This window comes from Haemaphysalis longicornis, unplaced genomic scaffold, assembly GCF_048455015.1.
Source record: "Haemaphysalis longicornis isolate Haplotype H1 unplaced genomic scaffold, Haemaphysalis longicornis Haplotype H1 scaffold_5, whole genome shotgun sequence".
NCBI classification, from domain to species: domain Eukaryota; kingdom Metazoa; phylum Arthropoda; class Arachnida; order Ixodida; family Ixodidae; genus Haemaphysalis; species Haemaphysalis longicornis.
In genome coordinates this window covers 141,829,633-141,973,811 of record NW_027526385.1, presented here as the reverse complement: position 1 = coordinate 141,973,811, position 144,179 = coordinate 141,829,633, and the positions used below count along the sequence as shown (strand labels likewise).

The 144,179-nt window shown below is 45.5% G+C and overlaps 1 long non-coding RNA gene across 1 annotated transcript; it reads right to left on the bottom strand.

Moving 5' to 3' along the window:
- Window positions 1-79,464: 79,464 nt before the first annotated feature.
- Window positions 79,465-127,121, bottom strand: LOC144139417 (uncharacterized). The gene is made up of 4 exons (XR_013316200.1): window positions 127,071-127,121; window positions 121,438-121,502; window positions 80,513-80,581; window positions 79,465-79,565 (listed from the first exon to the last, which is right to left on the bottom strand). It is a non-coding gene; the product is annotated as an uncharacterized LOC144139417 (long non-coding RNA).
- Between the last annotated feature and the right edge of the window lie 17,058 nt (window positions 127,122-144,179).

Sequence of the window (144,179 nt, the reverse complement as noted above, 5' to 3'; positions counted from 1 at the left end):
CAGCCGGTCGGCTCCTTCCCGTGAGCTGTGAGGTAAGGCGCGCACACATGAAATGTAATTGGATAACCTAGGTTTTTAATGCATTTTATCTACGGAAATTTAACCAGTACTCAACTAGACCGTCATAAAACTTGGGTTTCAGATAAAAGTGGGGTTCCACTGCGTACGTGAAACTTCGAACATATCCTGCACAATGTCAATTTTTGTGTGGAACATACATTTTACTGCAGCTCACACTGCCTTTTTATTTTTTAGAATGGCGTCACTGGCAGACCAGGAAGGTGTAACAATGGGTATTGCGATCCTGCCCTAAACTAACTCACGGGTTTCCACTTGCGAATATGGAAGAGGCACTTTTTCTGGACTCGAGGCCCTTTGTTGATTTTCAGGCGGGTTATCAGCCATAATAAAGCACTATTTCTTTATTATTGAATCCTGTACTACTAAAAATAATTGCAATAAAGCGTATCATATTCAAGAACGACTCAAGTATTTTATTTCTAGATAAGGGCAACGCACTGGATTTTCGTAGTTTCTTTCGTGATTCTCCTTGGTGTTTTTTTTAGCTTTTGAAAATTAGTGTGATTGATGTTTATGCAGGAGTGCGCATAGAAGCCTTTAAATTCCAAATTGTCTTCTTTCTGTGTTTCGAAATGCGCTAAATTGGCGACGTGAAAGATAACAAGAATATTTTGGAAATTTCTAGCTGTCTTGACAGGGTATATCCGGTAAAGACGAAAATTTATGTTCTCAAATAAAATGCTTCGTCCTTAAGCTACCTCGACATGGTAAAAATACCCACAAAATAAGAGCATTGGTGGTAATCTCTTATATTTGCACGTTAACGCCGCGCAGCCTTGTTTACTAACTACAAAAAATTGGTTGTGGTTAGCCCAGTTTGCAAACGCATGTCTGGATACACGTTGATTATATTTCGAAATGGTCTTGATGGAGACGCCAAGGAAAGGAATAAAATAGCCTCACTAGCGATGTTACACATCAGTCTCTTATTTTTGCGGTGTAAGTGCTACTTTCCTGCCTTAGTTTTACTGATTTATGTTTCACAACCTTTGTTCTCTAAGCCATGGTACAAGTATCGACAATTGTTTTGTGAGGGGTTGGTGATTTAAATTCCTTCTGTTCATGATTAAACTTCGTTAAGCTTCATGCGGTGCGTACGGTATTTTAAAGTGAAATTTAACTGTAGTCTCCTAGATTTTTTAGCAACCCGGCCGGAAATTGCAGCACAATTCTCAAAACTTATTTTGTCATTTCATGCGCACTATCGCCGTTACATAGATGGGCACATTATCACCTCTGCTCAAAGCATCAAGATAGTTGGCGTCACCTTTAAGGTTGACAAAAAAATGTCACAACAATCATCAAGATCAAGTTCATGACGGAGCAAGTAACACGCTTGCACAAGAGCATAACATCTAATACGAGGAGCATGGGTGAATCTGATACACTCCGACTCCTACAGACCTTCGCCATCTCGAGAATCCCTGACGCAATATCCTGTGCTCAGCTCTCAACATTGAAACTGAAGATACTGGATACCATTATAAGAAAAGCCTACACGCAGGCTCTGAACCTACCAGTCACCACTTCGACCGACAATTTGCTTTCTTTCGGACTCAACAACACAGCTGATGAACTCATAGAGCACATCTATCCCACCAGAAGGAATGATTAGGTACTCTAGAAACCGGCACATGCATCCCGTCGAGACTGGGACTATCGATTCCGCTTCAACACCCAACTCTTGAAGTAACAGACCTCCCGCATATAAGTAGTCAGATTAAGGTACCTGCACTCCCGCGGAACCCAGTGTATCATGCCTAACGGAAAGAAGCAAGAGCCACGTACTATCTTAAAGCGGTATGAAAGCCGTCCTGCCGCAGCATGCATGGCCGCGGCCCTCTACGGGGGAAGTGGGGCCTCACTAGCGACATTTATACACCAAGAGCAACGAATCAGCGTATCACTGGACTGAGCGAACCCCCTATTCGCCAAGGAAGCGCCCATTGCTTTGGTGCTTACGCAAACTCAAGTTGAGACCGTAATTACCGACTCTCAAACGGCTTGTCCCAACAATTTCTGCGGCCGAATACGCACATCTGCCCCTTAAATACTGCAAAAGAAGCCACTAGAAAGATCTCTCAAGATAACCTGGGCGCTTGCACGCAATGAAGTCTCAGAGAACGAGATTGCCCAATTTACAGCTCGAGAATTGACGAACCGAGCACCCGAAGATGAACACCTGCGTCCTCTTCCTCTCGTCTCCTATCATCAGATAACCGGGCACTATCGGCAACAGATACCAATGTACGCAACACAGCACAAATAACTACCCAACGGACAGATTAGAATACTTCGTGCCCTGCAAGCGAATACTTGCCCCCACCCAAGCAGAAAACACTAAATGGCCCCGGCCCTGTATCCCCGCTTGTGCCGCTTCTGTGGGTAATCCGGAACACATTTCTATGGTCGGCGGCTGTATAAAAAGCCCATTGCACCCTTCCAATCAATTCCACACTGATGAGCTTTGGTAGAGCGCCTTGGCCAGCTCTCTTTCGGCGTCCAGCAAAAGTTGTTAGAGAGGGCACACGACGCCGCCCATGCCCATGCACTCCAGGAATGAGGCCACCCTAAATACTCTTAAGGAAAACAATAAATATTTTTACTCTCTCTCTCTCTCTCTCTCTCTCCCTCTGTGTCTCTCGCTCCTCGGGCAGCTTCATTAATTCAGGTACATTGCTATACTCGGTTACAACTTAAGAACGGCACCGAAGTTGCTGCTGTGCCTCATCACTGCAGCCGGATGTCACTCCGCGCAGCACAAGTAGCGCGTTACTGGGAATATTTTGAACATGGCACGAGCCGTTTTTGTATCTTGTTGGACCTAATATGATTATAAACTACTGCAGTGACGGCAAACAAACTACGTGAGAAAAGGCAGACGATATCACGCATTCGTGGCAGTCTCCTTTCAAAACGCGCGCGCCCGTTAACATCCGGGTCCGTCGCTTAGGCGGAATGATACCGTACATGAGCTGGTGCCGTTCTTAACTTGTTCCCGAGTATAGCTGCTGGTGGCACAGCCCAAGAAGCTTGTAACCCTCTATCATGCCACTGCGGGTTTCATAAGTGCGCTTCATTTGCCCATCTTCTGCCAACGTCTAAAGCACAAGAGGAAGCGCAGGGTGAACTTTCGGCCGTTTCGATGTTTCCCGGTTTGGATCCCTGAAACAGGTTGTGGGAGCCTTCTTGGGTGTACCAGAACAGCAGGAAGAGCGTCTGCAGAAACTTCCTAGAATCGTATGCACATTCAGCTGGCAGCCGCTATGCGGCAGTCAACGCCTCGGTCATTAGGCTCAAGCTTATTAACCGAGACTACTTGTTGTCCGGCCAGAACACGATGGTCACGAAGTGCTCGGTCGCTGGATGTAGGTGTCCTACTCGTGGCGGCATCGCCAAATAACCGAAAGAGCTCTTGTGCTTCTGAGTACGGAGCGGACGTCCGAGAAGGTTCGTGAGCTCCACCACACCTGGAGGCTTGAATGGCTGCCACTCCAGCGTGGACATGGAGCTCATCTCCGGACGGGCTCAATTTGAACTGGACCAGCGATGTCGTTCGCCTAGCGAAGGACGCGACGACGGATCACAACGTAGACGAGGGCTGCCCGGTATGGACAACCGCCTGGCGCACATGCTGGAAGCCCGCCGGTCGATGCAGAAGAGGTGGCGGGGAAGGCGCAACAACCACGACCTCCGCAAGAGCATAGCGACGCTCGGCCGCGAAATCGAGAAGTACAGCAGGGAGCTCTGCACCCAACGCTGGCACGTTGTGTGCAACGAAGCGGACGGCCAACTCCTCAAGGGGAGAACGTGGAAGTTGCTCCGCCTCCTCCTGGACGAGACCGGCACCAAGGGCTACCAGCAACACCGCCTCGCGCAGGTCATACACGCGGCAACCAAAGCGCTTGGAGAAGAAAAGACGAGAAATCGCATAGATACCAAGAACCTCCCCAGCACATCCGTTGAACGACACGGCGAATACGCGGGCGTGGACAACCCGGCTCTCGACCGCGACATCAAGGCGTGGGAGGTCCGGGCTGTGCTCCAGAGCATCAATTGCAAGTCGGCGGCCGGACCGGACGGGATAACGAACAAGGCCCTACGAAACCTCGGAGTGGGAGCCGTCGCATCCTTGACTACGTACTTCAACCGCTGTTGGCGGTCCCGAACACTACCGAAGCAGTGGAAGACGGCGAAGACGGTACTCATTCCAAAGCCGGGCTAACCGCCAAGCATAGAGAACCTGCGCCCAATCTTCCTAACGTCATGCGTGGGGAAGATCCTAGAACACATACTGAACGACAGGTGGCAACGATACCTAGAATCGCAGAGACTCTACACCGACACCATGCTCGGCTTCCAGGAGAGACTGAGCACACAAGAAGCAATGATTCAGTTACAACATGACATTCTGGACGCGTCCGTATGCACCCACGACAATAGGGCCGTGCAGGGGCTGGACCTGAAGAGTAGGTTTGACAAAGACAAGCACTCCGCCATCCTCGCGCAGGTCCGCAGCCTCGGCATGGGCAGAAAGTCCAATGAATATATTCGGGACTTTATTTCAGAACGAACCATCACAATACACGCGGGGGACCTACAGCTGCCGCTCAAGAAGCTATAGAGCACGGGAACACCCCAGGGCTCGGTGATATCACCGCTGCTCTTCAACCAAGCTCTCGGAGATCCCGCAGGTCCGCCACACCATCTACGCAAATTACATCACGCTGTAGGTCCCCGGGGATAGCAACGGCCACATCAAGGACGCGTTGCAGACGATGGTGAACGCCATCAGACCAGCTCATCGACACGGAACTGCGGTGCTCGCCGCAGAAGTCGGAGGTGGTGATCGCCCCACCGCCGGGCAGGTACCGCAAGAAAGAGGCAGAAGAATCGGCAAACATCCACATACGAACGAGGGACGGCACAGTCATTCCCAGTGTCGCCACCCTCCGGATCCTCGGCATGCAAATCCAGGCCAGCAGAAGCAACAAGATTAAAGTACCTGGACCGCCTCGTCAGCAAGATCGGCGTGGCGGCCCGACTCATCCGGAGGGTGTCGACGCGGCTCAACGGAATGAAGGAGGTCAGCCTCCTCCGCCTGCTCCAGTCCTTCGCGATGAGCCACGTCGCCTAAGTCGGGGCGTTCCATTTCTGTCTGTGCCAGGAGAGGGACCGCTTCAACGCGTCCATCCGCAAGGCGTACAGGACGGCCCTGAGCTTGCTAAATAGCACCAGCACGGCACGGCGGCTCGAGCTCGGGGTGCACAACACCCTCGAGGAGATCAGCGAGGCCCAACGAACGGCGCAACTCGAGCGCCTCGCCAACCCGAGCTCGGGCAGGCGTATCCAGTAACGCCTCGGGCTGGCGTGCACGTCGTCGCAGCAGAACGAGACAGCGCAGCAACTGCAGCGGCAGCAGCTCCAGCCGGAGGTCATGGGGCGACTCCGGATCCTCCCGCTGCCCCGCAACGTCCACCCCGACCGCAACCGCGGTCGCAGATGGCGAGGGCCCGCGCTTGCCCGTGACATAGACGACACGGGCGCTTTGTACGTGGACGCCATCCGGTACACCGACCAACCCGACGCCTACGTAGCGGTGGCGGTCCGCGCCACCACGGGATAAATATACAGCGCCTGCAGCGTCCGCGTGCTGTCCGCCAGCCAGGCGGAGGAGACGGCGATCACGCTGGCGCTGACGGATCCGCAGTGTACCACAGTGCTCAGTGACTCGCAGTCGGCCATCGCGAACTACCTCAAGAACAACGTATGTGAAGGTGCAGAGCTCGCGGTGAAGTGCAGTGGAGTGAAGATCAGTGGAGCGGTGCCGGCCACCCACCTTCGGTGGTTCCCGGTGCACACCAATATCAGAGGCAACGTGGATGACGGTCTCCCCAACCGCAACGAGACGGCGGACGCAGCCGCGCGAGGGCAGACAACCGCGCGGCGGCGGTCTCTTCACCCGTGCCGAGCTCCGCGACAGAGGGAGGCCAACGCGATGACAACGACGACAAAGACGACAAGGACGACGTTGAGTGGGACCCGGAGCCCCTCCTCACGTACGGGTAGGTGCTGGAGGGGTACCGGCTCGGCCGGAGCCCCGCTCCGGCTCTCCAACCGGAATTAAACACGACAGCTGGCAGTGCTACTACGCCAACTACAAACACAGTCAGTGATCACGCCGGCGGTCGCGCGTCACGTGTGCCCGGACGTGTACGCCAGTGACGTGTGTAGTGTGTGCGGGCGACATCGCGCAACTCTGGCCCACGTCCTGTGGGACCGTGAAGTGCACTTCGTCGAATCTGCTGACCTCTACGGTCGGCTGCCGGACACCATAACGAGTGCCGTATATTCGACGGACCTGGACGCACAAACTGTAGCCGTCTAGCAGCTCGAGGCTGCTCTCACCAGGCAGAAGCGGAGTGAGTCGCAGACGTGGGGGAAAGGGACGAACTCCGGAGTACCTTTCGCGCACCGCTCATGCCGACGCCGGCGGGGCCTAGTCCCGAAGACGTCGTGAACGTGGGTGGGATGTGGAGGCTCTGCGCATCCCGACCTCCCACTCCCTGCTCGCCATAAATAAAGTATTTCTCTCTCTTTTTGATTTTAGTCACACCATTGCCCGGTCATTGTAATCTTGATCTGCCGCCGTCGCACGCAAGCCGACCTGCGTACTTGCTGAACGTTCGGCTTCCAGTTTGGCTGCCCGTTTGACCGCATTTTTCTAGATCAATTGGCGTAGTTCAGGGCCGCGGAGTCCAAGTTTCCCGTCAACAGCTATTAGCCTTCTCAAATCTATTCCACCTTGTAACACACATGTCGCACACGTGGAATATAGGAATCGCTAAGGCCAATGAGATACATTCGTGCGCGGGTGAAGAGCAAGAGACGGATAGAAGATCCCGAAGTTGGGTGAACACCCATTTCCGAAACCAAGACGATGGATGGTTGGGACGCGGCACTTGACACGCTGCAAACCGGCGCAGAAGGTACACGTCGGCCGAAAAATGCGCCGATACACGCCATGGGGTCCCTCTCCAGGACACACGGGATGCAGTGTATACGCCAGGCTCCGTGGAACAGCACTTCCGGTGTTGTTTCGGCGTGGCGTCACTTCGTTGACGGTCTCTTATAGCGGAAGTGCCGCACTGTGGGCTCTTTGATGGTCTGTGGTCAGTGGTGCGCTCCGCCCGGCCTCGATGTTTGGCCGGGCGGCGAGCACACTCCGAGAGTCCACAACGTCAACAGCACATGCACACTCCCCTCTTCTTTCTCGCTTCTGACCCACAGCCTTGCCGAATGGCCAATGATGACGATGACGGAGCCCCACATGAACACTCACCTATGCTGTTTCTCGTGATGATGATGGCGGGTGCACCTTACTCTTTACAATTTGCCTTTTAATTTCGACGAAAGTGAGATTAATATTCCGAATTTCAACAACAGTCTCCAGGGAAGCCCAACACACTATAACGATATGAAGTAATGGAGCACAGGCATGGCATATTTATTCGAACGAGGCCATTTGGTTTCTAAATAGTTTTCGGTTTCTAGCGCCTGGTCACGTCCGGGCACGTGTTCCCGAACTTTTTTATTGCGCCAGTACGCGAACTGGCATAAATAATATGTCACAAGTATAGATTAACTGCCGTTTCGCAAAATAACGCAAGGAGGGAGGGATGGTGGGGTCCCCATATATACCGATGAAGGTCAGGGGGTCAGCCATGGTGGAAGCCTGTGCCTCAAAGGTGTCGTGTTGTCGCCTCTTCCAATAAAGGACACGTCCACAGCAAATATTCAATGTCCGCATCTTCGGCAGGAGCCGTGAAAAAGTGGCTGTTCTGTGTGAACGCAGCATGGTAGCGTGGTGGCCACTCTCGGGTAACAGCCATACACTTCACTGCAAAGCGCCCCATGTTGTGTGTGATATGACTGCATGCGTTAGTTCATTTAACTCCTGTTGAATGTACCCGGTCGTTAGGACTTTGAGCTGGTTCTGTATACCGGCGAAGAAGGCGTAGGGTTTGCCTCAGCGAGTTACCTTTCAGTTCTATTTCAAATTTTGTTCTTATAAACTTGATTCTACGTGTTCTTTTAATAATAACGGTGATCTGGTACGTCTTAGGTCACTTTGGTTTCGGGGCCCCGCCTTTTACCATGCTGGGGGTTGTACAGCGAACCGTTCGGAAATACGTCACCCGGGTATCTTATATGTATCTAAGTAAAGCGCATGTTTCTTTCACTTGAAGATGTATGACAATCAATTCATCTTATTGGAACGAAGAACGAAGTTGTGATGCATTTATTCCCAGAGTGTGTATTTGTTTTTGTAAAAGTTTTCAAATATAAAAATTTACACCATCTTCGCGCGAGGGGAACCATGGGTAGATGCGACGCATCGTGGGGTTTCCGTTGCCTTTCCGTTATGTTGTTTCCATTTAGCGTGTCAATTTGTTGTTGTTTCCATTATATTACGTAGGGTTTCACCGACCATCGTGATAGCAGACCTGTTAGTCTCTATTCAAATCATCGGTGGTCATCGGATGTCATCGGAGCGGCGGAACGACTGAGCGGACCGGCGCAGTTACCGCGTTTATATGTACAGCGCGTTAACGGTGAGGGGAATAAGAGAGACCAGCGCATGCACATGTGTTAGATGTTTAACCGCGCAGCTGGCACGGCGATGGGAGTGAGCACTAACATGCAGATGGCGCTGCGGTGAGAGCGGCGTTAGCGCGCAGCTGGAGCGGCGAGGAGAATGGGGGAGGGCGCTGCTGTGAGAGCGGCGTTAGCGCGCAGCTGGCGCGGAAAAGAGAATGGGGGAGGGCGCTGCGGTGAGAGCGGCGTTAGCGCGCAGCTGGTGCGGCGAGGAGAATGGGGGAGGGATGCGGACTACGGACGCCGGAAGATGCCGGAGAGACTAGGCGAGTTAAAGAGATGCGTTGCATCTAATCGATATTTCTTGTAAACAGAACACAACAGATAAATTTTCCGAAAGCAAGCGCTTCGGCCTTCCAATCACTGACGTTCATTTGTGAACCTGATTTTGTTGACTGCGTTTTTACGGATGTGTATTCTTTGATTTATACGGAGAGTGAAACGTGGCGTCGAAATACTTGTTTTCTTCAATATAGTTTTTCTTCTCTGGGGCGCATTTTGTAAGGTGTGTGGTTCCCGGGGCTCTTTATGGCTACAGGCTATCTACCCGCTCAACTGGGCACGATGAGAGGACCTGCTGCTCTTCTGATATGCGGACCATCCAAGCTGGTCGTAACTAGCTACAAGTTCGTCCCAATTACTTCACTTATTCCAAAATAGTCGGCTTCACTGTCTAGTGATATCACGATTTTCAAGAAGTAGGAGGATATCTGTACTTCGGATGTCGTTTTCTCAGAATTTTAGGTGCGTGAAGCCGTTGTATTGCGGATTTTTTGTGTTGATGTTTGCTTAATAGGCTTCGTGGGTGTCGGCCTGTTAATGAATGGCTTAGTCATGTTGTACATGCTTCGCGACGTGTTGCAGTAGTCGTGCTCGAGAGTCACGTCCGGGGTAGACCAGCACGCCGGGCAGCTGGTGAGTCGTAAATCCTGGTCGTCGCTATATGGTTGATATCTTGCATTGTCTTCGAATTTTAGCCGACACACAACACCTACAGAAGCTGGCGATTGAAGATTTGTTTTCCTGGTCCGAGGGATCTTTTAGGTGTACATCAGGCGCTGCTGCATCTGCTGTATGAGGGTTATGTATACGCCGATGGCGAAAGGTTGAAATGCGCTAGATTTAGCGGCAGTCAGAAGGGTGTTCGTCTACCTTAGGGTCTTTAATCTTAGCCATACGGTTAGGGTAGGGCCTGTGCAATCAACTTTGTACTTTCATTATGAAACATTTGTCCGGTAGATGTAATTACGTGCCCATTAACGGTGTGCTGTCCAAGCCTTTTCTTCCTACTTCTGGCGTTCCACAAGGATATATTTTGGGCCCTCTCTTGATTAATGTATTTATTAACAATGTTACATGCTGTGTCGAAACTTCCTGCGGCGTTTTGTATGCAGATGATATCAAATTGTTTGGAGAATATAGCATGCATGATGACTGCGTCCTACTTCAGTCTCACATCTTAAATATAGTTAATTTGTGTGCAGAAAATAAGCTGTTGAATAACGTCACCAAAACTTATGTATTGACTTTCACTAGAAAAAGTCTTGCTGTGCTGCATGATTACACACAAATGAAACAGGACTCAAACGGGTAAGGAAAGTCGTGATCTCGGCATTGTTGTTTATTCACAACTGCATTTTTGTTTGCATGTTGATTCGGTTGTAAACAAGGCCTACAGCCTCCTAGAAATTGTGTCGCGACTTACGATACCATTTTGTAATCTTTTGTGTTTTGTTAGAGTGTTTTACTATGGTGATCCCAAAACTTCATTTTGTGTCTTTTGTTCGAACAGGTTGGGCATAACAAGTAGCACTAAGCTGGGAAATGAACAAAGAGATTTTATTAGAATTATATACGCAGGCATTTCGACAGGCGAGTTTACTATCAGTATAAAAAGATGTTGGAGAAATGGAAATTGGATAAATTGTCTAAAAAGAGGCTTGACGCGGATTTGTTTTTTTTTGTTTAAGTCTTTACACCGCATCATTGATTGTCAAGTGCTTAAGTCATCAATTGAGATTACAGTTCCCTGTAAGTCTTTTCGTGAAATTCTTTATGTCGAATAAGTTCTACTTGTTCTTCAATACAAAGATTGCTTAGACTGTACAATTAAAGGCAAGTCACCTTGATATTTTTAACAAAAATTTGCATTTGCTTAAGTTAGCTTTTACTGAAATGCACTGATCGCATTTTTCTTTCTCGTTCTGTTTTTTTCCTCGTTTCAGGCTACATATTTAGGTTTGTGTTTGCATTAAATTTTGTGTTTCGTCCTGTGCACCACCAGTTAAAGCCATTGGCTGTTGGTGGGCTCGTAGAAATAAAGATGATGATGATGATGATGATGACGACGACGACGATGATGATGATGATGACGATGATTGTGTTTTATGGGCAACGGGAGAGGTGAGTGGGCAGAGAAACCTCGCAGGCCTAGTCGTCAGTTAGGGCAGCCAGAAGAGGTTCGGCCAGTTTCTACGCAGCGGTAGCAAAGCAGATGTTGATCGAGTGTTTGGCACCGGTCGGTGTTCACTCGGGTTGAGTGTGGCTCACAATGTGGAAGAGCGGGCAACAGAAGATTACGTTATGCTGGTTCCTCGTGGCTACAATTAACCGGAGAGCCCATACGATGACCGGCTGCCACGTAGACCATAGATTGCAGCTCCCGGTGTGCTTCCGGTGGCGTATATACCCGGAGTGCCTTACCACCTCCTTCCAGGCTGACATCAGTGAGTGAAGCGACAGACGCTGACGGCACGGTCGGAGAAAGTTTCGGCAGATCGCGAACCACTTCGCAAATAGTTGAACGCAATGTGTTGTGACACTGACTGTGTACACGTATTTCGCCTCAAGCCCTACCACCGTTAGTGAAGGGCGTTTTATATTATGGGATACGGTTGAATTTTAATATTTATTTTATTTATCATAGTACCCACAGCACCTTTTCAAGGCATTACAGTGGGGGCTGGGAGCGGGCGGAGAAAGTAAAAATTTGTACAAAATACAGGCAAAACAGAAATTATATAAAATCAATGACAAGCAAAACTCGGCATGTTCAACGAAGATACACTGCAAAAAACGCGAAAATACATCATTAGACGTAATTGCCACAGCATTTTTGACTAACGCATTCTATTCGCTATAGTTTTTGGGAAAAATGCATGCCTAAACAATGCGATTTTACAATGCATTTATTTTATTTTACAGGAGTGATCTATCCTTAGTAAAACAGTCTGGACTCATTAAATAACAACTTCTGTCTAAAGCTGTTTTCTTATGAAATATATTGTGAAAAAAGCTTAGTGTGAGTACTCTCCTACGATTCAGAAGTGAATTCCCATCTAGGCTGCGCTTAGCAGTGGACACACGGAAGTTCCTTGAGCAATCTTTAAGAACAGAGCAAGTAGCCACGTTTTGCACTCTTTCCATTTTCTCGATGTCACATTTGATACGTGGATCACATACCGTAAACCCAAACTCGAGTATGGGACGAAGATTGGTTTTGTACAGCAACTCTTCGGTCTTCACTGGAAAACGTGTTGCGTTGCGACATAGAAAGCCCAAAACACGACAAGCTTTCGACCACACATAATTTACATAATTTACAGCACACAATTTAATTTACACACATAATTCACTCGGACCAAGACAGGTCCGAGGTAAGATACATTTCAAGATATTTATGTTCGAACGCTTGGTTAAGATATGTACCAATATTGGCATAGGTATAAACATGAGGCGTTTTCTTTCTCGTGGAGCTCTTGTACACAGATTTTGGCAGGTTGATCTGCATTCCCCAAGTTTGACACTAACCAAATATCCTTTTCAGAATATACTTTTCAGGTTACTAATCTTATATAATACACAGTCGTCAACAAAAAATCGTATTGTAGAAGAAATACCAGTACAATCATTATTCAGGAAAACTAAAAATATTAGTGGGACCAAAAGAGAACCATTCGGTTCTCCCGAACTTACATAGACATCTTCACACTGTTGACCGTTTACGACAAAACACTGTCTCCGGCAGTTCAATAACTCTTGTATCCAAGGAACAATTTCAGGGTTTATGGTAAACCACGTCAATTTTTTCAGGAGTGAATGAAGAACAACGTCAAGCGCCTTTGCTACATGAAGAAATATACAGTTCAAAGAGAAACCTTTATTCAATGCACCAGCAATATCTTAAGCAATTGTGTTATTTGTCACACAATATAATTCAGCTTGAAAAGCATGCTGTTGCAGGCTAAGCAGATAGAATGAATTTAAAAGGTTAATAACGAGAGTAAATAGCACGTGCTCGAACACTTTACATGCTAAACTCGTCAAAGAAACAGGCCTATAGTTGGGAACGAGGCTACGTCGTTCCGAGTTGTGCAATGGCGCAACGTTTGCAAGTTTCCAGTAATGTGGTAGAAATCTTTGTTTTACTGACCTGGAAAAAAGAATTTGGAAATATTTTGATAACCCGGCTTCACAGGACGATAGCAACGCTGTAGGTAATTCATCGGGCCCCATGGCACTGGACGGTTTCAAACGAAAAGCAGCTGCTCAATTCCGCGTATATCATTCTCAGTACCACCCATGGGTTCAGCACAAATTTAAAATTATCAGTACCAGGCCGCCATTCAGTAAAAACGGAACTAAAAATCTATTGAAGCATTTAGCTTTCTTGCGACGATCAAATACTAATGCACCATTACATTTGAAAACCGGAATTGACACTTGGGCCTTTCTATTATATTTATAAATCACCAAAGTTCCTTCGGATGGTTCACAACACGCGCGTTAACTCATTAAAAGAATAAAAGTACGAGTTGTAGGCTTTGCTAACGGCTTCTTTAAACTCATTCGTCAGAGCTTTCAATTTTTCCTTATTGCACAGGTTATGATTTCTTTCAAAAGCCGCATAAATATTCTGTTTTTGTTACGGAAATGACTTACTGCTTAAGGAACCATGGTTTATTCTTATTTCGACGGGCTGTCAATACCCAGGATGATACGTACCTATCACCGAGTGCAAAAAGTTTACTTTTGATAACTTTCCTTAACTCTCCAACCCCACAACTTTCGGAAAGTGTTTAGAAAACGTCAAAATATTGTCAAGGGAAAGTGAAACTTCAGGAGTGTTAGTTTTATGATAGTTATAAATGCGTCGATTACCGGTGTGTGGCATCCGCGCGTACTCAAGTGAATTCTCACAGAAAACTGCTTTGACAGTGCTTAAGCCGGGCAGAACCGGCCGCAAGCTACCACCGGCCGAAACATTTGCCAAACATAATTCCAGAATATCGTCGCCTCGCATCGGTTGCTAGCCCAGTTGAGAAAGCGAAACTCAGCTGCACATTTTAAACACTTCGATGCCCAGTGTGGTTCACTCTTCTTGCAAAGCAGCTATGTTGGACCAATTTAAACAAGGTAAGTTGAAGTGGCTTCCTATAACCAAGATATCTACCTGAATAAGTTCCATTCTCTTTACGAAGTATCTAAGCATTTTATCTAACCTACCCGGCGGACGGTATAAACAAGACACCGATAAACGCACACAGTTTCTGAGGTTATTTTGGGCCCACACAGCATACATAATCTCGCGTAAACTTCCAGCGGGTGGCAGTTGATTTCGTTTTACAAGAATGAACACGCCCCCACCGCTTCCGTTCCGGTATTTCCGATAACCAACATAATTTGAAGGAAATATTTCATTATCGTTAATATCAGTATCTAACCATGACTCCGTACCAAGTACTAGTGGCTGGTTTGTCATGTTAATAAAGCTGGAAAGCTCATTCACTTTCTTTTTAACGCTTCGGCAATTCACGACCAAAAATGACAGGTTTTATTTTTTTTGGTGTCTTTTGTCAGGCAACCCGCTGTACTTCGCCCTTTCGTCTATCATAAATATACTTATTTGTATTGATATAAAGCGTGTCGTAACTAATATTTACTTTGTCGGTTTCCTTCTGTAGTTTCTTGGCATATTCGATGCGGTCTCAGAGGGGCTAAAGCTGCAGAAACCGTGCCTTATATTTTGCTGGCTCATGTGTTTTCCATTAACGCCTTCCCATGCCTCGCTTTCTTGTCTCTATTACCCATGAAGTGCATGTTTCCATCTATTTCTTTAGTAGCCATCTAACTTTATAGGGATAGAGTTTTGAGGACCTCGAGCTGCTAAGCTGTTGTCGAGAGAGGAGAGCGCACGTCATGTTAGTATGAAGGCGTCAACTTGACATGTACGGGTGTAGCCGGAGCGTAGTACCAATGCTCAGTCAATGGTGATGAAACTGATACTAAGCCATGTGAGCTACGTGTGAAAAGAAAGATGTTCGAGCATGCTCACCCCCCCCCCTCGATATATTACGCTGGTTGGCCTCTAAAGGGTAGGTACAGTAGGTCAGCAAGCTGATGGGCTGCTTTGCGGCAAGGCAACCTTAGAAAATATCGTTACTGGGCAATCATTAGGTTCCCTGCAAAGAGGGTGCTACATGTACTGTGCTACGCCAGGATCGACTTAAGGACGGGAGATGATGACGACAGTGACGGTGTAGCGCATCGCGTTTATTCCCTGGCTGTGAGTGGGTATGCGCCATTTTATGGGCCACCTCTACCACCGCCACCGTGGCTGACAAGCTGCTGTCTTCCACAGTGTTTTTCTAATAACTCGCTTCTAAATAAGTATTGGAAATACATCCTTGTAAATACCTCCGGGAGGTTCAGACAAACGTTTTGCGCTCCGCTCTTACAGGGTAAACATAGTCGTGCACAGGCACGCTCCGGTAAACATTTGACCTCATAGCATCAATTCAATCAATAGGTTGATTGTTGGGTTTAACTCGCCGACTCTTCACAGGCCTTAAAGCACGCCGTAGTGGCGGGCACCAGATTATTTTCACCACCGAGGGCTCGTTAAGGGAGCCGAAATCACGAACAACCGGGACTTTTCTTCATTTCGCCGTCATCAAAAAAGCGGCTGGCGCGTCGGGGAATCAATCAACCATAGCATGAAGTGCGATGTTGGGTATCCTTCATAATAACTGTTATTAGTCTCCAATCTACGTAATTGAAATTATTTTCGGATATGCTTCACATTGTACTCTACCGGATCAGAAAAGTAGCTTTCGAAATTTCTCCAAAGGCGTAAGTCGGTCTGCGTCGCAGCAGCGTCTTTCCTTCTCTCGCTGCAAGGCACCTTTATTGCAGACAGCTAAACAGAATTAAATGAGAGAGGCTGGACCACACGGCTTTGGGATAAAATTTAACAAATAAAGGTTTCGAATCTTCGCTTGGCCGAATAAATATTATTCGCAAAATCTGTCAGGGTGCGTTATTTTTTCCTTTGCCCCAAAGGCGCTGTCGGGTCTTGCGTACATTCCTGATCCTGTTAATCGTGGACCCGTTACTTTAGCGACAATAGCAGGCGCGTAAGAAGTGCCATAAAACAAAAGCATTGAACGGGGTGCCTGAACTGCATGTCTTCCTACCGACGGCGCCGTGGAGCCGTCCAGGCTGCGTTACCTGTGTTTCTTTGTTAGACATGTTCTAAACAAAGGCCAGATAGATGGTAATCAATAAAGTAAACATGTATGATGCACCGCATCAACCGCTGCAAACGGCAAGGAGTTGGCGAAAAGAGCGAGAAAATTGCCGATGATAATGACACTGCCTTATACCGATGCTAACACCAGAACAATTACGGTTTGTGAAAGTGTAAACCTTTCTAGCTTAAATTGCTTTTCAAGCATTTTGTTTTTGTAAATCGTATTTTGAAGGTGTATTGTGAAGCCTAGAGCAGTGTTACCCAGACAGGTGCACAAGCCCGTAGAGGTTCATTGATGGTGTATGTAGCCTGAAAAACGAAACTGGAGAAAAATCAACTCTCCAGGACTATGGATCGCGGGTGAATTGTACATAAATAAACACTTCCCGTTGTCAAAATAGATCCTAGGTTCCTGACATTATAAAGAAGATTTCTTTTCGAATAAGTCGGTACGACACTGTTGAAGCAGTTGGTATTTCGAGCGGGATGCAATGACGTACCGAAACACCCAACAATATCATGAACCTTTGCGTCTGACGACGATGATGGCGGAACGCCAATTTCTCTTAGTGCGAAATTTAAAGGCAATGAGTCAGAACCAATACTGCTGCGTTCCAAAGTCAAAACTGCTGGCGAGTAACAGTCAAATCTATAGGATTTGAAATCTCACCCGACTGTGAATAAATCTTCATACTTGGAAGGCATCCCAGGAAGTCCTGGCGAGTAATATTCTCGTTCCCCCTTGCCGCCTTTATTTGGTGGAGTGCGTAATCCATTAGAACTCGCGAGGTGGGAATTTTTGAACTTTTCATATTACTCATAAAGTTGCAGAGGCAAACCTTATGTTACAATTTCACAAAAAGACAACCCAGAACACTCAGGTAGGTCAAGCCCGTGTGATTTGTTAGGAAATGAAAAGGAAAAGCCCACCAGCATGTTTTTTTGATATTGTCAACAAAATCCTAATCAACAGGTGACCAAAAAGGTAACCTAAATAAAATTACACCATCTTCGCGTAGGGGAACCCTGACTAGTAAGCGAAGCAGCCATGGGGTCGACTGAAGTTCCCATTAGTTTCTGGCTTGTCGTTTCCGTTGACGTTCAGCTGGCTTGCCTTCGTTGTATCAGTAACGTCTTGACGTAGTTTGAATGAGTAAAGGACATAACGCGCATTCGTATCACATGCTCCGGTGAGGTTTAGAGCGCACTGAGAAGACCGCCACGTTCCTCTCGCTGTGGCCAGAGCGTTGTTGAATGGAAACCGGGTGCCGCCTAACTATTTATTTTTATAGTGGACTGCGCTGACATCAGCCCAAACGCTGACGGAGCTGCAGAGACGCAAATGCGCCGTAGAGTGCGGATGGCAGACAACTACCACGACAACAAGGGAGGGAGGGAGACAGCCCCGAGCATGAGTTGCTTCACATCTAAAAACTAGTGCCGCTGATAAGCATTTTGTATAAGATAGACCACACTCAGAGTGGCGTCTTTGTGCTGTTTCATTGCTTTTTAGGTAGGAGTACCTGAGGAGAGCACAATGTCCGTCTGCGTCCCTGCGCATACCATTTACAATCGCAAAAAATAACACAGGCACCGGTAGTATTCGAGCCAGTGTGTGGAAAACCAGACAGAGTTTGTGTCAGCCGTCTTACCCATTGGGCTACGACCGTTTTTTTTTTAACTTGTTGCCATACTTTTGCACAGTACTTGAGCAAAAAAGAAAACACAATAATAATAAAAACGCTAGCCAAAACCCAGCTGGCAGAAAACGTGTAAAAAAACTTGAGGTCCGTTCGAGTCTCCTTTACGGACAGTTACTCCGGAGGGTCAGGTTGAGCCCTTCAGACTTCGAATATAATTCGCATAGAATCAGCAAAATACTCTTTCGAGCGTTTAGCATCAAAGACAAGATCACGAATTACCATACGCGACATCCAAATGCAGTGCAGGGCCAGGACCATGAAGAGATCGTATAGTAGCCCGTTGTAACTCTTAATGGGTAGGAATCTGATCTCATGTGTGTCTAGAGGGAAGTCCTGTTTCAAGGTCCGCTGAAGCACGTTCCAGAAAAAAACTTCGTCCGAAAACTCGAGAAACTCATGTTCTACTGTCTCGGTAGTTTTACGCGGGTAGCAGTCAACCCCCCATGGAATGTACAAACCATTCTCTTTCTGCGACGTTTTTACTGAAAGAACGCCCACGTGGAGTTTAAAAAAGAAAGACTTCACCCACGGTGGCACTACCATACGTTTTACACGTTCTAGCACGTCCTGCCCAGGCCCTGCACAATAATGTTTTCTGTACAACGGCAGAGGTGGCACAAAGTCAACCAAATCACTGTACAACTTTTTCCGCGTAACGCTTGATAAGTACTCTAAACTGAAACGCTCACGCCAAAACTGGCTCACTTGAACCACTTCACAGACGTAGTCCTTGATTGCTACCACATAAGTGTGTGCAGATGTAACAACAAATTCAGGCAATGCCCTGGACAACTACAGCTGATAAACAGGGTGCAAGAAAGGATCGTTCACATCACGAAAGAACAAAAAACGATTGGCGACTTGCAGGTAAAACAAATGAGACAACGAAATGCCGCCTTTACGCACGCGCCGAAAGAGGTTAGTGGGGCTTGCTCTTTCCCAGGGCGATTCCCAGATAAGTAAAGCGAACACCTGGTTCAAAGCTTGCACATTCGCCGGCGAACAATGCAGCACCTGATGCAGATACCATATTTTGCTTATTAGAAAGACGTTGCACACTGATGCCCGCGCGAATAGGGACAGGCCACTGAATTTTCAGTTCTCTGCTTTTTCGCGTAGTTCAGAAGCCTGTCTGCGCCAATAGGGGTCTGTATCTTCATAATATTCTACTTATGGCACTCCCAAGTACTTAGCTGCCGTCGTGTGCAAGCTGATACATTCGAACACAGTTCGCGCATGAACCTAGTCCCTGTACCAGAACCCCAAGTATTATTGCCAGGCGACCCCACTGGCACTATATTTACAAAACCTTTTCGAGATGTTTAGAGCAACACTCACGCTGCTCCTGTCGACGCAAAAAATGGCTATGTCGCACGCATAGGCGAGCACTTGCACTTCAGAGGACTGTAACCGAAAACCGTTGATTCTCTAACTTCTTATGATGATTAAATCAAACGCTTCAATGTACAAACAAGAAAGCAACGGTGACGATACCTACATTTTGACTTCAATCCAGGCTGGTACGACTTCTAACCATTCTGTGATCCTCTGTTTTATTCCGATGTATCACCTGCACAACGGGAACCATGCGGGGAGTGCCAGTTAAAATGAAGTCAATTTCATTTCTAGTTTCATCTTTGGGACCTCTCAAAGTCCACTTTCTGTTATTTCTTTCCGTAAGAACGTTTACATGATTCGCTGAATACTCTTCATGGCGAAAGAAACCAGCATGTGTGCGGTTGTTTCTAGAAACTTGACGAAATGTCCGTACGGCACGTTCTTGTATCTCTTGTGCCCGTATTTCAGCATTCAATTTGACCATAATGACTCTGTACGTAGCTTTTACTTGCCTAATGGCCAATTCAATGTCTTCAAAAAGTTCGTCCCTAACCGCATCATCGTAGGTGTATGTGGGCGCATAGACCTGCACGACATGCCACGTGTGGTTCTTATTTAGCCTCATTACGAAAGATGTTGCAGCCTCATTATTACTGCAAAATTCGACAACATTCTCTCCTATACCCCTGTGAACCAGAAATCCTCCAGCTGCCTGATGTGTTTCAGAATACCCGCGATAGGAGCAAATATAACCAGTTGGAAATGTCCGCCAGTAGGACGTAGATTCAAAGAGTACTCTAAAACCGGTTAGGTCTACGTGATCTTTTTTGTGGTTCCACACTCTTCGTATCCCTTTCGTAATCATCCTGCCATTTTGCTTTTTTTTGTTGGCCTGTCTTTAACTTAAAGAGACGTATACAATGAAGAGACGTATTTTTCGCTCCGGTTAGCATCAGTAACCTTTGAGTTTTATTCCTCGACGCAGGATAGATGAAGAGGGGTACCTTTTGTGCTTTTTTTGCCCAATCATTGATTGGCGTTAGCCGCATGTCAAAGCCGCCAAGGAGAGTTCATCAGGTCAGAATATTAAACTACCATAATATCTTTTGATATCCTCGCTTACTGAAACACCTACGAAGAAGGTGTAATACACTTTATTATCCGTGGATTATAACCGAAGCGACAAAAGAACACACGTAATAAAAATACGGGGAGTGAGAACACGGGCTCTCCAGGTCCATAAAAGACTGCACCTTATAGTTCATAGAGACTGCCCAACCTTTGGGTAATAGGTGCGCTTCGAAGAAAAACAAGTTTCAGGGAACTCTGTACATGGTGGTTGGCACAATAATTTAGAAACGATCATCTTCTTTGGGATAGTTGAGCGCCGCAACCTTGGTCTGTCTCTATCTCTGACGGTCTGTCGCTTGCTTTAGCCGTCGGGCCAAGGCAGAGAAGATACTTTAACAACACGTCTGAAAATCTGGCGGGAGTAGCCATGCTTGCCAGAACTGCAGAACAAAAACAAAACATTCAGCATATCTGAGAGAAAACATCAATACTTAAATGGCGTTGGCAATGTTTTTTTTACAAAAAATTATGGATGTTTTGTCGTCGGAATAGACCAACAGTACATCTCCAGTAGCAATTTGGTTAGCATTTGGGATGTCGTACCCGCAATTTTTTGAGGGGCTATCATGGTTGCCAGACCAGGAATGCCTGACCCGCTAAAAAGCGGTGGCAGGGAGTCTCCAGTTTATGTTACCCCTTCGCCTAATTTAGGAGCTTTTTATCATTATTTTTCTTTTTGTTCGCTTCCTCCTTCAACCCGACATCCCTCCGTCTCCCTTTCTGTCGTCCCGTAGCTGCCGATTCCTCTCCAACCCACTAACCGCGGAATACGCGAGGTTTCAGGATTGCGTGCGGGTGGCATTGGCTGTGTTTATTGTTTTTTTGATATGTTGTTTTATTTGTTTGTTGGTATCACACTCGTAGGTAGAAAAGAGGCATGCTCGCCGGTTCCTGCAGTGGCTTTGTGGATTAGTTCGCATCATGCATTCGCACGTGCTACAAACGCGGCCCGTAAAGGCCGCATATGTGTCAGTCCGCTCTAGTTGCAAACCCCTGCGCGGTCGCACCGCGGCTCGGCCTCGGGCTGAGGCTCATTATTGTTGTTTTCGCTTCAACCCCAGGGGTGAGGGGTACTACAAACCTACTGGGGCTAGTACGGGCCGCGGATCTGTCAGTTCGCTCTGGTCAGAAATCCTGCGCGCTCGCGCCGTGGCTCGGGCTTGAGCCCGGGTTCCTCTTTTTTTTGCCTCATCCCCAGGGGAGGTTGGTCGCTCTAAATGGCCATAACTGCCCATTTTCATTGGCAATTTCTACAGCGATTCCTATGTTAAGACTATTTTGTCCCAAGTTTCTTTTTAGGGTGCGGTTTGAGATTGTTAGTTATATTACCGAGCCACATTGGCGGTGCAAAACTGTATTAACAAATGTATTAACGTTTAACTTACTGTAAAACTAATCAGGACACTATTAGGTCTAGTAGCTATTAACTAAATTTTTTTTACTCGTAGCATTCGTTATATTGCAATTGGAACTACATTGGAGGTTGCTCGAGAAAAAAATGTAGTTTGCTGACAGAATTGTAGGGCCATCATTTGTAACCGCCGCACAAACGTGCGCCGTGCTGTGACTTAAATTGCCGCGACAAACCTCGACGAACTCAAAAGATAGGGGGATTTATTGCGCTAGTTTTCGCTTGCGTACTGTAAGGCGTGGACAGAGGCAAGTTCAGCCAGGACCGGGAAATTGTGATAAGAACACTCAATTATTCTCACACATGCTAAATACCAATCCACATAAATTTTGACTAGACATGCACTCTAACTCTGCAAAACAAAACGAAGACTCGAATGAATTCACATCAGCGAAAAAGTCGTTCTTAACAAACTGCAAATGAATTTCACGAGGGCAGTTTTTCATTGTTACTCTGATTCCTGTCCTGTCATTTCCAGGGTCCACTCAAGTGCACTCGGGGAAAAACTTCCTTATTCATTTTAATCACGAAGCAACTCGTATTGAGCAGATGTCTCTACTCGCCCACTTGCAGACGACTGATCGCTTTTTAAAATGATGCACAGTTCAAACGATGACGCTTAGCCTAAAATTGTTGGCTCATAGCGCTCTGGCCAGGTCTAGCCTTCATTACGCTTCCGTGGCTTCCAATACCCATATAAAAAAGCAATACATATATAACAAATTCGAGCTAATTGGAAGGCAAGCTGCTCGGCTTCTCATAATATTTATATTTCCCCCCTCGACATACTCATACAAAACATAAGATATCCAACGTTGAAATCAAAGCTATAGGTTTCGATTCTTTGCCGATAGGAAAATTGCAGAAGAGCGACTTGGCAGCGTTCTGACCGCCCAGAGAAATAAAATCTGTTCATCACTGAATATGGTAAAAATATTTGTCACGCGCACCTATCAGATTAGGTTTTTAATAGAGTGCGTGCGTTAGGTGTTATTGTTAACGTATAACACATAATTGGGTGTTATGCTCCTGTACGTGTTAGCATTGTCAAAGCCATGACAGCGTGGCAGCGACAGTGGAAGAAAACTCGGTGAGGCAATAATATGCAAGTGCTGGTGGCTCGGCGAGAGCCAGATGATTGGGAACCCTATCACCGTTTCAGTTGAAAATTGCAGCCGAGGCTATACAGGCAGAATTCGTGCCCTACAGCCTCATTTCCTCTTCGAAAAAAAAAACGCGAGGAAAGCATGGTGTGATGGAGGGGGGAGCAGCATGACGGAGGAGGACACCGTGGGAGCGGTCTGAAGTAGTGCTTTGGCTTGGGGGAGTGTCGGAGCATCAGCGCCATCTTCCTGAGCTATTAGAACGGCCTAGAGGAAAGCGCCTCTAAACTTCAGGGTCCTGAAAGAGCAAACGCATCCGGCCTCGGTTCCACAAAAGCGGACCTGTCACGAGACACTTCGAGTAATAGACTGGCGACTTCCCACACATTCAGACGCCTGGTCTACCCCCTCTCTCCTGTTGTGAACTTTGCTTTTTTGAGCTTGCCTGCTGCCTTTAGCACGTATTCACGCTCCCACAACACTACGGCCAAATGAACGAAGCTTGTTAACCACCAGTCTTCAAACCTTGCAGCAAAAGAAGAGGTCTGATAATAGGTATTGTCTTTGGTAATAGATCTTGAGCTAGATATTGTCTATTTTTGGTGCAGAAAATTCTTTAAGCTGCAAGGTGCGAACATTTCAGGTCCAAAATCGTGGTTAGTTGTAATCAACATCAAACGATCTCAAACCACACCAAATAAAGAAGCTTGAGACACAAGAGTGTTACAACAGTTTGCCGATATTGAAATAGGCAATAAATAGCATTATAGGACATTTAGGTACGCAACCTCCCCGGGGGACGAAGCAGAAAAACAAGAACAAACCCTGGCATGAGCCGCCGCGCGTGCACGCTGGGGTTTGTCACCAGAGTGGACGGACAGACCCGCGGCCTTTATGGCTCCAATACCTTCTTCGCTTCCCTGGCGACGAAGCGAAGAAAACAAAAGCTCGACTCCACGACTGCGCCACAGAAGCCGCCAAGGGAACCTTTTAGCTCTCGCTCAAAACAAATCATTAGGCTAAGTTGCTACACGAGACTAAAGTGAACATTATTCTGTGTCCTCGTCTACACAATGGGTGGTGCGTTATGTATGAGTATACCGGTGATTGTGGCATTATCGAGGGGTTATTTTATTCTGAATTGTCTATACTTTAGAAAAACATGGTTGCTTGAGGTTTTGAAGCGCCGGTAAGACACTTTTATTATCCACGTCAAGATTGTTTTTGTTTGCAGTGTTATGTAGAACCTAAAAAGTATTCAGTTTCCTTGGTGAGGTTTAAAAACACCTCATCATTTTTCTCAGCCAGGTTCGACTTCATATTCTTATGCCTAGAAACACAACCTCCTCAAAGTATGAGACATGAGTCGTATGGGAAGCATGACCAAACTTTCATAAGCTCAATATTTCAAGCAGTCCCTAAGGCAACTTAAGGATAAAAAATTGTTTCATTCAAAAAGGCTTCATAAAACATCGTACTATTAACACTCCTTGTAAACTCTACCAGGCTTTTATAAAAATGAATTTTCCTGGTACATGCACTTTCCTGGAAAAAATACTGAAAACGCAGCTGTGCACCACCGAATGGTGACAATAAAAAAACAGAAATATACAAAAGAATGCATGATTTGCGGCATTAGCCCCTCTAAGCGTAAATGAAGCCAATGCTAAATAAAACTATAGTATAAAAAGTCCGTACCTTCTGTAGTAAGACCACGTGGACGCCTTCGGGTCCCGTGCGTAGTAGTAAGTACCGGAATCACTGTGAGATACAACCCCGTAGATAAAACAGAACCGCAAAGAAAAGAACCAGACTAGACGAGCGCTTTATATGCACTTAGGTTTATTCAAGACGAAAAAAACATTTATACATAAAATCCGGAATCTGCGCATGAGCTATGGTAGAATCACATCTAAACACTGAAAAAGATAACAGGAAGCTCATCTGCACGACGAAGTGTTTCAGCTGCCACTTCTGCTTGCTTTCTGTCTAGGTTATCTGCATGACGCTGTGCTTCCGCCTCCGCCTCTGCTTTCTTTTTATAATCTTGCTGCCATTCTTTCGTAAGCTTAAGGCACTCTGAAAGCTCATCGTCGTCTGCCCCCACTGCTTAGATAGCCTCGATGATTTCTGGCTCTATTTATTATTCGCAGAAGCTTAGCGGGCCCAACATTTTAGCCAACTCAGGCAGTGGCGCCTTTCGTAGCGACTTAAGGTTCACGTCCATCTCGAGTGCTATGAACTGTTACTAGAAAAAATTCTCTACCCCGACGCAGCACAGCAACCACGCCTCAAAAAGGTAAAACACTTTACCTCCCTCGCTGCACTTTGTAAGCAGAGCCGTGAAATCGATGAAAAAGAATGGCCTCGCACTAAACAGACTTTGCAATCATTCCTGCGTGAAGTCGGTTCCGATGCTCTGGAGTTGACCGATGCCTCTCGGAGACTATCTCGTCCGCACTGGAGATGATCGCGCCATGGTGGAGACGATCCCATTTGCTGCCAACCAGTGTTGCATATCTTGTAGCGTGACCCATGATGGCGTCTGTTGGTCCGGAGTTGGGGCACACATTGGAGACGAGTGAGCTCGACAAAAGAAACGTTATGTACAGAAATTTACATAGCGTTTGACTGACTGAACAAGGGTTCTAAGCTTCTGCGCACGAGAATAAATATTCAGTTTGGGCCCGCCCCCTTTCACCCATTTCCCGCAGATTTCAGGAACGCCGCAATCACGCAAAATACGTGGCACTGACATCGACGTCCACACACAAACAAAGACAAGACACTTTCCCTCTCACACAGGTCAGAGTCCGGTTGACTTCGGTGGTGCAATATCTCTAATTGTCGAAGCCCTTAGGACCATCCGAGGCTGAAACGACAGGAGGACGCCTGATTGCGGTCAGTAATCTGGCCGCGGGCCCTCGGTAAATAGTGGCGTCTTGGACCTAAAACAAAGGGGCACCACGATACGCAGCTCGCAGCTGAAAATTGCCGCTTGAAGAGAAATGCTCCACAACGCCCTTGTCATTCTCTCCGCGCAACCTTCTCGCTCATTGTGACTTGCCTCACCGGAGGACGCTTAGGTTTCCGTGAAGCAGCGGAAAGCGGCTTGTGTTCAGCAGCAGAGTCAGTCGCCCCCTCGTCTTGGCACACAAAGACCACTCGATCCCCATTGATGAGGGGGGGGCGTGAGGGATCCGGCGGAAACCAGACGACGCAAGGATTGGGTGATTTAACCCGAAAATATTGGAGATGGTCGTCGCAATACCAATACGCGGATCGGAACATTACTAAGAAGGAAAACGTTGTGGGCCTATTATAACGTGTAAAGAACACATTATTCATACATATTCTTTGAAAATACACTTGATACGCTACTGAACACCACAAACCTGCCATGCCTTGGGGCACAATTTTTAACTTTCCCACGACCACATGTGATCACATGGCCACCCAAACCTCGCACACGTGTCGGTCATGAGCGCACTACGAAAAAATACAAGGACGGCAATCCTTGACAGGAAATAAAAGAGGAAGGGTAAAGCACCACGAATTTATAGGTTGGGGGGACCACTTGAATACGAACACGGCCGCACGGGGTCCCGTATCGAGAACCGCGGGGCAGCTCATGCCAGGAAGAGCGTACTTCAATGTCCCGACCCGACGTTCCCCTTTTCGGCACCTGCGTTTTTAATATTTTTTTTTAATTTTTAGTGCTCTCCAATAGCACTGGGCCTTCTCAGTGGGGCACTATGTAGCTAAAAATAATAAGTCCTAACAGCGTACAACATACAAGGAAGAGATTGAACCATACACGCGTAAACATGAATGTGTAGCTATGCAAAAAGTAGAATATGACGAAAAAAGTGAATAAAAAGATTTTTCAACAAGCTCTCGGAAGTCGTGAGCGTATTGTATGCAGTTACTTCCACAAACACGGGGAAGGTGATCACTTAGGTGCAAGACGCGCAGGAATAGGAAAAAGGTTTACATTCTACCGCTCCACGACATACGCATTCAAAATATTTATTTTCTCAATAGAAGCCTAATAGAAGTTGTGTCATCCCAAAAATGTCAATAGTATGCGAAAATATCCTGTTGAATGTATTTTGGCATCAGTGGGCTGCAGGTGCCAGGTTCATTGGGCTGTCGAATATGAAAGCCACACCGCCGTAACAGTGACCTTCTTGTCATTCGCCTGAGAACCGCGCGCAAGAGGCGAAGACAGTCAAATTTGAAAAGGAAACATGAAATGGTATCTTCAGCAAGTCATAGATATCGCGACCTGATTTAGAAGCTTCAGAAGGTCGCCGAGGCAAAATGATGCCATTTTGAGGTATGAAGTATCATTCTTGTAAAGCGGTTCTGAATATATTCTAGTGTGAGGAAGGACGAAGGGCTCAAAAAAATTGAAAGTTCTCTGGCATATTATACCTCCGGTAATATTACGATGCTGTAGAGTGAGATAAAATGTTACCGCTTAGTGAGTTTCTGCTGCACGGAAATTTAAATTACGTCTTGAACTATGCAGAAGAGTTCCTCAGATAGTTTACAAACGATTTAAAAATTGATTTTCCATCCAGAAATACGTACAAATCACGAACTACAATACCGCGTCTTACGGGTTCACCTTGCTGGTTTTCGTATTTGATGGCGGCAGGAATGGCAATGGATGATGATGAATGTGGGGTGGCTTATCAGCGCCTCTTCCACAGTTTGCTTTAGATCTGTAGGCGGTCTTATATGCAAATGGGAGAAGCACTTATCGAAGTTCAGAGGCACATGTAATGTTTGTGCGTAGCCAGATAGAGTCCGTGGGCAGTCTGTTGTCTAGTGGCAGGAGTTGACTAAAGGGCTTGGTCCTGGTCGTCGGCGAGGTATCGTCCGGGTAAAGGGCAACTTCTGGTGGTCGAGGCTGGGAGTGCGGCCGCGCATGCACTGTGCGGTGGGAAGCGGCTGCTGCAATTGATGGTGGAGCGAACGGCCGGGGTAACTCGAAGGACAGCGACAAGGTGAAGCGTGGTGTAGCAGAATGACGACCGGAGTGCGGGCTTGACTCTGCCCAGGTGTGGGCTCTGTGGCTTCGTCGCTGTCTGGGCCGATTTCGCAACTGCGGTGGCAGGCGGCATAGTTGAGCCTTGAAATGATCAGCTGCGCGGGAACTCCAATGACGTCGGAACCCCATCCTGCACGTTGGTTTCGTCTGTTTGATTTGTAGACAGACGGCTGAGCTCCGGTCACTGCGTCTACCTAACACTGTCCTGGAGCAGGGAATCGGTCGACGTCAGTGGACTAGCTCTTGACGCGTCTCTTGATTGCATAGTGGCATGGGATACTTCTTTCGGCTACGGTTGTTGGGAGGGGTGTCCCGCAATCTTTGCTCCATTATCACCATCGCAGCCAGGTTGTGAAGATTGTCAATAGCAAGCTCATGTACTTGGAAGGTAGCTTCGACTCCTGGAGTCCTCGATCTGTCATCCTGTCATTCCTCGAGCTGTCCTCGATCTGTACACCGGGAGTACAGCGCTCATGAAGATGGCTCTCAGTCGTGCCGTGCAGAGAAGTTTCGCAGCCACGAGCGGCAAAGCAGTCGACGCTTGCTGAGGTCGGTTAAGCCGACACAATAACCTCTGGCGCTGCGGCATGTTGTTCTGCAGATTCTAATAAGCAAAAGTTCGACTCTGTAAGGCTGCAAGCCGTAGCCGGCGCTGGCGTTTCGTAGTAAGCCGAGACTGAGCACTGGGGCGAAGTTGTATGTGCAGTTGGCGTTGGAAGGTGTGGTGGTGTAAAGGATGGCGTCGGCATACGCATGACGGTGGCGGGCGTGTCATCACACCCATCGCTGTAGTATTGAAATATACTGTCTGAGACGCCATAGTGCTTAAGAACAGCCTTCTTCAAGTCGTCGTAGGTACGTGGGCCAGCTGGTGAGAGCTGGAGCTGCGCGAGGCCGCGTAAGGTAGCTGTGTCGCTGCGAGGGGGTAGCGCAGCTGTGGCCTCCTTACGTTGTTGATGAGAAATTGGCTCTCGAGCTGAACAAACCATATGTCGCAGCGAGGGGTGTAGAAATCCAGAAGACCGATGAGGTCTGGGAGCTCGAGGTACGCGCCCAGGATCGCAGACCCGTCACCTAGTGAGGGTTCGGGTAGATGGGCCGAGGGTGGTATCAGAGGAGGACTGGTGGTGGTAACGGCTGCAAGTTCCGTTCTGATTGTCGTTTGCCGGATATTCATGCCGTAGTGGTTGAGTGCAGTGTCTTTTAAGTCGTCATACGCACTGAGGCCTGGGGTACGCAGCTGAATCTGCTCAATGAGGTCAGCAGGTAGCTTCTGTAATGTCACGAGGTACCTGATTTCCGGGGAGCAGATGTTATTTACATCAAAATTGCTCCCCAGGATGACGAACCAGGCAGCGTTGTTTGTGATGGAGGCAAATGGAATCAGCAAGGAAACTCCTGAGAGGGCAGGGAACGTTCTTCCCGTGCCGCCGTCAGAGTTTTGGCTGGGGAAGCAGTGTTTCGAAGCCATGGCAAAGCCGCTTGTCCGGGTCACCAAATTGTAGGCGGCCAATGAGGCGTAGTGGCCGAACCCACGTTTATTGAGGTTGCGCTGGCCATCTCATGGCCAGGATGAGGCTAGTAGAACGGGTGGTCCGTTCAAGAACGGGTGCTGAGTGCTGAGTGCCTTCCGTGCCAGGAGGACAACCTGCTGATGATGATTGTGGTGCCGGAGATGATGGTGATGGTGGCGCTACAGATCTATAACTTATTTTAGGTCCCTGGGCATGAACCGCATAGTGTTGCTTCACCAACTTGTTCCGACGTTACGTTGCTCGCTTCCAAGAAGCACAGCAAGTTCTAAACTGAAGACGTAAACCCTTCCATGATTTTAAAGTTTAGTTGACAATACGGCGACGTGCGACCGAAACAAACGTCCACTGCATTCACTTGCACCACAATCTACTTCACTGTCCGCCGTTCGGCCCGGCCGTGCGCTTTCGCCACAAATGCGCGTATTCCTATACAGGGTTTACTCGCCGTACGGCGACGTTTGCGATCCTCTGCGCGACTCGGTGTAACATCGATTACAAATGCGAAAAAATTAGGGGGGAGGTGTTGATACAAAACAATAAAAGCTTTATTCCTGGATGCACTTCGCAAACTTATCCACTGTATCAACATTGATGGCGGACGTTCTATGGATATCTGTACTGCAAACGTTCTTCGCAGTTCACTGTTTACTTAAACAGTTGTTCCTTATTAGGCGTACCACGGAATAACTCGATCTAAAAGAAAACTCATAAAAACAGCCGCTTCATTATTATTGCTCTGTTACGAAGTCACTGAGCAGGAACGACCATAAATATTAGGACAGAAAAAGCTGCTAAATTATATTTATGTATTTTACATGTTCTCGCTATTTGCGACATCTGAGCACTTGATCACAAGCAAAGATAAGCATAAGGGGCGTTTAGACTATTTCTCTTGGAAGGATAAGACGTGTCGAATAATTGTAATGCGAAAACTCATGAGCAAACCGTCGGACATGCATGCCTATTTTTGCTTAATTACAGTACCTTTGCAACCGACACTGCTTCGTGACGTGCGACGACCCCATTGTGGAGTTCGGTCACATGTGGCACCAGCAGACTGCCAAGTGAAAGCAGCGAAAGCGGGCATTCAGTAAACTGGTGTACGCAGCTCCAACGCATCTCGCACTGTACGTCTCGGGTATACTCTCGGGTATTGAGGAAGGGGTATTGAGGGGCGCCCAGCCACTCACACACGGAAGCAAAAACCATGTGCTGAAGAATCTCAAAACCGAGCGGAAAGCAACCAAAGCGAACTGTAATCACAGTAAGTACAATAGGCATAAGAAGCCTTAACATGGCGACCGATAATTTTCCTCTTCCTTCCACTTTCACGGAAGGCCGCACCATGAGACGTCCTCTTCTTCATTAGGGTAATTGCCCTACGTCCCGGGCAAAAAATAAAACTCCATGTTTTCTTGGATTTTGAGCACTTTATTTGTTAGCAAAAGGCCATTTAAACCCTACAAAGCGATCGTGTCGTAACAAGTGTTGCAATTTGTAGGTTTTTTCCAAAATCGTTGTTGAATTACATGTGTTTGCTTCGCTGAATGGGCTGAAACACCGTCGCCACTTGGTTATAGCACAGACGTTCTCTGTATTGTTTCAAGCGCTATTCGTATGCTTGGCTGAAACAGCGCAATACACAAAAGTCTCTCCTTTAGTTTCTAATACAATCTTTAATTGTTTAGAAGGACTTGTTGTTGGGCGAGTTGGTGCATTTTCTCAGAAGGGGTAAACTGCCCTAAGGAAGACGGTACACAGAGAGAGGTACACAAAGACGCGCGCAGACTTGCAACTAAAGTTTATTCGACGCAGAAACGCAAACAAATACACATACGGGCCTATCATTGCGCACGCGCGAAACACAAAAACAAACGCAAAACATAACATATCAACAACATATGGTGCGCATTTTCACACATGCTCTTCGATAAACAACATCTCACTATTGTACAGCCCAATCGACGTTTCGCTGACACAGTCATGTCCCTTTTTTCTTATATGGTAAGCCTCGCGAATCTCTCTTCGTCGGATATTCTTGCACCTATATAATACCTTAACTTGCTTGAAGAGTGGCTCACAGAGTGGCTTACACGTGCACGCCTATCAATGATTAGGGAAATGTCCACTTGCGTGATTCTTAATTGAAAGCTCGTGTTCGCGCAACCTCACGTTCACGCACCTGCCAGTCTGTCCGACGTACACTTTGCCGCAGGAAAGGGGAATCTGGCAGACTACTCAAACGCAGCAATCAGCGTAGGAATTTTTGTGCTTCTTTCCGCACCCTTGCTGCCTATTGTTACCCCTTTCAATGCGCGAACACATCCCGGCAAGCTTGACAGATGCAGAAAACGCCACTTCCACGCCATATCTCTTCATGACCTTCTTAAGGTTATGGGACGTCTTGTGAACATAAGGCACAACTCCACGGTTTTTGTTGCGTTCACTTCCGTTGTCAATACTAGCGTTTTCCGTTCTTAACTTGTTTAATACTGCCTTCGCTTCGGAAGACACGACTGATTGAGGAAAACCAGCTTGATTTAACCTTGTAATCTGCGCTTCGAAGCTTTCTTGAGCTTTGTGGGGGCAAGATTTGTTTAAAGCCGACATTATGCACTGGAAAGCTATGGCACGATTGATGGTTTTTGAATGTGCTGATCTGTAGGGCAACAATTCTTTTTGCGACCTTGGTTTATACTTCCAGCACACACGGTTGTCACAGAATGTTATAACTATGTCTAAAAACTGAATTCAGTTATCTTTCGTTAGTTGTATTGAATCTCATGAGGAGGTATTGAATCTCATAGGGAAAGTGGCTTTTCAGAACTCAGCTGGCATAACTGTTCGTAGGATTTTAGCATTGCTTGAGTTTTACCTCACCTCTACTGTTGTACAATTTGACGAGGCCCTTTATGTGCAGAAACATTGTATGTGCATATGAACATGTGTTGCTCCTTGATTGTGCCATGTGTTTTTATCAGAAATTGACAGAGCGTTGAATGAGGGGCTCGGCTGCGACCAGGTTGTCTCTGTTCTTTGTTACGTTGACGACTTCCTTGTTCTTTTAAAAAAACGACCCACCAATACCCATGACGACGCCATTGCAGAGGTTTTAAGTGTTTTTAGGTGCCATGGCAAAGGGCTAACCTTCACCCATGAACTAACGAAAGATAACCGAATTCGGTTTTGAGACATAGTTATAACATTCTGTGACAACCCTGTGGGCTGCAAGTATAAACCAAGGTGCCAAAAAGAATTGTTGCCATACGATTAAGCACATTCTCAAAACCATCAAGCGTGCTATAGCTTCACAGTGCATCATGTCGTCTCTAAACAAATCTTGCCCCCACAAAGCTCAAGAACGCTTCGAAGTGCAGATTGCAAGGTTAAATCGAGCTGAATTCCCGCAATCAGTCATGTATTCCGCAGCCCAGGCAGTATTAAACAAGTTAAGAATGGAAAACGCTAGTATTGGCAACGGACGTGAACGCAACAAACAACATTGAGTTGTGCCTGATGTTCACAAGACGTCCCATAACCTTAAGACGGTCATGAAGAGATATGGCGTGGAAGTGGCATTTTCGGCACCTGTCAAGCTTGCCGGGATGTTTTAACGCATTGAAAGAGGTAACAATAGGCAGCAAGGGTGCGGAAAGAAGCACAAAAATTCCTACGCTGATTGCTGCGTGGGATTAGTCTATCAGATTCCCCTTTCCTGCGGCAAAGTGTACGTCGGACAGACTGGCAGGTGCGTGAACGTGAGGTTGCGCGACACGAACTTTCAATTAAGAATCATGTAAGAGGACATCTCCCTAATCATTGCTAGGCGTGCACGTGTAAGCCACTCTGTGAGCCACTCTTAAAGCAAGTTAAGATTTTATGTAGGTGCAGGAATAGCCGAGGAAGAGAGATTCGCGAGGCTTACCATATAAGAAAAAAGGGACATGACTGTGTCAGCGAAACGTCGATTGTGCTTTAGAAGAGTGAGATGTTTATCGAAAAGCGTGGGCGAAACTGCTCACCACAGGTTGCTGATATGTTATGTTTTGCGTTTGTTTTTGGGTTTCGTGCGTGCACAATTAAAGGCCCGTATTTGTATTTATGTGTGTTTCTGCGTCGAAAAAACTTTAGTTGCCAGTCTGCGCCTATCTTTGTGTACCTCTCTCTGTGTAGCGTTATCCTTGGCGCAGTTTATCCCATCTGAGTATCTGTTATAGCAGTGGAAATATATATCGCAATTTTTATTTCATTAAAAATTTTTGAGTATTTGATTTTTATTTCTTCGGAAAACCAAGGGGAGGCTGAGACTGAAGGCAAACGTGCCATGACAGAGGCCTCAGCCACCCAATTTATAGCGTACATAATAACACGTCTGTTCACAAATTTAAGCATAATAGCACAACCGTAATAGAGAAATAGCACAAAGCAAAGTCATTACATTTTCTGTGTATTTTACAAAGCATAGGTGTAAAATTCCCAGATGATCACAGTGTACACATGAAAGCAGTAATTTGTACTCATGTACTTTCATCAGTTACACTACTTTGTCACAATTACGTATTAATGTATTTTTGTTTTTAATTTTTTGATATTTCTACCGTTAATGGAGCATGCACACATATACTTCAAACTCCAAATGATACCTCAGTATTGCAAGCGTTTTCCTTGAGTAATACTTATTTGACCTGTTTTTTCAACGCAAGTTCACTGGCGTCGAAGATAAATTTTTATCCCAATTTATTTATCATTTCAGTTGACTGGTACAGGAAAAATTGCTCACCATAGTTCATTCTCACTTTTGGGGTGTGCCGTATTGTATCCCTAAGATAGCAGCCAGAAAATTTATTGTGAACGTCATTGTTGATCTTTTGATTATAAATGGTATGCAGAACCCTCATGTAATAGATTTGGTCAGCTCGAAGCATTGAATATCAAGCAAATAAAATTGTTGTCTTCAAATCTGCGTAGCAGCAATGATAATCTAAATATATGCGCAATTTTTTTTTCAATGCAATGAGCTTGTTATAATTAGTTGTAGTTGTGGTCAGCCAGAACAAAACCCCATAGCATAGTTCAGAATAAATGAGAGCACTGGATAAGATTTGTTTCAACCATAGTGCTATCAAATGACCGATGTTATAAATGAGACCTATACTTTTATAGAGTTCAGTGGACAGGTGAGCAATATGCGTATTCCACGAAAGTTGTTCTTCAAACCAAACACCTAAGAACTTCCGTTCTGTCACTCGGTTTAACTTGGTTCCGTTGAAAATAATCGGCATTTCATTCTCGACCTTTTTATTGTACCGCTTAATTATCATTTAGGATGTCTTTGTAACGTTCAGTTGCAATTTATTATCTAATAGCCAATTTGATAACTGTTTCAAGTAAACATTTACCATTGATTGAAGTTTAAATATGTTATCAGATGTAAAGAAGACGTTAGTGTCATCCGCATACATTACAAGTTCTTGCGGGCCTTCTATATTTAGGATGTGATTTACATAAACTATAAACAGTAACGGGCCTTACTTAGAGCCTTGCGGGACACCTTGTTTAAGCTCTAATATGCCTAATGCAATAGAGTTTAGTTGAACAAACTGCTTTCTTTGAGTGAAATAGCTTTTTAAAAGGTTACCTGCCACGCCATCTATTCCACATCTCAACAATTTATTTAGCAAAATATTATGATCTGTCGAATCGAATGTTCTTTTAAGGTCTAAAAACAGTCCAATTGTGAACTGCCTGTTTTTCATTTTTGCCATTATTTTATCTTTATATACAACAATACTTGCTCTGTTGATTTAAATTTTTAGAAACCATATTGATCCTTCGAAATTACATTGTGTTTAAGAAACAAAGTCCATAGTCTATTATAGATTACTCCCTCAAATACCTTGTAAAAAACTTTCAGGACAGATATTGGCCTGTAATTTGATACATTGTCATGTGCTCCCCCTTTATGAATCACCATCACTCTAGCAACCTTAGGTTCCTCAGGAAAAACACCGGTGGACAGTCATAGAATTATAATTTACGCTACACTTCACACTCGATGAAAACCTGTCAGGTCCTGCAGTTTCATAAATATTTATTCTTGCTATAACGTCCCGTACTTCGGTATCGTTCGTAGATTCGAAAAAAAAAGCTGGACAATCATGGAATGCCAGTCGTGCAGCGGCCGCCGTTATCAGTCTTTGTTGGGTGCGCACCAGCATCAATAAAATGGGTATTTATACAGTTGGCTAGCTGAAGGCTCCCTACCGGTTCTCCATCTAAATGCGTGAATTACGGCTGCACTACTGTTTTTCTACTTGCTATTTTGTTAACAGTGTTCATTATTTTTATAGGCTGGCCTCGTAGCCTCGTATGTGAAAATATAGCCGTTTGTAGTATCTTTTTTACGCTCTGATTTATACGCTTTGTAGCTTGTTTCTAAACTTTTTGTGCGCCTTGCGTATTTTGGGTTCATTCGTTTTTATAAAATTGTGTAACATAGATTTTTTCTTTTTTATGTGTTTATACATATCTGGATCCACAAAAGGTTTCGGCACCTTTTCGGTTCTTTTACTTGCAGGTTGTACAGGAAAGGCTGCATCGTAGCATTCTCCTCATGATGGCAGGAAAACATTACAAGCGCTATTCACATCGCTCACCCGATAGACAATTTCTCAATCTAACGATTTCACTAGTTCTCGTAAATGTTCGATTGTGCGGTTGTTGACCATACAGAAGAAGCGCGGTTGAGGGGATAGACCATCTATAACAGAATGAGTCTCGATAAAAAAGAAAACTGGAAAATGGTCACTGATATCCACAGTCAGAACTCCTCTCGATATATAACAATTACAGAAATTCAATATACAGACATGCAAAAGTGTAGCACTGTTAGTGTAAATGCTAGTTGGTAGCATCATGTGATTAACACAACCATGACAAGATAACAAGGTTTTCAGTTCAAGAGACGCTCCTTCTTCCAAGGTAATATTGATGTTCAAATAACCCAATATATTGCATATACTGCACTATATATGCACTATATGCACTATATAGTGCGTATTTATTTATCTATTTATTTATAATACCTCAAGGGCCCCAGTCAAGGGGTGTTACATGAGGGGGTAGACAGTTCACAAACAGATGATTTGTTCGATGGCTTCTTTGAAATGGGCGATGCTGGAGTGGTGCACGATGTCAGCAGGAAGATCGTTCCATTCTGTTGATGTTTGCACAAAAAATGAAGAGTGATGAGCAGTGGTATGCGCACGGGGTGGATAAACGGCTTTAGAATGGCTAATGCGGCATGAAAGACGATGAGCTGGAATGATAACATGGTTTAGGTGCACTGCATGATAAAATTTATGGAACAAACACAGTCTTGAAATTTTTCGGCGTGAAGCTAAGTTAACCATGTTAGCTTGAGATTTTAGTTCGGTGACGCTACTGTGATAGGAGTAGTCTGAATAAAGGAATCTGGCTGCGCAATTTTGAATGGATTCAAGTGTTTGAATAAGAGAGATATGATGGGGATATTTATTTATGGAGAATATTGGGCTTATAATTATACTTTAACGCGCATTTTAAATAGACTGTACGCAAATATTTAACGTAACTCATAAATCACCTCGTTCAGTACACTCCAATTGCGTTTAAACAAAGTTTTGTACACTAAAAGCCCAATGTAAAACTTGTTCTGCTGTATTGATGTTATTTTTTAACATGTTAAATTCATGAACTTAAATGCTTTTGAAATATATTTCAATGCGTGAGAAAATTTTTAAGGTATTCTCACAGTATAGGTCTAAATGTACATAGGTGCGCCTGTGTCCAAGTTTAAAGTGCATTTCTTGCATGTTCATTTTGCAGAAAAAACATACATTTTAATATATTATGAATAGCTTCGGGCGCATTTGTGCGGCTATGTGGATTTTATATTTATATGAAGGGTGTTTACAAGTACACTCTTTTTTTTCGCATCCTAAAATATAATATTATTACTTAGTAAAATCGGGGGTGTATTATTTCTGCATTTGTGATATATCAATAAAATACGAAGTATATTTGAAGATCACTTCAAGTCTACTTTATCTTATTTCAAACGCATACGTTTTCGCTAAGTGAAGATATATTACTAATGTATTCTTTGCGTCTGTTACTATCTCAAACATATAAAAGATTGACAAAAAAAACGACATTCGTTTGGTGCCGTTGGGAAAAATTTTCTCGGAAAGAATCGGTGTATTGAAACATTCATAGCAACTAGAAAACTGGCCCACTGATTTTTGTGCAAATGTTTTATTGCTTTATTGCTGGTGCTTTCTTTTTTCTAGACGTCAAGTGGAAGCAGAAGTTTTTGTTGCTACGGGAAATGCGATGGACAATGCAAAGGCTATTTTCCTTCAATTTTCTGAAAACTGAGTAGTTTGATGACATATATGAGCAGCATGATGTTATAGATTAAATAGATGAAAATGTATGCTCTGTATTATTATCAAAAGAATCTGGGCAAAATTTGAGTGTTTCTTTGCTTTGCAACCTTTGTAAATAATGGCGCTCTTTAAATAAAAACAACTATTCCTTATAGTCACTGATTACAAAATTGCTACACAGAATTTTAAACAGCAGAATTCACAAATACCTTAAAAAACTGGAATTAAAAACACCTAGTCAGATTCACGGCATTATCTGGACTCCAGGGTACGAGGAGGTAGAGAGAAACGACAGGGCCGACCATGCTACGCGAAGTCTTTGAAAAAGCGAGGCTAAAAGTTTAAACGTTCAACAGCGGCTCCCAAGCGCCTTCTGAAACGTCCCAGGTACCAAAAAGGTTCACGAAGCCTTTTTTCACAGCCCGCAAAAGCTTCTAGGATAAACATGCAAAACATACCGAGAAATGCTTAACCAAAGAAGTTCAGGCAAATAGAATATTCCCTGAAATACCAATAAACGACTGCAATCACTCTGCAAACTTTTACTGATATTTCAACGGACCTGAGCCTGCCTTATCCTCTGGCATTAAGTGAACAACCGACAGTATATGTTCGTCATTGGAAAGTAGCTCTGGCGAGCTACGGTTTTGGGATTAGGAAGGACTAGATTTTTCTAGCCAGAGAGGAGGAGGAGAGGAGTCTGGGGCACCGGAAGGAGGCAACTACCTCTGAAACAATCACCACTACCCTTTTTTTATATCAGTCTATGTGTGTGTGTGTGTGTGTGTGCGTGTGTGTGTGTGTGTGTGTGTTTGTGTGTGTGTGTGTGTGTGTGTGTGTGTGTGTGTGTGTGTGTGTGTGTGTGTGTGTGTGTGTGTGTGTGTGTGTGTGTGTGTGTGTCTGCGTGTACAGCCTACACAATGGCGTTATCACACAGTAGACAGGTTAGAGCATTTACAGAGTACAGAAATCGAACACACTCAAAAAAGCGTCATGCTTCATGCTGCTACTTACTCTTTCACATGCTTTCTTGGAATCGCACCGTTTTTAGAATGTTGGGTGCAAGGTGTTAATTTCGCAGCAACAACACCGCTTCTGTTTGCATATACTAGGGTTGCTTTGGCTTGAGCATATCGTACGAAAATAGACCCAAGTTCGCCCATATAATATAAGTATTGGGTAAGCAACCTTCGATTTTTTAAACGAAGAGTGCAATCTACACTTACAATGCTTGGAATATTTTTACAAGCTACATAGCCCCTCATATATCTAATAACTTTTCCTCTCGAGATTGCTGTACCTATAATTGACGGTAAAGAACGGCTCTCTATAGCCCTACAAGAGGCACAACAGACGTAACACAGTTTACATCATCTTCATCAACAACAACATATCTACGCCCACTGCAAAGCAAAAGTCTCTCCCATAAATCTTCAATTATCCCGGTCCTGTGTTAACTGCATTGAATTTATCCCTACAAACTTCTTGATCGCATATTTCATCAAAGCTTCTGCGGCCCCCTGCCATGCTTGCTTTTTTTAGGGATCCACTCTGTAACCAATAATGACCAACAGTTATCTTGCTTCTGCATTACTTACCCTGCCCGCGTCCATTTTTCCCTCTTTATTTGTACTAATATATCATTACACACGTTTGTTCCCTGACACACCCCCCTCTCTTCTTTTCCCCTAATATTAGACCTTCCATCTTTCTTTGAATGTCTCGGTGAGTGTACTCAAGTTACGTTGAACCCTTTTAGTGAGACTCCACATTCTCCCCAATTTTTTGTCTTAGTTTGTCGCCCCGGTTATGTGTTACCCCTTTCAGAACCCTTAAGGGTACTTTCAGTTATAAAAAAAAACAATGATATGACACCCGCTTGATCAGCTCAGGCCATAATTTTTCTTAGAACTTGCGGGGCATTTTTCTATTCTGCCATTTTGCTACAGGGCACAAGTGACAAAAAACAATGAATAATACAGGGCAGAAGAAGGGAACAGACAGAAATAAAAACGCCAGCATGCGGATACACTACATTAAACTATAGAGTCCAGATTCAGAAATGAAGTCGGAGAGTTTCTTGTAAAGGAGCCCTTGGGTACCCCGATAAATATCGGGAGGGAAGCCTGGGTGATGTCGTGTGGCAGCAAGTTCCGAGCTCGGGCTGTTTGAAGTCATGGACACGTTCATGAAAGGTTTTGAAGTTTCACCTCTACAACAGGTGCAGGGCTTTAGGGGCAGGTCCTGAAAGGGTCTGCAAGACTTAAAGTCCATGTTTCAGAGACTGCAGGCGTCAGTGGTGCGCCCTGGTGGATTTTCCGAAGCGCAAACTCCTCACGTTGCGTTAGGCTGCCTGGGAAGTAAGAACAATGGGGCGGGAGAAGCGCACATATAAAGCACGGAAGAAGATCTTTTGTGGTGAAAAAGGTGTCCTCCAGTGTTAGCTGACGAAACGGAAGCTGATCCGCGGCTTCCTGTGGATAAGAAATCGCGCGGCGACAGCGTGCGTGGTCGGGCTCAGGCGGGTCAAGGGTACGCAAACCGAGCTCAGCAATGATCACACTATCTGGATGGTGCCACGGGCACATTCTACTGAGTGTACTGTTTTCACGCCGGAGCTCCCTAACACCTAAGAGAAAATCCGGTATATCACAAAGCGTCGCCACGAGGAAGTGCAAAGTTATGAAACTCAAGCATACAGGGAACGGCGACCAGGTACCACCAACACAGAAGGAAGTAGCGTCTTTATGATGTGCATGCATGACTTCCTAATGAATTGAATAGTGGGGCAGAAAAGCCTTGTGTGAAGAATGCCGACACCTACCCTTGCATCAAAATGCGTCTGAAGGCCATCTGACCAGTACATGGCGACGACGGTGGGTTGGGCTTGTTCTCTTGCTAGTGAATGCTTTTTATGCACACTAGAGGCCCGTTGTGTGAGACCAGAGGTCCCTTCCATGGAGGTGGCTCCATTTTAAGTAGACTTCACTTTCTTCGAGGGATAGTGGGATACCAAGATATCGCATCTATCTTTGCAAAACGACTGCTCACCAGAGAGGGTAACGGTTGATATCAGCTTGCAGACATGACTTGTGCAGAACAACCGCCCTTCTCATGCACATGGGGCAGCGTTCCCGCTACTTGTAAAATTTGCCCCTTAAGCACCCTTTCGTGGCAGGCTCTTTTGCGGTGCGAGCAGGAGCACCTATTAGCCAAGCTGTCTCCATGTTTCGTTTGGTTGAACAGCCCGTTGCGTGCTATCTTGCTATCGTCATTGCGCACGATCGCACAAGATCGAGAAGCTACGCCGACAACAACGTTCAGCTTTTTTTCAGCCTGTTGAAACAAATCGAGCAACAGATGCACATTGAGAATTGGTATAAAAGATATGAAAGAACTGGAGCTCCACCAAACACTAATGTGAAATAAATATTTTGTCCATTTTAAGGACATGTCTTGAAAAATCACCGTTTGTTTTTACCGCAACGTTTGTGCATGTGCGGGTGCCACTGTGAGATGTGAGAGACTTTGACTTTGAAGTTGCAATTGGTAATAGAGACATAAAAGAGGCTCGGGTAACCATAGCACCGGGAAAGACTGTTTGTCCTTCACAGTGTGAATGACCGTTTAAAGAGGGATTGATAGCTTCTGAAGCAGCTGGTAGGCGATAGTTGTGGCCATGCCGGCTAGAAACCACTTGTTAGAACCACTTGCCAACGCTTCTACTGTGAGAACTTTTCCTACGTTCTTTTTTCTTAATCCCCAAGAACCAGTTGTGAACAGCTTCCTAGGTTTGCAAAAAGCAAAGCGTCTACCTGCACGCGCTCGCGCTGCCGTCACCGTCTTCTTGTCTAGATCCGGTGCGTGGAAAGCTGACAAAGATAGCAGGTCCACGTTGTCAGCTTTTGCTTTCCAGCACGGCCACAACTAATCAAAATCAAAATATCAAAAACTAAAACGCCTTTGAGTCCACAGAAAAGAGACACAAATTACTCGGCCCTCCTTCTTTTCCCTTCCATTGGATGTCTTCCCGTTCACCATATGAGCACTTCTGTTCATCTGAGAAGTTAATTGCTCATGCGGTACAGTAACAATAAACTGATCAAAGCATATTTCGGGATAGCGTAAGTGAAATACATACACGGCACTGCTGTAAACGCTGTGAAGTAGCGTGAACGCACTGCCATTTGGCAGAGTAAAAATGTCATAGTCGCTCCAATCACCCTGAAATGTGGTATTTTATTTGCGTGCATTACGTGAGGCTGACCGCTGGAAACAAGGGCTCATCTATGCTACCGAATACATGATGTTATGGGCAACAGGGCCGGGTATATTCGCTTCATTTAATAATGGCCGGACATGCTGCTGTGTACTTAGGAAAATAAACGGTCGAGGCGTGCACAGTAGCTGTTTCTATAAACCGGTTTGGCGCCCCGTGCGGGCGCAATAAAGCTTATTCGTATATAGCTCCTCTTTAAGAGCATCCGCTTGAGGTCATTCATCGCGCACTATCGCGAAGAAAATAAAGGCAGTGATTGACTGTTTTTTTACGGTGGTCGTGCGACCAGAGCTAGCTTGGCTGTAGGTCTTCCCAGCTCTTATGTGGCTGTTATAAATATCAAGACGATTTCATTCCCGCCATAGGCGCCGAATTTCATTCCCATTCCATTCTTTGAAGCCTTGCCCAATTCGATACCTATTCAATTCCGGGATATCAAAAACGTAAAATGATGCCGGAGTTATGCCCATTCTTCATTGGTAACTCCGCTACAATAAGCATTACTTCCGATCAGAAAGCGTTGGGACGAAGGAAGCCTAACATAGATAAAACCCAGCGGCACATACATATATTGTCAATGGCGTTCGAGCCACGAACAAGTGGGTGACACATATTATTGACAGGTTTGTGTACTACGAAACAGAGGCAAGGTAGCATGTATTGGCTACAAGAAAACGGCTTTCTACGGCCACATTTTCATTCCGCGAGGTACACCATCTTATCATATAGAAACATTCGTGCTCAGAACTAAAGTGCTTGTGAAAAGGGTCACTCACGCGTGAGAGGAAAGGTCGCGAATATTTTCCTGGGTGAACAAAGGGCGATTTCCTTTAACAACCCGCGAATTCAAACAATCTTCAGCTCCCACTATAGACGCCGAAAGTCACGCAGTGCATCTGGCCCCAGTGATTTGCAAACCACAGCGGCGCCACCGTTGGCACCACCACCACAGGTGTTTACACAGAAAGAACAGTGACCTCCTGCGGTTGCCCCTCGTCTGGCAATAATTGCATCTTGAACTGTATCCGCCGATGACTGGCCTCCCTTGCCGCAACCGGCTTCTGCTGCAAACAAGTCAGCCATTGTAGTGAAAGGCCCACATAAGAAGCACAGCGATGAAAAGAGGCCCGCCGATGAGAACGTCTTACACATGCTTAAACAGCTTCTAAATACTATGGGAAAACTGATCGCTGGTTTAAAACCCCAATCTGCGAAAATTGTCGTGCAGGCTCTAGAAGCGTTAGAGCTGCTCATTGAAGCACTCGAGTGAATTATTATGACGCAACAAACCGGGTTACTGGAAGAGAGACTCCACACTTCTTTCGTGATGCAACGCACCGCAAGAAGACTATAAGGGGGGAGGTAAGATTTTCGGCAGCGCATATTGAAGTAAAAGTTTCCAGTCATGGTTATATCTGAGCCAAAGATATTTGGCTCGTTTCATCTTTCCGGTCACGTTCTCCGCTTGTCACAGATGGAAGAAATACCAAGCAAGGTATCATTATGCGTACGTGAGGACATACGTTACGTCAGACTTGCACTTTCTGCTCCTGCTTCTAATAAACATATTTGTGTGACGTTAACGCACAAGTGTCAAGTCTTTTTGATCAACGGAGCTTACGTACCTCCATGCGCGGACGTGGACTGCTCTTACCTGAGCTCTGGCATGCACACTTGTCCCTGCCCACCAATTATCGTCGGTGATTTTAAGGCCCACCACCCCCGGTGAAGCAGTGCGGCTACTAACAGAAAGGAAATGACCTGGCCAACTTTATCCACGACGCTGGATTCGCGGTTTTAACGACGGTTCCCCTCCTTTTCTTCGTGGGCTCTCATACAGTAGTTGCTTGGACCCTGCAATCGTATCAAGGTCTCTGTCGGTATCTGGAACTTGGGGCTGTGATGTTGAGTCACAGGGGAGTGACCACATTCCAAACTCCGTACTACTGCCTTCGTTCAACACGACTGGTGTCCCTAGGAACCGTTGTACTGAATGCCGGAAGTTTACGCTGATGGTTCAGGAGTCATCCACAACTATTACGGCAGAGTCCGATGTATAAAGCGTCATATTGTCTTCTATGCAGTGCACCACGACTTACGTCAGCAGCCCCAGACATCGAACACCCATAGATGCAGTGTACGAAGAACCTCGTGCCATAAAACCCCGTGCAGAGAGGAGGGATTGAAAGGCCTATGTTGCAACAGATAAAACAGAATGTCGCGGCGTGAAGCGGGAAATACGGCGCCATTTAGAAAAGCTGGGAAGAGAGCGCTGGAGGCGATATGGCTCTTCATTAAATCCGCGCAAGCCCCATTCAAGAATTGGGGAAGTGGTGCAAAGTTTCCGGTACCACCCGAAGCGACTGTACCCTTTCATGCTTTGACTCTAAGCGAAGTAACAAGCGAAATAGAGGTAGCCGAAACATAATGCAAAATGCTTGTTGATGGACATCACTCCCTGATTCCCAGCACACAAAGGCTTACAGCGCACACCACCGACGACAGCATCAACGTTCCGTTTTCGATACAACAGGTATATGCCGCTCTTTCAGCCTCCTGCGGTTCATCTGCCCCAGCACCTGATGATGTAAGGTATTGCGAGCTGCAAAAACGTGACAGCGAAGTTCGGAAAGCTCTCTTATTGCGGTTCAGTGCAACATGAAACTCTGACTCTGTCCCCAAACACTGGAAATGCAGTCGAGTAGTTGGTCTACTGAAGCCAGGAAATTCCCCCTTGGAGCTTTCCTCATACAGACCCATCGCCTTCGCATGCTGCATCGGAAAGCTTATAGAGAGAATGGTGCTGGCCCTAGTCGAATGGTTTCTTCAAAAAAACAACATTTACCCGGATGTCAAGCTAGGATTTCGAAGAGGACGATCCTGTATAGACAGTCTCATCGATCTGGTGTCTTCAGTGGAGCAAGAAAGAAACTGTCGCAGTATCGCGGCTGCATTGTTTTTAACATCAAAGGCGCCAATGACAACGTGGTCCACATTGTTCTTATGGATGCTTTAGAGACTGTGGGTGTAGGTGGCTCACTCTATGCGTGGGTTACCAGTCACCTTACTGGTCGCAAAATCTTCATGACCACGTCTGCCGGTGACACAGGACGCCACCAGATTAATCGCGTTGTTCCAAAAGGAGAAGTACGGAGCCCCACTTCCTTTATATTGCCTTAATCGGTCGCCTGAACGACATGCTTGAAGTCGTCAGAGTCACTATGTACGGTGGGGATATCTGCATCTGGACATCTGGTGTAACTCGACCGCCACTGGGAGGCCGTTTATAGCGAGCCGCAACAACGACGTCTCGGTACTTGTGCCGTCAAGGTCTGAGTTAAGCGCCTGTAAAATGCGTCGTTCCTGCATTCACCAGACAGTCGATGCTCCGATATCCTATCATTATTGAGGCGACACTGATACCTTAAGTCAAGCATCACAGATTTGTAGTGGTGACGGTATACCGTGGTCTGTCGTGGAGGAAACACATCGCCTCGTTAAATACAAAACTTGCAAGCCTTGTGCATGTTCTTCGCTTCGTGGCGGGAACGAGATGGAATACATTTGAGAGCGCTTATCTCCAGTTGTACCGGAGCCTGTTTTTCGGGTGTCTTCATTACAGCCGACCAGCCATTTCAAACTTGGGAGCTTGTTCCGGGATTAGATTGGAGGGTTTCCTTGCACAGTCTCTCAGAATATGCTTAGGACTACCAAGATGTACGTCTATTGTGGGCACAATTGCCGAGGCACGTGTGTTTCCAATGGACGCACTTCTGTTGTGCGAACCCCCTCGAGTCTTACCTTAGTTGTTTCACAAGGCATGAATACCATCCTTTATCCGCTCTTCCTAATTCGTGTTCCAGAAGTAGTTTTGAGGCAGCCATTTTGCGACACCAACATTGAATACCATCAGGTTTCGCCCCAAAGGTGGTTTCCCAGAATTTTCTGGGGGTACTATCAAACTATTATTCCACCTTTCCATCCCGGGAATGTCAAAGAAGTCCTCTTTGTCATCAATATCTCTCCAACAGATGACTGTAGAGTTCTTGACAGGCAAGTACGCCGGAACGTCACCTGTGCATACTGATTGTTCTGCGACTGCATCCAGGTCTTCCGCTGCTGTGGTAATTTCAAGCCTATGCGCTACCCGAGGATTGATGCTAGACCACAAGACAACTTCTACTGCTAATGAGTTGGCTGCCTTACGTGAGGCGATTCGCTTAGTCTTTTGTGAATCAACTCAAGCTTGGACCCTGTTTTGTGACTCAAAGCCAGCACTACAAGTCCTGAACAAAGTCATGAGGCAAGAACCCTATTATGCCCTTGCTGCGGAAGTGCGCGAATTATGCTCCTTGGCACTGCAACAAGGACATGTCCTCACCATTCAGCGCGTACCAGGCCAGTGCGGGCTAGCAAAATACAAAACCCGTAACATATACAGAACCCGTAACACAGACCCTTGCGTAATACCTTTTTCGGGAACTTCCTATGGGCAACAAATGCTCGCTGTTCTCTTCTACGCTCATAAATTACCTGCACAAACAGACGATAACAATAGAAAATACTTGTAGAGCAAAACTACGCACATTTTTTGTACATGCTGTATAATATCTTGAGAAAAAATTTGAATTTATTTATTGTTGATGAAATGTTTTCTGCTCATTCGTATCGCGGTGTTTTTGCGAATAAGTTATTATTCTGCTCGGTGAAATGGATTACGCTGTTGAGCCTGCGGTCTTGCTCTGTGCACTTGGTTCTGCTGTATGTTTTCTTGTTGATTTTTTATCTACGTAATATGATGTAACATGTATAACATGTTAAACATGCCTCCTTGTAAGGTGGGGCCCGAACCCTTGTCAAGTGGACTAGTCTCCACTTACGGTTCGGGCCTCCTTCAAAATGTTATTTGGAAAAATAAAGATGATTGGATTTGATTTGATTTGATTGGGCCGACGAGGAGGCAAAGAAGGTTTCCGCAAATGCACGTGTGGTACATCTGCCTTTCGCAAGGATGAACACGAGCGCCCTTAGGTCTACCATTCTCCTCCACACCTCGGGCGAGTAACTGGTCACACCCTTACAATCGCCATTGAAGACTACAGCGTCTGGACCCTGACGGCAAGTCTCAGTTTCTTCCTGGTATTCAGCAAAACCACGAAATGCTGTTTCACTGACTACGGGTGGGCGTAGCATTAACCCGTCACTACAAGCTCCTCATTGGCGTTACGAGTGACCATACTTGTGAACCCTGCCGTGTACCAGCGAATATTTCGCAGGTTCCGTGTCACTTTCTACGCTACGCGCATTCTCGAGACCAATAACCGAGATCGTTGGGCCGTTAGGACTGTCGTGTGATGTCGGAGGAAGTACTGCGGGCGCCTTGGGCAGACGTGCAGGGTTTCCACTTGGCATTTAAAGCTGGGCTGACATTTCTGCGCAGCAGCGGCGTCTCAGCGATATTGCACTTGAGGCCCGTCCGGCTTAACTTTACACATGCACAGTATAAGTATAGCCATCTTCTGTACATTGCAAAGTATTGATTTCTCCGCAATCTTCATCTCTCTCGTCCTTATCCTAGCTCTTTCCTCCCACTTCCTTTCCCACACACAAAATAGCTGGCCAGATATACTACCTGCAGGCCGACCTTTCTGTGTTTTTTTTGCATTTCAATAAAAGTTTCTTCTCTCTCTTTTTCTACTTGGTGAGTTTTTGATCCCAATGCTGAAAAGAACGCATACAATGAGTTTATTTATTATTGTTTTAAATTCATTTTTAAAGTAATTTCCGCAACAAAACTCACTTAGTCTAGTTCATCTAACATTTTCGGAGTTGTTCAGCAGATTCACTGGGCAAAGGTAAGTTGTCGGCCACCATAAAATGGCTCAAGTATTTCCCATTTGTCGTAACCTTAGTGTTCCTACGCAAACAGCCAGAATACATTCTGCAGACAATCTTGGAAAAAATTGGCGAAATGGTATTTACTTTTCACCCCCCTTTCCGGATCTGGAATTTCTCGCGTTGCTTATGAAGAATTGTCTTGCAAGTCGATTTCTTCTACATGTCATCAAGTAGTCACAGGTGGATCTTCTCCATTCCTTAGCCTTTTATCCATTCCTTAGCCATTTAGCCATGCCTTAGCCTTAGCCATTCCTTAGCCTCCTTTCCTTAGCCTCCATTCCTTAGCCTTAGCGCTCGGTGTTATGGGATCCTTAGTGACCGAATGTCATTCGGTGTTTCGGGTAACATGTTGAACGCTCTTGTCAGTTACTTGTCAGACAGAACGTTCCAAGTAAGAGTCGGTGGTGCACTCTTAAAGGTTCACGTGCAAAAAATGGCGTGCCACAAGGTGGCGTGTTGAGCTGCACTCTCTTCATAGTAAAAATAAACTCTCTTATTAAGGCACTGCCACCTACAATCTCTTATTCCATGTATGTAAATGACGTCCAGATATAATAAAAATGATGTAATATGTAAATCTGCGAATGTCAAGTCCAGCTTGGTGTAAAGAAACTTGCTGGCTGGGCAGACAAGAATGGTTTTAAATTGAATCCCGCGAAAAGCTCGTGCGTTGTGTTTTCCAGGAAGCGCGGGGTCCATCCGGACCCAGACATTCATCACAATGGCGTGTCGCTTCCTGTGAACAAGGGGCAGAAGTTCTTATGTGTTGTGTTTGACCACAAACTCACATTCATTCCCCAAATCAAGGAACTTAAAAATAAATGTCTCAAAACAATGAAGATACTTAAGATTCTCTCCCACAAATCCTATGGTTCTGACCAAAAACTCCTGTTTCGCTTGTATACTGCTTTGGTTGGGTTTTGTTTGGACTATGGCAGTGTGGTGTATGAGTCGGCGACTAAGACAGCCTTGCGAATTCTGGACCCAGTGCTACACTTGGGCCATCGTCTTGCTTCGGGTGCTTTTCGCACTAGCCCCGCCGAGAGTCTTTATGTCGAGTGTGATAAGTGGAGCCTTGAGAACCAAAGAACGTACATGAACTTGCTTTATGCTTTAAAAATTTCGTCGCTGAATAATCATCCTTTTTATCCTGTCTTTAACGATACATCAACATCTGTGCTCTTTGTAAATTTCCCATCCGTTCCTTGGCCCTTTTCACTTAGAGTGAGAGAAGGAGCCTCGGATCTCAGTGCTTCTTTTTTAGATGTTAAAAATGTCGTCGCTGAATAATCATCCTTTTTATCCTGTCTTTAACGATACATCAACATCTGTGCTCTTTGTAAATTTCCCATCCGTTGCTCGGCCCTTTTCACTTAGAGTGAGAGAAGGAGCCTCGGATCTCAATGCTTCGTTTTTATATGTGTACAGGTCATCCTTTTCTAACAGTTTACTGCCTTGGCAAGTTCGCCCTGTGTCATGCGACCTTTCTTTTATGAGACTTGACAAAAATCATGTACCACGAGCTGCAATACTGCAGCCTTTTCTGTCTGTGCAGTTTAAATACACATGTGCAGAATTTTATAATGACGCTTCTAAACCCTCCACTTTGGTGTCGTGCGCTCCTCACGGTCCAAATTTTAATGAAGCCAGAACCATGAACGTGCACACAACAATTTTTTCAGCAGAAGCATATGGAATTTTACTGATTGTACGACACATTCTTGAAAATCAAATTCCAAATTCCATCATCTATACAGATTCTTTGAGGGTTGTTCGCGCACTGCCAGCCCACAAGCCCCCCAAAAACCACATTGTTAATCTTGTATTTAACACCATCATGTCCGTGTTTGCACAAAAGCATGAGCTGGTCCTCTGCTGGGTCCCAGGACACGCAGGGATTGCTGGGTACGGGTTGGCAGACGAGAGGGCCGCTGATGCTGCACTCAGGAACACTGTAGGCATTACAACGATACCCTACACAGACCTCAAGCCACACATAACACAACACCTGCGCAGATCATGGCAAACACACTGGTACAAACAGACAGACAACAAACTACATGTAATAAAGCCACACTTGGGACGGTACACACCTGACTCTCACAACAGACACACGGAAGTCGCCTTGGGTAGGCAGCGGATAGGGCACACCCATGTGACGCACTCGTATCTGCTGACGGGATCTTCTTGACCCCAGTGCAGCAGGTGCGGAGAGGCCCTATCTGTAGTGCACATACTAATCACATGCAAGGCACTTCACACAACACGACACAAACACTTCAGATAACTCTACAGATAACATATTCCCCTACATCCATTGCTGTTTCTGGGTGACGATGCCATGTTTTCTGTGAAACATGGGTTTGAGTACTTGTCAGACGTGAAGTTTTTAAACCTCATTTCTTTTCACGCATAATGAAATCTGGCCCTATAAACCAGCCTTCACCATTGCCGTTAATTGATTTTATTTTTATTTTGGCTTTAGTAGCCACTTTTTTGTTTTACATACTTTTGTTTGGCGCTCTTTGCCCCAGTTGGCCTTGCGCCACAAAACTTCAACCATCATTATAATCATTAGCTTTTTAAAGCAGCCATCACTCCGGGGGTGTTTCCTGAATCAAACGCTTTTTTTACTCTATACAGGTGACGTAAAGGGGCCTGTTATACTGTGCGCATTTTTCTATTACTCATTGATGACATGTGTGCAAGCCTGTTGTCTTGATTTTTGGAATTTTAGGCTGACGCATAACCGGGAACTGTATCTTTGTAAGCAGCTTGTATAACAGGAAAGAAGGATGACGAGTGTGCATTTCTTCAGATGTTTATAATCACCTTTCTTGTATAATAAATCCATGTTGGCGTTTCTCGTCTCTGGGTACGTTCAAACTCGTTCAACATACTGAGAATAGTTTGATGAACATTCCAGTATTATATCTACACACTCGATCTTTCACACGTTCTATGGTTACGCTGTCGTCGCCCGCATATTTTCCTCTTTTCAAGCCCGTAAGTGCGTTCTCTCCTTCCCCCTTTAGCTGCGGGCGCGACATCTCACCCTAAGCTCGCAGGCTCAGTAGTAAGCCATGGTCCAACGTCGCTGGTGTAAGGCCTTGTTTAGAACCATTCCGTTATTTGTATTACATTTCCCATATATTGCGCAACGCTACACAGTTCAGCTCTTAGTGCGTACACTCTCTCTGTGCCAATAGACAGCTTCCTCCTTGTTTCCTTCAAAATTTCTCATTGTCCCAACGTCTCCTCGGTACCTGCCATGTTGTAGGCCCTAAGCCATTTGTTTTACTTCTGTTAATCAACTCTGACAGCTTCGTTAACTGTTAGATCAACAATGCTCCAATTTTTTTTCTTCTCACGCTTCAAAATATGTTCCTTTTTTGGCTGGGTTAGTTTTTTAGTTTGCTTGTCTCTGAGCACATCTAAAACACTCGCGCCTGATTTGTGATTGCAGTGGTTAGGCTGTCAATCAGGGCCTCAACCCTGTTCTTGTTCTCATCGCCTAACACGTGGGTTTGTTCCAAAGCGTTGTTTCAAACACCGGTGTCCTGCCTCTTCCCGACTTGATGTTGGATGTATTATGTTTTATGGGTTTGTCTGTTTCTCTTTCTAGATTGATCCTCACTGCTCACCGCACCAACCTTCGGTCACTCATTTAGGTCTTGCCTAGAACCTCCACGCCATGCACCATCTCTGGGGTATCACTTCAAATTTCGGATTTCGTCATTCATTTATGACTTTTTATGTCAATTTCTTAGTCTTTCGTTTGCGAAAGACCGTGTTCCCTAGCTATAGGTTGCAGCTAAATGCAGCCAGTGTATCTCCTGGACTGTGGCTACTGCCTTTTCGAAAACTCCTTATGATTTTGCTCTCACGTTTGCGGTAATATCTCCACTTACAGTTGTGGACTGTGTTGATCATTTATTCCTTGATAACTCGATTTCTTTGCAAAACCTGCCTACAGCCTCATAGTCGTAGCTAGCTGTTAGTGCATAGGCTTACTATACCTGACCTGTATCGCTTTTTAGCCTTATCACAATCACTCAGGCTTTTTTTTACCACTGAATAATTCTTCCAAGTTCCCTGCTATCTCACTGGAATAAAAATCCCTCCCCGTTTTTTTTTTGTGTGTGTGGTCTCTGGTAGCACAAAACATGGCCACTACTTACTTCTATGTAGCCTTATCATGTTTTCCTGACCTCACCTAGCCAAATAATATGCCAATTAACGTCTGAGAGATCGTCTAATTATACAGCTAGATTTTGTCATCAGACAGTCTGTAAGTCGAACGTTTCCAAGTTTATGTTTCGTGGCGGCCTTACCAACCTCTTCTGTATCACCTACCTGACTACCGCCGGAGTGAGGTGCACTACAGGTACGGGGGACTGAAGGCAGAGATTTGGGTTGGTCAGTCGTGGTAGGTGGTGGCCAGTGACTTCGCCAGGGTGGTCACATACTCTGGTGAGGGAGTGCTTTTTGTGTCCCCGAGCCTTCCTATCGCGCTTGCAGCTATCTAGTTTATCCTGTCAGGTATCCGAGACGGTACTAACTTCATGACCACGCAGCTTTGCGTACGTGTAATATTCTGACAGCACAAAAAAAAAACAAAAAAGATAAAAAAAAGATAAAGGGAAAAAGAAAAACGAAAAACCGTCGCGAACGTGCTTTCATAGTAAAGTTGTTCGGCCTGTTGAAATCTGAGACGTCTCTTCAAGCTCCTTACAACAATAAAAATTTTGTTCTTCTAAAAAATGCCAATTATTTACCACTAGTGTGACTACAGGTGTGTGCGGCAACATCTTTCGCGGGAAACTTGCTGTCTATCTGTTTCGTTCGTCTTGCTCTCTGTGCACAATCCATGCAACGATGGAGTGGTGCCTGTACTGGGAAAAAATCATCATCCCGGATATCTGAGAGGCTAGCCAAGATTCAGTTGTGCTAAAAGACTTCTAGGGGCATAGACAGCACTCCCTAACCAGAAAAGAATCTGCCCACCGCAATGTAGTAGTTGTCCGCCATCTTCCATGAATCACGAACTCAACTGGCGGCCCTCCTTCCCCAGCAGCTTTACAGCACCTGTCTACGGCGGCCGTCTGAACAGCGATACAGCAAAGGTTGACATGTCTCTTGGTGCGGACAGGCCGCCTTTTTGAATATCACCCTTGTAACGTTCAGTGCTCGCACATTGTATATCTAGGGAACCTTAGCGGTACTTCTGGAGGAGCTTGCTGATATTAGGTATGATATTATAGGGTAAAGCAAAGTTTGAAGGGCAGGAGAAAGACTCATGCAGCTTACTAGTGGGCATATTATTTGCTACAGTGGACCGCTAGAAAAGAAAAAAATACAAGATTGAGATTTTTAATATTCTAAGAAGTAGTAGGAAACGTAGAGGAGTTTTTTATCATTTCCCAGAAGGTCCCAGCTGTTGTGATTAGGCTAAACAAGCGAAAACCTTTCTCCTCTTCAATTTATTTTAATATTTATGATGGTTGCACGATATTTGGTAACTTTCAAAAGGATTACCGTTTTGTACCCCTGAAAGTATCACAACTAAACCAGACTTGATATTCTAGCGCTATAGGATCAACACTTCCTATCCGCACTGTTGGGCTTTGTTTCGAACAAATGTTTAATGATTCTTGTACGTTCAATTGATACTTAACTGCATTTGTCTTTCTGCGTCCTCCCTAGTTGTGGGATTCTACATAGAGCCGTCCTCACAACAATAAAAACAAGTGAACACGCAGACGGCATATGAAGCACAACTACTTTAAATCCCGAACACGGCAAAAATTGTTTTGGCAGTTTAGTGGTGGCGAAGTTTTCAAACGAGAAAAGTAGCAAATTTTACTGCCTGAACCATCCAAGACAAACACTATAATCCGTCTGCAATAAGCCTTGCGATCAGGAATTCAAGCTATTTTTAAATTATTAGAAACAATATCGCATAAATGCATGTTAACAAAAGCGTATTGGGGCTGCTCTCGCGTAAAAAACTAATAAAAACCGTTCTACCACGTGTGACTGCAGGAAAATAAATCACGTGCCTCCTAAAAAACGAGAAAAAAATGTACTGAAAGATCCGGTGGCGTAATACTTGACATATTCTATAGTTAGGTTTTGTATCTACAGAAACGTAAATTGTTCACAATATGCAGTCACGAAGTCGTAATATAGGAGGCACTCCAGTGAAATACCCTAAAAATAATTTTCAGATTTTTTTTCACTGTCCTGCCAAAGAAAAAGGGGACCTATTTATCATGAGATCACGGCAATAAATAAGAAGCCTCACCTTTATTTTTTTAACTTATAAGTAAGACAATCAGCTCAATATACCAGTGAGTGATACGACATAATGTTTCTTGAAAAAACACCTTGTTGTGGTGGCTCTGATATCGTTAAACATTTTAAGTTTGTGAAGGAAGTAAGAACGGAAAAAGGTCTTCCTTGAAGCAGTAGCGGAAAAAACATGTATGTACAATTGGTCGTATAATTACGTGCATAGTCTACTACAATCTGAGAGTTTACAGAACGAGGAATATTAATTCTCTTCAACTGTATGAGCACTCGGATACTTACAATATGTTCACAAGCATGTTGCGTTGATGAATATAGTTATACTAGAAAGATAGGCAAACGTTTTAGAGTAAGTATTCAGTCCAAGAATTTATGGTTCTTGAAGGAATTACGTCAATTCCGTCAATTCTTCTTGCGAAAAGTAGCGTTTTGAAAACATTCGCCGTATTGAAAAATGTAACCGAAATATTCTCTATTAAGCTTTTAAAATGGATCAGAAGGTGCTGTACTATATTATCACCCTTTGTAATTGTGGCACTAAGTGGAGAATTTATACGCCATGTGTCTTTTCGCTATGGAGACATTAAAAACATTTTCAGCTCATATCTTGATATTTGAGTTACTTTCTTCAACCCACTGCAACTTCTCAAATTCAGTATGAGCTTGAAATTTTTTCAGGTGGCACTCATGCGAAAGCGTTTGCTTAGCTAAGTTTATCTAGTTAGGTACTACATAGTAATGTCCAACAGGTTGTATTATAGAATAAGAAGTTCTTTCGAAGATTACTAACATCGGTTCAATCGGAAAGCACATATACAACACGTCAACCTTTTTCCACTTAGACGGCAAAAAAATAGGTATTATTTATATTTATTTTGTTTCACCTGCACACATGAAGATGCTTGTCAATCACCAAATGGTATAACGGCACAAAAGTAACCCTAGTTTGCTCACGTTACCTTGCGAGAAAAAAAATGTTTAAGATGGAGCTTGCATCTCATTAGAAAGAACAGTGATGTGGAGGTTTTCAACACCTGTGTTTTGAAGCGTACTCGCTGTTGCAACGTTAGCAGCCGTTATTCGGTACCTGCTGGGCATTTCTTGCACTAATCGCCCGTTGTAGGTATTTGAAGAGGCTGTAGAAGGTTCCTATTGTGCCGGAACCACAGCAAGAAGCTGTAGAGTTCAAGACAAGTTTTTTTTTCAAACATTTTTGAACGTAATTACACAAACCAATGCTTTTTCACGTTCAAATATATAGTGCTTGGTAAATTCTCAATCTGATAGAGTTTCAGCTTTCGCTTAAAATTTATTTCTAGGCAAAAATGATCCGCCTAATTTGTACAACATATCCTTGCATTTGCAATTTTGTTAGCGCTTTTCCTAAATTATTATTAAAGGCAAATGTTCTTCAAACGTATCATTCCTTAATTATTTCAAATATTTACAGGCTTGTGTTTGAAGTATAATGTCAAGCGCAATTTATTCCATTCGTCATTTTTTTCTTTCGACCAAATCTACTGCACTGGCAGGGCTATAAAAGCAACACAGATGCTATCGCGAGGATTGTCATCTTTCTTTATTGGTCTAAAAGAAATTGACATTTTGCTGCGACTTATTTTTTGTTTTATAGCTATCTTTATTATTTACTTCTGCTTTTATAGCCCTAGAAAGAAATTGAATCGTTTTTATTTTTTATTAGATTCTGAGCACGGAGATATATCTTTCTGGTTTGCAGTAGCCATGAGGTATTGAATAGAAACTGCTGAAGGAATCGCACCAAAGTATATAAAAGAACACTGAAAAAATGTTGTCTGCGCTAGCTTTCGCAATATAATTTATTTCTCAGTGTACGAGATGAAAGAAAAAATTTCTTCGCTGGTAGACCATTACAAGGTTTTTGGGATACCTAGCAATGCGGCTTCAAACAAAAACGCCATTTATGGGGAAAAAAGCAGAGAAAAGGTCCTTTGCGCAGCTTTTATTTTTAAATTTCTTTACACACAGTGGAAGAATGAGGGCCGCCAAATTTAAAACAATGGGCCCATAACGTGCGATACTGAGAGATATATTGTGGGTTGCCAATCATTGCAGCCCCAGTAGCATCATTGCGTCATAGTAGGGCGGTTCTTCGGAAGAAAACTGAGGCGGAAACGTCAGGTTTTATTTTCAAAAGTCACACCTACTCCGAAATGTTCAGGTACCCTTACTAATAGAGGGCTTCGTAAAGTCACTACAAGTTTCATGCGCACCAGAGTAGCGTAAAGATTCGTATTAAAAGAGTGATTTATCAAATCATTTATTTATGCCGCATTGACGGTTTCCTCGAAGGCGCTAATGTTTCTGAATATATTAAATACTTAATGATAAATACATCTTGCTACATTTCAGTACTTTTCGATGGTAACGACAGCTGCCTGAAAGATATATAGTAAGGGTAATGGCGGCTAAAATAACGCTCCTAAATTTAATGACGCATAGAATTCCACCAAACAGTAACTGTAGTTTCTGCATGATGGTAGCGACATGTTTTCAGTTTCATCAAACTAAATACTTTATTCCCAACCAAATTTGTCTGGACGTGAAGCGTTATTCGAAGCCTCTTCACCAATATTAATTTGTACACAAAGATAAAGTCTCGAAAATTTGGCTGTTTCGAATGAGGATTTTTTGATCCACAACTGCACTGCAACCAACTTTAACTCTTATACTCTAAAACTCTTGAACTAGAATCAAAGGTATATCAGGTATATTTTGTGCTCAAGTTCGGCCTCTTTTTTCGATTTTATACATGTGAAAGAAAATTTATTGTTTCAAGCATTTACAGAAGGATACAGAGCAGCGTGAGAGCCTCACCGTCCTTGCGTATGCTTAGGCTTGTGTGCTGAAATAAGCACAATTAGTGCATACGTTTGGTGACCAGATGACCCGTTTTGGACGAGACTGTCCCACTTTTCAGATCCTGGTATGCCATGCCATCTATTTGTACTAATAAACAATCATGTCCCATTTTTGCCGGCCTGCAAGGTTTAAGAACTCCCGCGAAGAAAGTAATGGAGCCAGAATTGTGCTAAGTCGCTAGAAACATGATTTAGAATAATAACATTAAATATTTCAAGATATTTACCAAGAGGCTCACATTTAGATGTATTCGTATCGACCAACACTTTAAAGTTAAGTCCGAATGACTGCTGTGAAGGGGCATTACTTCATCAGTGGACTTTTCAAGTATTTCGGTCGCTGTGAGGTGCGTACGAGCCTTTAAAGAGCTGGCAAGAGGGGATGTACGCTAAGCTGAGATTTCTCGCGGTAGTTCTCGCATGTTCAGGTTGTTGACGGCGGGACGCCGGTTGTTGCTGGTATGTGCACCTCTCTTGTCCGTATCTTCGGCCCCAACACACTGTTTTCTTCTTTGTCTAGAACAGATGACCTCACGACATTATTCTTGGCCGTGATTTCTTGTCGGAAGATGCCATGCTCATCGATTGTTCAGAGCAATTTCTCCATCCCGAGTTACCGACTTCTCACAGCTACGAAGACGAAAGTGTACGACAGCTGCATCTTACCGGTGCCCACCTACGGTGCAAAAACTTGGAGGCTTACTAAAAGGGTTCTACTTCAACTGAGAACGACTCACCGCGCAATGAAACGGAAGACGATTGTTGTGAAATTAAGGTACAATAAGAGAGCCGAATGGGTCCGAAAACACATACGTGTTAAAAACGTATTAGTAAAAATTAAGAAGAAATGGACTTGGGCAGGGCATATAATGTGAAGGCAAGAAAATTGTCTGTCATTAAGGGTAACAGAATGCATCCCTAAAGAAGGCAACCATGGCCGGGGGCGGCAGAAAGTTAGATGGGCAGATGAGATCAAGATATTAGCGGGGATAAGAAGGTCGCAGTTAGCACAGGACCGGGATAATTGCGTAATAATGGGAGAGGCCTTAGCCCTGCAGTGGACGTAGATAGGCTGGTGATGATAATGATGGTTATGATGATAGCGACGCTTTCCTGCTGCGCATCATCATCATAATAGGCCTGTTTTAGTTCACTGCAGCACGAAATCCTCCCCGAAATTTCTCCCCTCACGTCTGTCGAGTGCTAAGTCTTTGTTTTTGCCCAAAGTTTTCGAACTGATCTTTCTATCGACTTCTGGGCCGACCCCTTTGCATTTGCGGTATATTGGTTGCCACTGTGTCAAACGGATGGTCTACCTGTCTTCCCTCATTAGCATCACGCAAGCAGTTCATTCCCATTTCCTTCGAGTCATTAGGACGAGAATGTCCTCCACCTTAGACTGTTACCTAACAGATGCCGCTGGTTTCCTGTCCCTCAGCGTGACCCGTAGCATTCGGCATTCAATCGCCCGTGGTCCCGATCTAAGGTTCCTTTCACGTCTTTTTCTGACACACCACGTTTGTGCCCCGCCAGCCGTTATATAAGTACGTATTGACCTAATATACGGTTTTTGAGTGGCAGAGAATGCTTAGAAGTGAGGATATTTGAATTCTTACCAAACGCAGCCCGCCTACTTCTTATTCTGCGGGTAATTTCCCATTCATGGTTTTGATCAGCAGCTGTGACTTGCCCAAGGTGTACATATTCGGTGACTATTTCCAAGACTGCTTTGCCTACTGGAAATGATGTACTTTTGCTTGCTGATTCGATATTACCTTGAATTTTTCGTGTTTATTTTTTAACCTGCACTCGTAGTTGCAGGGCACAACTGGCAAAGTATGCGCTGCAATTCGTGGCTGCTTTGACTGAACAAGAAAAAATCGCCTCCAAACCTTAGGTACCCGCGCTTATGATCCCCCAAATTCGTTCGCCTGCATGTGAAGCATCGACCTTTTTTCCTCTCGCTACTACCACTGCCATTCCTGATGGCGACTACCTTGCCGCTTCCATTGTTCCACGTTCTCCAATGTGCAGTGTTGCCCTCGCACATACTGTTGTTACCATGAAGCACGACAGCGCTAGCATGCCTCTCATCAACTTTGGCTTTTACAGTCAAGTCCTTCCCGAAGGAATTAAAGTGGACCCCGTACTACTTCATCCGCAACCGACATATCTACGTTTGCTTTGAATCATCCGACAATTCAACACCCAGTTTCTCATCCCGTCCCTACCATCCCGTATAAAGGCGGAGCAATGATAAACCACAAGCTACCACCAGCACAAACAAGCCAGTGCGCTGTCTGCTGACATCATTTGCCGACATTTTTTACTTTGGTGGCAAAGCTTTGAGTGTAGAGCTGGTCGCGCCAGGGTTGGGGCTTGTCGACGCTACCACGCTACCCTCGAATATTGCGTTGCAGCGGCGACGGTGCGAAGCTGGGGCCAGAACAGGGATCACTACCACGCACCCTCCCGCAAACCTATGCCGCAGTAGGGCGCGTACAATGAATGTATATAAACGATCTTTAGACTATGTAGAAAACGGTCATGGTAGAATCCACTCAGTCTGCATGCCCGCCTTTTCCTCGTCGTGTTTTACGCCACGCTACGGCGCCATGGGGTGTTGTCCACCTGTCTCGTGAAAAATTAAGAATCTTCGTCATGCCTTCTGCAAAGTAGTATCTCAATCCTTCAAGGAGTCATGGTTTGGTTTGGGCGTTGCCTTTCACCGATAAGAACAAATGTTTTCATTGACTCAGGAGCATTGACCTAGTAGAAAGAACACGTCTGAAGCTCACTGAAAAAGAATTTGGCTGGGTCATAAACAATTTTATAACATAATCTCTACCTGGGGTTTGAATGTCATCAGCTGATTTGTCGGGATCATCCTGGGCTTACGATGGTAGTTCCAGAAACCTTCCCGTGATAAAAACTTGGCAGGAAACACTAGACGGGGTTCACTTACGGCCGTAAGGTCAAATAACAGGCCGAGGATTTAAAACTGCTATCGGTTAGAAGTGTAATTATCTTCACGTAAGTTACTGGATGCCTGCCCAGGCTTTCTCTGGCCCTATTATCCGCGACCAGGTCAGTCACTCGCAGAAGCCACCCAACCAATAGCCTAAGCAGAGACGCTTCCACTTTATTTTTGCAATGTAACAAAGGCGAAGACGTTCGTCTCCCTGTTGATATTCGCAGCCGCTGAGCATCTTTTGAAGAGCGCACAAGAGTTTGTTCGTCATTCCTGTAAACATTTTTAGAAAACCCACAGCGCCCTGTATAGCTTATCAGGACGCAAATGGTGCTTTTTATCAAGTCTTGAACCAGTTCCAGGTGAACAACTTTTCGGTCAGCACAAGCGAAAAGCACAGCGTAGAGGCGTCCTTGAAGTCAGCTTTTCACGACAAAATCAACTCCGGCTAATGATAATAGAGTGATTAAACCTCCAATTGATTTAGTTATTCATTGATTTACTGATGTTTTGATTATGACTTTTAGCGCGCCGAAGCAATACAGACTATAAAGCGCGCTGTAGTAAAGGAATTAATTTATTTTGACCACACGGGAACCTTTACGTGCACTAAAATCACGAGCACACTCGGGAATTTTCGCGTTTCGCCTCCACAAGAAAAGCGACCACCGCGGCTGGGAATCGAAGCCTCGTCCTTGCGCGCCGCAGCATGTTACAGAGAATAAAACAACCCTGTAGTGTTCCAGATCGGTGGCCTTTGACAGCAGTCACTGGCCGGCAAACTACTGTCGGCTTGCCGGGCGCGTGTAATGCAGCACAAAGTGGGAATTTCGGTTAGAGTATCGTGTTCTCCAGTGTACGAAGTTTGCTTGGCCGTGCTTGATCCGTAACGTTGTAAAGTGAGTGTCGTTAGGAGCAAGTACGGAGATCTGTGCTCCCTAGCTGTCGCTTAGAAGCTGTGCTCCCTTCCCCGAATTTGCTACAAACCATCGTCTTTGACTAAGGTTCGCTGCTTCTTGAGTGACGTGCACGAGGGAGGAGGTTTCATGTTGGCAATGCATTTTGCCGCTGTGGTAAACTAATGCTGTTTTTCCACGCAATGAACGTGACGCCCTGAGCGCGGTACGTATTCGTGTGTTAGCAGTCCAATCACCTAGGGTTCTTATAGCAAATGCTTCAAGCAACGAAGCACTCATGCAGCGACGAGCAGTGACTTGCAAAACCAGCTCAAGCATTCCGGGTCGATGGCAGGTAGCACTAAACTGTCGCATTGGCGGCTTGAACGCAGATCACTGGAGCATACCCTGCTGCATATAGGTGCTCGTCTTGTTGATCAATATTTTTTTGCAGCGAGACAGGACCAGTGATTTATGCTACCACAGACGCCATGGCTGTATACAGTAGGCTAAGATTCCTTTTGTCACTATAGGGTTACAAAGGTGGAGTCTATGATAGGGTCACCAAGGATGTTCTCGTTAGGTTACTGCGCAAATTATTCTTCAGATGACGACTGATCTTTAATTCGTCATTTCATCCTTGACTGATATGTGCATATGCCTGTGCTCATAATGACGAGAATTACATACACTAATTACATACACTTGCAAAGCCTGTTTTATATCACTCGTACACTTTCGGCGCATTCATCTACAGGAAAACGCTAAACATCTTCATTTCTTAGTATTCCAGTCTAGCATTTTCATTCACCTCTGGAGCTACTACGTCAAAACCGCAATGTCCGCTGTTATGTGACATCTTGTTTAAACAGAACGCCGCGTAATATCACTTGTTGAGCTTTTGTGTATCTTTTCGGTTGTGTGATCACCACTTTGTAGTAAGATCATTCTTCATCCATTACTTTTACACCAATAAGGTTATTGTTCCAGAAACGGCTCACAACTATTGACCCCTGGTTGCCTTCGGCGGACCCACCTTGTCTTCTGACTGTGCTAAAGTGGCGCACTGTGTGGCACATTCTTCCTTAGCAGATCTCCTTGGACAGTGCAGCTTTGCAACGTTTCCACTGGTTTGAGCGTATAGGTCACTGGCTTTAATTTACCAGTTACTAGATCATAGTAATGGTCCGCGGTGCAAAGCAGTACTGTAATACGGTTTCACTGAATTGTCTGACGAATGCCTGTGTGACCGAGTGAATATCTTTTACCCACTAAAGGGCGTGGTCGTCTGATATTGGAATTATTCTTTGGGGTCACTGAACCAGTTTGAAGTGCCTGAATCGGCACGCATCACTATGTATTTGGTTACCACGAAAAGACCCTGTCGAAACAAGTTTAATTCAATTTTCATCCTTTCAAATACTCACCGTCCGCGTTTCCTCTTCCAATATTTTGCAGCCTTATCTGGTGGACGCATCTTAAATGTGAAAACTGCATTTTCTTTCGCGGTCAAAAAAGACTGTGTTTGCCTCGATGAATTCGAGTATTTTAATTGTGGGGCTCAAATCGTGCAGTCAAAGCACTGATCCAGTTAGACGTAAAACCAGACAACGGGTTTGGTGATCCCACGGTTTGGGTGCATTTAAGTACCACTGACATGCACACAGTGGTGGCAGTCTTTTTGTGAGCACTTGTCGACCTTGGCACGCAGTCGACCTTGGCTCTGGTTCACCACGGGCTTTTTCAACACACTGAAAGTACCGACAGTAATTTGCTAGCAGCTGCTTCCTGGGTATATTTTTTTTCGCAGAAGCAAACCCATGAATATTATTTACTTCTGAATTTGGCAAACCCGACTATGTGTGTAGGTACAGCTGTTATTTCTGTCTACATGGCTGGTCTAGTGTTACAGCAACGTGTTCTGGTTTCATCACTGCTTGCTGCTGTACTGCTCCTCGACCATACATTTCACGGTACCGTTCATCCCGCTTTGAGCAGTGCAAATAAATCCGCGCAAGGTTAAAATTACACTCCCAGAAATACCTCAGCCGAATATTGCAAGTGCTTTGAAGCGCTAAGGTAGCGAATAACCCTCAAACACGCGGAAAAACCAATCGCGCCTTTTTCAAGTTTTTGTAATATGCGCAGCTTTAATTACTATGCTAGAGCGATGGCGGTCCTATTGGATGGTGCTGGTCAACGTAGCGGTAATTGCTCGCTTTTTTAGTAAAGACGCGCTCTCATTGGCGCTGTGCACCGTCATCTTGACTGCTTGATGGATTACATAATTTCCACTTTTTCCTGTTTTTTATGTGCCGGAAGAGTTGGACTGACGTATACAATATTTTACATCCAACCGGACCACACGAAAATAGGCGTTTACTTCTTTTGAAACGACCGAGTTTAAACCTGTGATTCCAAGCCTGCACCAATTTCTGCTTTCTTTCTCCCCCGTCCCCCTCCCCCCTCGGATGGTACGCCACGTCACCGAGAAAAACCAAAGAAAACCCCGCATGTGATATAACAAAGGCCACCAAAGAGCACGTCCGGAGCCATTTCCGATCCGGGAGAGGGCGCACAGCCATCGTCGAGTAGTCAGAGGTCGAGATCAGAGGAAAAAGTCAATCGCATTTTTTTTATTTCCTGTAGTTACGGTAATCCCGAAAAAACTTCTCTCGTGGTTTTGGGATGAGATTGCTACTACCATAAACGTCACATAAAAATGCGTTCAGAATAGTCGGTAGTAGGAGCAGTATGGTCATTTTATTGCTCAGACAACTCAAGAAGCGTGTGAAGCTCTCCTCTGGGCTGCGTTGTAAGGTGCCTTGGGTAACCTATGCCTTGAGTCGATGTGGATATCGTTGTTGAATGTTTCGGTGGCTCGCAGCGTGGGTTAGACTTCAGCACTCTGACGGAAAGAACTACTCTGAAGACGTTCCCCCGCAATATTTTTCAATACTTAGTTGCACTTGTGGCAGTGTTGTTAAAGTCAGTATGAGTAGATGGACCTGGTCTTACAGTCACTGGAGCTGCTGTATGATTGAGCATAAGGAAGCCGCTATCCGGTCCAGAATGCTTGTGAGGGCAACTTGAACCATAGTTCTTTCGTCAGAAGAGCGCTTTTTCTAAAATGTAAACGACGTTCTTGTGACACCGAAAAGCCATGCTATTTGCAAAATTTATTTTTCGGCACTGCTATTTTATGGGTATTACGGATTCTACGCATGTACGCGGGTACACGGGTACACGGGTATTCTAGGCATGTGCAGGATGGCAGTCACTCCTCAACGCCGTGAGTGTAAAGCATGCGAATAGGCAAGAGGAAGTCACACTCCTTCGGGTGGTAATTTCATTTTTTCTGTACAACAGAAATGTTAAACATGGTGACCTCGAATTGCCCTTTGTCTTACATTTCCTAAATCCCATTTTTCACAGTCATTTTCTACCATGGGTAAATACAAATACCTTGTTAACGATGGCTATTCCTGGTTTTCTTCTCGCATGAGGCAGAGGTTTCACTATCCTCTGTACATCAGATTACACGTTTTAGGTTCCTCGCGCTATTTACGTGATATAACCATCATGGTTAGCACTGAATATAACCATTTGCACCTGTTAGAATAAAGGGGCCCTGAAATAGATTGTACCGATACATGCGCGTTCACTTCTTAGGCTAAATGAATGTTCTGGTAATCACCTCTTTCAAGAATTTTGTTAAAGCGACGAGTATTGGTGCAGTTATTGCAAATCAAAACACTACATTTTCAGACGTGCCGCGATTATATCTCCCTTTGTCTACCTCCTTGCACCGCGCGATCGAGAAGGCTTATGATGGCTCGATCCTCGGTGACAGCTGGAAGAACATCCGGTGGTACGCGTAGTCTTCTTGGATATTCAGGGCCGCTGAATCGCTCTGAGACGGAGCCGTCTGACGTTCTGTGTTTCGTTTGGGGCATTTTGTATCATTTCATGCATTCTCCACTCCTCTATGAGTGGAAGAGCTGATGGAAGGAATGGGGCAGGCCTTTTACGCCTGCACACCACCCAGAAACGTCAGGCGAACAGAGGGTGACCCTGGCACCGCACGTTCACGGCGACGACATGTCTCGGTACTTATTAGTCAAAAATATGAAAGCGAATGACTAAAGGATCGCCTCAAAATTTATTAGCCTGAGCACATATATGCGTTTTGAACCGACGTCGGTTTATATACTACCGAATTGAGCACTCGTTCGCGCCAGTGTTGCAAGGACGCCATGTGATGCGTGGTCGGGTTGCGGGGACGCCATGAACACGCGTACCCAGGCAGCTCTAGTATTTCATTCCGTTATTTTATAGCTTATCATTGAAAACATAACAAAAACGCAGCCGTGGGGTTTGAGAGCGGTACTGCAAAAGGACTTTTTAGAGTGCGTTGTGCGTTCCATATCCCGCTTCCATACCCTTCCCCATTAGTTTACCGGAGAAACTTACGCGACCCGCCGCGGTTGCCCCTTGGATAAGGGGTTGCGCTGCTGAGCACGAGGAGTTCAGGGTTCGTTTCCCGGCCGCGGCTGCCGCTTTTCTCATGAAGACGCAAAACAAAAACGGCCGTTTGCACGGGATTCCGGCGCACGTTAAAGATCTTCAGATGGTCAAATATACTCCGGAGCACTTCGGGTTGAAGCGTTGAACCCTAAAATGAATCCTACGCGACCACGTGTTTATCAAATAGTAGACAAATACACCGTAACAGACATTACGAGTGTTCTGGGAAGAGTTGTTTGAGTTTTGGGCCCGTGGACGCTTGCTTTGTTGTTTGACTACGCAGGTGATAACCCAAAACAAGTACTCCGCTGTTTCGGCTGCGGCTGCGATTTCACCCTGCGGGATTATTGCTCGCCGCGCGTTTGCTTTTACTGTTCCCGCTAAAAAAATTGGTCGATACTGATTGATAATTTCGAAATAAACATTTCCTACTCTTCTGCTCTTAACTGAACTTACATCTTCTGCAAGGGCTGCTGGTGGCACACGAATATGTGGTTTGCGACTCCGGAAACGAATTGCTGCATTTGCGAACGGCCGAAGCGTCGTTAGCCGAATTACGGATAACATAAGTGCTAGTGTTGAGTTGTATGAACTTAGTGGACATTACTATGTTTATTACAGCCTAAGAAATAATAGAATTGAGCGACGTTTATATATATATATATATATATAAATATATATATATATATATATATATATATATATATATATATATATATATATATATATATATATATATATATATATATATATATATATATATATATATATACGCTCTGAGGAAAGCAAGTTCTCTTTGCTGAAACGTAGGCCACAATCGTGCTTTTACCTTGTTCGAAGTTTTTCTTCTCTTGTGTTCTCTACCATCTTCAAAGTTCTACTACTCCCTATATATATATATATATATATATATATATATATATATATATATATATATATATATATATATATATATATATATTTATTTCTTTATTTTTTTACGTATTGTCTATTTTCCTTTATTTATTTACTTATTTTATGTATCTTAGAGGCACAGAAGGTGATTGGCTAAGGCGGGACAAGCAGCGCAAATGATCATAAAATAACAAGTTATACAATTACTAGACATATATTACGTCAACAAGCGAGTACAAAACTATAAAGAACACCACAGCCCGCATGGTAACAGAGCTCATACGACCAATAATAATATCAAGTGTAATACCTAGAAATGCAATAAAAAGAATAAAAAGAGAAAAAAGGAACGAAAAAAGAAAAAAAATTTATAGTGCTCACAAAAAGCAAAGAGAGCGTTCCTGTTTACTGGCTTTACACGAAAAAACGCTTCTTCGGGTGCAGGCGGAATGTTTCTGGGTTAGTCAGTGATTGGATATTATCAGGGCGATCATTCCATAAGCAGATAGCACATCAAAGAACAGATGAATTGAATGAGTTTGTGGTGGCGTTGAGTGTGGTGAAGCATCGTTCATTGAATAGTCTCCCTGATGTAGAATTTCTGCTGGGAAATGGGGAGGTATGGTACAATAAACGTATGTGTGAAAAATACATAGAAGTGCGATTTGCCGTCGGATAGACAATCCTTCTAGCAAAAGATCGTGGTGTATTTTTGTTATGCTTGAACTGAAGTCATATAATTGGGATATAAACCGCGCCTCATGATTTTACATGGCGTCTAGTTTGTCAAGCAAATATGTTTATAGGGGGATCAACCTGAGGACGGAAACTCTAGCTGTGACAATACAGTTGTTTCATAGGCTACTTGACGAATTTTAGAAGGAGAAGCATGCGAATTTTGACGTACGCATTGTAATGATCGTGAGGCTTCAGCACATATGGCGCCTGTATGGGTGGGCCTTGAGAGATTAGCCGTTAGGAGCACGCCTAGGCATGTATATGTTAGTGTCTGAGTATATAAATGGTTGTTCAGGAAACACAAAAAATTAGAGTTAGTGCGTATTTGGCTAAAGAATAATATTTGGAATTTAGCTTAGTTTAAAGACATTTGCCATGTGTTGCACTAATTGCAGATAAGGTATAGGTCATTTTGAAGCGTTATGTGGTCAGTGGGGTCATTTATATTCAGGTCAATTATGCAGTCCTCAGAAATATGGCGCATGCAAGATGCAACGCGTGAAAGCAAGTGATTAATAAACAGAAAGAAAATTAAAGTACCGAGAACGCTGCCTTGAGGCACACCCGAAGTGACAGGGGACAGCGGCGAGGTGTAATCATTGACTACCTTGAACTGATCACGCATACAAAGTAAGTTACGAAGCGAAGAAAATGCTCTGAGCTAAATTCCTAATGTAAAATCTAGGCGAAGGGCCGAAAATTTAGATATTAAACAGCAATTGGCTACTCGGTCGAAAGCACTACAAAAATAAAGGAATACAGTCCGTTTGAAAGTTACTGTCCGTGTTAGTGTGCAAGGCAGTGGTAAATTCAAAACCCCCTGCACAAGAAAAATTACTTTTGAAGCCGTGCTGGTTAGCAAAAAAAGCGTACTTGGTTTCGAGGTGAGAGTAAATGTTAGAAACGATATATTCAAGCTATGTGCAACATATGCACGGAATAAAATAGGGCAATTGTCTCCGGGTGAATTTTTATTTCCAGATTTATGTATTGGCGTAATTTGTGCGATTTTCTATGTGCCCGGGTTTTTGACCGCTTGTTGGGCGTTTGGATGCCCTTTGCCCGCGTTAGGAGAAGATTGCCAGATGTTCTTAAAGATGCACCAATGAATCTTCAATAGTTATTTCTCTTGGAACATTTTGCAAAGTTGATGGGGACTTTGATACAAAAAGAAATTATGATTTTTGTTTAGGTTTAAGGCTGAGTGCTGCAATAACGCCAAAAAATTGTGTTCCGAAGTCTACAAAGTCAAAAGAAATGTAAATCAATATTATTACAGCTTCAAACTACTGAGCTATTAGCCATAAAAACTGTTGCACGGAGAACAAGTTACTCAAATAACCAGAAACCTTTCCAACAGTTCAGCTGTTAGCTGTAAAAAAATTGTTTGACGAAGAACATGCTGCTCAAATGAGCAAAATCCTTTTTAACCAAGGCCGAGCGCAAGGTCAGGGAGGCGGTTGTACCTAGTTTCTGGTAGGTGACCGGCGCCACCAACGCACACGAATGCACATGGTGCCTTATACAGCCCCGGTGAACGCTCAACTCGCAATCGCATGTGGAGGGGCATGCCGCCTGACTCACCACCGTCAATGGCGAAACGCGGCATGATGACCAGTGGTACGACAGATGGACAAGGGTCTGGGGCCCCTCGCAAGGGTAAAGGCAGTTTATAGACGTAAAATTCCCTTTCAAGAGCACGCACCCGACCAGGGACTCCTGTATGCAATAAAAGAACGGGTGGGTAAACGGTGATGCCAGGATTCGAACCCAGTACCCCCCGCATACGAGGCGACTGCTGTACCTATGATCCATTGCTGAGGTTAGCACGTCATGGCCGTGTATCACTTTTTACAGAATCGGTATTTCGTAAATAAGTGGTGAATAAAATTTTTATAACTGCTAGGGTTCGCCTGGGGAATTTATTGCGCTAGCATTATTGTTCCCAACGTGTATGGGATGGAGATTTTTTTGCATCATAGTTTCCAGATGCAGCTCCCACAAAATGTGTTGGGGCAGTGGCTCAGCGTTTTGAAGTGTCAATGCGTGCCACAAAGTGCATATAATCATTTTTTTATAGTGCCCATTTCTGGCTCATGGCTTTCTACACGGCTTTTTAAATGACCCTGGGTCCTACCACATACACGTTATAAAGCGCCAAATTGTTCGTGCAACGCAGAGGACCAAATAAGGTACTAAAAAAGCACGCATTCTTTCTAATGAAATGTTATTCAGCGTGCCATCGCTGATGTGCTTTATCCCGGTGGTGGTAACACTGGCTTGGACTTCAAAATACCAAGGCAGGATTTTGGGTTTGGGTCTATTGTTTTCTTCTGCGATACAGGCAAATATTTATTGATTCATTGATTGCTTTCCTAATGCTTGAGAGTGCTCCGCCCATTCCTGCACCGTATGCAGGAATGGGCTCCCGTGCAGCTTACATATCTGCTACTGAGGCCAGTACACCGATCCGATTGCCGATGTGTGCTACGTGAGCTTTGCACTTTCCGAACACAACAGCAGCAGTTGCGGGTATGCGTCTGATCGTGCTCGAGCCGTTTTACTATCAGGCCTTAACAGGTATTCTGCCTCCCTTAGCCTGATGCAAAATAGCGATTCAGAAGCTTTGGATAACACAGGTCCGCAACTTCAGAAGTCAAAGTGTAAACTTTTAGCCTTTCATCGCCTGTTTAGCATTGACTGTGGGATATTCCAAGTAGAGACCTTCGCTCTGAATGCCAACATCTTATTAATTTTCATCTAAGTGACGGTAAAAAGTGACATTGCTACAGTTGAAAGCGTGACCTCACACCTAACACTCAGACTCGCAATAATTGTCGCTCCCTGCCTTCACCCCGCATCACACTTCTCTGTACACAAACAAAAATGTAAACAAAAGTGGTAAACAAAAATGTAAAAACTGAGCAAATTAATCCTCTAAAAAAGGAGTTCATGCTTTCAACATTGTTACGTGAAATCAAACCACCTGGTGATTTCGTGCTTTCGTTCTAAATTGTTTTGTTTTTCCGCAGAAAAAACCAAAAACTAAATATTTCTGATTTCGGGATGCGAAATGAATGAAACAAACACAGTGTACCACAGGCAGGTAGTGCTAAAAATTCTATGGTATTGTTGCCCGTCGGTGTGGGTGGATGACGACGGCAAATGCAATAGATCTTGTGCCCTTCAAGGAAGACGATGATCATGTCGGATACAGTCCTGCGATTCTCCCTACTGTAAATACTGGAGATTCTGGGAATACGTGTTGTTCCCTCTTCTGTTATCTTCGTAACAATGTTGCTTCATAATGTCGGAGTCAGAAGTTTTATGGAATTTATAATATAAAATGCACGGGTTAACTTCGAAAGCAAATCAAAGACCTTTTTGCCTTTCGCTGAAGAAAACATGTGTAACTTGACTTCATAACATGGTAACTCTTTATCTCAAAAGCATCTTTTATATGTGGCAAAGGCTTGCCTTATATGTCGCAAATGGGGCGAAGAAGGAAAATTGGCCGGAGAGAATACGGGAAGGTATTGTTGCTTTGTGAAGAAAATAATTTCTATTGCACAAGGAAAACAACTCCAAAATGATTTGACTGTGAACAAATTAACCCTTGTCCTTTTGGAACATTAATGAAGTTTGCACAGCTAGAAATTACAGCCTCATTTGTAGCATCGAGGGGCAGAAATAGCATGCAGGCAGAGTAGAACAGCATCATTCGCAATTTTCGTGCAAGAAGTGTGTGTGTATTGTTCCGGCTCCTCATAAAAGCTTAATTTTTTTCTGCGGACATTGCGTTGGTTACTTCAGCAACGCGCCCAATCTGATGCCTATTGGAACTCGAGAAAATTCTTTCCGGTCTTTTATTATAGTAAAAACCAATTACTCTAGTCGGTTTGCAAGGAGATTTCAAATTTCTTTTTCCCCACATTAACGAAGGCCATTGCCAATAAGTGCGCCAGATATTTGGAATATCTAGAACGAAACTTTTTTCTTCAACCAGTGAAGAACTGAATATGTGCGCTAATTTCAAAGAGTAAACGGTAAAGTGCATTTCCTTCTAAAGACACAACCAACTTAAAATAATTAAGCTGTATACCGCCAGTTTTGTACCAAATCAGGTGGTGTTTTTGGTTTAGAGATATTAGTCATTGGCACAAAAACAGCGCTTTTCTAGCAAACGCGAGCTGCACTTTCTGACAAGATTTTCGTATTCAACCGCGTTCGAACACATTTACCACTGGCTGCTTTGGGCCGCCGGAAACGCGTACCAGGAGCGACATTAGCATTTTGGGAAGAACAAAACCATCTTACGACGGTATACCTACGCACATGCCATGATATGACGTTCGGGGTACCTGAGATACAATGATGCGTGCTTCCTGCTCGAAACCGCGGTCACTCCTGCATAGCATTGCCGTTTCAGGTAATTGCCTTAGCAGATTTAATAAAGAATATCATGCGTATAAACGCAACTGCGGTTTATTAGGTCATAAATTTGGAACCACATAAACAATTTTATTTTCACCTTCCTCCTGCTTTCTTATAACAACTTCTTCAAAAGTTACCGTAAACACATTACTTTGGTTCAAGACAATACCAATATATTTGTCTTTTACCCGTCATTGCCATGTATTTTTTCTGCCCGGTCCCATGCACAAAAGAAGTCTATGACAAACGGTCCATAAGTGGTCTCAAAAACATACACTGTCTGAATTGATACGTTTCATTTAACGCATAGTTAAAAAATTTTTTGACGGGTATTTCTTTAGGCACGTTCACAACAAAAAGAATAATATCTTTGCTCCAGGTATTTTATTTATTTGTGGTGGTGGGATGATTGCTGTCAGACCAAACCTCCAATAAGCCAAGAATGAGGGTGGCGTATTGTTAGACTGATAAAAAAACCTTCATCGTAAAAACTGATTCATTCTTCACTGCACCTTGTACAACTCAAAGGAACGATTTGCGCTCTAATATAAAGAGTCGTTAACCCTCGGGAAAACCCTTTACGGTTGGAAGCCTGTCATTGGTTGGCATGGCTAGGAAGCGATGGCAAGAGTCAGAATTTCCGAAACTTTCGCTTATTTCAGCTTGTTCTGCGCGAGCAACTGGTGGTTCAGGTACAATTTTTCTTTATAAAGTACAAGAACGCTGTGGTTTGCCAAGTTGCGTAGCTTTGCGAACGAATGATCAAATATACGTCCTGACGAGCTCTCGCGATTTGGCGACTACGGGTTTGGAAGAATGTCAGGTTTTGGGAACATGAAAACAGGTTGGAAGTTGCAGTAAGCACGTAGGCCGCCTAAAAACGTTTCATTCAATAATTCTACTATGGATACAATGATAGAAAACAATGTTATCTTATTCAATATTTTGGTCAAAGTAAAAAGAAATATTGAGTTTTCAAGAAATGAAGTTTAAACAATCACTAATTGCCAGTATACAAACGATCATCGTTTAGAGGCGTGATATTTGAACTCAAATATATTTTGTCGGGTTTTTAACCAGAATTCCTAAATGCTCCTTACATGAACGTCCGGACTGTTTAGCATTTACTATTGGTATCCCTAATGTTCTTAAATGTATTTTTATTACTTCGCCCCATAAACAGCATTTTTCCGATATTCGTAGCTTTTAAACAGGTGCATCGGCACAAAAGATGCACTGTTGTGAGTAAAAGACACGCAAAAAAGGTGCAGCAGTAATTATGCACCTTCTGAAATTTGTAGTGGCCTGGTTATATTCTAATACTCTGATATTTCAGTTATTTTTTATTAAAGTGTCCGCACACTGCCTGAGCTGAAGCCTGGGGGACTATGTAGCATTGAAGCTAACAACTAAGCCACAAAACTTCTCGTATAGATCACGTACTTCGCAAGCTTTTCAGGTACGCTAATATTGTAATGTGGGATTGCGAGAACAAGAAGTGTAAAGTAATATTTTTAAAACTGAGCAAAATTTTGGCGAGAAGATACTTCGATGAAGATCATAGGTCCTTCGAGACCTTTCGGAGGTTCACGATGGTGTCGTGATTAAGGGGGCAATCCCCCCGTGGCAATAAAGACGACGTGTCATAGGGGATCCACAGGCCGAGGAAGATGAAGATGAATAAAGAGAATGCAAATTTCCTGTGAAGAGGGCGGACGAATGACGAGGTGACGCGATGAAATCACTTGGAGAAATAACCAGTGTGGTGGTGACCCGTGCGGCGGACATGGGCACAGCGAATGCAACAGTGCCGCGATGGCCGGTCAAAGGCTATTTAACCCCGGGGCAAGGCCGGGAGGGAGAGAGATCAGAAGAACGCCACAACAGAAAGGTCAGGTGGCACGAGTTTGAGGAACACGCCGGGGGTACGAGGCCACGCCATCGACCAGAGCCACGTCAGCCTGGACCGAAGTGGACCGACGTGGCATCGGCTCCTACTTCTGCGTCGTACCACCAACCTGCGCTTTGGCGGCCACAGCGGCGACGGTCGGGCGCCTGCGTACAGCGAGCACGCACGGTCAACTAACGCCTTGGCGGTCCCCACGCGGCGACGTTCCTGGAGCTCCCCGGTGCTACCTGCTTCCACGGCGACGGCCCCAAGGCCAGGGGTTGCCTCTTGCTACGAGGGCTACCACGAGGGGTAGCTGAAAAGGGGTCCACCGTGGGACTACCACGCACAACTACATCGGTACCACCACCACCGGCACCGCTGCAGCAGACACCTACGACTACCAGCGTGTCAAGGCCACGCTACCGGTACGACACGTCAGCGCCGGAGACAGCGGTAGGCCCGTACGCTAGGGACTTGGTATCATATGACTATTGTTGCTAGGATTGTTAACATGGACGTTGTATAGAATTAAACTAGGGTGGTTTGATTTATTAGGGGCTTCATCGGGAGCCAAGGACAAGAAAGCAGTCTTGAAACTCTACAACGAGGTTAACGAGATTTTCACTGACGCCTGCATGAAGCTCCACAAATGGTCGTCCAACAATGAAAAGCTTCGTTCGCAGTTGAAAGACCATTTTTGTGGATCTAAGCAGCTCGGGTACCTGCCCGGTGTGCTGAATGTCCTGGAACTGACGTGGGATCGAATAACCGACTAACTTGCATTTGCGCTTTGAATGAACAACGCGATATCTGGGAGCAGCACTCAGCGTTCAATGCTGCAAATAACGGCAGAAATATTCGAACAGCTTGGCTGGTTGTCACCCTTTATCGTACGGGCGAAGATATTCTCCCAGCAGCTATGGCGCCAGTCTATCCAGTTGGATGATCCTTTGCCGAGTGTCATTGCTTACGCTTGGAAGGTGTGGATCCAAGAACTGCGACACCTCCCTAAAATCCAGGTGCCGTGGTTTTACGGAGCCGACATCTCGGAATAACAGACATCGGTATCATTACATGTCTTCGCAGGCTCCAGCCCAGCCGTGTACGGAGCAGTGGAATACATCACAGTCACTAACGACGAAGGTATCATGTCAACCATCGGGATGAGCAAATCTCGTGTTATTTAAGTAAAAAAGTTGACCCTGGCGTGACTGGAACTGATGGCGTGTCTTCTCACCGCCAACTTGTTCCGCTACGTCCTTAACACTCTGGACGAGCGACCAGCAACGGCCTACCTGTGGACAGACTCCACCATTGCCTCACACTGGATTTTTGGGAACGAGGACCGTTGGCAGCAGTTTGTGCGCAACCGAGTCCTCGAGATCCAGAGACTGACCGGCGATCTTTCAGGAATACACCACCATGGGAGGGACAACCAAGCGGATCTCCTGAGTCGCAGCGGGCTGCCTGTGGCCCACTTGACAACTAGAAAACTTTGGTGGGCCGGGCCGTGCTGGATATGCCTAGGGGAGAGCGTGTGGCCTCATGATGTCCTCGACTTTGTGTTCAGTGACTCAGAGCTTGAGCAGAAAAGGCAAGCGCATGTATTACCGCCGACGTCATCACCACCGACTACATATGCCATTATAGACGCACGGAAATACAGTTCCTTAACGAGGATACTGAGAATCACTGCATGGGTGCTCGTTTTGTTGGCAAAGCCAAGAGAGAAAATAACGAACCTGCACCACTGACAGCACAAGAGTTAGACCGGGCTGAACAGTACTGGGTCCTTCAAAAAAAGAAGAGGCTTTCCAAAAAAAATCGCTTCTCCCAACAACCAAAGAAAAATGCCTGCAGACTTCCACTAAAGAATGTGTCACTTATGATGGATGACAATAATCTTCTCAGAGTCGATGGAAGACTACAACGAAGTCCACTCGACTACAACGCAAAGCAACCTATTATACTGCCTAAACAGAGTTGCCTCGCAAAACAGATTGTCGTCCAGTGCCACCCTCAAGTGCTTCACGGAGGCATCCGTAATACGTTGGCGCCGCTCAGACAAACGTACTGGGTGGTTGGAGCGAGGCCACTCGTTAAGAAGACACGGAGGGAATGCTTAACATGCCAGCGCTTTAGGTCACAGCCGGCCGCTCAGGTTAGCGCGCCGCTTGCAGCCGATCGCATCTCCGAGGCAGCCCCCTTCGACGTGACGGGTGCTGGTTTCGCTGGGCCACTGCTGGTCAAGGGTGCCACTACGACAAAGTCTTATATTGTGCTGTTCACCTGCGGTGTAACGAGAGCAGTACATCTTGAGTTGGTCAGCGATATGTGAGCGGTCTTCCTTCTCGCCTTCAGACGATTCATTGCCCGCCGTGGTGTACCAAGTACGGTTTATAGTGACAACGCCCTCACCTTCAAAAATACCTGTAAGGACCTACTAGCCATGTTATGGACGCTCATACGAAACGATGATGTGAGGAGCTTTATCAAAAACAACCGTTGTGAATGGAAATTCGTCGTGGAGCGTGCACCATGGTGGAGTGGATTCTACGAGCGCCTGGTTGGCCTTAAAAAACAAGCCCTAAAGAAGACGTTGGGTACTAGTTACCTCACCTTCGAGCAACTCACGAAAACGCTGAGTGAAGTGGAAGTCATGCTCAATTCTAGCCTATTGACCCACGTCTACACCTAACCATCTCAGCCTGATGCCGTCTGTCCACAAAACGGCTGGTATTTTTACCCGGACTACAGCGCAAGAAGATCGCCGAAGTTTTCTGCGGCAACCTTAAACAAATGCTGACCAGTCGATGCAAACTGCTAAGCGACTTGTGGAAGATGTGCGCATTCGAATACCTACACGAAAGGAAAGTATCTAAAATTCACCGAGGAACAACGAGGGACCTGAAGAGTAGGGACTTGGTGCTACCAAAAGAGTCGCTGCAGCCCAGACAACTTTGGAAAATTGCACGGCTTGAGCACACCTTCCCTGGCCGCGACGAAAAAGTGCGATCTTGTACGGTGGGTGCGGGTATCTGGGGAATCGACAGTCAGGTGCCCCATCCAAGTGCTTTACCCTCTGGAGATTAGAGACCAAGAGAAATACGGCCCCTGGAGTTCGGGCACAAGACATTGAACGCGGCCCCCATTACCGGGCCTCCCGACCAGCATAAAACGTAGCCCGTCGCCAAAACACAACGTCGCGCACACAGCCCCCAAATCGGGCCTCATGACCTAGACACAGAGGGAGTGCCCGCTGCCCGGTGGCTATTGAACTCTGAGCCCTGGCCGAGAGCGAGAGAAGTGTAAAACGATGGGCAGTGGCAAAAAAGGGCGTGACGGAGGAAGATGTGAATTTTGTATGCGCAGCATTTATTCTAATTAATGCAGATGTTTTATTTGCTTACTGGAAGTGCCGATGCTTGTTATTGAACGTCAAGGACCCACATAGGCAGCAATGTCCGGCTTTTTGTTTCGGAGCAATAAAAGAGATTAGAGGCCTTGAAACTATTCATGCACTTGAAAACGCTCTGGAACTAGGCAAACCCTTTTTACTTGAAAGTAATATTTCTACAATAAACAAATAGTGCGACACGCACACTTGCCTTAAATTTGCCATTCCTAATACATCGATCACAGAAAAAAAATGTTTTTTTATTTCTTGACCACTTGCACCTACGCATCCAGCATTTGCCATATTTGTGTTGACCCAAGGCCACCTCCATTGCTTAGACCTTTAGAGTTAATGACCTCAACGGAGTTTTTGTGCACGCAGTGATAAACATTATGCGACTTTTGCCTCACTCGATAAGTAAACCAAGATAAGCCATAATAGAGGTTACAAATACATCCGCATAAATTTCGCCCGTTGATTTTGCAAAGTGCGAAAGCTAACGAAACTGCTTCTCTAACGAAACAATATACCTGATTTTTTTTTCATTCCCGAATTATGTACTTACTTTTGTAGAGCACTAGATTTATTTTACTTGAAATTAAAATGTTTTAAACACCAGATCTCTCGAGACAAAGTAGAAAACAGCGGTAGATGACTAACTGTTGTGTTTAAGTGCATTATTTAGCTGTGAAAGATCGCTTATAGTTTCAGAAACCTTTTATATTTGATTCTCGATGTGCAGCACGGGGTTTAAATACTGGGCTTAAATTCACGAAGCTGCTTGCACGTAATGTACAGAAAAAAATAGGGATTGATTTCTTCCCATTTGCTGAGAGCGATGTGGCAGCCAATGCACCGGCTAATCACAGCTGCTTGTCGCTATCGTACGAGCAGCTAGCTTTGTAAATAAGGGCCCCTTTTTTTACTCGCAATGCCAAGGACTGCTACTCAGACAGATACTCTGGTGCGAAAACGACTGTCGTACAATGTACTTTGTTGGATTGATAGCAACGCGGTGTCTGAATTGCGCCTACCTCCATTTCTAGGCAAAAGTGAGTGGGAGTTCTGCTGTGGAAATAACAGTTTGAAACGCGACGCTACCCCCCCCCCCCCCCCATTTTAAGGCGGCTCTGAATGGCCGCCGGTTCTAGAGCGGCCGCTTTCGTTTCATCACGTATGGACGCCCGGACGATGACAATGGCAGCCTTACTATTCAGTGTCATCGTCCGGGCGTCCATACGTGATGAAACGAAAGCGGCCGCTCTAGAACCGGCGGCCATTCAGAGCCGCCTTACTATTCCTTAATATTCTTACCACTTACTCTTCCTTACCACTTACTATTCCTTACCACTTACTACTTACTATTCCTTACCACTTACTATTCCTTACCACATACTATTCAGTGTCGGTTCCCAAAACCCTAATGATGGGAGCCGTTTCCATCGCTCACGTAAGCATTTGAAACAAAGAATTGTGCATATTGCACTCTTTTCAGGTGCACTATTAGCGGACATTATCGAGTGCAGTTGGCCTTTAAATCATCACACCTCCCAAAAAATCTCGTCACATGACTGCCACAGCTTAGAAAATAACGGTTGTGAAACATAATTATGCAAAACAAAGGGAAGGAAGTAACCCTTACACAGTGAAAACAAGAGAAAAATGTGTATCATCGCTGGTGAAAGTATGTTATCCGGTTCCTCTGCGGCTCAATCAAGACCGTTTCGAAATATGGTCGGCAGACGTCTACCCAGGCATGCGTTTGCAAAATTGGCTCACCATAAACAATTCTCTATAGTTAGCTACAAGGCTGCCAAGTGTAAGCGTGCAGAGTTAAGGGATTCCTACCAATGCTCTTATTTTCTAGGGCTTTTTACCATGTCGACCCAACTATAGGGGAAGAGGTACAATTTACACTTTAGGCATTTTATTCGAGAACACAAATTTTTACATTCACCAAGAATAGCCTGCCAATATGTGCTAGAAATTTCTAACATCGTTTGTGATTTTTTAAGCTGCCATCTGAGCAGATGTTGAAAAACGTAAAAAAGCCAATTTGGAATTAAGGCACGTCTTCTTTGCGCACTTCTGTATATACATCAAAGACAGTGTTCTACAAAAGCCGACGATGGGAACCACAAAGAAGAACCTGGCAGCACAAAAAAAGAAACAACAAAAATCCAGCACACTGGCTTTGTCTAAAATAAACAATTTCAGTCATTCCTCAAAATCGCACGCTTTATTGCAAACATTTTTCTTAGCAGTACGTGGTCACTATAAACAAGAAATAGTACTTTATATGATTAATAACCAGACGGAATATCAATGAAGATAAGTGAGTCCCAGAAAAGTTTATTGTATATATTTGCAGAAGGAAACCCGTCGGTTACTGTTCATATGGAACGCAGACCCCACTGTAGCAATATCCTTTCTTGCCACTTTCGCCATGCTAAAAAATGGAAAAAAGCAGTGTGAGGCGCAGCAAAATTTATGTTCCAGCCGAAAAGTGACATTGTGCAGGATATTTTAGAAGTTTCGCTTACGGAGTGGTACCCCCGTATTATGTAGAACCCAAGTTTTACGAGGGAGTAGTCAAGTACCAGCGAATTTGCCGTAGATACTATGCATAAAAACCTCGATTATTCAAAGCAATTTTAAGCATGCCCGCCTTATTTGAATACCCATGCGAAGGAAACGACTAGCCCGCTGACAAAATTGAAGTGCCGCGGTTCTGTTCCCCGCGCTTTGAGCTCTATCAATCGGTTCTCTCTGACGTAACTTTCTCCTCCACTTTAGATTTCGTCACTCTCAGCGCTAGGCGCTACCCGTTCCTTTGCGCAAACCCTTCCGCCTCTGTCCACTTGCATCTCCTCTTAGGGTGCGGCCGGGAAACTGTGCACGTCTTCTTCTTTTTCAACTCAGCCGTGAATTGCCGACGAGGTTATTCTGACCGGCCTGAGCTTCCACGTGTCCTCGTCGTGATCGTGTGTGCTATGAGCCACAATGGATTGCAGGATATGTGTCAACGTACTGCGGTAAGAGGTTTATTTTTATACAGGGAGATTTGAACCGGCACTGTATTACTCCTTAAGCAATAACGTTCATTGGAAATTTGCGTTTTCGAGCCTGTAAAGCATTGTACATCAAACGGAGGGAGTCTTGCAAAAATTCTCACAAGTATTTCTAGGCTCGTTTTCTGATGATGTTTCGCGACATCCTCGTTTTACGACGCGTTTTCACTGTACCCAAAAAGTCGAACAATTAGATTTTTACTGCAACATATATGAACATTACAAAACGTTGTGTTGTAAATACAAATGAAGAGAAAAGCTTTCTGTTAAATTGGTGATAATGCAGTTAAAAGCATTTTTTTAAAAAAAACGTCATTGTACGTACATAACAGGGCTTTCCATCTTCTACATCGGCGCCGACTATACCAGCAGCGTAGTGGCATGACACACGGTGCTAAGGAATAATGAAAGAAACCAGCCACATAACCCATTGTTCCTAGAATTACTGCAAGTTTGACTATTGTACTGTTTCGCACATTTGGTTGTAAATGCCTTATTGATGTTTTTTCTTTATGGTATAAGCAACTTGGACGTGCACAATGTTGATAAATATAGCACTTCATTGCGCGTGATCTAAACTCCCCTTTCTCATTCCTTCTACCATCGTCATCTTTTCCTAGTTAAAATCTAGCGTTAACGTTTATCATAAATCGAACCCTTTCGTACTGATACACACAGCTTCTTACTATGGATCCTGCGGAAAGGTTAGAATGAAGAAAGCTTCCCGCACGAATCATGCCGGGAAATCTCAGTCTCGTCGAAAAGTAGGCTGTTTGGGCTCACCAACTTCACAGAAGTTGAAAGTACCGTTTAGACTAAGCATCGAAAGAACTTTAAAAGCATCGTTGTTCGCATTCAAAAGAAATGCGAACAACAGAGCGCACAGCATCCGACACATGTTGCACAATCTGGCTTAAAATTCAATAAACTTCGCGCATGCGCGCTTCTGCGAGATTGTTTGAGAGTGTGGTGTCCTTTTAATGGAAATGCTTGAGCAGGACGATCGTTGAAGGGCATCATGCTAGCTGCAATCAGCCTGCCACGCGCTTGGCTGCGAATAAATATCTCGAAAAAGTTGGCGCGGCTCACTCCAACTCAGTCACAAATTTATTTTTGAATCACGTCTCCCTCGAGCTCAAACTCATTCCTGAGCAGCACAGCTGTGCTCACTCATCCTGAAACTCACAGTGAGCGCAACACTAAGAACTCACTCGGACTCTAAACTCAAAATGTACTCGGAACTCAAAGTACCCAAACTCGAAATGTACTCAAAACTTAAAAATGTACTTAAATCAAAATGCACCTGAACTCAAAATTTACTCAGAACTCAAATTGTACTCAAAACTCAATATGTACTCATAAATAAAATGTACTCACAAGTCAAAATGTACCCAGAACACAAAATGTACTCAAACAAAAAATGTACTCAGAACCTAAATATATTAAATTCCAACATATACTCTAAACTCAAAATGTACTCAAATGTACTCAGGATTCAAACTATACTCAAATTCAAAATGTACTGAGAACCCAAAATGTACTCAAACTCAAAATGTCCTCAGAACTCGAAATGTACTCAAACTCAGACTGTACTCAAACATAAATGTACTCAAACATAAAATCTACTCACGCCAAAATATACTCAAACTCAACATATACTCAGAAGTCAAAATGCACTCATAACCCAAAATGTACTGAGAACTGAAAATGTACTCCAACTCTAAATGTTCTCACAACTCAAAATATACTCAGAACTCAAAATGTACTTAAACTCAAAATGTACTCAGAACCCAAATTGTACTCCAACTCAAAATGTACTCAGAACTCAAAATGAGTTTTGAACTCCATTGGACTCAACTGTCCCGGGCTAGGAATTTACTCGTGCTCAGATGGACTCGGATTTTATACCCATTGAGAATTTATAATTCACGCGTGGTAAAAATAATAAGGGTACTAATTCGTGAGCTCAAACTCTTGAATTCAGTACGACATGATACCGTAACTCATGTGAGGTCTGAAACATTGTTCGTTCATATTTATAACGGCTATACATGTTTGTCAGGATGCGTAGCGGTGCTTGCTGGCAATTGTACGTATATATTGGATACTCAACTCGAGATGTAGGCTCCGCTTTCGTGTTCGTGACAGAGGGGGTCCAGAATCGAGTTTTTTCTGGGGAACAGGAGTCATGGATACTCACAGATTGGCTTAAACCTCGGAGTGATGTGCCAGTAGGGCATGTGGGGAATCAATGAAGGTCTTTAGAAGGGAAATCATGTGGGACAAAAACAAAATGCTTGGTATTCATAAGCATGACTAGTTATGGTGAGTCTTAATAAAGGTTGGAATTCATAATGAAGACCCGTAGGCGTGTGGGGTCTGAAAATGAAAGGTTTCGATTTGGGAAATTACGTTGGACCAATAAGAATACATTCTGGTCGTAATCATGGCATAGTCAAATTGCGTCACAGAATGGTTTAAAATTTTTTGGGATGTCGCTTGTGTGTGTGGAGTATCGAATTGAAGATCTCGGTGAGGGTATTCGTGTGCGATAAACATGCTTGCTGGTTATATTTGTGACATAGTCATGGTGAGTCATATATATGGTTTACATTCAAAGTTTGGTGTGCTTGGGCGTGTCGGGTGTCAAACTGAAGGTCTCAATAAGAAAAATCACGATAGACAAAAAATTCCGCCTGGTCGTATTCATGACACAGTCATGGAGTGTCATCGATTGGGTCAAAAATCAAAGTGATACGGCAGCGGCGCATAGGGTATCCTATTGAAAGTCTTCATGAGGGGAATCACTTTGGACAAATAAAAAACTTCTTCTTTGTTACTTTAATGGGACAGCCATGGAAAGTTATAAATTAGGTTATAATTCCAACTAACGCAGGCACGGTGTGGGGGTATGAAATAAAAGGATTTCATGAATAAAATCTTGTGAGACCAATAAAATCGGCACCCGCTGACCAATAATAGTTAGGAGTAGATAAACTGCCCAAACTCATTAGGGATGCTAGAATGGTAGCCGTACGAAAATTATGGTGTCAAAGGGAAGGGTTTGAGAGAGAAAATTACCATATTGAAGATTACTATGTGCAGTCACTTCATAATTAAACATTCGGAGTTGTGTCTTTAGCTCGTCGGGACTGTACAATTATTTGTTTCGTGTCGGGATTCGCGTGTAGCTTTATCAAACACATGCTACATAGTAATGGCGGGTTGAGCTTTGAAAGATGACAATATTTTAGGCGCGAAGCTCCGAAGCGTGGAAATTCTTTATTTCCCTTACACATTATCCCTATCAGAAAACACTTTGGAGAACAGTTCGTGTTCTTCTTGACAGACCATCACCAATGTTGGTTCTTTGACTGGTTTTTAGAGACGGCTGTGTTGTTGAATAAACATTCTACTTCAGGAAGTACCTTACTTCACGAAAGCTCTTACAACATTGACAAACTTTTATCTGGTGCTTCTGATGGATCAATCGTGCTTGCGCATTTGGCCAGGCTGTCATTAAATCGTGGCTTGGTCTACACCCTGCGGGTCGCAGTGTCTGAAAATCCCGTGTAGACCCGAAAACAAAGCTGGTGAACAGCCAACGGGTCAAGATGGAGATGGAGCGTGGGGAAACTATTTTTAAATGTCGGGAAGGGTCAACATTTACAGCAACCCACTGCTCACTGTAGCGCGCTTCTATAAATTGTATTGACCATAATTTTTTGGTTCGGCCAGTTTCTAACAATCAAAGTAACACCTGGCGGATATTCCTGGGGACTGCGGGGTGAGCAGACGATGTCTTAGTCACAGGCTGTTGCTCAGTGCCGCGCGTAGATATGACATGTCGAGGCGGCACCGAAAATTGGTGTCATTTATTTGGTATGTCGTCAGTAAGAAGTCCAACAGTGCTTTATTGAGAACGTTCAAAGCGTCCAAGAGCTGTCAGATTTCGCCGTGCCAGAGGGGCGCCCGACTTTCATCCCCAATTGATGTTGATTGTCTTAACTGTGGTCAGGGTGATGTCGTTGCCTTTACTAGGCAATATATAGAAACTACACGTCCGGGCGTGTGTTGGAGTATGCGCACGGTATCGGAGGAATTCGCTGATTGCGCCAACGCACTTACTTCTGAGTTTACATAGAAGGCATATCAACCCAAAAGTTCCTAAGCTGTGTCATGGGACCACAGGCTTGTTGACGGATGTTGAGTGCTGTAGTGTGCCGAAGCAACCAAGCTTTCAATTGGCGCGCCAACAATTCGCGAGCACAAATATACCTATGGGGCACTAAATAAGATATTTTTTACTGAACAGGTGATTATTCAGTGCCGTGATTTGCGATGACTGCATCCGATTCACCTTCATTCGCCGAGACAAACATTTTGATACCGTACACGCCCTATAGGCATCACTTTTAATTTTGACCCAATCTGTGACTAGCCATGTATATATCATGATAAAAACGGGTGGACGCATTTTTTTTATTTTTTCCGCGATTTTCCTGATCGAGACCTTTACTTTACAGAGAACAAGCCCCAGTGGCATCACTTTGAATTTTCACTAAGAGTATGATTTACTACGACTACCTCAAAACAATATCTAGAAAGCGTTTTCAAATTTGTCCCTCGTGATTCCACTCAACGACAAATTTTTTAATAGTCCACACACCCTTGCAGGATAATTGGGAATTTGAATCAAATCTGACTATTGTTGACTCTCATAACCGTAAGTAGGACGCAATATTTATATGCCCCACCTCCTTCCCCTAATTAAAACCTTCACTTTGATACCCCACAGGCTTTAGCAGCCTCACCCAAAATATTAGCCAAACCTATGACTCACCATAATTATGTCATGATTAGAACCACGAAACCAATTTGTCCAACGTGATCCCCCTTTTCAAGATCGTAAATTTCACACTCACACGTCCAACTAAGGCCACTTCGAATTTTAACCCAAAATAATATTCTCCATGTGTACCTCTTTACTGTACCTAGAAAGCATTTTCAATTTGTCCCACGTGATTGCCCTTAATCCAGACCGGTATTTTAACCCAACGCACCCTATCAATTGTATTGTTAACCCAAACAATGAACCTTGATTTTGGTGCCCCGCACACACAAGTAGCAATATTTACATTTTAACCAAATTTAGAGACCAATTATGACTACGTCATTAAATAATATTATACCCACGTGATTCCCCTAATCGCGACATTATTGGATACATCACATGCCCTAGCCCAATGAATTTGAATTTTAACCCAATTTATGACCAGCAATGTATATTGCGTGATATAACGATAACGCATTTTTGTCTCGTGTGATTCCTTCGCTCAAGACCTCGGATATGATTCCCCACCCACCCTCGCGGCATGGTTTTGAATTTTAACCCAATCTATGACTTACTAATACGGCCTGATAACTATACACAGGATACATTTTCTAATTTACCTCACGTGATTCCGTTAATCAGGACCTTTCTTTTATACCTTACACGCCATAGCGACATCAGTTTGAATTTTCATACAATCTACCTCATATTGCGGTCATAATTCCATCTAAACTGTCTTCGCCTAATCAATTCAGCTGACAACTCATTTGAAACAGCAGAGGGGACAGCCGCCGCCGCTTTCTTCCCCCGGCGCTCACTTCTTCCTTTTTGACCCCAGCAAATTAAACCGTTAACAGAAGCAGGCGAACCACCTGCAAGCAAACGCCGCCTGGTGCTTTCCCACCACCCTCTACAAGCTTCGTAAAGGATCCATTAAAAGGAATAGGTGAGATAACCATTTTTCATGACCTGAGAAGTGGAATATCCTTCACGCATCCAGCTGCTAAATCAGACACCCCCCCCCACGTTCCACCAACCGATCATTACCATCGCGAATACTGCCGTACCCTCAGGTAACCTAAATTGCGAGCCCAAAGAGACACATGAAAGTTTACAGCCAACCATAGCTGCGTCCTAGGCTACTGATATGCATTCAGGACTGAAAATCTACTCAAAACTCATATCTAGTCCGAACTAAACATTGACTCATACTCAAAATGTACTCAAGCTCAAATTGTTCTCAAAAATCAAAATGCACTCAGAACTCAAAATGTTCTCAAAACTGAAATATTCTCAAAACTGAAAATGTACTCAGAACTCCAAATGTACTCAAACTCAAAATGTACTCAGAACTCCAAATGTACTCAAACTCAAAATGTACTCAGAACTGAAAATTTACTCGAAACTAATGTGTACTGAAATTCGAAAAGTACTCAAATCTCAAAATTTACTCAGTACACAAAATTTACACAGAACTCAAAATGTACTCAGTAATAAAAATGTACTCAAACTCAAAATGTATTCAAAACTAAAATGGTACTCAGAACTCAAAATGTACTCAGAACTCAATATGGACTCAGAACTCATTCCTTATCACGCGTACTGATACTCAGTCGGGCCCAAACTCACTCCAGCTCAAACTCACCATGCCACACAAGCCTATCGCTCACTCAAACTCCGACTCACGCGTGAGTTTGAGTCCAAATGAGTCTGAGTGAGTAGACTTATTATTGAGTCCACTGACTTCTGGCCGAATATAGTAGATAACACGATGTTCAGTGCCGACAGAGTATAAAAAGACGCCTCAAAATAAATGACCCGCGTCGCTTCACGATAACGAATTTCCTTTAGCAGTAGGCCGCACTCTCAAACGCTCGGAAAGAACTACGCATGCGCCGAGTTTACTGGCAGTGCAGCAAGACGGTGCTGCATGCGCCGGAGGCTGTGTGCTCCGTTGTGCGTATTTCTATTAATCCTCCTTGTACAAAGCTAGATATATTGCAGCGGTCAAAGATAGTGCGCAGAAACGCTCCCATATGCGCAGGAAAACAAAAATCGGGCGCATCGCTAAATATGATTGCTTTCCAGTTAAATATTGAAAAAAAAACCTGTGCTTCATTCCCCTGTCATAGGAATCGGTGAAGCACGAAATTGAAATGTTCAGCGATATCTGCAGCGAAAGGAGAAATATTTGCGGTATGGCGGCTGTCTTGTCGATGTGCTTGGCGTGAGACGTTCTGCTAGCGGGTCGCTTCATGAAAGGTGCGACTATTTCGGTCCTGCTTCATGGTGTATAGGGCAGACGGTTGAGTTGCGATGTGCTCAGCTTGTGGAACACGAGAGGTAGAATTTTAGATTTAACCCTCCCCGCGCGAACGCGTTTTGCTACCCGCTGGCGTTTTCCTCCGCATAACATCAGTTGGTGTTCGCGCCATTCTCCGTCGGCGTCGCTACAACGCAGCTTAGTCCAACTGTCGGCACTTGTTAGCATGATATGATGCACTACTTCGCTCTAGCTCTCCTAGATGGCAGCACCATCTGCGTCAATGAAAGTTTTTCTGGCGGTTCTTCTTTGTCCGTTGGGCTTGCGTCATTGCTATGAAGGTTATGACGCCATCAAAATCTTGCCGTACACAGGAATAGAACACTTTCATGTTAAAATAAATATCGGCATATGAGAAACCAGCGTCCCAATTATAGTAATCTATAAATATGCAGCCTCATGTTTTATTGCGGCAGGCTTTACGGATATATGCATACCTGAGTCTAAATACATGACTATCGTAAATCGTTCAAGTCGAGCATTAAGCTACAGAGGCATGCCCAGAATCAGTTCCATCATTTGTTCACCTGGCTTGAATGCGCCGCAAAAAGTATCCTTTTTCTACAGAAAACCAGTGGACTTCACCATGGACCGGTTCGTAGACCGAAAGCTTTGATGAGACGTCTGCGCTCATGGCGCATACGTCAACCCCGGCTTCCATTGATTCAAAACGGTTACATAATAAACGCGAAAAAGGACCTGTTATAGATAAAACAATATACACCAATATCTTCACGAAGTACAATGGTGTATCTTTATCTCATACACGGCGTATCAGTATACATCTAAATCGTTCGCAGATGCATTTATTTCGCGTGAAAAAAATCCTTGCATGAGGTCGTTTACAGTTTGCGACTTGGGTCTTTGACGGTTTGGTCATCTATTGGAAGCACACTCGGGGAATGTTTGACGAATTTTAGCGAAAGCTCTGAAGCACATTCCGGGAAGGTTTGTTATCAGAAAGCTTTCGTTCTGCAATATCTTTTAGAAAAGAATGGCAAAGTTTTTTTGTATTATTTATAAAATATAAATTTTAACGCTATAGACACTCCCTTTGATAATTGAATGGCATTATTGAGCCTTTCAGAAACCACATCAAGGATGAAACGTTTCTATTTGGCCTCTTAGCAATGCAAAGGTTTATTTTCACTCTTGCTGGATTTTCAGTTAGTAATTTGTACGTGAACTTTTATGTATTGACTTCCAGTGATTGGATTCTACATAATAAAACAAACGCTGTATGCTATGGAAACAAACAACACTTTTTACGCCTTTTAAGAATGTCAAAATTGTGAAGACCCTGCTTTTATATTAATTGGAGCCTTCGTAGTTTCTGCGGTTGTCTGTACGTATTATTTTGATAAGTGGATGAAATACGTTCGCGAGATGTTTTTCAAATCTTTGCAATACGAAGAGAAGTAAACATTTAGGCAAGGGAGGAAGTCTCACTTTTTGGCAATGAGCTCTGCAAAACTTACGATACACTTGCTCGCTAATGTTTTCACATCAGAAAGCGTCAGCTGGTTTATGGCGTTCCCGTAATGACATTGGGAACCCTGCCCTCGCTAATGCGTGTTTCTGTGCTCATATGCTTCTTTGTTCCAAACACCTCCATGCGCGGTAACGTTTGCAGGATTGCCCTAATATGCACAGTGAAAGTTTCTCCTATAAAACTGACAGAAGTACGTCTGGTGATCGGATCTTTCAGGCAAACCTCTCTGGGCTAGCATTCTTCACGGCCACTTTTGCGAAACGTGCTCGCGCATTCTACGGAAACCTTTGTTGGAGCGCGCCAGCATCAATCGGGTTCACCTGTGCCAGATGGGTGGCTTTGTGGTTATACATCTCGGCCAGGACCAGTTCCAGCACCGTACTTGCGCAAGCAATGAACGAAGAGATGCGAGATGTCTCATGACAACCGGAGGGCGCAATGGAGTGTCCCGACGTCACGGTCGCGTCATGAGCGGACTTTCCGGGAAGCGTCTCTCGGGACCGAGGTACAGTATTGGAATATATTCTTACAGCGTGGACCAGGGAGACGAGCGCGGGCGGCTATTTCCAACGAGTTCGGAACACAATCTCGCGGCCGCCGTTGCGTCGCTCTGCTGCTCCAGTGTCCCATTCATCAATTGAACCGCCCAGATCTTTAGGGTGTTGTTTTATGACTCGCTCTTAATCATATTGTTATGGCATAAATAAACATGTATACTGTATATTTGATTGCACATTGCAAACAATTGTGCCCATGTTGTCTGACCTAGACGCCGCCCGCCTTTATCTCTTCCGCATCCTCCCACTTGCGCCGCTGCCATCGCTGGCACTTCTTCTTTGTTGATTGCGGATGGCAACGTATTAGGGGATCATGAGTGTGTGAACATTTAACCCCACAAATGAAAGCAGGATAAAAAGGTTGGAGATAGTTCGCTCCCTTTAGCTCAAAGCAATATTTCAGCCGAATTACACACCCGTGACGGCGCTCAGTGGTCACACTCGCATGCTGTCACGTGCTCCTCTAATGTGATTTGACTCATTGCAGCACACGCTAGGCAGACTAGTGCTGCGCGGCATGCAAAGCGTTGCCACAAGATCATGTTATGCGTTCAGCTTGAGACTATGGAGAGGGGTATTGGATTTTTACCCCAAAGAGGTGTCTTAAAGAGCGCCACTAGTATTGCTCTTCGGGCCCGTTTCGACATCAGCCTCGAGTCGTTCCAGCCCAATTCCCGTTGTCGGCGCCGCTATGCGGCATGTTCGGGGCGACGTTAACGGTTTACACGCGTTGGAAATTCATTGTGATTTGGCGCAGTCACTCTGCTAGCAAATGTGGTGTAATGTAGAGGATTGATGCACTCGATTTGAATAAGCGCCCGGTGTGTGCCACAGACAAGTGTCGCGAAGCTGGGATATGCACGGAACTGATTGTATTTCAACTGCCCTGAAATGTGCTTACAGCCTCCGTAAGCAGCGGCAACGCACATGGTCTTGCAGAATCCATATTCTGTAATGTAAATCTGTTTCTTTACGCTTACCTAATCTATTTAGGCAAGCATGCCCGACAGCATGCCATTACACTTGTCTACTATATAACTCAGTTATTTATCACTGCCTTGGAAAAGCAATGCGATCTAATTGCACAAACCTTCTGGGAAAGACATACGGTGGATAATACAAAATATACGTGGGGATCAGCATGCCTGCAGAATTTCTTATAGGTCATCTTGACCTGAGGTGAAGGACCGCCTACATTGATCTTTGAGACATGTATCCTCGGTAAACCGCGTGGCCACGGGCTTATCGAGTAACACGCGTCCGCGATTATGCGCTTCTTGGAAGCATCATCTAATGACACAGCCAGCCTCCAGGATCTTGTACAAACTAACATAAGATGGCTTTATTAGATTCCACACTCGTTCACAAAACCTTTTATTGTTTGTGAACCATTTCCCAGTACTTAAAAAACCTTACACACCAATTCACCAGCTGTCCTGGAAGTCGAGAAGAAAACGGAAGCGTACGTGTAGCTTGTGTGTGTGATCACTCAAATGTTCACTCCTCGATTTTGTTCCTCGTATGGGTAAATCGATAGCTGATCGCTTCCCTTTCCGACGCCCTCCCCATGCCCCATGCCCTTCGAATTAGCAGTGCATTTCACTTGAGGTTGGGTCTGCTGAATCTTATATGCCGGAAGTTCAGACGAACGTATTCAGCATTTCCAAAGCTGAAGTGGGGATTTTGTCATTCCCGTACGAGCGATTTTGTTCCTTCCGGGCTTGCAAATAATTTATTACACAAAATTGTTTTATGGCGGGGTACACCAAGATCTCACCGGCGTCATATGACATCGCCAAACGACGTTCCATTGCCGGGGCGGCGCCCGCTATCGATCCACCAACTATTCCACTGCAACGGCAAATACGCAACGCTGTGCCAACTGCGGTATGAATTCGAACAGATGTAGGTATACGACCGCGCATTATATCTTTCCCATAACCTTCAATAAGATTGTGCTGCCGTCTAGGAGAGGTGAAGCGAAGTACTTCATTATGACGCTAATGAGCGCCGACAGTCGGAGCCTGGATAGCAGCGTCTTCGTGTACGCGGGACGCAGGTGAATTGAGGCACCATCCGCAAACTACTACTTTCAGTTTCAGTTTCGGTTCGTTTTGTCGCACCGTTTTCAAGTCGCCGTGGTTTCAGTTGAATTCACACAGTGTTCTGAAGTTCAGTCGAGTGCCCAACGTTGTTGCGTCTCATTGTGAACACCGACGTAATATAAATAGCGATGTGCATGTTCAGATGGATGCACGAAAAATATTTAAATGTTCCTGTGAAGGCTCATTTCACTGTCGTGTTTTACCGATTCCTAGGCAAGAGGTATCAACCACAATTTTATTTCTTCATTTAATCAAATCTCCTTCCTTTGTGATGTGAGCCGCGAGTGTGCACATAGTAAACAAGGCAGAGCCACACACACTTGCTTACGTTTAAACGTGGCTCATGTTCCAATGAAAGGTGCAACTGGTTATCAGGTAAGGGGTAATTACATCCCTAAAGATATTTTCAATGACGTATATATTCAAGACGAAGACGCACTCGTTGTATTACCAGGAAGACAATCCTAAACTATAACTGTCGCAGTATCAGGTGCAACGAATGCGGCAAAAAAAATCAGTTGTGGCTGATGTGTTTGGAGGGGACAGTGGCGAAATGCTGCTGACGCTGCGGCTGCTCGTGAGAGCGGCCCAGGATAACTTTGTTGGAATTCGAGCTCTCTACGAATCCGTATCTTTTTTTAAACTCGCCTAAACGTACTATTTGCGCACAGGCACGACCATAAAAAATTGTTTGGGGCGTGGAAAGAGAAAAATAAGCGAACGAAACAAAATCTGAAGGAGGCACTATCTCACACGCTGTGGTCGACCCTATCGCGCCGCGTAGAAGTGGAGCCAACCGGCACAGCGGTCGCGACGTTCGAGTGCATACGGTCCGTAGTTTATGCAAGTTTATAGCCAGTGTGTACTATTTACAATGAAGTTGATACCGGCCACCTCTACACGCGTTTTCTCTCCCATCGCGGAATCATGACTTCCGCAATTACAAACCATCTGGATGGCGAGAAATGTAAGGAAATAACACTTACAACATTTAGCTTTATGGCTTAAGTTCTCAATATTTTGCGCTTAATGAGAATTTTTTTGTCAAAGCACTTGTCGCGTGCAAAGTTTGAACACAGCTTTGGTTCTGATACACAACACTGGTTAAACTGTTGTTGCAAATTTTGAAAAGTTCTTTGATCAGTTTTTTTGCTTTTGCTGTATTTTTTGCTTTTTAGTTGCCATAACTCCGATAGATAACCATAAATAAAACTAGTGTACTGAATTGTTTAAGGCCGTTTTTTTTCTGAAAGAGTAGGTCCAAGCGCAGCTGCATAGCAGCTGTTTGAAAGAGAGGGGGGAGGCAGCCGGTATGATGAAGGTCCTCGGCACAGCGCTGCTTTGTAAGGGAGAAGGGAGTCTTGCGCGCCCGGCCTACATTCGACATTGTGGCCTACGGATGTTCACCAATATTAGGGATAATACCCACTAACACGTCCCTAGCGCAATCATCCTGCCTGATATTTAAAACCATGCCAATGACTACGATATCCTTCTCTAAGCAAATACTATTGTGCACAGCACCACCGAATGCGAAATAACAGTGCCGTGAGCCTCCTAAATTTCAAATAATTAACCTCGTTACGGCCTAGTTGCTTGTCGACCCCAAGCGAGGCTGTGTTTTTGTTATAGGCTCTTAGCCCAGTACGTAGCCCGCTCGTTCTCCGAAAAATCCTATCGCGCCATGCCCAGAATTCTAGTTTGGGTGGGTGGTTTCAAAGCTTGGCCGTTGCTACTCCAAGTACCAGCGCATGCCTTAATGGATTCAGGACGGTGGCGCTATGAAGCAATGAGTGGTCTCTTTGTTTTCTAACACGGTCGGCCAGAACGTGTCATCCTGGTTTCCGCTTCCTCCCCGTTAAGGCAACGGGGAGGTTTGATGTGCGGATAGCGAAACTTAATAAAAACCTAGTATGATACGGATTCGCTCTGAAACAGCGTGGAGCTCGGCACATAGGGAAAGTTTCCCAATCGTTGCACGCGCCTGCTTTGGCGGTTGCCATCACTCTGCTCAGACAGTTGCAAACACCTCGGCATGTCTTCATTGCGACGCGCGGATGCAGGATGTGGATTCAGATGAGGGGCGCGCGTATGTTGGAGATTATACTCAGCGCGCCTACGTTACGTGCAACTATAAGGTACGTGGTAGCGGTGAATTACGGAAATAATTCTTACCACTCCTCTGGTACTCTTTTTCCGCTCATGGTCTCCGAATTATTAACGCCTGGGCGGCCTACTTTTTCCTCATCAAAAAACGGCCATAGCAACTTCGACTTAACTGCGACTTTGGGCTCATCTGCAAGAATCGTCGGGGAGGGAGAATATATTTTTTAGCTATTATTCTGCCGCTTCAGGTAAGCAAAGAAGTTTGTTTACGTCTCACTGGGGATTCAAGTTACGAAAAAAAGCTCTCACCCGCACGTTTTGAAATTGAGTACTCACCCGGCAGTTTAAAATGAAGGGAGAGAAATTTCCTTAGCGCCTAATGAAAAAAATACATGTATCCTGTTATAAAAAGGCTTGTCTGGTTAAGCTTTGTCGGCGCCCAGTGTGATTTGCTTTTAGGTAGCATGCTCTCAAGCGCCCGTTCCTGTGTTTTCCCGTCACTGTCTACCTTGTAGAAACCGAGTGAATGGAGAGGACACACAAAAATAAAAGAGATAGAGCGCGCAGGAATGTATGGAAAATTTGTGAGCGTTATGGCTGTATGCCGAGGCCATGCAAGATATAGCGCGTGCTGTCGTGCATTCGACGATGACGCGACCACTTTCTCAGTCAAAACAAATGCTGCATCTGCGGATGCAGCTACACTAGCCGCCTGAGCAGAAGCTCAATCCCCCCAACACCAGAATAAAGAGGCACGCGCTGCAGAAGCAGCAGGTATAAGCCTCGAAAAAACCGCACAGGGGGGCGGGGAGTGGCTATCTAGTTGCGTACACTCTCATTCTGGTAAACTAGAACGTTACTTGTAAGCAAAAGTAACCTAGTGCATACAATGGAGGTAATTGTATATTTTCTTTATCTATGTACATTTTAAAGGTCACAGGCGTGAAGTCAAAAGCGGTTTAAGAGTTAAGTCGGCGATTTATAGGTTACTTCAACTAAACCTTACATGCAACCTTTACATTGTAGCCTATAAAAGGCCCTGTATCCTATAATAGAAGCTTCTCACCAGGAGGCAGTGATTTCCCTGCTGCATGACCGGATATAGAGAAACAGCGGCACCCACAGGCATGGTGGCCCCGTTTTCGCGCCACTCGAGCATTTTCACCGCTGTGAGTCCGTACGATGAAGAGAGGATTGCCGTTAAAGGGCTTTGTTGTCAGCGGGTGTCGCGGAGGCTGCCGCGAGCCCGTTTGTGAGTGGCAGTGCTACACAGCCCTTTCTTCTACGACGATCAAGTACGCATGTTGGACCAATGCCCCGTTGCCAGTGGGAGGTAACTCGGTGAGTGTATTCACGTAACGGTTTCCGCGTTTTCATTACAGGTAAGCTTTTGCTGAGGTCTTTTTAGATGTAATATTTGGAAATTGCAGCATTCTAGAGGAATATTGAGTACCTGACTGGCTGCTTCGCTGTAAGATTTCAGTGGACTGCGGCGGCAATTGAAATATATCACGGGGTTGCTTTCGTTGCGTCAGAGTGTAGAGACGATCAGGCAAGCCGGTTCCTTGTAACAGATAACGGCGGTCATGACCTACTTTCTGCTCTGTTTGTGCGCCTTCGTCATGTGTTAAACACTTTTTTTGTGCTGTTGGCTGCATGGGGCGCAGTTTATGAATTATTGGCATACGTTATTATCAGATAGGTCTGGTTGCATATTTGAATTTTGCCCCATTAAACTCTTATATTATAGCGCTATTTTATAGGTGTTATCATGTTGTTTCAGCCTTCGCGAAATATTCATATTTTTCGCTGCATATCTTTAAAATTGTGTCTGGTTTTTTGGTGTTGTAGGAATACATCCGGTTACACAAGGGCTGTGCTGCAGAAAAGCAGTCCACTGAGTGTTGCCCCAAAATTTCTAAATTCATTTTTCTCTAGCCCAAGCCTCTTTATTTTTGTCATTTTTCCCTTGAGCAGGTAAATTTAGCTTTAGTCATTTTTAAACAGCGGGCCATTTTTATAACGTAAGTCACTTCATTATCCTTAATTGCATAAATCAGTCGTTTATTCATTCGCGTTGTATTGCAGGGCAGATGTCTATGTGCCACTATACTAGCGTAATGCAGTAGAGGAGTTTAGAGAATGGTAGTGTGTGCGAGCCAGCACGCAGGCTGCTTGATTGTTTTTTGATGATGTAAACATTGGGACGAATTTCGCTACACTCTGGGCGGTCCCAGTTACACAGAGACATGGGTAAAAATGGGTGCTTTACCCTCCTCGGTGCCTCGATGTTCGAAAAATTTGGTAGCCTAAGGCTACCAATCTATACAACTTATCAGCACTACAATTTTTCTCGCAGACAGTGTTCTTTGAGCTGTCAACCAGGACTCCACTGCGTATGACACAATTAAAAATAGTCGTAATTTCAGTCGAAACAAAGGTATGAAAATCAAATAACTAAACCACATTTATTCAAATATTATTAGTAAAAATGGCAGCCATCATTGCATTGAAAAAAAATATATTTCACTTGTAAAACCACTAAGACTGTCTTCAAGTCGTATGGCGTTTTATACTTCGTACCTTATTTTGCCTCATGTTTAGCGACTGTACGAGCTCGTTACTGCATCGAAGTTATAAATTTACCTAACGCTGGTAACAGCATGGAGATTTGTAGTTTTTCAGCAACTGTAGCTTGGCTAATACAAGGTAAGTTTAGCAGGGTTAACACAAAATGTTACAAAAAAGTGCCAAATAATAAAGCTCGAGGTGTTCGTAAGCGCTTCTGTTAGGTTTTGTTTCGTCGTGTTGTCAAGTTTCCGGTGACCTTTCATTATGAATGAATACCAACTGGCCCAGATGACACCCCTATTGCATCTTAACCCCAATAACCATTCGGGTCATCACAGGTACAGAGATGATTTTGGACCTCCTGAAAATGCCACTTGAAGATTGGTTCAATTTCAAGATGGGTCCACTCCCACAACTTATCCGGTAAAAAAAATGTAAGCTGCAATTGGCGATTCTTTTTTACTAATAGGCAAGAAGGAAAACACCGATCAAAACACTTTAACGAAATGAAAAACTTTGCGGCTTCCACATGTGAGGATTTTTCAAAAAAATTGTCATTGCGAGGAGGTTCGGGTTGTGTAAAAAAACGGCGTCAGCATCGTGAAAGTGCGTTTCCTGGGTTTAGTGCGACGTTCGCGTGTTTGTTTGTACTTGTGACACCACATGAAGGAGCGGATTGTGTTTTTTTGTATGGCACGTCAGTTTATCTCGTAGCCCAAAGTTTGTGCCTGTTCTGGGATGCAGAAACATGAGGCGAGATAAACTGGGACACGGCACAATTAAAATTCGGGAGGGTTGGCCGGTATGACTATAGTTGTTTTGCTTGTTCTGAACAATGCGGCAAAATTATTTTGTGTAACGATAACTGAAGTGATGTGAAATTATTCGAAAGGCCGTGAATCAATATATCTGGGGTAACATTTTATTTCGTTCTCTGGTCTGTGTCTTCATTTCCGTGCAAGGCATTTTTTGTACTTCACATGTTTGTGGGTTGGTGTGGGGGCTTTGATTACACTGGATTTTGTTCTTTTTCCGGAACTTTTCTGGAGATGGCTTTTCAAGGTGGAAAAATCCAACTGATGGCCCCTCGCATACATACTTCCATCTACAGCACCAGGTAACGAGTTATTCGAATGACCTCGGGAAATGTTCAGTGTGCCCAAATTTTTTGCTTGTGCAGATCCTAAAATGTCAAGCTTATCACTTCTCGTTTTTCCAAGTGCCGTTTTTTATGCAGGAAATCAGAGATGTCATTGGACGTTTGTCCAAAAAGCGGATTGCAATCTGTGTAAAATCTTGTTAATGCTGCATAAAAAAACATAACTTGGCGCTGCATGTACAACTAAGGTAGTATTGCAAAGAGGAACATAAGGGGGAAGTACAAAGATGGATTCTTAAAGACAAAGTAATCCGCAGGTTAATGGTAAAAACTCAAGGTGACACCGAGAATGTAACGAGTAGTATAGACACAAACACTGCTTTGTATGAAAGAGTGATTTCGTAATAAATTGTGTTATTACTTTCCTATATTCTGCGTTTATTTGTGCGAATTATGGCAATAAAGCTGGACTGGGAAAGTACACATCTCGGAACAATGTCATAAACTTACTCAAATTGTAATAGGTCTAAAACTGTGCAATGACCGAATCGATACAATTCAAAATTTCGAAATACTTTGCATACATAAGTGCAAATATTAAGGTAAATAATTTGCTAATTTGGCCGTGTTGTCGAACCAGTTAACGCAACATTATTGAACAGGAATATTAGGAATATATAACAGAATTTTGCCTGGAAATCTAAAGCAACGTAGAAAAAACTTAACTCCATAAGGAACAAAAATAAGATGGTGTGGTTCATAGGATTCCTTCTGAGAAATAACCCAAAGGTGCTTCACACTAAAAATGTGAATGTTCCACACTACTGATGCAAAACGTCTGGAAATGTGCTCCTGTTAAATGTGCAAACATGTGTGCATGTATTGCAATACTTTTTGATATTCGTGACATATGTTGTCGTACAAGAATTCTTGGCTTAAGGATATGTTATCCCAACTTTGGGGTCCTTTTGAAGTAGGCTATCAAGTGCATGTTTTCACTAAAGCTTGGTGTCACTAAAGCCTAATGTTGCATAGCTAAGGTTTAATTCATGCCCACAATTATTAAAAGAACTATCCTGCATGTTTGATGCTCACTTCTGAAACAGCACAAAGCTGATGAAAATCAAATTTAATCCTGCCTGTTCATAGCCTTAGGCGTTGCCAATACTCGCATACTCGCGAATATTTTTGAGTTGTAACCTGGGTACCGATTCTATAACAGGTCATGCAATTCATATAGATTGAGACAACAGTTTAGTCTATCTGGCACCGCAATTTTAGGAATTGTAAAAGTATTTTCTGTTACAGTCACAGCCATGTGGAAAGCGGTTTATTTAAGGGACGGACAAAAGACACCCGAGGCTCTCCTAGTTCAGACGGCTTAATGGAGAGCATGGTCGAGCATATCATCTTCCAGTGATGCACTGTATGTTCACCATGCCAGAAAGGCGCTTTTGGGGATTGCCACAGCAGCGCGGGTGAAAGCGCTCGTGGCACTCAAGATGACACCTTCCAGGTGTGTGGCCTTGGACGGCAGCACTGTCAATTATATAGAGCTATACACGATAAAACGTGCACAGTAGCCTATAAATAAGTAACACTTACCTGCATACGTATATAAAGGTTACTAAGATATAGGTGACTTTTATACCTTATATATTAAAGGTTACAAAAATTTGGAAATTTGAACCTTTTAAGGGTAACCCAGCTTAGAATGTACATTAAAATCCTGGTAACCCTAATTTGACCTCTAAACAGAAGTCACCTGTAGTATTAATTTTAAAATGATGCTGATGTCATATTTAATCATCTCAGTGCAATCTAAGAGTTACATGCGTGAAGTTAAAAGTGGTGTAAGGCTTAAAACAGCGATGTATAGTTTACTTCAACTAAATCTGACGTGTAAGCTTTACGTTGTAACCTATAAAACGCCGGGTCAGCTATAAGAGGTGCATGTCACGTCATCTCGGCAGGCCACCTGTGATTTCTCTGTTGCATGAAGGGATATAGAGAAATGGAGGCGCCCGCAGGCCTGGAGGCTACGTTTCCGCGCCACTCCAGCCTTTTCCCCTCTGTGATTCCCCAACGATGAAGCGAGGGTTGCAGTAACAAGACTTGTTTGTCGGCGTGAGTCACACAGGCTGCGGCGAGCCCGCTTGTGCCTAGAGGCGCTACACGGCCCATTTTTGTAGGACCATCAAGTTGGTATGCTGAACCAATGCCCCGGTGCCAGTGAGAGTGAACTCGCTGGGCATGTTCCCATAACGACTTCCGCGTTTTATTGGATGTATCTTTTCGCTGGCAGTTAAATTTCGCCTCTCCATCTTCTTGGCGAACTGATGGAGATGAAATAGTGATGTCCTTTTGATGCGCGAGCCGAGAGGACGATCTCGACTCGCTCCGATGACCGACGACCGATGCTTGGAGCGGGTGAGGGATGAGGACTGCCTTCCTTGCTGGATACTAGGTTTATTTACATTATTTACATTACTCCAACTTTACATCAGGTCAGAGTGACGGTTACATTATCACTCTGACAGCAGCAGCCTGTTCGGCCGAGATCTATACTGAACTAGATCCCCTCTCGACCGACCCCCGACAAAACCCAACACTCCGGTTTTGATAACAAAAACCCCGCCTCCAAAAAGGGGGCGTACAAGAAAGAGAGAAAAACCTTTCAAAACAATTAATACAAACCATTGATTGGCCACAGGAATCAGCCAATCACACACATGTCCCCACCTGCGGTCACGTGACCCAACTCTCTCTCTTATGCACTCAAAGTGCGTTTCCTACGCACGCTGTTACACCCGGCCGGAAATACAGGACATCTGCGGCCTAAAGTGTACCATCCATTACGTTCAGCGGGCGGCATCTGCACAAACAACAGCCAAGCCGAGGACCCGGAGCGGTCCTCGCGCGGCTGACCTCCCTCCGCGCGGCGCCTCCCGCGACGCCCCCATTGTACCGCGACGCGCTGGACAATGAGGGTTGCTAATTCCCTCCCAGACTAAAGGGGCGCCGCCGGCCACCTGAACAGACCACGGGGAGAGACGCTGCCAGCCGAGGCGACCATCGTCGAGGCGAACGACCCGTCGACGAAGAGCGCCCGCCGCCGGAGTCGAAGATTTTCCAAACTTACACCGCGCGCGCTTTCAACACTAAGAGATACGATCACCTGGCCTCCCGTCAGCTTGTTATGCCGAATGACCCTGCCACCTTCGACGCGACAGAGGTACTCAGGCTAATCGCCCCCATCCTTTGACACACGAAAGGACGGGCACAACAGCTCTCCGCAGCTCCGAACTTGGCGTCCGTGCGGCTACATGAAAGGGACACGGAATAGCCGCAACCAGCGTACGCGACGCCGAGCATGAGCCACCGGCGGCTTTCCTTAATTAAATGAGGAGCCCGAACATAACACCTCCGCACTAAGAATGTTGTCCGTACACTAGCTGTACGTACAACATTAACTCTCACTGCACGTTATGTCTTACTGCAGAGGCAGAACTAAAAAAAAAACACTCAAGCCGTTACGCGAGTACAATACAAAGTACAATACAGTACAACAATACAAAATTAACCCGGTACGCATCAACCCAACCAGCACAAAGCGCCGGCCAACTGCACCAAAAACGGACACAACACGGCATACTCAGTGCCTTGGCCTAGCCATGGCTTGCGCAACATCAAACAATAAACGAAAGCGCTCAGCTACAAGGCCCGTTAGAACAAACTCGCGGCACCCTCTACCATTAAAGGCAACAAACCCCACGAAGGGTATACATGTTCAAACTTGACAGCTGAATGAATGACACCATCCATTCTTAGACGTTAAGCGCATGCAGGAACATTCTTTCAATCTAAGGAAAGAAAAAAAAAACCACCCGAACAAACCCAAACGTACCAAACGAGGCTACTCCTGTACCAATAACAAAACGTTAAAAGAAAGTTCTCTTCACGCACTCGCGGACGCCGGTTCTTTCGGGATGCGACACAGATTGTTCGTCCCTGTTGCGGTTCACCTGCTGTCCACATTCGATGTACTGAAAGTTCATTTTTCAGTACTTCAAACACTAGTTCGCACACAAGCGCCACAAGTGGGCCCTACTTGCACATTCCATGGCCCACCATGACCACATGCCAACGGGCGCAAATAAAGGAATGCACTCGCCATAGTACCCAGAGGTAAACTCCCTACCATGCTGTAACCGCGGCTCTGCTTCACAAGAAGACAGCGTTAAAACCGCGAAACTACGCTGCTCGCAAATTACACGCCTTACGACAGCTGAACACAACCAACACATGCACAAAAAAAAAACTAACAAGGGGGAGAACTACAGTACAGGGACAACTAAGAATAACGCTCGTCGGAGCGAACCCTACACATAAAAAAAACAGCAGAAAAAAAACGCAAAACGCTAACCATAAGTGTGCGGCTAACAACGCTGAACCGTCCCTGTCTCGCCTTGCACACTATTCAGCGCCACCGCCCCTTGCCGCGGCGGCACACACCGACCGTCGCACGGAAGCTGATTCCGTGTTGTGCGCCACCAGCTGATCCTACGCGAACACTGGTTCGGCTCGCGGTGTCCTGTGCTCCCGGGAGAGAAGGAACACCCTACTCGGCGGTAGCGCGTACGACGATGTCGCAGCTGCGCCGCCACACCTGCCCCCGCACTCTGCGTTCTTGGGCCCGTCGGAATCGCCCTATGCGCAAGACGCCGCCGCGGGCCGCCTCCACCTTCCTGCTTTGCGCACGGAAGCTCAACAATCAGGCACGCCGTTCCGCTGCCCTTGCATGCCCCTTGGGCTGCCTCGGCGACAGACGGCTGTACATTGCGCGCCTCCACAAAGAGAATTTCCGGAGCTGGGACAGCTGTCTCGCGCAGTCCCGTAATCTCATCTCTCGCAGTGGGAACGCTAAGGGGTTTCCCTACAACTGGAGTGGTTTCAGCCCCCTCAACTGCATTCCCACTCTCCTCATCCTGTGGCGTTCGAAACGCCCATGATGGAACGAACACGGTGTAGACATTGGCGTCCTCTTCGAGGCCACCAATCTTGCGAAGCTTCGCTTTTTCATAAGCGATCTCCGCTCGCCCTTGGGCTAATTGAGCGCTAAGCTCTTCAGCTGCCCATGCTGACAGTCTACCCGCACCCCGGCTACCCGCTAGCCTTGCTTTTTCTAAAGCGTGCTTGGTATTTTTGAGAGCGAACTCCGCTCTCAACTCCTCAATCTCGAGCACAATGGCACTAACCTTTCGGTCGGTGCCGCGACATCCCGTTAGCATAGTGGCCATGGTAAACCCGGAGAAAGCAAGTCAGGGCCCACCTGTGCCCGCTCCGGGTTCGGCCGGGTCGCAGTGTCGCTGGTGCAGCAGCTCGTGGACCCGATGCGCCGCTCCCGCCGCCGGGATGGGGCCGTGCTCCCTGGGCCAGAGCCCACGTCGCCTCCCGCTGAGGTGTCGCCCCGTTGAACCGTGGCTTACGCCGCCTTTGGCCGAAGCCCCCAGGGCCTCCCGCTGAGGTGTCGCCCCGTTGAACCGCGGCTTACGCCGCCCTGGGCCGAAGCCCACGAGGCCTCCCGCTGAGGTGCCGCCCCGTTGAACCGCGGCTTACGCCGCCCTGGGCCGAAGCCCCCGAGACCTCCCGCTGAGGTGTCGCCCCGCTGAATGTGGCTTGCGCCGCCCTGGGCCGAAGCCCACGAGGCCTCCCGCTGAGGTGTCGCCCCGTTGAACCGCGGCTTACGCCGCCCTGGGCCGAAGCCCCCGAGGCCTCCCGCTGAGGTGTCGCCCCGTTGAACCGCGGCTTAGGCCGCCTTGGGCCAGAGCCCACGAGGCCTCCCGCTGAGGTGTCGCCCCGTTGAACCGCGGCTTACGCCGCCCTGGGCCGAAGCCCCCGAGGCCTCCCACTGAGGTGTCGCCCCGTTGCCGTTGAATCGCGGCTGCTGCCGCACTGAGCCGGAACTCACGAAGCCTCCTGCTGAGGTGTCGCCCCGTCGATGCTTGGAGTGTGGCTCGTCGTTAGTCGGAGCCGAACGTTGCGTTGAAGGAGTCTCTCCGCAATGCCCCACCAGCTCCAGCCGATGGTCGTGGTCATCCTGTCGACTGCGCCAGTTAAATTTCGCATCTCCATATTCTTGGCGAACTGATGGAGACGAAATAGTGATGTTCTTTTGATGCGCGAGCCGAGAGGACGATCTCGACACGCTCCGATGACCGACGACCGATGCTTGGAGCGGGTGAGGGATGAGGACTGCCTTCCTTGCTGGATACTAGGTTTATTTACATTATTTACATTACTCCAACTTTACATCAGGTCAGAGTGACGGTTATATTATCACTCTGACAGCAGCAGCCTGTTCGGCCGAGATCTATACTGAACTAGATCCCCTCTCGACCGACCCCCGACAAAACCCAACACTCCGGTTTTGATAACAAAAACCCCGCCTCCAAAAAGGGGGCGTACAAGAAAGAGAGAAAAACCTTTCAAAACAATTAATACAAACCATTGATTGGCCACAGGAATCAGCCAATCACACACATGTCCCCACCTGCGGTCACGTGACCCAACTCTCTCTCTTATGCATTCAAAGTGCGTTTCCTACGCACGCTGTTACACCCGGCCGGAAATACAGGACATCTGCGGCCTAAAGTGTACCATCCATTACGTTCAGCGGGCGGCATCTGCACAAACAACAGCCAAGCCGAGGACCCGGAGCGGTCCTCGCGCGGCTGACCTCCCTCCGCGCGGCGCCTCCCGCGACGCCCCCATTGTACCGCGACGCGCTGGACAATGAGGGTTGCTAATTCCCTCCCAGACTAAAGGGGCGCCGCCGGCCACCTGAACAGACCACGGGGAGAGACGCTGCCAGCCGAGGCGACCATCGTCGAGGCGAACGACCCGTCGACGAAGAGCGCCCGCCGCCGGAGTCGAAGATTTTCCAAACTTACACCGCGCGCGCTTTCAACACTAAGAGATACGATCACCTGGCCTCCCGTCAGCTTGTTATGCCGAATGACCCTGCCACCTTCGACGCGACAGAGGTACTCAGGCTAATCGCCCCCATCCTTTGACACACGAAAGGACGGGCACAACATCTCTCCGCAGCTCCGAACTTGGCGTCCGTGCGGCTACATGAAAGGGACACGGAATAGCCGCAACCAGCGTACGCGACGCCGAGCATGAGCCACCGGCGGCTTTCCTTGATTAAATGAGGAGCCCGAACATAACACTGGCGCTTTTCAAATGTAATATTTGAAATTGCAGCATTCCATAAGGATTTTAATTACCTGACTGGCTGCTTCGCTGTATGTTTCCTGTTGTCCGCGACGGCAATTGAATGAAATCACGAGCTTGGGTTCCTTGCGTCAGATTAGAGCGAACGATCGGGCAAGCCCGAACATTGCAACAGATACCGGCGCCCATGACCTGCTTTCTGTGCTGTCATTAGCAGAGTGTCAGCTTGTGGTCCTTCGTCATGCGTTGAGTGTTTTGTTTAGGCTGTTTGCTGCATCGGGTGCACTTGAAAAATTATTGGCCCATGCTCTGTATGAATATTTCAATTTTTTTCGTTAAACTCATATTATTGCGCTATTCTGCGGGTAATATGATTCTGCTTCAGCTACCTCGGAATATTCATTTTTATTGCTGCGTATCTTCGTAATTGGGTCTAGATGATTGGTCTTGTATGAATATATCTGGTTAAGCAAAAGGTGTGTGCTGTAGAGAAGTAGTCGAGAAAATGCTGGCCAAAATTTTTAAACTCACTCTTCTCAAGCCCAAGCATCTTTACCTTTTTGTCATTTTATTTTGCTTTGGGAAGGTAAACTCGGTGCTAGTCATTTTGAGACAGCGGGCCAGTTTCACCATTTTAATTGGGTTCATTATTCTCATTTGCTCAAATCAGTCGTTGATGCATGTGGTATTGCAGGGTAAATAGCTGTGCCGCGAGATACAAGTGTAATACAGTAAACCGACTTTAGACAATGGTGGTATGTATGAGGCAGAATGCAGGCTACTTGAAGTTTTTTTTGATAATATAGAAATTATGACCAATATTGTTACAGACTCGGCCAGCCAAGTTACACAGACACCGGTGTAAAAATGGGTGCTTTAAAACTGTGCAATGACAGAATCGATACATTTCAAAATTTCGAAATACTTTGCATACATAGGTGCAAATATTAAGGTAAATAATTTGCAAATTTGGACGTGTTGTCGAACCAGTAAGCAACATTATTAAACAGGAATAATAGGAATATATAACTAACCGAATTTTGCCTGCAAATCTAAAGCAACGTAGAAAAAAATTAACTCCATAAGGAACAAAAATAAGATGGTGTGGTTTATAGGATTCCTTCTGAGAAATAACCCAAAGGTGCTTTACACTAAAAATGTGAATGTTCCACACCAGTGATGCCAAACTTCTGAAAATATGGTCATGTTAAATGTGCAAACATATGTGCATGTATTGCAATATTTTTTTTGACAATCATAACCCGAGTTGCACAGAAGACATTTTGGCTTACGATGTGATCACAGCTTGGGCGTCCTTTTGATGTAAGCTATCAAGTGCATGTTTTCACTAAAGCTTAGTTTCAATAAAGCTTACATTCATGCCCACAATTGACTCAAAGAGCTATTTTGCAAGTTTTATGCTCGTTTCTTAAATGGCACGAAACAAAAGCAAACATCAAATTTATTCATGCCTGCTTATAAGACTAGCATTACCAATATTCGCGAAGATATTTGAGCGACAACTTAGATAAGCTTTATCGAACAGGTCATGTTATGCATACGTTTTTCTGGAACTACCTTTTAATTAATTAAAAAGGTAACTAATATTTTGGTGACAGCCGTGTGGCCGGAAGCTTATTCAAGCGGCGAACAAAGGGCAACCGATGATTTCCTAATTCACAATGCGCAACGGAGAGCGCAGTTGTAGATATTGTCTTCCACTCACACACTGTTTCTTTACCACGCCAGAAAAGCGCCATTCGGGCTTGACCAAGCGGCGCCGGTGAAAGTGCGCATGGCACGCAACATGGCAACATCCAAATGTTTTGCCTTGGATGGAAGTAGATGTCACCCATATAAACCTTACATGCTGAAAGCTGCGAAGTAACCTATAAATAATAACTCTTTGGCATATACGTATATAAAGGTTACTAAGATATATGTTACGTTTGTACCTCAGAAATTCTAGGTTACAAAAATTCGAGAATGTGCTCCTCTAGTAAGGGTTACCCAGTTGTGAGTGATATAGGTGTGTCAACAAAGCCCACTGAACTCTTTTATGCGCCTGATTAAGTCTGTGAACTATGTGCGGCAATGTTTGAGAAGGACTTGCTGATACTGGCTGTATAATTCTTGCCTAGCGAGTTCACCAAAGACGTAGTGTACTTCCTGAGCCTCTTTATAACAGTTATCGACCTAGAAAGTTGTTAGTGGTGAGTGACTACGATGTAGATATCAAGACGCACCGAAATTTGCTGCCGTTTGTGTGCGAGAAGAACCCTTTCAACTCCTTCTAACGGATCTGAACGTGGTCACTACCTCTCAAAACACTTGTATAAACATCAACTTTGAGAACCAGGCATTAGCGCTGCAAGTCGAACATACATCCCTGTATTTATTCCGCCTCAAACCTTCCTTATGACAATCAATGACTGGAAAAAGAGTGTTTCTTGAAGATGTAGTAACACGTGAATAATACGTTTTGTTGGAAAATATACATATGTGCGTGCCTGGTATTCTATGCCCTAACATATTTTGCAAAAACGCAACAGCTAAAGAGCTGCGCTCAAATTCTGCAATACGGATTATCATAATCGTCGGTCACTTTGGCTCATGCACGAGCAGACCCAGTGAGTCGCTGTACTAACGTTACCGACACGTGGAAGAAGGGACGACGATTTTGAAGTTTCGCTGCAAGAGGTTTTTTTTTTGCTTTGCTGTATTCGCGCTTAAAACGAGCCTTTTTCCATGAGGCCAGACAATGCGCATCTTCGATTTACCAGCCCAGGACGTTCCGCGGCCAGTGCGAGGACTGCTTTCGGATCGGAAGTTCCTTTAAAATACATGGAAAAATCGAGCTCCCGATTGAGTCTCGGGCAGTCCGCGGACTATCCGACGCTAATAATTGAGTAGGCCCCCTAGTTAATACTCGCAATGCTTAGTTCATTTACTGTAGCCACAGGTGTTGTCTGGCTGGTTCCGTGCATAAGTTGTAAGCAGCGTAAAACTGACAAACCACAAAAAGTATGTAAACGCGTACTGTGACCCCTTTTCATCTGTAGTGGAAACCGTTATGCTTCCTCTGTCTCGGTTGGTATGAAAGAAAAGGTGAGCTGTTGCGAGTGATCATGTGGCCTAATAAGTAACGCGAAAACGGTGAATAGAGGCGCATTAGGATGACTGTAAATGCGTTATTTTTTTGTTGAATAACACTCTTTGACACACGTGTATACAGAGAGAGGTGTCTACGACTGATATTTCCGACAACTGTTACGAAGGCTTAACCCAGTGCCCTACTATACAACATCGTTCTATTGCAGCGGAAGCGAAAATAAGAAGAATGTAATTGGTAGGCAAGACCAGGGAACAGCCGTGATACGCACTACCGCAGCAATAGCGACACAGTCATGAACGTTTACCAATTCCGCCATCGCAACCAACTGGCGCCTGTTCGTATTGTTTTTGCTTTAAAGCGAAAATATTTATGAGAAAATAAAATTCTCAAACACAGGATTGGACGAAGAAGGGTGACTCCGCTTCTGTCGCTCCCGTGTTTAGTTACGGATTTTCTTTCATCGTGTAAAATGCCCAACTAGCCCTTCAGGTTGCTTTGATTGAACGGCATACGTCTGAGTTTCCATATATCACCGGCATGGATACACTGATATAGACGCCATTTTTTTGCAGCCAGGAGAGCTTTTGCAATGTGCTTTCTTTTTCAAGGTTTCTCTGTTTGACGATATGTCCGGTATGTTTTTTTCTGGCAGGCTGGCTTCCAGGGCGAGTTTTGGGTTCGCTTTTACGTGCATATTACCGGTTGCCAGAAATCGAAATACTGTTCCCTTGTGGTTTCAAACCCGGCATTTCCGTGGTGCTCCCAGGGCTAAATATATGTTAACTTGGAACATTCCTTGTATGGTTTCATAAAACTGCTAAAACAGATCCGCTGTCCTGCCTCAGTGGCCCAGTTGAATTCCACTTCCAGCCATCGACACCTGCGAACGTCTACTTACGACATCGGTCGGAACGATGACAGCTGCTCAGTCTCTCCGCGGCAGCAGGTTTTTGAAGTCTATAATCCAAAATATCAATTGAGCCTGCCACCGCTGTCAGGAGGAAAATACGTAACCAACACGGTCTTTTACAAGGCGATATGGATGCCAAGCCCTTTGGGGTAGAGGACTTTTGTTTCAGGTTTCGACGTTTGGCAGCGCTGCCCCAAGGTGGTCCTTCTGAGAGTGTGCCAAATAAACAACTTCACGTCAGTTTCTGGTATGAAGACAAATCATAGGAGCTGCCTCGTCATTATTACGAGTAAGCAGTATCTTCATTGCAAATTTCACTGCTTGCTTCACGGCCAACCGAGAGACATGGTTCGAACTGCTTTTGCTTCATACGGCAGGGTGACAGATGTTTTCAAAATGCGATGGTGGGTTTCAGGGCACGACATCAAGGGCTTACCGGCGTGACATATGCCTATTACACTAATGCCTTGTCATGCCGGCCGACCAGCCGCACCAGCTACTTGTGCGCGGAGTTCTTAAACATGCAGCGGTGCCCGGGAGGCAGGAAAAGGTGCGTCACGCGTAATTGTCTCGTTTCTTGTCACTCCCTTCGTCGGTGCTTTGTACATTCACAGAGCCATTACGTCAAGACGTACGTCATTGTAGCAGCCCCACTGAGGTCTAGAACTCGTAGGAGAACCTCATGAACGATGCTTACGCGGGGAGGCCACGAGCGGCGGAGTTGTGGTGCCGTCGTTGGAACACGACCCTACTGCTCTCGCTAGGTATAAAAAAACATGCCGCAAAAGGAGATAGAAGAGTAAAGGTAGAAGGGGAAGTATCCCCTGCGGTGCAGTTTTGAAAAGCAGAAATGACAAAGTCACGGCGCTCTTAACACAAAGGTGGAAGGAATTGCCACTGACTAGCCGCCGCCAAAGGCAGCTACGTTGCGCCGACCTGTGATCAAACAAAACCTTAACAACAGCCGAATTGAAGAGAAGTTGCAAACGGCTGCCGTTAATACTCGGGCTTTGCTGACAGTGCTGCTGGTTTTGCCGCCCTTATTCAAAACGCTATTATAGCTCGGAGCCGCTCCCGATCCTCTTAGAAACTGTCAAACGGTTTATGACCGGTTTATACATGTGATTCGTTTTTTTTTCTGATGACGCCAACTTTTAACAGCAAGTTTTCGCGGATGCACGAGAGATATAGACGGAGAGACAGAGAGAGAGTAGGCTCTTTATTAGAAGAGAAAGCAGAGATGTTTGCCGGAATTTCAATACCGACATGATACTGGGCGGAGGAAGAGTAAAGGGGGAAATAGTCCCAAAGATTACAGAAAACAAGAAAGATGAAGAAGCAGAACAAATAAAATAATTTAAAAATAAAATAAAAAAATTACTGTCAGTTTGTGTGAGTAGCGTAAATTATAAAGTGTGTCTTCGAAACTCTTTTTTACTACAATGACACCAATCTCGTCCAGATAGTCGAAAAACACTGCCAGAACTTTGCGTTGACCCGTTGGAGATGGCTATGGACAAAAGAAGTACTTTCAAAGTAATTGGTCCTGTACTGAGGCGCTCAAGTTTCCGCACAAGACAGCACGTTGCGTGAATATATGCGGAACATTGGAACAGCAAATGCTCCACAATTTCGAAAAAGGTATGACTGCGTAAGCGCTGCGACGAAGTCGGTAGTATGACGTCTTAAATCGGCGCGGAAGTATCTCTGGCTGCCTCATCCTGAGGTCAGGGTCTATGTACCGTAGGAAGGCATGGTGACGCACTGGAAGGGACCAGAGATGGTTCCATTCCGTTAAAACAAGCGTCTCGCTATAGCTGTGGGATCACGCTTAGTGAAAAAAATCTGCCTTAAATTGCGCCTTTCCAGGCCCGTGCAAGCAGCTTCATCCGCCTTCTCATTTCCTAGAACACCACAGTGACCGGCAAGCCACTGAAATATTATACGGTGTCCAGCGTCATTGGCAAGGTGATGCAGGCATGTGATGTCACGAGAGGCATGTTCATGAATGGGGGAGTAGTCGGTGCATTTGAAGCTTTCGAGAGCCGCCTTCTAGTCCGTGAAAATAGTCCATTGCTTCGGCCACTGTCGTAAAATGTAGCTTATAGCTTTCTTGATAGCGTGATGCTCGACGGTCATAGATGATGTCGCATGCTAGAGGCGATAAGCGAACGTTTTGCCAGTAGAGCGAATACATATCCCGGAGGAACTCCGCTCAGGTGTGCGTCTAGCCATCTGTTAAGACGTGGTGTGCGGCAGAGTACAACCGGCAGATATAGCAATGTTGTAATTGTACGAGTGCACTTTGACACATGTTCTTTTTGGAGTCCATTCCGGGGATGCTGCATCTGCTATGCAAGAGCGAAAGTGTCCAGGGTGGGAAATTAAATGGCATTGCTTTTGGTGCATGGGGAACGGAAGGATTTAGTGTCCTGAATTTTTGCCCGACACTCAGATTACCATTTCGAACAATGCGCGTTTGGATATGGCGTTTGGCGTGTCGCCGATGTCGCAGAGGTATTCGCCGGGTTTTCTAGAGTCGAATCAGGTCCAAAGGCAGACAGCCAGCTTCAGCGGTCGCAAGACGACCTTTTCAGGAGGCCGAGGCAGATGCGGCGGCAGTTACGTATAGAGCTGGCCTCGAAGAAAAAACAAACACTACCAGAAGAAAAAACAAACACTACCAAACACTACCGTTGTAAAGGAGGGAAAATATAGACAGCGAGGAACAAACGAATCGTGTGGTGAAACCTTTGTGGAAGATTTATTGTGTTTCGCTCTCGGGCTGTTATTAGGTCGACAGTAATTTTACTGCTTCTGCAAAAAACGCCAGCAGGCGCTCCTCGTGGGGAAGATAAACCTACGCAGCTCACAATTTCCGGCTGGAATCCATGCTCGCCACGATGGCGGATATGTAAACCTACAGCGTTTAGCGTCTTTTGTAGCCGTTGCCACGTGAAGCAAGCTACCATAAGTGACCCCAGCCTGGTGACGTTGGATGTGAGATATCACCAAGAAGAGGAAGGTTGCAGTGGGATCAGTGCATGTTACCTCTGAAGCTTCTGGAGGTCGAGACATTTGTAGGCAACGTAAAATACAAGATTTACAGCACTCTCCAGGTGAAGGCTGACGAAGCCTTGCGTGACCCCGAACGAGCTACAACGATAAGCCGGGCACCTAAAGTGCTCTGCACCTAAAAGAACGTAAATCTTGGCAGGACTATTTGTTCCTTCCCAACACCCTACAGCAAGGAACCTGCCCAGGCTGTATAGTATAGACTCAATATCCCTCATACTTTTTAGGAGACGATGCCATGTTTTCTGTCCAGAGCACCTTCAAGTTTCTTTCAGAAGTTGATTTCTTAAAGCTCATCACATACCACCCATAGTTTTACCCCTCGTTCTATACACCAGCCACCTTATTTATCTTTTAACCACTCTTGGTCTTCATCCTGGCCCTTGACACCAGCCGTGCTCATAATCTTTAACTGATTTTTTTCGTGTTGCCACTAACCAGTGTTAGCTGTCACCTATTCATCAAACCACTCTCTTGGCGAATTTGCCCTAGCTGACCTTGTGCCATTAACCTTCAAACAACATTATCATCAATTCCACCCGATCGAGACACAAAGGCATGAGAGGGCGGTAATACGGGCCTGGAAAAAACCTTGTGGTTAGGCAAAACCACCACGAAACGCGCTTTTAGAGATGAACTAAGATTTCTAGCAAAGATAGATAAAAGGCAATTTAATGCTGGTGCGGTCACTCAAAATAATGACCGACCACAGATAGCAACCTTCCCATAGGAGCTGGGGACTATGGGAGCCAGTTTGGCGAAATATTTCTGCGTAGGAGTGAAGCGCTCCGTCAGATGGTGGAGAGTTATTCCCCAAAGGCTCCAGCTTCGCTTCGCTTGCAGTGCAACGTGTGACTGCTCGCATAAAAGGTATAACGGTCGTATCAATCAATAGAGTTTGTACCATAACTACATATATTACCGGCCTCCACCGAGAATTTACGGTTCAGTCTAGACGCCCTTGTTTGCTTCGCAAACTTCAACAAAGTGTGTGCACCACACTGCTACGGTACTTCTGTGCTCGAATAGGATTCCTATATTGAAGTATTTTGTTTAACTGCTATATTCTGGTGCCTTTCTTCTTTGACTTCACGTCAAGAAGCTGTTTTTTAAGCGGAGCTCGTCTTTAAAAGTGAAGGTTTAAAACGGAAGGCTTGAATTTGTTTAAAACAGAACCGATAGGGCCATTCTGTACGTTGAAGCGCTGCGATTCTTCGGCAAAAAAATGTTTTTTTGATGAACGGAGCACTACTCTACGGCAACCTCTTCAGCGGCTGTGGCGTTTTCACCATAACTAGAGCACTGTGGTAGGATCTCTCTAGGCTGGCTTACAAGCACAGCGAATTGTCACTTTGAAAGGGCAGCCGTTCCCGGTCAATACATGCGGTTAGGAGCGTAGTTATCTCAGGAACATGTTTTTGATCCACTGCCCCGTACCTAAGTGGTGGGGACGTGATGAAAATAAATTTACTCTATCGTGCGGCTACCTGGAATGTTCAGATGCGTAAACAATACCATTGCCTGCAGTAAGTTGGCGAAATTACGACGCAGGAACGCACAAGATTTTTAACCACAATTTTTTCCGAATGCGTTTTTTGGCTATGTCGCTGAGCCTTCTGCCGATGTCGACTATAGCCTAAAACCTTGATATCAGACCCACTGCAGCTCTTTGTTTACACAATCACTAGCCATGTTGCTGCAACGCTGCCTCCACAAACGCTCACGGCCAATCAAAACTGTGACGTCGTTTTCTTTGTTATACTCGTGCTATAAATCGCATCGCAAAACCAATTGAATTGATCTAGCGTCGAGTGTCTCTGCCTGTGTTTTTTTCTTATGCACGGTATAAAACAGTGCACGCCAAGTGCCTCTTTGTGTATACTCTTTTTGTCACTCATATGGAACAAAAGACGCTTAATATATATTTTTGGATTACTTTTTGTTATTCACGCACCCTTTGAAATGCTTTGAACGCTACAGAATGCATTTGCAAAGAGTCATCTGCTGTGGGCGTATTTTGCGGGCCATATACGGGTGGTAAAGCGTTCGGTGGACAAATAACCGGATGAATCGACGAATACTGAGGGTAACGGGCCCGGAGGGAGACTAAATAGCAACGGCGGCTGAGCGAGAAAAGCCATACACACCGAAGACGTGAGGTTCAAAGGCAGCGCAAGCCGGGGGAGTGGCGTCGGACTTAACTGAAAAACCAATGAAGCAATGACGCATTCAGAACAAGGAATCCCTGAGCAGAGGCAGGTCGCTATCTCTAAATTCGATCATGCTCCTCATAAATAAAATATAAAACGAGCATTGTGGAATATTATCAATGGCTTATCGGCAAAAAGCAGCACTAAAATATCAATTTAAAGACCAGCCGTTAGACCTTAAGCCGAAGCTGGGGGGTGAAGTTAAACAAGTACACGGGCACCTATTATGTGATCTAAAATAGAAGAGGTCATAGTAGAGCTAATCCAACATAAAGCGACTTGGACTGATAGCCTGAGCTCTGCATTTTACCAAGCCGTAAAATGCTAAATTTCTGAGCCTCTGCACGGGGTTATAGTCCTCGCATTAGGTGAAGAGATTCTGGCCCCTCTTTGAGTAAAACCTAAGCCAAAAGTGATAGTGAACCAATGTATTATACTTTTGCCGATAGTACACCAATTAAACTCGCAAATGCAGCTAAAATATCTACGAAAGCTCCAGAAAAATGTTCACCGACTGGCATTCACCCACCGACGGTATGGTGGGTGAATGCTAAACCACGGCATAAAACGTCGCTCAATCACAGAAAGTTTACCTGTATTGCCATTCACTTATAAACCGCCGATTCAATGATAGGGTTGCTATTTTGCAGCTAGACCTGTCGAAAGCCTTTGGCCGAGTAAAAAACGAGATTCTTTTTCGAGTGGTTGAGCGTATCAATGAAGGCTCGGTTTTTCTAGATTTTCGGTAAATGTGGTATTCAAACTGCTACACGAGCCTAACCCTCAATAAAATACTTGTAGGAGTTTTGAGCTCTTGTCGAGTATGAAGCAACGATGCCCTTCGGAGCACTACACTTTGCTTGAACCTACAGCCATTTCATCCTACATTGTTAAGATTGGTGGGTTTTCGTTGTGTGAGGGGGAGTTCAAGTTATTTGCTGTACTAACAATGCTGAGGTCGTGTGCTGTGATAAATATAGTTTCAAACAGCTGTTCGCGTAGCGACGGAATTTTGCTAGCAGACACGAAGCGGTATCAACTGGAGCCAGTATATACGCCTTTGGCTTGGATACTGATAGAGCACACCAGAGGGATTTGTGAACCTCAGTTGAACCACATCGACCACTAAAGGTACCAATAGTGCGAATAGAACGGTATGAAAACATCTCCGAGTTTTGGTCTGAAGCACAAGCATCCCGAGCAAGTACATGGGCACTGAGTTTGGCGACTGGGAGAGCGCACCACAGGAATATTAAAACCTCATTTGGAGCACCTCGCCTACTAGATACCGAGTTGTGCCACAAAACGGTATCAAACCGAAATCGAGTTTTGGTCTGAAGAAACTGCAAAAGCCCGGGATTAAACGCTAAAGAGAAATGAGCCTAGATTTGTCCGCGTTTTCGAGTGCTTCTGTCTTTATAGTATCCTTGGTTGCTAAAATATGAGATGTGCTTGATGTGTTCCGCATGTGAATTGGTAATATCCAGAAACGTGCCATGGTTTTTGTTTTGTTTATTCCGCGCTCAAGAGGGGGACACTTGAGCAGTTTTAATTCGTTTATTCTCGTTAAAAATTGTGGCATGGGGCTGATGCACCTTTTTCTAAGACAGATTGCTTGCTGTCTTCATTTCCCGAGAGGCCAGACCACTCTTAAACACGAATGGTGACGCAAACAACGTTGATGAACTATTAACAAAATTTTGATGTCTCGTTCATTGCACTGAAAGTAAAAGCTCCCAGCAGTTTCTGGAAAGAGGTGGTTTGGACCTTTGAGTCCCAAACGCCAGATTTTCTTACAAACACCTTGCTTCTGCCCCACAAAAAACTAGACAAGGATGTGATTATTTGAATTACCTGTGCCTGTTTATAACTCATTATACCGTACAGTTTCCGGTAAATACGTTTGAAAGCGAATGAAACAAAAGCCAGAGAGATATTTAGCAGAAGGCCTGTTCTTTTTACTATATACCGGCAGGCTACCTGTAAGTCCATGGCTTCGGGAGAAGAGAATATTTTAGAGGTCACGCTGAATTGCAAACATTCCTTAAAGTGTATACTGCGCAACCCGTTTTCGTTGACTGCTCTGACACAGTGTCCCCCTGGGACATTTTCTAGCAGACACTAAAGCGATAACTGTTGGCGCCTCTACACAAATACGTGTCCTTCGAAAACGTAATGGCGGTTTCGTTCAACTTGACGGGTATAGGGCTTTAAGCGTGCAATCTCTGAAGACTTGGTATGGCCGTGCAACATGATGACCCAGATGCAGGAGTGGCGAGAATGAACTTGCTTAAAAGCATCGCTAATATCGAGGATGTAATGACCATTTACGACCAGTAACCTGATTGGTTAACCTAGGCGAAACGTTTCAGGGGCGAGGCACCTTATGGCCGAGCCTTGCGCCGCGTCCGGCGTCCGCGCTCACGGCACATCACCATGTAAATCGAAACATCTGTGAACAAAGGTTTCACAAAAGGTTAAGAAGAACAAAATAAAAGACTCACTAAAGGTTGGAGAGAGAGCGAGAGAGAGAGAGAGAGAGAGAGAGAGAGAGAGAGAGAGAGAGAGAGAGAGAGAGAGAGGGAGAGTGCTTTTGGAGAGCCATGCAGCGCATCCGCGAAGAGTATTGGTTTAGATGCGATTGGGTTACTTTGAATTTGATTTAGATTGGATTAGATTGAAATGGATTGGACTCGATTGGATTGGAAATCGTTTTAGCACCAGTGAGCAATCTCACGGGTGATTTACGGAAAGAACGATCCCCAGTGTGTCGCGCAGTCATCATGATTCACTTCGTGGAGGTGCGTTAATTATTTTAATGTAAACCACCCAGATTAGCGGTTAAAAATTTTAGGGCCATAATTTGCCATTAGCGGGTGGTATGATTTTTTGTTCATTTTCGCTGTATTACGCCAGTGAGAAAGAAAATAGCCGCAGGTTCCTAGCGCAAAATAGTCCGTTTTAAAACGTACGCCCATGTGTTCGAAAAACAGCACTGCTACAATTTTACTAAGACCCGTGAATATGTTCATTGCGAAATCTAATATTAGCCTTAAGTTTCGCATTCTTTGGTTAATAGAAGCGGTTTAGTATAATGTAGGTCGGTATAGATGGGATAGCATATCGACAACATAATATCGGGATTGACATCGCGACGGAAGTGCTGGCCTTGTACCTCTTCGGGGACCGAATGTGTCTTCCGGTTATGCGTGCAGATGAGGGGTATGCGTCCACTCACAGCCAGGCGTCATGCTCATACCGATGACATGCTTGTTATTCTTGTGCGAATTTTTAGCGTGGACGTCTAATGGCCGGATGCGACACCACTTCAGGTCCTGTGTTGTCGAGTCTTTTTGGAGACCTACTACCCATGTTTATGTGCTGGAATATAAGTGTAGCTCCTCCAAGTCGTATTGACCTAATTGGCTAGGTATAATGGTCAACCGCCAAATGCAAGCAAGCCTCTTTCATGCAATCTTTGCACTGCGCCCAGCGCCGCACGCGGCCCTACTTGGCAGAGTGCAAGGGGACTGAATTCTTTTTTTCTCATCTGTATATCTCTCATGTTCAATTTTACTTTCTCCAACTTTCCTTGTTAAATATTAGCCTGCTTATGAAAAGCGCCAAGAAATCCAGTTAGTCATATCTCGAATATGCTAAAAGGGACACGAGATACATCGTCATTTTTACGATGTTGTGAGTCCGCTTGTTTCACTGCCGCTGTTCGGGTGAAAGAGCACCGCAAAATGCACATTGCCTAATGTTTTAATGCTCCAGCATCAGGTACTCTAGATGGTATTCTCTGAAAAGTTTAGCGGGATATTGTCTCGCCTGACAACACTGGAAACAGCTCTGACTGAGCTAGGTGGTCCTGCCTATGCGCGTTGCGCCTGTTTTCTGAGAAAAAAACACAACGGCGTCCGTCTGCCCCATGTCAACCCGATTCTGGGCGGCGGTGTCAAAAGATATATTATTAATTGCACTCGCATTATGTTGTCGCGACTTTCCGCGTCATCGGGAACTTCGCAGCATCGTATAAAGAATCTATGGCAGCGAATGAAAGCGATACGGTGCTGCAGACGCAGACACTCCATACGCTTGCGACCAGGGATATCGGCAGAAATTTCCGTTAATGCGTGGTCGAGTAAGAAAAGCCAATAGTGTTTTTGAAGAAATGTTTCACACTTGTGCTTATTTAGATAAGCCGGTAGCGTAGCAGCTGATGCACCCGAGGAATCTCCTGAGCCGTGTGGTGCTCTCACTTATCAGTCTACTTAAACGCTGGCGGATCTTAAACAGCTTTTGAACAAATCTCTTGAGCTGGGCTTTCGCACTGCAAAACGTTCGGCAACGGTATTTCTGTGGCTCTCCTCAAACGGGTGACACATCTTTAAGGGGCGATAGTCTTTCTCTAGCATATGCACGCGACGTGCTCCATGAAGACGCACTTTCTAGCGTAAGTAGGCTGCGAAGTTTTTTTACTCTGTTATTTTTGCGGCAATGTCAACGTGTCTGGCGATATGTAGATCGTAGGGTGCTGCACGGAGAGGATATAGAGAGAGAGAATAAATATTTTTTTTTATCGAGCAGAGGCTGACGTGGGGGCCTCGACCCGTGGAAGGCATCCCTAGTACCGGATGCATGACGTCGGTTGGGTGTCTATGCTCGGGTCACCAGTTCAAGCTTTATATACGGGTCTCTGCTGACCAGGGAAGCCCTCCACTGCTCGAACGTGGAGTTGGGAAAGGGGGTAAGTCTGGAGTTCGTTGGCACTCTTATATGATGTGGTAGAGGGTGCCAGGCTGGGGAGAGTAAGCAGTGATTGGCGTGGCGGTATTTTTTGGCGCTCGATGGAGCACCGTTTAGAACATCAAACAGCTCTTGCTCTTGCCATGTGCTGAGTTTTATCGGGCTCCAGCACGGACAGGTACCGCCAGTTTGTGGAGCTCAATGTAAAGAGTGACACCAGGTGGCGGCGTCGCCTTAGCAACACACTCTTGGCGCCTCACACGCCTCGTGCCGGCACGTGTGCCACGTCAGTGAATCCAACATATAGAATAATCGGAGCCGCAGTTATCTAAACACCGATATAAATCAATTAGCTGGAACTAACCGAAATATAGGACGCAGATTGGCACCTGCAAAGCACTTGAAAAAAAAAACTTTCTTTTGAGAAGTATTTTGTCCACCCCTTAAGAATATGGTAACATTTTCCCACAGAGTGAACACTATTAGAACATTTGTTCTGTGAGCACGACTTCTAAAGAAACAATTGTTTAATTAGCCTCCAGACGGAACAACATTTATGGAAGGGCGCCGGGTCTGGTTAGCCGCCGTATAAAGGACATTGATGGGGTGAATGTACACTTCAGGTGTATTCCTCAATTATTCACAAGGAGCGTAAGATCTTGCGAAAAGACACATACACTCCTCACCATCACCACCACCATCATCATCGTCAGCCTACTTATGTCCGCGGCACGAAGATGGCCTCTCCCATTTACCTGCAACCGCCCCTGTCCCCTGCCCTCAGTATTTTGTTTATTTCATCACACCACCGCGTTAATGGCCTTCCCCTTCTTCTAGACCCGTCTCTTGTTGTCCGCACAGCTACCCTAATTGTCCACCAATTCTCGGTTAGTCTTATTACATCGCCAGCAGGAGGTGAAATTCTTTTTTATTTCAATCGGATATCTTTTTCTATACTTTGTTGTCTGATCGAGGTACCTCGTTTCCGGTCCCTGAGGGATACTCCTAACATTATTTGTTCTATGTCCCATTGAGCAGGCCTAAGTTTGCTCTCTAATCGTTGAGTACGGCGCCAAGTTTCAGCTGGTTATGTCAACAGTGGCAGTAAGCGCTAGTTTTAGATTTATATTTTCAGTGACAGAGCCAGCCTACTTTTAATTATTCGCGAGTACTTGCCGTCACCTCCCATTATATAAACACGAGTGATTACAAAATCTAAGCAAATTATATAGGAGGCTAAGATAAATAGTCACAAGATGCACAACCTAATATTACGGACCGTTAGATGGTTGTAGTGCACAAGAAATATGGAAATGTCTAATCAAGCAGCGACATGAATAATGACATCAAGGCCGCAATGCGCAACAACACAAACCTTCTTCCAGCTCACACAAGGCGCAATCTCCTTTTGAAAGCTTGTAACCAACGGTGACTTTCTGCAGAACCTCTTCGCCCCCCCTCCCGAATTTCATTTGAGCAGGCACCATGGTATCGCTTCAAGAGGCGGGTTTGCTTGGCTTAGAGTAACCGTGTTTTTAGGTGTCAGGCAAGGTTACTTTCTGTTCACATGCGTGGGCTGCGTGCGTGTTATCGAAGGCAGCCTTTGGTTAACCTGCTACTATGGGCTACGTTTCCCGGAACACAAAAAAAGTTAAACCTAATAAACTATGCATTCAACGCATTTTACGATTTGCCAAACATGATTATTCCCAGAAGTAGGTCGTTTAACCTTTGTACAATGTAGAATCTAGCCGATAGTCCCGACAGATGCGGACAAATTTACAACATAGACAAAAAACGCAAAAAAATAGGGAAGGTTGACTGGATATGCAATAAAGAAACCTATACATTGCAAACATTGTAGTCTACCAGGCCTGTTTTAATGTGCACTATACTATGAAATCAATCCTTGTACATCAAGTCTTGGCGACTGTATATGTAGTCTTGTTAACTTTAGTTTAAAAGAGTTTGAGTAAAAATAGAATAAAAATGCCATTCACACAAAAAGGTTTTCCTTTGAAACATTGATATTTAATGGTAGTATTATTACGTGACTTTCTATGAGCGTGCTTCGGGGCCATAGGTCATGGCTTATATCCCTAATACTGAAACTATGGTTTACTTCAGAGGTTTCCATAAACTCTCTACACTTACACCCACCCCCAAGAAATTCGGAAAGTTCGTGTGTTGCTCAACCAACATTCATTTTCCCGCGTATTGAATTAGGAAAACCACGTCCGCTATTTTTTTATCAATGTTTTGTTTTTACACACCTTTCTCAAATTTATTTGGCCGTTTCTCTCATAAATGCGCACATCAGCTAAATTTTTTGTTGTAGTCAAAAACAAAAACTTAAGCCAATCTCACAGAAGTTTTTATTAGGATGCTGAGTGTTTTCAATGACAAAGTAAAATTCTTTTTCTAATATATGTGTCTTACACGGTATGGTGTAGTGTAACCAATTATTTTACAAAGGTACGACTTGTAAGCTGTGGACGTATTTTTTTCCATTTGAACTTCTTTTTATAGGCAGACAGTTTTGAAGAAAGATTAGAAAGACCGCTCTCCTGAGGATCAAAATTGATGTACTTAAGTATCTCTCTCTAAGTCTATGCTTCCTCCGACTGCCGCATTTAGCATAACAATCGCAACTCAAACCAACGGGCACGACGGTTCGTTAAAGGAGAACCAGAAAACTGATCACTGCGATAAGGGCGACGTTACGTTTATCAGGCTGCCGTCTAAGCTACCATCAGTGGTTCATAGAGACTTTCACCACACGTGTACCAAACGAAAAAAACGGTTTTACTGAATACCACTTTTTAAACAAAGTGAAACCTATGAATGAGAAAAAAACCTACTTACAGCGTTCGGGCCAAAGCATGCTGTTACGCCAATGTGTCCACGCTCACAAGGCCAGAGCACCAGCACTAAATGTAAGCATACAGTTAATATTGCAGCCTAACCTATTGGAAACACCGTTGTCAACAATTCAATGAGCTTCCCCTGCAGCCCAAATTTGATACAAAAGTGACTGTTTTCAAAACTGCATAAGGGTGTTCAAAATTTTAAAATATTTATTTGCTTTTACTTTGGTAACAATGTTTTAGAACAGACTATTTATATCAATATAATATCGCTGGACCCCTGTTAGTTTATACACATTGCGAAAAAGTGATACAAAAATGCTTTCCGTGCTTTTTCTCTACACGTTTATCCACACGTATCTACACGTTGCACCAAATGTCTTTACGGCTATTTGAAATCCATGATCTTATTTTTAGCCATATTTAACATGACAATACACTTCGTGCACGTGTCTTACCGATAATAAATATTATGTATGCAAATATTATTTAACCGAACATTTTCTTTACCAAAGCAGCTTGCGTACATAAGTAATTTGCAGAATAAAGACGAAGTCATTTTATCCGTCGAAATTATCTGCTTTAGGTCGAAGGTTACAGAGATGTTTTCTGCTGCCTTAGCTTGTTCTTCCTAGTTGGGAAATGGCGATTTTATTGCTCTGAAATCGAACGAAGATGGTAAATACTTCGGAGTGCTATGCACGCTCTCTGCGTTTTCAAAATAGCCATGTGTCCTGCAATCCTCCCTGTCGATGATTGGCAGCGAGGGGTACAATACGTTTTCGCCTTTAGTGGTGCTTACAGGCTTATTTGAGCCCTTGTGCATACGTCACTGTAGAATCGCGCTACGACGATTTATGACGCATCCAGTAATCGGGACACAGTATAGCAGGTAACACCAAGCAGCCGCTTCCGAGGAATGCAATCGAAACTGATAACGACCACTTTGCTCCTGTACATGTGCTTGTGGAAGCTGGAGCTAAGCTTGTTCCCCAAAAAACACTGACAACGCCTTAACGTTAACACTTGCACGTTGCTAAACCATTTGCGAAACGTAGCGTTTTGAAACAACGTCGCAATATTGAAAAATGTTCCTTTGGGATATTCTTTCTCGAGCTTTTCAAATAGGACAACGCAAAGTTCTGTATGATATTCCCTCACTCAGTATTTCCGACATACAGTGGAGAATCGACACGCCATATGTTTTACCGCTATGGAGGGAATAGAAAAAGTTCTAAGGTCACATCTTTCTTTTTGAGTTATTTTCTTTAACCCACTGCCACTTGTCAAGTTAAGTTTGGGCTTGAAATTTTCTTCAGGTGGTACTCATGCCAAAGCATTTTCTTGCGTTTATTTTATTGGGTTCTGGATAGTGGTTTCCAACAGGTACTCTAATAGAATAAGAAGTTCTTTCCGTCATTACTGAGATCGGTCCAATCGGACAGCATGTAAACATCCACCTCAACTCTTTTCTCCTTAGATCGCAACAAAATAGGTATGTTTAGGTTATATTTGTTTCACCTGCACACGTAAAAACGCTCGTAAATCAAAAAAATTGTGAAACGTCGCGAAAGTAACCATAGCCGTAACCGTAATCACGTTAGCCTGTGAGAAAAAAAATATTTAAGGTGGAGCTTGCACCGCATTACAAAGAAGCGTCCTGGGGACGTTTTCAACAACATGAAGTTGTGGAGCGTACTCGCCGTTCCAAAATTAGCAGCCGTTATTCAGTACCTGCTGCGATTGCGTTTTTTAGCAGTTTCTATAACTTCTTACTTGGAGCAAACTTTTTGCAAATATTTTATTTCTGTAAAATTTCATATGTTTACAGGCTTGTCTTCGAAGTGTAATTTCGAGCGCAATTTATTACAATTCATCCCTTTTTTTACTTCGAGAATAATCTATGGCGCTGGCAGGGTTAACAAAAGTAACTGAGATGCTATTGAGAGGATTTTCGTCTGCCTTTATTGGTGCAAAAGAATATGGCTTTTCCCTGCCATTCATTTTTCGTTTCATAGCTATTTTCATCGATTGCTTTCTGCTTTTACAGCCATAGCAGGAAATTGAAAATTTTTATTACATTCTGCGAATGCGGATATATTTTTCCGAATTGTAAGAGGTATGAGGTACAGAATAGAAACCGCTGAAGAAATCTTACCCAAGTATATAAAAGGACACTGAAGAAATGTTATCTGTGCATGCTTTCATACCATTCTTTATTTCTCAGTGTAACAGATGTAAGAAAAAAGTATTTATGTGGGCTGATATACCACCACAACGTTTTTGGCAAACCTAGCAATGCGGCTTCAAACAAAAATGCGTTTATGGGGAATAAATACAGAGAAAAAGTCATTGAGCAGCTTTTATGTATCAAATTCTCCACACAAAGCGGAAACCTAGGGGCTGCCGAATTTTAAAAAATTGACCAATAACGGGGGGAGATGCGAAATGTATTGTGGGTTACCAATGATTCCTGTGCCACTGACATCATTCCGCAATAGTGAGGCTATTCTTCTGAAGGAAACTGAGCCGGAAACATCGGCGTTAATATTCAAAAGTAGCTATTTTTTCCCGGAAGCTCAAATACCCTAAGTGATCGAGGGCTGCGCAAAGTCACCACAAGTTTCATACTCACCAGTGTAGAGTAAAAATTCGTATCAGAAGAGTTTTTTTCTCAAAATATTTATTTAGTGCGCATTGACCGCCCCTTGGACGAGGCTAAAGTGACGCAATCTCCTAAATAAGTATTAATAAAAATATTTAGCTAAATTCTAGTACTTTTCGATGGTAACGGCAGCTTCCTCTTCGTTATGTAGAATGTAGTATGGTGGCTAAAGTAGAGCCCATACAATTATGACGTGTACAATTTTACCAAACAATAACTGTTGTTTCTGCATACTTCAAGCGACACGTTTTGAGATACTTATTAATAAATTACTTTTTTCCAACCAAATTTCTCTTTACGCGAAGCGTTAATCGAAGCCACTTCACCAATATTCCTTGTACCTTAAAAAACGGCGTATAATGAAAATTCATTGATCTCCCACGACTACAATGCAACAAACTTTAACCTTGTCACTATCAAACAATTAAACTAGATTGCCAGCTATAGCTTGTATATTTAGTACGCAAGTACTGCCTCTTCTTTTGAGTTTATACATATAAAAGAAGATTTATTATTGTTTCAACGATTTACAGAAGGTTAAAGAGAAGCGTGGGTAAAGAGCAGCCTCCTTGGGCAAGGCTTATGTGTACGTGCTGTCATAAGAACCATTAGTGCGTAGGTAGGTGACCAGACATCCCGTTTTGCCCTCTTTTTGTACCAATAAACAACCATGTCCCGGTTTTCCAGGGCTGCATGGTTTCAAAATTTCCGCAGAGCAAGTCTAGAACAAGAAATGTGATGAATCGCCACAAGTAAAATTTAAAAATATTACCATAGATATTTCAAAATATTTAGCAAGAGAGTAACATTTTCATGTATTCTTACCCAGGAACACTCTAAATGTTATTCCCCAAGAATGCTTTGAAGAGGAATTATTTCACCAGTGGATCATTGTCAAACAAATCATTGCACTCTTGACCATTCTCAGGAGTTTGAAACTTTTCAGGTATTTCGCTCGCTGAGAGGTGTGTACAAGCATTTAAATGGCTGACAGCAGGGGATGTACGCGTGTCTGAGATTTCTCGCGACGCTGAAGTGGCTCTGTGTTTTCCTCGAACCATGGTTCTAGTTGACCACGTTTTTTTTCACTGTGAACTCGACGTGGGCATCAAACTGGTGTCAACAGTGTGTACAGTATTACTTGTCGACTGAGCTTTGTGTACAAGTGCCAAGCATTTTACAATTGGCTCTTGCATGATCACAAAATATCCGGGCGATCTGTACGAACGTGAGACCTGGGGAGGAGCAAAGCAAGGTGATTATAACTGTTCAATGACTGCAACTCTCTCTCTCTCTCTCTCTCTCTCTTGCCACACCGTTCGCAATTATATACGCAACATACAAATTACGAACACGGAAGAGAAATGAAATTCAAAAGGGACAACTGAAAATTTTATAGTTAAAGCGAGTACGAAGAGGAATAGAAGAAAGCGAGCCAGCGCTGAAGAAAAACGGGTGTCTCGGGGTGTTCGAAATTTTAGTACGTGCGTTTCTCCATGGAGATAACACGTTCTAGCATGAGGCGTTGGAAAACGAGTGTTCCGGTGTTTTTGTATCGTGAAAACCTGAGAATTCGACGACATGAGACAACGACGACGTGAGACGACGACGACACGCGACGCAGACAGCCCTAGCCCCAAAGGAGCTTCTCCCCTAAACACAAATCGTCGTTAAGATACACCAACGCAGGACCCGAAACGGAACGTTTCAAATGAATACATGTAATTGAAATGTCAATGGCCTGTTCCCTGGGCCCGAATTAGGGCTTAGTGATAAATGTTTCCTTTTAAATTAGAGCACTTCTTTGAACTAAATCGCTCAAGCAAATGTCAAACTTTTGGCTTTTCTACGCTTCTCTTCCCCCCTTCCCAGTCTGAGGTGTCCCATTTTCAAACTCCAGGAGTGTGGTCACCCTATGCATAAGGCATTACCTCACGGTGTGTGCGGCCCCTCTTCAGATATACCTGGTGCGACGTCATACCAATATATACAAATTAGGCAGATGCCCACAATTTGGCTATACAAAGAGTTGTTGCCGTAGCGTGCCTCATAGCACTCGCTATGACTTCTTGGGATTGAGGGTGTATTTTATGCTTGAATCTTGGATCAGCACATAGCCTCCTGTCTCTTTCGAATTATACTTTTCTTCGTTGCGGATGATGTCCTCATATGCTTTTGTTTTTACTGCTTAGTGAGGTAATTGCACAGGACCTTTAAAAGCTCAATTGGCATTTTTTTGTGTTCATTTAGCACACGTTTTAAATTTGGGATGAATATTAAGGGAAAATAAACTTTTCAAGGGTTGTTATTTTATGAACGAAAATGTTGCACTGTAGTATTTCGCGTAAGGGGATATCGTTCATACTGAATATTCTAATACCAACACCGCTTCGGAAAGCCTTCTGGAAGCTTCACTGTGAAAGTCGATACTTGTCATAAAACAACAGAACAGCCAAAGGAGCAACATGGGATTTCGTAGAACATTCAAACATAAATAACACCTTCTTTATACGGCCGCATAACATAGATTCACAGCTATCACACAACATTTTGACTAGTTACAAATACGTTGTCTTGTTGCTACTCGCCTTATAAAGATCATATTCACTCGATTTGCACGGTTATCTGTGTCGTGAATAAATATACACGCACCCAAGCAGTCTCTTAAACAGTGGTTAGCTCATTATAAACAGCGTAGGGTGCAATTAGCGCATATGTTGAACTAATTGAAAGTTTTTCTTCCCGAAATACATAGCGAATATCCCGGTAATTGGAACCTCGGTGTTATACTAGCCAACAACAGAAACGATTACGAGGAACTTCAATTTGCCACCGCAAATTTTGTACACAGACGGTAATATGCTGTCAATTTATTACTTGTCGCAGCATGCTAGGGCATTCAGCGTCACAACAGTTTTACAGAAGAAAACGAAAGAGTTTAAACAGCAATGTCCTTGAGCACTTACGGAGAACAGCGCCAACGAAGACGCACAAATGGTAGTGTTGCATTCTCGGCATCTTCTCTTTCTGTGCCGCCAACACGACGCACCGACTTTTATAGGTGCACCGAGGCACGTTTGATGTAGAATGCATTCCCTTGTGAGTATGCCTGAGTGAGTGAACGCGTATCTTGAGTGAATACCTTGGCAGTTGCAATTCTCGTGTTCAAACTTGCCATCCGCTGTCATCTGCCTGTATCTTTGTTAAAAGAGTAGCATTCTATTTCAAATGCTGTGTGAAAGGGCGATGACTTAGTGGTTTTAAAATTAGGTGCTCTCTATTTTTCAAAATTTCAAATGATTATGAATTCAAGTGGATGTTCAAGAAGTCGAGTTTGTAGTGTGAACGTTATCTGCTGTGACGTGGAAACTGACCTTTTCACATCCACAAAAACTCTCTTCGAACTGGAGCACATAGAAATTACAGTTATTGTTTGATATCTATACCAGCAATAACTGAGATTTCTTTACTATGCACTCACTGGTACGATCTTCTCAACTTATGAATTGCAAACCTGTAACGCATGTATCTTTCAGTATTTCGGGCAAAAGGAAGTAATGTAAGTATTCATACCATGTAGAAAAAAATTTCTCACCGTAGGTAAATAGAGAGGTATTTTATAATTCCATTATCTAGTAACCTAAAGGCAGCATGAAAAGCTTTCAGAACCTAACTAAATGTTGACTAGTAGCAAGCTCCCATTAAAAAGTTCCCGGTGAACGAAATATTTTATTAATACCTCAAATAAAAACACATACAATTCCCAAACAATTGTGACACGATTTCCTTCCCTAATCTGTGAACGCCATGCTGGAAGACTGAAGAGTGACTGCAAAGAACCAACAGGAAATACGTCGTAGCCTGACTTTAGCCACAGAGCGTGGCACATAAAGATTGGTAATCGGTGTTTTGTTCTTACTGAGAATATAATTTGGGTACACCTTAAATGTAGGTAATCATTTTAAATGCAGAACATTTCAGTAACTCACGATGTCACCCGCGTTGACGCCTGCAGTCCGCACCCCTCCCTAATATTAAAAAAAAAGAAAATACTATCCGGCGCCAGTTTTCGAACCCTCGATACTGCGGGCGAAACGCAATGTACATGGTACTCCACCCACTGCGCCACAAAGCCGACACAGAACGGGACCCTACGAACGCGCCAACATTAACGTAACGCAAACTACTTGACGTAGTGCGCCCCCGGAAATGCTCTGCATTTGATCGTGCCCCTCGCGAGGGGGATGTTCCACTGCGTCTACCTACTGGCCAGTACACTCGTCGCCATCTGTCGGATGTTGTGCGAACCCTTTGCGGCTGTTGGCGCGCGATTTGAAACGACATTTACAGCGCAAGCCCTGGTAATCTTTGTGCTTGTTCTATCAGAAATATTCATGTCACAGATAAGACAAAAACTTCTCTCGCCGTCCACCATTTCGTGGGTAAAACTTCTTTTGTACTTTTCGAAACGCACGCTTCGTCGACAGAAGAAAGGTTAGCCAAACAAATGGCAGAACGGTTGGTATGCACCAGTCGACAACAAACTCCACACAAATAAATCGAAAGTGGGTGTATGCACAACACAAACACTGAATAAAATAATGTAGGCGTACTCAGTAAGCATAAGATAGGAAACACCATTGTATCACTATTCCCTTCTTTACAACACACGAAGTCCAAGTGTTCTGGATACGGACTACAGCTTGCATCGCCCACTCACTAGTTCAATGCGCGGGATACGATTCCAAAACGCACAAACAGTTCCCGGCGAGCCACAGATGCTAGAATTCACTGCACTAAGCGCATTTTCCTGCAGGCAAGGCCATGTTTGAGTATAAGCTCAATTACAGACTGTATTTAACATGGCTTTCCTGTACATCATCGCGTGTAGGCCCTAATCACATCTTGGCAATTCGCATTGACGGCCCAGGGGGGGGGGGGGATGCGGAGAGGGGGGCAGCGGTTTGGCTAGTATCACCAGTATTGCGCTTTCTTATTTAAAAAAAACGTTTTTGAAGACAACTTTACATAACACCTTTTGCACACCGCCGCTAATGCAGGCCGAGTCCTCTTTTTTGCGTTTATCCAAATGGCCCTGTTGAAGAATTTTAAATACGATTTGAAAGCTAGAAAATACAATGATAAATACAATTGTTACATGATATATAGAAGCCATAAGATAGCTATTGAGAATATTTCTTCTCTATTTTCGAGTGTAACCACCGCATACCGTCGCACCCTGGTGTTCACTCTTCTAGGAGTGGGTCTCTTTAGGGTTTTAGTTTTGGCGTGGAGCGTTGGTGGATCCTCGTGTGTCCTTGGGGAATTGGAGAGATTGAAAATGCTAGGGAAAGAAGACTGAAGAAAGTGGGGAGCAGGCAAAAAGCCCGCCAGCAGGTGGTGCGAGTACACACCTCGAGAAAAAAAAATGCGGTGAGAGAGGTCCTGCTAATCGAACCTCGAAAATTTACGCCGTAGAACCGGGAACCTAATTACAGGGCCGTGACAAACGCCCAAGAGGTACGACAACTGCTGCGTAGGTTAACAATAACGGGTGCAGCCGATTGAAAAAAAAAAAGATTGGATTGCAGTGAAGATTGCAGTGCGCCACACCCACAACGAAAACAGGCCAGATAGTAATTTCGCAAGTATTAGGGACAATAGGGTTAATTCTTAAGCGAAAAAAAATACTGAAAGGTAACAACGAATAAACTTAACAAACCATTCCTTTTTGCTTTTCTAGGCCGCTTCTTTACGAGACTTAACAATAAATGTACACATTGGTTCGGAGAACAACGATAAGTAATGAATAAACAAATGAAGACTTACATAACCCTCCTATTAAGCGCGACAAATATTTGAACACCAACTGTGCATACATCAAACAAAAAATTGGCCGCGTATCTGCTCCTTTTGTTGCAAATGTCGTCAAAAGACAATAGTCTTTGTAGACATTTGCCAAGGAAATGCCCCACTTTGCATTCCCGCTCACCCCTCATGCTGTTCCTGTATCGTCGCGCTCATTACAACGTAAACACACTAAAGGTTCGCGCAAGGCGATTTAAATTTACTGCGTTTTACTGCTACAGGCCGGGTTCCTTGATGCCAGCGCTGCAGTACGGCGGACACGCGCGTGAATGGAGGCGGCTGACTAGAAGATTTATAGAGCCGCGTGGTTGTGCTCCACGTGCGTTCCAAGCAGAACGTGGAACCTAGCTAGTGGAACCTTTCGGTGTTGTTGCCGCATGATTTTTTATATGCCGCCAGGAGGTGGTGGTGTTCTGCAGTAGATGTAGATTATCATTTGCTATCGAAAAACCAAGCATTGATGAATTTTTAATAAAAGAACACTGTAAATATCTCTTGTGTACTAATTTCCTGTCGTATATTTGCGTAATGTCTTACTCTTGTTCAACAAAGTTGACAAGTATGAACATATAAACAAGGCGTATACCTTTACATGTGACTGTGAGTATAAAAGACTGTTGCGCAATATCAATTTTACTTTGGCCGGGTGGCTGAATTGAGTCACAGACACACAGACGGACAGACAGACATACAGACAGACCAAAATTTCTGGGTTTAAGTAGCCCAAGAAAGACTATCGTCTTTAAAAGACGAACCTGGAAAAAAGCGCTTCCCGTGGTGGGAACCCAATCTGGCTCCCTCGCTTTATGATAGCGTCGTCTATGCGATTTTATTTGTGTTGGGATCTCTCGCGTGAAGTTTTTCTCGCCAGTTCACGCGCGTTCACTTCTGAAGCACGGTGCACCGACACCGAGTTTATGTTACAGACGCCGAGTTTGTGAAGCCGCTTTTCGTGTCTTCGGCGCGTGCTGACGCACTCCCTCTTTTGGAGATATGTGAAAGCTAGCGGGCAAAATGATCGATTTCTGATATTCGTGAATAACATGCAGCGCCGATTTCCGAAATCCTTGTGAAGTGCAACAGCCGGGTAATTGTAGAAACTCCATCCTAATAAATAGGCTGAAACATACCTCCGACCAAGCCACACGCATAATGAGGTGTTTAATCACCAAAGCACGGGGAATGCAGGAGGTCGACACCCTTCACCTCGTCGAAGCATTTTTAATCTCAAAAATTACTTACATCCTACAATATGCTCTTCGCACAAAGTTTGAAATCGAAAAGCTGGATGTTATCGTTAGAAAAGACTACAACCATGTTCTCGGACTTCCCGTCCACCGACAAGATATTAAAGCTTGGGCTGCGCTGTACGGCTGACGACCTCATAGAATCCCATCTTTCCATCCAAAATAAAAGCTGGAAGTCACAAGCACAGGAAGCGGTCTTCTCTGTCGTATGGTGCTCACACCCCCTGTGCAGCGTCATACGTCTCAAATCAGATATATCCGCTCCAATATTATGAAACAGCTTTACATTGCGCCGCTTCCTCAAAGCATGCTGCCGTGCATCATATTGGGCGCAATGGAGCCAGAGTAAGGCTATCCACACTTATTACGAGAAGGATTCAGCCACAGCCACCACGGACGCGTCTTCCTATACCGGCGTAAGAAAAATGACAACCATGGTTGCCTTCCACAATAAGCACGTCGTCAGCGTAACCCTCCCCGGATACGATCTCTTAGAAGCCAAAAAGCGGCCATCGCTACCGCCATAACGCAAACTAAAGCCAAATTAATCATAACCGATTCACAGCGAGCGTGAAATAACTTCTCATGCGGGCGAATTTCACAGACAACCCACCAAATCAGATTCCACAACCCACCAGGCAGATCAGGCATGATCCAATGGGCACTCGCCAATTGTGCCGTCCCGGGCAAAGAAATCCCCCATCTGTTGGCCCAAGAGTTATCGTGCCGGTCTCATAGATGCGAACATGATATGCGAACCCAGTTGACCATGTATGATGAGATACCTCAACACTATAGGTTACAACGCGTTACCTATACTGCCCCGCCTCAACAACTAACGAAAGATGAGAAACGGCTGCTCTGTGCACTCCAGACGAATATATTTTCCCATCTCACTAAATTTCATATATTGCCTTACCCCATACATTCACCCCAATGCTGCTTCTCAAGTTTCTAGGACCATCTGTCATATGGTAGAAGGCTGTGCCCACGCCCCACTACATTCGCTAAATTCCTGTTTTTCTTTTTACGAGCTTTGAGAAGGAGCTCTGACCACCTTTGTCTTCAATTATAAGCGCGTGCTGATGATGAAGGGCTGCTCAGTCTAGTGAAGCTCAATGGGTCTTGGACTGAGGATTCTTGCCCGTATTGCTTTTATCAATAAACACGTTTACTACCTCTCTCTCTCTGACGTACGAAGAGGGTCGGCAAGTCCTGCTCTTTTTAAGCCTTGCACCATTAGTGCAAACTGGGCTAAGAATAAGTTTTTAGAATCATCTTTTTGACGACACCACGTGGACTGGCTTCGATTCCCGATATCTCTAACGCTTTATGTTCCACGCTTTTTACTTCTCTTTCCAATCTCTCTCTCTCTCTCTCTCTCTATATATATATATATATATATATATATATATATATATATATATATATATATATACATGTTTTCGTCTTGTTAAGAATAAATGAGTTGTTATTGCGCCTGCTTCCTGTGAAAGTTTCCGTGTTTTTTCCTGTGTCCGTATCTGTTAGCATAACGACCACAACACACCTTCAAAAGAAGACAGCTTCCAACCTCATTGACCACATCCAGCGGCCGACCCCTGGCCCCAGTCCGTATGCCGACCTCAAAGATATCGTCCTCAACCACTACGATGTTAAAAATGGGCAGACGACAAAGACAACAGCACCGTCCGCCATTAAAGGCCCCGGTCATCCTCCGTTGCCGCCCTCGATCCCTTTACGGGTACCATCACAACGCGACGCGGAAGCGATACTCCGATGACATCCAGCGCTACCAGACCTCTACGGTCTTCCGCTATCTCGAGCTTTGCCTCTCAAGAAAAGGCGATCCCCAGGAACAACTTTCAGCCCGACGGAGCCGAACGTTTCTTTCGTGCCCAGACACACGCAAGCATCGGCTCCCCTGCTACTCTTGGCTGGGAAAGTGCACCACCTCCGCAGGTTACGGGTAAAAGTGATCTCCAGGACCACTGCACTCCAAGTTTATCACAGCACTCCTTCTCACCTCAGGTGGTGCAGCCTCCAGCAGCCACCTACACCTCGAGGACTCCGTGAGTCGAAGTTAACGTCGAATCACAAGACCTTGCCCTAGACAATACACACACCCTGACTACGATGGCAAGATCGGAGCAAGGATTGCTGGACAATCCTCGCAACAAACGCCACCGAAAGCAGAATCAAGTGTCCCCATGCCATAAACAGACGCGTCACACGCGGGTAACCTGATCTCGATTTATTCCTTATTCCAGGACAATACTTGGTAGACGCTGTAAAATGACCTCAGCTTTCGGCCAACAAATAATACAGACGAAACTACCTCGCAGGATGGGAATCGGACGTCACTGCAGTTCAAGCGCTGCTCACCATTGCAAACCTCCGCGATGGCGCCTCCTCCCGCGGTTCTGCAAGCTCCCCAGGCATCGGTGAAGCCGCGGAGCTGACACTGAAGCACAGCCAAGCCATAAATTCAGGAGTCATTGCGATCCACTGCGCGATTCCGCAATTCCTGCACTAGGCGATTACACCACGATAATGATGATGATGATTGCTATTGGTTTCCCCTTTAAAGCGGGGTGATGAGATGTCATCTTACCAAAAAGGACTTATATAACTATGTTTTACACGCTTGGTTTAATAGTAGCGCTGCTTAGGGCCGGCACTAAAGCTTATTAGGCCCGAAATACTTTCTTTTCCCTGTTACAGGTGGTAACTGTCCTAGGCAATATTCCCCTCTCTGCTTTTCGTCCACCAGCTTTCTAATCTTCTTTTCGTCCCCTCGACAGCCTTGAAGGTAACTTCCTCTCTGATACCCTTAAATCCTAGGGCTTCCGGAAGCCCAGTATTATCTTCATGTAGATTTAGATGAATACCCTCACATGCTAACACTATGTGCCACATAGTTTCTGTTTCTTTTCCGCAGACCACACATACCCCATCATTTTGTGAATACTTCCCCACAAAACTCTTAGTTCGCAGGCAACCTGCTCTAGCCTCAAAAAGCAAAGAACTGCCCTGGGAATTATTGTAGAAATTTTCCTTTCTGATGTTCATGTTCTCAGCCCTGCACAACTCTAAGGACGTTTTAGCTTCCATTTTTTTCCTCCATTTATTCGTTTCAATCTGCCTTGCCTCTTTTTGATTACCTTGGCTGTTTTGGATCCTCCACTGTTCTTTCCGTATTTCATCGTTGGCCTTCTAGTCTTTCTTAACCACTGCGTTTCCATGCTTTTCAAGTATCGATACCTAATAACCTTAGCTGCCCACCTTCGTTGATCCATTGCCCTCAACCTCATCTCAGATCATATTTTACTCTGAGCTTCTCTAACTTCAAACGACGCCCAGCCCGTATCTCCCTGAACTGCTTCGTTAGTTGTTTTTCCACCATGCGCGCCTAAGGCCAAACGTCCTACCGTTGTCTGGTTTACTTCAAGGCCTGGTAGAACGTCTGATTTTATTCAGAGTACAGCATTCGTAAACGTGAGACCCGGAACCATTACTCCTTTCCACATTGCTCTTTCTACTTCATATTTGTTGTACCCCCAAAGAGCTCTATGGTTCATTATATCTGCGTTTCGCTTTCCCTTAACCTTAAGTTGCTCCTCGTGAGTACTTAAGTAGTTATCCCCTTCGTTTAGCCACACTCTCAAATATTTATATTCCTTCACTCTAGGTAGTTCGCCTTGCTGGATAGACACTACGTCGGTGGTAGCGTCATTGAAAACCATTATTCTTGATTTTTTCTGCACTAAAATTTAACCCGAGGTCAGTGGCTTCCTTGCCGCTAATTATTATTAGCCGCTCCATATCTCTTTGGTTATCAGCTAAAAGGACAATGTCATCTGCGTATAACATTCCCGGAATATGCTGTTGTACCACTTCGCCTTGCAGCATATGGGTTAGACTAAGCCGTACTTGACTTTCTTCCAGTTTATTTTCTAACCCTGCCATGTAAAGCATGAACAGTATTGGGCTCAAAGAACATCCCTGTTTCAGTCCCCGATAGATGTTGACATGCTGGGCGCATTTCTGTCCTTCCCAAGTAAGCTGCACTCTATTGTCTTTATAGATTGCTATAAGGAACTGTACTAACTCGTCATCTAATCCCTGGAGTTTCAGCATTCTCCACAGCCGTTCTCTGTTTACGTTGTCGTATGCCCCTGGGGTGGCGCTGCGGTCGTTGAGGTGAGCAGACGTGCCTCACATCGGCTCCGCAGATTATGGTCCACTGTGCCGAAAATTCTTCACGAATTTTGGGAATCCTTGGTTCGAGGACATCCGCGTTGACGCAGCGATCACGCCGACACCGAATTTTGGTGAGCCGGACCATTTTTTACCAATTTTCGGACTTCGAGCGTTCTTCCGACGTGGCCCGAGCGCTAAGCCTAACGAGGCCTAGCACGACTTCGGGCCGCCGAGCCCCGCCTCTCGCTCCGCTCCGACGGCGATGACGACCACGACCTCACACTCTGCGATGGATACGACCACCGATTTGGAGTCTGGCCCCGCGCTGGGCTTCCGAGACGGGCGGACGACGATCACCGTTCACGGGTCCGACGAAGACGACGGCACCTCGAACGCCCAGGCCGGCTGGCTCCTCGCAACCCAGCGCGGCCGACGATCACCCACCGGCACCGGAGAGCCACGTCAGCACTCGTCTCCGGCAAGCCCTGCCAGCCAAGGTAGGCTGACTCCCGCTCCTACACGGGCCCAGTTTGCCCGAAAAGTGAATGCTACCATCGAAAAGGCCGCCCGCATGCCACGCGACACGGCCCGCGACGAATTCAAGATTGTGATCCGCCCCCGCGGCGGACTCATTGTTGGAAAGACGAAGCCCACCGACCTCATGCGAGCTATTGCACGAGTGGCGGGCATGGAACCGCAAGCTTTCACAGAAGACACTGCATGTCCCAACGTCGCCCAGAACATCGTCGTCGTGAGCACGCCGAACGACGCGAGAGCACAGCGCTACTCGACCATTCGAAGCATCACCCTCGGCACGCAAGTGTTCGAAGTCTTCGCATACCACGCAGCACCAGACAATACCGTCAATGGAGTCATTCGGAACATTTCACTCGAAGACACCCAAGAAGACATTCGCCGCTACATCATAAACAACTACAACCCAACAGTCATCGACGCGCACCGCATCGGCTCGTCCGAGGCTGTCGTCGTACTGTTCCAGGGAAACAAGGTGCCCATGTACGTGAAGTACGCCGGCGTCATCATTCGCTGCACCATCTACAAACAGCACAGAGAAGTCTGAAAGACATGTGGACAGGTCGGCCACCGTAAGGACGTGTGCCCTACTCCCAACCTGAACTTGTGTTTCGCCTGCGGCAAGACCAACCCAGGCCAGAACCACGAAGAGGAATGTAAGCCGCACTGTAAGCTGTGCGGCGGTCGCCACCCCACCGGCGACAGACACTGCAAGAATCGTTTCAAGGTGCCCTTCCAAGTGAAGAAGCGCCAATGGGAAACCAAGACTGCTGCGGCAATGGAAAAAGCCCGACGTCCTCCGCCGCCGGCGCCGAAGGTCAGACTTTCCAGAAAGGACGCGTTCCCGGAACTGCCGGGAGCGAACAAACAACGCCATCCATCACGCTGCGCGAGCCGCGATAGGTCCCGCAGTAAGTCACGAGGCCCGGTGACGCACGACGCCACGTCATGGGCCAAGGTCACAGCTGCCGGGGGTGGAGCCAAGCAACCGGCTCGTCCACGCTCGTCCGGCCGCGGCGACAGCAGAATACAAACGCCAGTGAAGATGATGCGTGATCAGCAAGACGTGATCGCCAAGCTGACTAAGCAATTGGAAGAGATCCTTATCACAGGACACCGTACGCCTACGACATCACCATGGGTGCTTGGGAAAACACCACAACCGGCGTCCCTCACCCCGCAACATCTGCAACAATCGCCCAAGCCGAGCCGAGCGCCAGTCATCCGAACGAGCGCCGCTCAAGCGCCCCACCAACCACCACAACAGCACACCGCTACCCCGGCGGCACAAGTTACTACAATAGAAGAAGAAGACGAAGACATCGAAGAAGAAGCCGATCAGGAGGACCGCCCTCCGCGCTCTCCCCGGTCAGTCAGCTCGCTATCGCCACCGCTCACACCGCGCGGTGTCAGTTCCGCAGTACGACTCCGCCGTCTCTCGGAACGAGTGGACAGCCTAGAGAAACGCATGGACAAGCGCTTAGACGTGCAGAACGCCAAGATCGACCAGCTCGCTGCTCGACTCGATGAGACCAACGCGCGGCTCGACGAGACCAATGCGCGACTCGACCGCCTCGAACAGTTCCCTTACGGAAGCTGGGAGCCCCCAACTCCAGCACGGTCAACTACAACCCACTCGTATCCCAACAATCACCATGACCAGGTCCGCCCAATCAAGACTAAAGATATGGCACTGGAACGCTAACGGCCTCCAGTGCCGCAGGGCGCTCCTACAGCAACACATACAGACCATGGACTCTCCGCCGGACGTCATCATGGTTCAGGAAACACACATGGAACGTATGCCAAGACTACCGGGCTACCGAACGCACGCTACACCTCCCAGCGCTCGCACCAGTACCAAGGGCGCGGCGCAGGGAGTCTGCACCTTCGTCCGGAAAGGCATCACCCACATACCGCACGACCGCTTCCTCGATCACGACACGGCCCTCGAGCTATGCGCGACCGAGATCGTAGTCGGCAAGAAGACGCAAGAATCACTCTACATGATCAACGTGTACAGTAACCCGCAACACCGCGGTCAGCGGTTCCGAACGTTGTTCCACAAGACCCTGCACAAAGCCTCGCGCCACCCGATCCTCATCGCCGGCGACTTCAACGCCCACCACAAAGAGCTTGGGTACGTACTCACCACGGCGAAGGGCAGAGACCTGCTCGACGAAGCCGTGGAAGCCGAATTCACGCTCGTCACTGACCCGCTACAGCCGTCCCGCATCGACACCTCAACCGCCCGAGACACCAATCCCGACCTCGCCTTCGTTCACCTGCCTGACGGCAGAACGACGAGCTGGCGAAACACGGGCCACAACCTCTGCAGTGACCATTACGTTATCGAAGTCGAGATCCCCCTGCGAGTATCGGGAACCTCTACCGCCAAGCGCACTCACAAGCTGGTGGACTGGCATGCCTTCCGTCAGCAAGACATCGCACCGACCATCGACGACATCGAGCGATGGACGCGTTGCCTGGTGGCCGCCACGAAGCGAGTCACCACGGAGATCGAAACGGACGACTCCATACCGAGCATGGACCCCCGCCTGGCACACATGATCGAGGCGCGCCGGTCCCTACAGCGGCGATGGAAGAAACACCGCCACCACGGCAATTTACGCAAGCGGATCGCCCGCCTCGGTCGCGAGATCGAGCAATACAGCCGACAGCTCTGTACCCAGCAGTGGCACGCGATCTGCAACGAGGCCGACGGACAACTCCACGCGAGCCGAACATGGAAGCTGCTTCGCCACCTCAAAGACGAAACCCAGAGCAAGTCCTACCAACAACACCGCCTGTCCCAGATACTACACACGGCGTCTAAGACCCTCGGCACAGAGGAGCTCTGCAAGCGCCTGAACGACCAGTACCTGCCCATCACCTCGAGCGTCGAGCATCTGGACTACCGAGGGGCGGCCTTACCCCGAGCTAGACGGCGACATCGAGGAGTGGGAAGTCCGCCGAGCGGTGCAGGACCTCAACTGCAAGTCGGCGGCCGGGCCGGACAACGTACACAACAAGGCTCTCCGGAACCTGAACGACACTGCCATAACGGCTCTCACACGGTACTATAACGACTGCTGGCGCTCGGGCTCGCTCCCCAAACAATGGAAGACGGCCCGAACGATCCTCATACCAAAGCCCAACAAGCCGCCCGGCATCGAGAACCTGCGCCCGATCTCCCTGACGTCGTGCGCGGGCAAGGTGCTCGAGCACGTTCTCAACAACCGCTGGCAGAGCTACCTCGAAGAGCACAACATCTACCCGGCCACGATGCTCGGCTTCCGAGCGAAGCTCAGCACACAAGACGCCATGCTCCTCCTGCAACACGACCTGCTCGAGTCCCCCAGCAGAACCGACTGGAGGGCAGTGCTCGGCCTCGACCTCAAGAGCGCATTTGACAACGTGCTCCACTCCGCCATCCTGGCACAGGTCAACCGACTGGGGCTGGGAGAACGAACGTACAACTACATTCGAGCGTTCCTGTCCCACAGGACGGCATGCATCCACGTCGGTCACCTACAACTAGACGAAAGGGAGCTGGGCAGCGTCGGCACACCGCAAGGGTCCGTCATCTCTCCCTTCCTGTTCAACATCGTCATGATCCCGGTGGCCGAGCGCCTCGCCCGCCTGCCGCACGTCCACCACACGATCTACGCCGACGACATCACGCTCTGGGTGTCGCGCGGCACCAACGGCCACATCGAGGAATCGCTGCAAGAGGCGATCTGTGAAATCGAGGCCTGCCTAAAGAACACGGGCCTCCGGTGCTCCCCGCAAAAGTCGGAGCTGCGTATACTGCCACCCCCCGGCCACCACAGGAAGGAAGCCGAACGCGAAGCCGGCAACATCACCCTCCGCACCGAGAACGGCACGACCATACCGCACGTCCGCAGCCTCAGAGTGCTCGGCCTCCACATCGACTCGGGCAACACCAACCACACGGCCCTGGACAAATTACTCACGAGGATGGGCATCGCGACCCGTCTCATCAGGAGGATTTCCACACGCCGCGATGGCATGCGAGAGCCCAACCTCCTGCGACTGCTGCAGTCTTTCGTGATGAGCCACGTCTCGTACGTCGGCGCGTTTCACCGATGGCTGCAGCACGAGCGGGACAAGATCAACGCAGCCATCCGCAAGTCCCACAAGACGGCACTGGGACTTCTCCACAGCACAAGCAACCGGGCCCTTGCGTCCCTCGGCGTACACAACACACTGGAAGAGGTGTGCGAAGCACAGCGCTCCGCGCAGCTCACCCGTCTCGGTACTACCAAAACGGGTCGCCTGATCCTGGAACGGGCCGGCCTCCGCCCGCTACAGACGGAGCCGCTCTCGGAAGACACCCACGAACACAGGAAGATACCCAACGACATTGCCAGACAACTGGTCGTCGCACCGCTCCCGCGCAACGTCCACCCGGACCGCAACAAGGAGCAAAGGCGAACCAGAGCCCGCGCACTCGCGGAGACGTACGCTACAGACAACACGGCGGTATACGTGGACGTCGCCCAACTCCCGGACAGACCCCACGCCTTCGTGGCCGTAGTGATCCGCGCCACGGACTGAAGCATCCTGAACGCCTGCAGCTTCCGCTCCCCCGGCGCCGAGCAAGCAGAAGAGGCTGCCATCGCACTGGCGCTACGAAGCGACCCCGACAGCACAACCATCCTGAGCGACTCCCGCTCGGCCATCACCAACTTCGCCAGAAGCAGCATCGGGGAAACGGCAGCCCGCCTGCTCCCCATGCGCAAGTCGACCACAACCAACATCAGATGGTTCCCGGCACACGTCGGACCCATCGCCGGAGGAGCGGCCAACCGCAACGAGACAGCAGACGCCGTCGCACGCGAGCTCACGCACCGTGCGGCGCCCCCCTGCGCCTCGACCGCGGGAGACGTCGGCCTCCAAGCGGAACCGCTGACCACGTACGGCGACATCCTGTCGTGGTACCGAGAGGGGCGCCGAGCGCTGCCTCCGCCTCACCCGAGGCTGGGCAGACGCGAAGGCGTCCTTCTCCGACAACACAGACCCGCACGGTGCTCACGCCGGCCCTCGCCCGACACGTGTGCCCCGGATACTATGTGCAAGTGCAGTGCAGTGTTTGTGCGCGTGAACCAGCAACTCTAGCCCACATCATGTGGGGCTGTGAAGTGCAGCAAGAAGGTGCCGAGCCGGACTCACTTCCGCCAGACATTGTGGACTACGTCAGCTCGCCCGACTCTGCGGCGCAGCTGCTCGCCATCCAGCGGCTCGAGGACGCCCTGGCCCGGCAAGAGCGAACGGGGGACCCTCCCGCGGGAGCGGACTCACCTAGTAGCCGACGTCGCGACGCAGGCCCACCCTCGAGGTCTACATAGCCACGAGCTAGATAGGGTGCGGAGAAGCCCTGCGTGGCCTGATCCGCACCCGCACGCCGGATATTCTCAATAAAGTCTTGTTCTCTCTCTCTCTCGTATGCCCCTTTAATGTCCAAGAACGTAATCCATAGTGGTCTATTCTGTGCTTTCGCAATTTCAATGCATTGCGTTCTCACGAACAGATTGTCATCCAGTCGCCTGTCTTGTCTAAATCCATTCTGCAGTTCCCCAAGTATTTCATTTTCTTCCATTAATGCCTGAATCTGTGATTTTATCGCCTGCATTACGAATCTATACACCACTGACGTTACTGTGAGTGGTCTGTATGAATCAATACTGGCTTTGTCTCCTCTGCCTTTATATATTAAATTCATCGTGCTTTCTAACCAGTCCTCTGGTATTTGTTTGGTTTCTATCACCTTATCTATTGCCCTCATAAACGATTCCTTACTTTTAGATCCAAGTAGGTTTATCAGTTGCATTTGTATTCCATCCAGGCCCACTGCTGTCGGGGGGGAAACCTTTTGCTCTGCTTTTTTCCAATCAAGGTTGCTCAAACCTATTTCCCTTTCCCCAGTCTTTTGTGGCACTGATGTTATCTGTGCCGGTTTCCCTACCACTGTCGTCTGAAACGTCTCACTAATCACTGGATGAATATGCGCCAACGCGTGCTCTCCTTCTAAATGTTCCCCCTCCTCCTCAGTTAGGAATTTTTGATGGTTATCGTTTCTTGAGCTTAGTGATTTTACATGGTTCCAAAACTTCTTGGATGCGCTTTTGTCCTTCTTCCGTATTTCTGCCATCCATTGTCCGCTTTTCTGCTCAGTTGTTGCTTGCACCATTTTCTGCACTTGTAGTTTTTTCTTATGGTAGTTATCCCACTTCTCCTTCACTACCTCCGGTTCCATACCAGTTCTTTTTGCTTCTCTATGTTGTCTCGACGCCTTTTTTTCGCTGTTCAATAGCCTCTTTTATTTCCTCATTCCACCAGCTTCTGTGCTTTCTCTTCCCTTTCCATCGGTTTCGTTCCTTTGCTTCATTGATCCTACCCTTTATGAACGCAATCATTTCGTCGTAATCCCAATTTTTGCATGGGTATTTATTGATTTAATCTTCCAATCTATCAGCAATGATCTTTAATTGCTCATTATTCAAATTATTTCCTCCTATTGTACCTATTTCTGCATTTGTCTGGGTTGTGCCTCCAAAGTGCAAGCTAAACCGCTTGTGGTTGCTTCCTAAGCTGTGTGTTCCATTTTCATCTATCCTCATTTCCCGCAGCCTTCCGTATAGTGACTCGAATACTAAACCGTAGTCTATGCTGGACTGTCTGTTACCGCTTTCCCACGTTGTTTGTCCGTCACAGTTGCTTTCCGTGTTTAAAATTACAAGCCGTTTCTCCTGACATAGATCTATCACTACAGAACCGTTGTGGTCTGTGTATCAATCCAAACCTTCTATATGGGCATTCATATCTCCAACTATGATTATTTCACCCAAATCTTTGAACTCGTTTATATCTCTTCTCAAACAGTTTACCATTTCCTCATCTTCCTCCCTAGCACTACTTCCGGTCCGCAGATACACCACTCCTAACCATGCATTTTTCCTCTCTATGGTGCCTCTAACCCACAAATGCTCTACAACTTTCGTGCACTCTGTGCCAGTCGGTCCCTTGTTTAATGAGCATGCCAACACCTCCCCCTTTCTTCATTCCTGTGGTCCTGTTGCAACCTTCACAGACATAATTTTCTATGATAGGTGGGGCGTCTAGGTCCCGGAGGTGAGTCTCGGCTAAAGCGTACACGTCTATTCCTTCCCGTTCAAGTTGCTTTTGAATTTCCACCCACTTATCTGGCTTTCTGCCTCCCTGCATATTTATGAAGCTGAATAAATATTTAGTGCCTTTGTTTTTCCCTTTCCGCTTACGGGGTCTCTTTTTTTCTTTTACAGAATTGTTTGCTCCATTGTTTCCACTTAAATGGCTTCTGTCAACACTCTAAGTTACGTCCGTAGGTTCTTCGTTGAGCACTAGGCCTGTCTGCCTCCCAGCGTGGAGTGTGCATGTGTCTCTTGCTTCCCCTTTGTCTCCTAGTTTGCCTTCCTTAGCTGCGCGGGGCCCCCTAAAAAAGCTACCGCTCTCCCACCTAAGCGCCACCCTACCTTGTTTCCTAGCCTGGGGCTGAAGTGAATCCCGTCCCACTGAAAAGCTTGCCTATGTCCGATGCTGCCCACTACCTTGTTCACGTCTATCACTTCAAGCCCAAGCTCCCTGCCGCACCTCACAATCTCGCTGTTAGCAGCGAGTACTGCCCGTTCTGTGTGAACGCCCTGCTTCATCACCTCCGGCACGGTGCAGACTGCAATGCGCACATTTGGAGCCGTCGCCCGCAGGTCCTTTACCCCCTTCACTATCTCCTGGCCAAGTTTTCCCTCCTCTCCCTTTGGAACATCGTTAAGCCCCGCGGAAATCACCACAAGGTTTCTAGCTTTGCTTTACTTTACAAGGCCAGCTGCCCCTTCGCTGCAGTCACCACCGTCTGCATCGTTTGACCTGGGAAACACCCCACCTTCACACGCTTATCCCCCTTTACCCTTTTCACGATGGCAGCGCTGCTCCTCTTCATGTTACAGTCACCCGAAATGATTACCACACTATCATCTGCCACGTGCCGCTCTTTACTGGTACCCGGGTTATCGACTGGTTTTGCTGTCCTATCTTGCGGCACGTGGGAGTAGCTGTTGCCTTTCGTTGCTTCCACCCCCGGTGTCACCTCGGCGCATGCCTCCACTTCGCTGCATGGGCCGAGCCGGTCGTCATTTGTTGGCGAAATGACGCTCCTTTCTAGCG